The sequence below is a fragment of the Chrysoperla carnea genome, chromosome 2, assembly GCF_905475395.1.
Source record: "Chrysoperla carnea chromosome 2, inChrCarn1.1, whole genome shotgun sequence".
In the NCBI taxonomy this organism is placed as follows: domain Eukaryota; kingdom Metazoa; phylum Arthropoda; class Insecta; order Neuroptera; family Chrysopidae; genus Chrysoperla; species Chrysoperla carnea.
The window spans coordinates 19,478,180-19,589,659 of NC_058338.1; the positions used below are offsets into that span (position 1 = coordinate 19,478,180).

The 111,480-nt window shown below is 28.7% G+C and overlaps 14 protein-coding genes across 18 annotated transcripts; 5 read left to right on the top strand and 9 right to left on the bottom strand.

Annotated features, from left to right (window-relative positions):
- The first annotated feature begins 320 nt into the window (after nt 1-320).
- On the top strand, nt 321-2,222 carry LOC123293205 (probable alpha-ketoglutarate-dependent hypophosphite dioxygenase). Its single transcript, XM_044873940.1, has 4 exons — nt 321-576; nt 887-1,060; nt 1,565-1,870; nt 2,044-2,222. Exons 1-4 carry the CDS (start codon nt 376-378, stop codon nt 2,161-2,163), a joined length of 801 nt encoding a protein of 266 aa, XP_044729875.1. The 5' UTR covers nt 321-375; the 3' UTR covers nt 2,164-2,222.
- Nucleotides 2,223-2,976: 754 nt separating this feature from the next.
- On the bottom strand, nt 2,977-8,570 carry LOC123291802 (ribosome-releasing factor 2, mitochondrial). Its single transcript, XM_044872220.1, has 10 exons — nt 8,213-8,570; nt 7,880-8,146; nt 6,733-6,924; nt 6,404-6,660; nt 5,848-6,195; nt 5,418-5,703; nt 4,708-5,057; nt 4,278-4,373; nt 4,066-4,212; nt 2,977-3,747 (listed from the first exon to the last, which is right to left on the bottom strand). The coding sequence occupies exons 1-10, from the start codon at nt 8,349-8,351 to the stop codon at nt 3,586-3,588; spliced, it is 2,244 nt and encodes a 747-aa protein (XP_044728155.1). The 5' UTR covers nt 8,352-8,570; the 3' UTR covers nt 2,977-3,585.
- A 2,093-nt stretch (nt 8,571-10,663) lies between these two features.
- LOC123292291 (transmembrane protein 245) lies at nt 10,664-21,316 on the top strand. The gene is made up of 12 exons (XM_044872886.1): nt 10,664-11,313; nt 12,501-12,729; nt 13,057-13,224; nt 13,320-13,631; nt 14,811-14,987; nt 15,379-15,587; nt 15,924-16,284; nt 16,346-16,530; nt 17,171-17,402; nt 18,077-18,251; nt 18,507-18,686; nt 20,102-21,316. Exons 1-12 carry the CDS (start codon nt 10,780-10,782, stop codon nt 20,118-20,120), a joined length of 2,781 nt encoding a protein of 926 aa, XP_044728821.1. The 5' UTR covers nt 10,664-10,779; the 3' UTR covers nt 20,121-21,316.
- A 4,472-nt stretch (nt 21,317-25,788) lies between these two features.
- LOC123293568 lies at nt 25,789-34,383 on the top strand. The gene is made up of 5 exons (XM_044874432.1): nt 25,789-25,943; nt 29,760-29,904; nt 29,963-30,169; nt 30,575-30,808; nt 33,025-34,383. The coding sequence occupies exons 1-5, from the start codon at nt 25,934-25,936 to the stop codon at nt 33,482-33,484; spliced, it is 1,056 nt and encodes a 351-aa protein (XP_044730367.1). The 5' UTR covers nt 25,789-25,933; the 3' UTR covers nt 33,485-34,383.
- Nucleotides 34,384-34,725: 342 nt separating this feature from the next.
- LOC123292525 (cyclin-dependent kinase 20-like) lies at nt 34,726-40,842 on the bottom strand. Its single transcript, XM_044873239.1, has 8 exons — nt 40,569-40,842; nt 39,947-40,116; nt 38,181-38,368; nt 36,715-36,903; nt 36,308-36,640; nt 35,975-36,081; nt 35,308-35,431; nt 34,726-34,869 (listed from the first exon to the last, which is right to left on the bottom strand). Exons 3-8 carry the CDS (start codon nt 38,364-38,366, stop codon nt 34,726-34,728), a joined length of 1,083 nt encoding a protein of 360 aa, XP_044729174.1. The 5' UTR covers nt 38,367-38,368; nt 39,947-40,116; nt 40,569-40,842.
- Nucleotides 40,843-42,682: 1,840 nt separating this feature from the next.
- On the bottom strand, nt 42,683-46,720 carry LOC123291869 (presenilin-1). The gene is made up of 9 exons (XM_044872302.1): nt 46,413-46,720; nt 46,113-46,342; nt 45,848-45,989; nt 44,671-44,738; nt 44,333-44,553; nt 43,738-43,836; nt 43,386-43,664; nt 43,192-43,304; nt 42,683-42,857 (listed from the first exon to the last, which is right to left on the bottom strand). The coding sequence occupies exons 1-9, from the start codon at nt 46,566-46,568 to the stop codon at nt 42,702-42,704; spliced, it is 1,464 nt and encodes a 487-aa protein (XP_044728237.1). The 5' UTR covers nt 46,569-46,720; the 3' UTR covers nt 42,683-42,701.
- A 2,026-nt stretch (nt 46,721-48,746) lies between these two features.
- Nucleotides 48,747-62,994, top strand: LOC123291730 (serine/threonine-protein kinase D1). 4 transcript variants are annotated; one of them, XM_044872123.1, is made up of 17 exons: nt 48,747-48,894; nt 49,100-49,235; nt 50,980-51,118; nt 51,364-51,522; nt 52,253-52,458; nt 55,651-55,918; nt 56,506-56,764; nt 56,900-57,029; nt 57,100-57,232; nt 57,569-57,736; nt 57,801-57,955; nt 58,279-58,509; nt 59,024-59,207; nt 59,664-59,846; nt 60,372-60,457; nt 60,862-61,033; nt 62,764-62,994. In XM_044872123.1, exons 2-16 carry the CDS (start codon nt 49,107-49,109, stop codon nt 60,997-60,999), a joined length of 2,568 nt encoding a protein of 855 aa, XP_044728058.1. In that variant the 5' UTR covers nt 48,747-48,894; nt 49,100-49,106; the 3' UTR covers nt 61,000-61,033; nt 62,764-62,994. The 4 variants fall into 4 exon arrangements, with proteins under 4 accessions (XP_044728058.1, XP_044728059.1, XP_044728057.1 ...); XM_044872124.1 differs by lacking the exon at nt 62,764-62,994 and adding an exon at nt 61,302-62,021; XM_044872122.1 differs by lacking the exon at nt 62,764-62,994 and having other exon boundaries at nt 60,862-62,022.
- A 6,663-nt stretch (nt 62,995-69,657) lies between these two features.
- Nucleotides 69,658-72,709, bottom strand: LOC123292063 (transcription initiation factor TFIID subunit 7). Its single transcript, XM_044872574.1, has 2 exons — nt 72,491-72,709; nt 69,658-71,446 (listed from the first exon to the last, which is right to left on the bottom strand). Exons 1-2 carry the CDS (start codon nt 72,652-72,654, stop codon nt 70,333-70,335), a joined length of 1,278 nt encoding a protein of 425 aa, XP_044728509.1. The 5' UTR covers nt 72,655-72,709; the 3' UTR covers nt 69,658-70,332.
- Nucleotides 72,710-74,847: 2,138 nt separating this feature from the next.
- Nucleotides 74,848-76,482, bottom strand: LOC123293718 (ribonuclease P protein subunit rpr2-like). The gene is made up of 3 exons (XM_044874620.1): nt 76,285-76,482; nt 76,104-76,195; nt 74,848-75,383 (listed from the first exon to the last, which is right to left on the bottom strand). The coding sequence occupies exons 1-3, from the start codon at nt 76,348-76,350 to the stop codon at nt 75,164-75,166; spliced, it is 378 nt and encodes a 125-aa protein (XP_044730555.1). The 5' UTR covers nt 76,351-76,482; the 3' UTR covers nt 74,848-75,163.
- Nucleotides 76,483-79,665: 3,183 nt separating this feature from the next.
- Nucleotides 79,666-80,686, bottom strand: LOC123292526. The gene is made up of 2 exons (XM_044873240.1): nt 80,557-80,686; nt 79,666-80,147 (listed from the first exon to the last, which is right to left on the bottom strand). Exons 1-2 carry the CDS (start codon nt 80,684-80,686, stop codon nt 79,666-79,668), a joined length of 612 nt encoding a protein of 203 aa, XP_044729175.1.
- Nucleotides 80,687-82,133: 1,447 nt separating this feature from the next.
- On the top strand, nt 82,134-86,247 carry LOC123292527 (ionotropic receptor 40a; the record flags this gene model as incomplete). The annotated part of the gene is made up of 8 exons (XM_044873241.1): nt 82,134-82,258; nt 82,418-82,580; nt 82,782-82,982; nt 83,054-83,378; nt 83,615-83,743; nt 83,977-84,077; nt 84,277-84,533; nt 85,728-86,247. Coding segments are annotated over 8 exons (1,821 nt in total), but the record flags the coding sequence as incomplete, so codon positions are not given.
- Nucleotides 86,248-87,929: 1,682 nt separating this feature from the next.
- Nucleotides 87,930-92,610, bottom strand: LOC123291508 (3'-5' ssDNA/RNA exonuclease TatD). The gene is made up of 4 exons (XM_044871816.1): nt 92,310-92,610; nt 91,277-91,536; nt 90,694-91,046; nt 87,930-89,580 (listed from the first exon to the last, which is right to left on the bottom strand). Exons 1-4 carry the CDS (start codon nt 92,476-92,478, stop codon nt 89,418-89,420), a joined length of 945 nt encoding a protein of 314 aa, XP_044727751.1. The 5' UTR covers nt 92,479-92,610; the 3' UTR covers nt 87,930-89,417.
- A 4,806-nt stretch (nt 92,611-97,416) lies between these two features.
- LOC123291443 (protein max) lies at nt 97,417-100,484 on the bottom strand. 2 transcript variants are annotated; one of them, XM_044871734.1, is made up of 5 exons: nt 100,338-100,484; nt 98,793-98,855; nt 98,149-98,256; nt 97,961-98,084; nt 97,417-97,653 (listed from the first exon to the last, which is right to left on the bottom strand). In XM_044871734.1, exons 1-5 carry the CDS (start codon nt 100,380-100,382, stop codon nt 97,457-97,459), a joined length of 537 nt encoding a protein of 178 aa, XP_044727669.1. In that variant the 5' UTR covers nt 100,383-100,484; the 3' UTR covers nt 97,417-97,456. The 2 variants fall into 2 exon arrangements, with proteins under 2 accessions (XP_044727669.1, XP_044727668.1); XM_044871733.1 differs by having other exon boundaries at nt 97,418-97,653; nt 98,146-98,256.
- A 3,813-nt stretch (nt 100,485-104,297) lies between these two features.
- LOC123291442 (seipin) lies at nt 104,298-107,482 on the bottom strand. Its single transcript, XM_044871732.1, has 5 exons — nt 107,253-107,482; nt 105,742-105,914; nt 105,107-105,448; nt 104,713-104,856; nt 104,298-104,439 (listed from the first exon to the last, which is right to left on the bottom strand). The coding sequence occupies exons 1-5, from the start codon at nt 107,477-107,479 to the stop codon at nt 104,309-104,311; spliced, it is 1,017 nt and encodes a 338-aa protein (XP_044727667.1). The 5' UTR covers nt 107,480-107,482; the 3' UTR covers nt 104,298-104,308.
- Nucleotides 107,483-111,480: the final 3,998 nt, after the last annotated feature.

Below are 111,480 nucleotides of genomic sequence, written 5' to 3' on the forward strand. Positions count from 1 at the left end.
GAAAGTATTTCTTCACCAGAACTTTCAAAAATAAACCCTGACCTATTTAAGTCATATAGAAAATGCAATTCTTTCTAGAATTTTCAAATAACATAAACAAAAAGCTAATTTAAAATCCTCTAACACAAAAAATATAATCAAATGGAAAATTTGCGTAATTATATTTAAAGAATGAATTTTTGATGTGAAATGTCACCGATAAGAAACGACTAGTGTGGGGTATATTTACAATTAATAAATATTTTGTCCAAACAAAATTAATGATAACGGATAAAATTTTCATTAAGAGACTATAAAAGTCAGAAAATTTATATATTATTTTATAGTTTAATTATTCGAAAATATAACAATATAATTCAACAACATTGTTCGAAAATGGTTCGTTTAACAAAAGAACAAAAAGATTTTTATGCCAAAAATGGTTTTATTAAATTATCGAATATTTACTCAAACGAAGATATGGATCGATTAAGCAAAGAATATGATGATTTATTTACTAGAAAAAATATTGATGATATGGAAGCAGCATGGAAAGGAAACGATATGAAGAAACAAGCAAATTTTATTAATTATTCGGTATGTTGATTAATTGTTTATTATTTTAAGAAATATTTTTGTGTCTATCACTTTTCTAAGAGTGATAGAAAAAAGAGTGCAAGAAAATCGTCTTATCAGATTTCGCTATAGGTATTCGAAGAATCTTTCTGGTTAGTTTTTTTTCATTTTATTTTTCGGAAAGATCTGCCTTTATGCAAAAATTTAGCTGTTTAGGTGATGTAGTTTTGAGATATTTTCAATCGTACCGTTACAAGTATTTGTGTACAAAACAGTATTCCTGACGTTAAGTAAATCACTTACTATAATATCAATTAAATTTCTGTTATAGGTAAAATCGCTACATAATTTACAAATGCACTCTTCAATTTTCACTGAATTCATAACCAATCAAAATATGTTAGAAGCTTTGGAAGATATTATGGGAACACCCAATATATTATTACATCACACAAAAGCTCACTTAAAACCACCAGAAAATGGAGCTCCTTACTTAATGCACCAGGTACATATCAACAAAATTATTACGTAAAGCTATCATCTCTATATACATTATTGTGCGATTATCCATCCAGTTGCAATGTATAAAATTTGGTGGTAAACCATTTTTTTTGGTACTTAATTGTTTTACATTTCTTTTATCCAACCGCAAAGGGGGGGATTTGTTTATCGTTCGTATTTTCGTATGTGGTATAACTTTATTACTTCGTATTGAAATATCATTAGATTTGTCTTAACAGGCCAAATGCTCTTGGATATATGAAGTTTTTTTCATTTCACAAAACCTGGGTATAATAAAAAACAAGTAAATAAGTTTACAGAAGATTTATTTTCTAGTTCCAAACGCTTAGAAATCTTTTTCCAGTTTTTACTTAATCTTGACCATGATAATTTACCTTAGAACGGTTGGACAAAAACAATTAAGTATATAAAAAATTGTTCGATATTGTACATAAATGTGAGCGTAACATAAAGATAAATATCTAATTTCATTTTACTGTTAATTTAGGATTACCATTACTTCCCTTTCAAAAATGATTCTATGGTAGCGGTATTCATACATTTAGATGACACAACACCTGAAAATGGTGGATTAGCTGTATATCCTGGAAGTCATTTATTAGGACCACAAGAGGATGTTGGTGTTATTGAGAAAGGAGAATCATATCATTATTTGGATCAAAAAAAATTCCCATTGGAAAAAGCAACTCCAATTTCGGCTAAAAAAGGAGAGATTGTAGTCTTTTCTTATTTATTGATACATGGAAGTTACTTAAACTTAAGTGAACGCACTAGAAGAATGTTATTAGTTCAAGTATGTATTACATTAATCTATTTCTTAAACATAGTTCCCAAGGCGCGTGACTTGGGAAAGTTTAGGCAAGACTCACTGCCTATTATGCTTCAAGTAATAGCAAGAAAATTGTTTTTGTCATTTAATTTTCTTTTAACAAATTGCATTTATTAACATTAATTTTAATTTTGCAGTTAATGTCCGCTGACGACGAACCATTGAAAGATGTACATAAATCACCATGTCAAGGTTTAGTATTACGTGGAAAGAATGTAACTCGTGAGGGAGCAATGGCTAAAAGATTTGTGGCTTAAATTATCGAATAATATTTTCCTTATCAAATATCTATTTTTTTAATAAAATTTAAAAAACATTTATATTGAATTAGATGATAATATTACCTGTTCTTCATTTTCAGGTTTAATTGCTATCAAAGTATTTAACCTTATGAGTTCATAGCTCCAATTAAACGGAAAGTATATTATTATGAATAATAGGAATACTTAAGAATATTCCTTGCTAGAAAAAAAAACAGTAAACTGAAACTTTTTCCCAATTTAATGCGAAAGTTTTCTGACTTCATATAGACAAATAAAAGTTGACCTTTAGAATCATATAAAAGTCAGCTTAGGCGTAAATTGATAAAAAATAAAACACATAAAATTAGAAGCTTCCTTACATATAACATAATGATTCCTTAATTCATGTTCTTTAATAATAAATTTTAAGGCAGTGTTGAATTTACTGGTAGGTCCGGGAATATAGCGTCAGATTTAAGGAGCAGCAATATTTTTAATTTCAGTCGACAATAAGTCGGGAAAGCCGGCTACCCCAGTAGCATCAGTATTTAGTAATTTCAAAAAACGAATTTATATAAAAAAGAACGACTTTATTCTATTTTGAGTAATCCAATGTTCTTTTGCGCTTCTATGTCTATTATCTGATCAGGTTCAAAATGTTTCAAAATTGTGAAAAAAAAAAAAAAAATTATTTAAATTATTATTAAAATACGACTAAGAGTACATTTTTAATAAAAAGTATCACATTTTTTTATTACAGTAATTCGAAAAATTCATAAAATTATCAAACAAGTTAATATTTACTTTATTGTAATATAAATTACCAGGGTTAAGGCTTTTCCACAAATAAAAGGGGGTCGTGTGTTGTCTTATCGAATATCGGATGCAAACGTAATAAAGCGTTATCTACAATAAATGCTACTTAAATGCACAGATATGGTAAATAAATACATAAAAGTCAAATAATTAATTGAGACTAAAAATCTTAAAAAACTTACTAATAATTCGAATCATATTCGAATTTTTTATTAAGGTATATTGCGAACTATACCTCATTATGTTTTATGATTTTTTGTTTGTTTATACCATGTAGATAGACGTTACACCCTCTTAAACCATTATTACAGTACCATACCATCTATGGTAACTTACAGTCGCGAATACGATAGTTTAAATTTAGTAAAAAGTTTTAATTGAAAGAAAAACTTTGAAAAGTAAGCCAATTTGACAGCCACTGATTTTTTGCGCATTCAAAAGAAGTTACAAAATTATTTTTAGCTTAAAAAATATTTTACAATAATTAAGTAGCTGTTACTTAGTGGTAGTAATTTTTCATTGATTAATTCTTACGCTCTTTGGAAGGTTTTTTTTTCAAAATAAAACTATTTTAAAGTAAATGTACTTGTTTGATAGCAATAAACATAATATATAAATATTTTAAATGCCTGTAATGCTACGAATAGCTTGTGCTTCATCTGCTGAATTCATAGGTTGATTTTCATGGAATTGCATACTATATGTTGCACTTCCCGACGTAATTGTACGTAAATCTTTGGCATAACCTAATAGATCTGATAATGGAGTATATGAATGAATTACCTAAAACATTAATACGTTTTATTAAGATCAAATATTTATTATTTAGAAAATGAGGTAACAATGCTAAACTCTGCCGCGTAAAATACAGATATCCTAATAATACTGTACAATTGTCAGGCTAGTTCGCTGGAATCATTCAAAAATCGATCCTGTAAATGTGTTCAAATTTATGTGGAGAGATTCTCAATGGGGTGGGTTTTGACCTCCCAAATAGCCATCTACCGTGCACACGGGCCTGACAAGTTTACAGGCATCTTACGAAGCAGGATTTAATATTCTGACCTCTTAAACTAATTCTACTTAAAAAAAATTATTTACCCTATTATTTCCACGGGTAGTTACTTGTTGAATTGTGGCACGTCGACGAGATAAATCTGCTATAATTGTTGAAACATAATCTGAGGTACAAACCACTTCTAAAAACATGATCGGTTCTAATATTCTAATTTGTGATTTCATTAATAGCTAAAAAATAATTTTAAATTTTCAAATAATGATAATTTTATCCCTTTTATTTCTAAGCATCTTACTTTTTGCAGGCATTGTGTTACAGCTGCTGAAATAATTGTTTCGGAGGTCCCTCGACCAATTTCCAACCAATGTAAAATAATATTTGCACCAACAACCTACAATATTTTTTTTTCAAATTAATATATCTCATTTTAAAGAATAGTAGAATAGCCGAAAATATTAACGAATAAATCATCTTCCTTTGATACCTTTCTCATAAAAAATGAACTGAAAATAGTTACCTCAAATTCAAATGAATAAGATTCCCAAATAAATAAATAAAAATATATTATTTTTGTATAAACCTAATTTAGCAACATGGGAATCGACACGACCTATGGAACATTTTTTTTTCGTTATATGGATATTATGGTCTGTACTTCTGTAGGTTCAATCACGTACTCTATAATATTTTCGGCTCTTTAATTAGAAGAATAATTAATAACTTACTGGGCAGCCTAATTTTGGGCCATGTGCTAATGCTGAATCTACACCCATTTTAACTGCTAATAAATGTTTTGGAAAGATATTTGAAAGATTTGAAGCACTCTCTTGACTTTTATCTAATATTAAACGTTCTGTTTCAGTATTAAGATCTGTAGAGGTTTTTGGTACAACCGAAAATGTGACTACAACACGATGCTTTGTTTTACCAATTTTATGTTCAACAGTATATGTATCTTTGACTGTTTGTTGAGGTGTTTCTTTGTATGCTATTTGTAAAGGTCCTAAATCTACATCAATTTTATATTCAGTCTTAATTCTTTCTTTAATTATTTCGATATGCAATTCACCCATTCCTAGATTAAATAAAATAAAAAATAAACATTACTCGTTTATAATAGAATCTCGTCTCAAGTATATTCATATTTCTGTTAGGACAGTTACAAGGTACTGATTAGGATCGATCAATGCTGTATGTGACTAAAATCTACAGCAGTGGTATAAAATGTTACCAGCGTTTTTATTCTTTAGATGAAGTGCTAAAGTCAGGAACTGCACAAATCAGAGGTAAACGAAATGTGCGGTAGTTGGTGAAAAATTTGTGCAAAATGAATAGGTACGTATAAGGAAATCGGTGCATATATAGTACGAAACATTTTTACAATATTATGTATGATGACAAACACCTTAAAGTTCGATAATATGAGTATAGTTACCTGCAAGAATAGTTTGGCCAGTTTCAGTATTATTAATTACTCTTAAACTAGGATCTTCACGACTTAATTCTAGCAATGCCTGTTCTAATGCACTGGCATAAGCGAGACTAGGTGGTTCAATTGAACAAAAAAACACTGGTTCAGGTACTCTTCGTCCAACACCAAATAAATCTTCAATTAGATTATTTTCTTCTTTCTCAGATTTTTTAAGATATTTTTCTAATGATTTTTTTGCATTATTTGCAGCCGAGTTGGACGATGTTATTAAATCACCAGTTACAGTTTGCTGTGAAAAAAAAAGAAGAAAAGTACAAATTTGTAACCTAGGTCAGGATTATACAGGCATGGGCGCTGCCAGAACTACATTCAAGGAGAAGTCGAACTAAACGGACGAATAAAGCCATTATGTGAAGCTAAATATTAATAATACCTTTAGTCCAGTTACAACAGCAATATTCCCACTATCGATTTCATTAACTTCTTTAAATTCATCAGCGTATGCCATCAATAGTTTTCCAATTTGTTCACTACGTTCTTGTTGTATATTATAAATTTTTTGACCTTTTGTTAATTGTCCAGAATATAAACGAAAGAATACAAGTGGTCCACGTTGTTCATGGTGTATGATTTTAAATGCTTTTGCACATAAATTATTATTAAAACATTTAAACTGTTTATTACGTTCAATTGGTGATGGTAAATATAATATGACTGCATCCATTAATGGTTGAACTCCAATATTCTTATATGAGCTACCACATAATACAGGTACTATTTTCTAAAATTAAAAAAACAAATAAACATAAAAGTTTTTATGTTCTTAACAAATTCACTGTTAATAAAGTCATAAAAATATTCCATCGCAATTGTCGGATTTAATTTTGAAATATAATACTATAATATTATGTACAGAATTATAATGATTAGCTGTACATTTTAAAATTATGTTCGTAAAATATTAAAATTAATTGATGAATATTATGTACCTGATTTAAAGTAGCATTATGTATGGATTGTGTTAACAATGTTGTAGATACTTTTTCTAAACTACCAGATTGTATAACAGCATCAGCCAATGCATCATCATGTTCAGTTAACGCATCAACAAGTTCCATTCGTTTTAAATAAATATCTTCATACAGTTTCGAATCATCACTTTTATTTAAACGTGTCCGTGTATATGTTTTACCACGATTTGATTGATTCCATATTAACTTTTCCAATGATAATATGTCAATAATGCCTAATTATCACATTTTATACACAGAATACTAAACAAATATGATTTTTATAAATTAACTTTATTTTAAATTACCTGTTAATTTCCCATCATCCTCTTTAATTGGTAATTGTAAACATAATGGTGGTATATCTAATTTTTGTTTAATCGATTTACAGCACATTGTTAAATCAGCATCTTGTCGATCCATTTTATTTACTAGTATTATTCGAGGTATTTTGTAACGATCAGCTTGTCTCCATACAGTTAATGTTTGAGCTTCAACACCTTTAATCATTCAAGAAAATTATTGTTAAAATCTATATTAGTACAAATGAAAACAAACAATTGACTGAGTTAATTGTTGAAATACCATGCATAAATAGTGTTGATTACTCTATCACATTGCACATACAATTTATATAATACATACTATACAATTTACGCCTAATTTGCGCCCTCACGGGTAAACAGTGATGTTTACGAAAAAATGTTTCAAACAAAAGTTGTTAATTTTTTTATGAGGAACATTTTTTATATTTAAACTTTTGTTCTATCTCTAACGGTTTACAAGATGGGTCCTACTGACCCATAGGTCAAGACCTAATTGACCTATGTTACTCATTTACGAACTCGACCTCACTTTTTACATCTTGAGTACGCTGTAAAAATTTCAGTTTGATATCTTTTTTCGTTTTTGAGTTATCGTGCCCACAAACGGGCAGACGGACGGGCGGACAACCGGAAATGGACTAATTAGGTGATTTTATGAACACCTATACCAAAATTTTGTTGGTAGCATCAATATTTTTAAGCATTACGAACTTGGGACTAAAGTTAGTATACCTTGCATATTACATATATGCATGGTATAAAAATCGTACGTTACCAAAAATATTGATTCATATTGGAGATTTTTTATATATTTAAATAAATGTACGACATTTATTAAATAGAGTACATTAAACCAATTTTTATGTCTCAATTAGATTCTATAGTGCTAATTAAAGAGTAAAAAAACACAAAAATTTTTTTTCAATGGATAAGTGCCATAAAAATGCATTTAAATTTTACAACGCTCAAATAACGATAGTTAATTGGTCTGTGATCATGACGTCAGTTGGCTATGTAAACTAATGCGCTGCTATTACGAAGGATAGAGAAAATACAGAGGAAATAACTACCGAAACAACCTCTCCAGAAGTAAAATACTTTGTCATCTTCAATATATACAAATATATACCTGCGGATGCATCTAAAACAACAACTCCACCATCTAATACATTCAAAGTTTGCTCAACTTCCATTGTAAAATCAATATGACCGGGTGTATCAATAAGATTAAATTGATGTTCATTCCATTGAAAACTAACTGCTGCCGAGGTGATTGTAATACCACGACGACGTTCTTGATCCATCCAATCAGTTACCGTATTTCCATGATGAACTTCTCCCATTGTTCCTATCACACCCGAATAATATAACATTCGTTCTGTAGTAGTTGTTTTCCCTAAAATAACAATTTTCCCAATATGAAATGGTGTTTGATATTTATGAGTTCAAAACTTTTTTTAACCTGCATCGATGTGAGCTAATATTCCTATGTTACGTAGTTTCGAAATTTTTGCTACTTGTTTAGAATCAGTTGAATATTTTTTGGCAAAAGATATATAATTTTTGTAACAACGAAAACAAATTTGTGTTAATTGACGCATTTTTCACTTAATTAATCAGATTGACATTGGGTAAAAAATTATCTTAACAATTCTACGCGCTAAAAAGTTTTTTTCTTGTGTTTTTACAGTTATACGTAATTTTCATTTAAGGGAATAATTTAAACAGTCTCTTTTAATATTTTATAAATGTGTTTTTTTTAAATTTGTCTAGAAATGTTGAGGTTATGATTTTCCTATCCTAATTATGATTTTTGAACACTAGTTTTCTGAAAACTAGAATATTACATTCAAAAAAGAATTGAATATTGGTGTATTTAATTTATTATTTAGTCATGTTTTAATTAATCATAGATTAAGGACATGGAGTGGTGTGTCAGACACAGACACCCATGATATTATTTATATTTTTGTATTTCATTTTAAAATTTTGATTGTCGCCCGAGGTCATAAATTCATTAACCATGAAGTACATCTGCATCATTGACATTACTATGATCTACATTCAACATTGCACTAGTCTAATTGTTCCATGGCAAGAAAGACCTTGTACATTCTTAGCATTTTTACTACGAAGGTTAGTATACATGCAAATGAAATGTAAGAGGACTATTTAGTATTTTTGGTCAGAATTGGATGAACATGAACTTGACATCGGTGATATGTGGTCCCAACAAGATGGTGTCACACATGACACAGCTGATCAATCTATTGAATCGTGAAATGGCCCGGTCGATTGGCCACCTCGCTCATGTTAATGGATTTGGAGATGTCCGTATATAGGTTCATTAGGTTATATTATTCTATGATCTATCAAATAACCATACGAATATACGATCGATTTATTTCTCTCGCATATTTCTGACCAATGCCCGTACTTTCATATATTATTCTATGCTTACTTAACATCCAAATAGCTTAAGTTACCAATAACACAGGTCTGCGACTAAAAAACTACATTGGATTTTTTTACATTTTCTTATAGATTTTGACCTCCCAAAAACAGGAAAAATATTCAAAACATTCTATCACATAGGTTTTTATAGATATTAGTAACAACATAAACTAGTCTTTAAGTAGGATTATATAGTATTTTATAGTAATATTATATTAAACTAGTCTTAAAGTAGTATTATTGCACAATGAAAATAAATTAGCTTCGCTTCCAATGGGGTATTCTGTGCATATGGAAGAAAACTAACTATAAAAATTTGGCCATTATCCTGGAAAGAATCAAATATCAGGACCATTAATGGATGGTTTGTGGGGACTTCAAAATACTCACGATGCTTTTGGGTCAGCAGGCAGGCTATACTAAATACCCTTGCTTTTTATGCTTATGGGATAGTAGAGCCAGAGAACAGCATTGGACTAAAAGTGATTGGCCACCCCGAGAAACTTTAAAACCTGGAAATAAAAATGTTATCAATACTACTTTGGTACCTCCAGAAAAAGTTTTGTTGCCACCTCTCTGTATCAAATTGGGGTTGATGAAACAATTTGTAAAATCACTGCAAGAGGGTGGAGACTGTTTTAAATATCTATGTACAAAATTCCCGAAGCTGTCAGAAGCAAAGTTGAAAGAGGGAGTTTTCACTGGCCCCGACATAAGAAGACTTTTAACTGACACCCTCTTTGTGGAAAGTATGAATGAGAAGGAAAAAGAAGCTTGGGTATCGTTTAAGGATGTAGTGCGAAAGTTCTTGGGAAATACTAAGGATCCTGACTACTAAACCATTATTCAACTATCAGCATACGAAGCTCAAAGCTGCAAGATAAGCTTGAAGGTCCATTTTTTACACTCCCACATAGACTGTTTTCATGAAAACCCGGGAGCTTACAGTGAAAAACAGGGGGAGTGGTTTCACCAGGATGTGAGCGATATCGAGAGACGGTACCAAGGAAAATGGGATGTCACTCTGCTTGCAGGCTACTGTATAATTTTTAATAAACGAGTGCTTTTACCAATTTTTTGTGTTTGAATTTTCAAAAAAACCTTACGTGATAGAAAAAAATGGCCATCACTTCTGAAATCAGCGCATTCTAAAACATAAAATTTAGTAAAAATATCTCATGCAGCTGACAAAAAAATTTTTTTTGCAGACCTGTGTAATTTTTACAAAAATCGTTGATGAATAGAGTTCAAGTAGCCCCAAAATAGAAGGGGGTTATGAGCTGCGTGTATCTGTATTATTTGAAGATTTAAGATATCCATTAACTTTGATCAATTTACTTGAAAAAAACAATAAAGATACATTCTCTATGATTTTAAGGGTATCAAAGAACTGTCAATGTCAAGTACACAACCTATTTTAATATGTAAATAAAATTCTATTTTCAGTGGTTATGTCATCATGGATCATGATTATTTTACCAATAAAATTAATACTAGAATGTTTGAAAAAAGATAATCAGTATTAAATCTAGTCGTATAAAGTAATGTATAAGTAATAAAAAAAAAAAAAAAACAATGGATAGAAATATTAAAATAAATAGTTTACGTTCACCATTTGATGGAATATTTAATGTGATCAGTGGTTTACCACAAGGGCATGAAAAACCTTTGAAACATGCATTATACAATGCTGTAGCACTATTAATATTAATTTTTTGCTGTGCCACATGTTGGACATTGTACTTAATATTGGAACCATTTATAAAGCCACTAGTATGGGCACTATTAATTGGATCTGTGTTACATCCATTTAAATATAAACTTACAAAATTAATACGAAAATGGTTTAAACAATTGGATGAAAAGAATACGCCAGTTATTATTGGTTTTGTTGTGTTACCAATCAATATTGCAAATGATTTTTCTGAAAGTGTTGGAAATCATATATTGAAACGTTTAAAAATTATTATTGGCGTTGTTATTGCGATTTCGTTGAGTCATATTTTGTATAATTATACGCCACGTTTTGCTGTGAATGTTGTATGGATTATTATCAACTTCAATCATACAGTAGTGTCTTTTCTTATGAATATCAGCAGTTCTTCCACGGTATACATTTAACGTATTTGAATTGTTTTTTTTTTTTTTTTTTTTTTTAAATTCCTGATGTATAGTTTCATCAGTATTTATATTTTTATACCATGTATATATGAAATATACATAGTATATTAAGTTTAGTCTTTATGACGTCATCGGAATCCAAAAAATTTTATTTTGCTGTATCATATCCAAATTTTATCCAATTTTGATAAACCAAGTATGTAATCCTACTAAATTTGGGTCATACTTTTCAAATTTGTGATCAAAATTAACCCAGCTCTAATAGATTTCAAGAATGTGGAGTCCTGGTCCTGGAATTAAGCACATAAGTGATAGCTAGCGAAAAATTGACATAACAGCTGAAAAGAATGACCCAAAATTAGTGGGTTTCAAAAAAAGTTTCAATAAGATCGGATCAAAGTTGTCTGTTATATCAAAAAATCGAATTTTTTAACTTTGTGACTTCATCGTTTGCCTCCTTTTTCACGCCCTAGTTACGGACCACACCCTAGTTTGCCACGCCCTAGTTGATTTATAAAACTCCTATCATAGTTCTTCATAAATTTTGATATAGGTGTTCATAGAATCACCTAATTAGTCCATTTCCGATTGACTGTCTGTCTGCCTGTCGTCTGTCCGTCTGTCATCACGATTACTCAAAAACGAAAAGAGATATCAAGCTTAAATTTGTACTCAGGATGTAAAAAGTGAGGTCGAGTTCGTAAATGAGCAGCATAGGTCAATTGGGTCTTGACCTATGTTGCTCATTTACGAGAGTTAGAGATAGAACAAAAGTTTAAATGTAAAAAATGTTCCTTATAAAAAATTAAACAACTTTTGTTTGAAACATTTTTTCGTAAACATCACTGTTTACCCGTGAGAGCGCAAATTATGAGCAAATTGTATAGTATATATGTTATGCCTATATCAGTTATATATGTGTTACATGTATGTATGTGTAATGTGGCAGAGTAATCAACACTGTCTATACATGGAATTTCAACAATTAACTCAGTCAATTGTTTGTTTTCACTTGTTTACTTTGTTATAACGATGTAAACAATGAATTAAAAATATAAAAAAAATACATGAATATTTCCTATTTGATGATCATTTACTATAGCGCTTTTAAATGAAACAAAAAACACATTCATTCTTGTTGAATGTGTAATTAATATAAATATATTTTATTTTAGATATTTGTATTTGTGTTAATGTATATAACAGCGTTAATATTCTTTTGGAAACGTGAAACAGCACAAAATTTTCGATATGCTGCATATGGTTTATGGATTTTAATCTCATGTTGCCTTTGTCAAATTGTAGACGATTATAAATTACATATATTTGTTTTTTTACAATTTTTAAGTTTAGCAGGCTTTATAATTGAAATTTTAAACTATCAAGAAGAACTACGGAATTCAGGTTCTTGTTCTCATTTTTTTTGTTCTTTATAACAACACTTTTAAGTGGCGATGGAGTTAATTTCTGTCGACATATCAAAATTAAAGAAGGGTTAAATGAGCATCGCTTACGGTTCGTAAAACTATATGAGTATAAGTAAAACGGGTCTGTGGCAATTGCCTCAATGCATGTTAAAACGAATCGTTTCAGATTATTTATTTTTGGCTGTTCTTTAAATTTTTTTCATATTGCCAGAACTTAATTCCGTCGAATACTTTTTCACTGGAAGTACTGATATTAATTTTTTAGTTTTTAAAATGCACATATCTTAATCTTAAATAATTATAGGTCATGAAATATCGTTTGCAAAATGCTTGTTACTAGTTTTTACACAAGAAAAATTAGCTGACCAACCATTAGACCAGTCAGACACAACAGAACCAAATATTAATAAAAACTTAGATAAATCTTTAAATAGTTCTACGGAAATTGAAACTGTGTTCACAAAACATGAAGGTAAATTTTAATTTTATTTTCATTCAAATTCATTAATTTGGTTTAATTTACCAATTTTATAGGGTAAATTATAATAAAAATCGACAAAATTTCAGAAATCAATAAATCGTTACAATCAAACGGTGCCAAATCTTCAACGAAAAATGACAATTCTGAATTTGAATTAGAATTGTTTACTAAAAAAGCGACATCAGGAGATTCGGATAAAAGTTTAACATCAAAATCATCTACATCAGATTTAAAAGTACCTGATTCGTTAAAAATTACTCCTGTTGTACAAACAAAAATCACACCGGTAACAGCTAGTCGACGGCATACAATCAATACGGATATTCCAAAAAATAAAAAAACTTTTATTGAATCTCTAATATTGTCCAGATTACAATATCAACAAAGTCAAACTGCAGGTTAAAATTGTTTGTAAGCTACAATTGAATTAAATTTAAGAAAAAGAAAAAAAAACTTGTCTTCTGGACAAAATATGCATTCTAATGAGAAATTGCCATAGAGATAATACCATGGTGCTGTAGAGACATAGGAAACACAAAAAGTTAATTCTTGACCGCAGTAAGAGAGATAGAAAGGGGCAGAAATTGTAGGCGTATAAGAGAGACGAAGACAGCTATACACGCCTACTCTATCTGTCTCTATTTGGGTAGCTTTGGAGCTCTATCATGGTATTATCTCTATTGAAAATTGCACTAAGATTTCAATTCACCGGGAGTCGAACAACTTCAAAAACCTTCCTTAAAAATAAAAAGATAAATATTTCAAAATCAAAGCGTTAAATGAGAAAAATTTTCAAACAAAATTTGTTTAAAATGATCATTTACTTATAAAACAACTATAATAATAGGAATATTCGTCACAAACGTGAATCTATACATAAATTAGCAAAATCTTTTTAAACTTTTCTTTTTTGTTCAAAAATTGTAAAGAACTTGAGATTTATAATTTTTTGTTTGTTTGTAGCTCTTTATTTTTATACTATGCATATATGTAATATGCAAGGTATACTAAGTTTAGTCCCAAGTTTGTAACGCTTAAAAATATTGATGCTACCAACAAAATTTTGGTATGGGTGTTCATGAAATCACCTAATTAGTCCATTTCCGGTTGTCCGTCCGTCCGTCTGTGGGCCCGATAACTCAAAAAAGAAAAAAGATATCAAGCTGAAATTTTTACAGCGTACTCAGGATGTAAAAAGTGAGGTCGAATTCGTAAATGAGCATAAAATTCACCAAAATTGAACAATTTTTCAAGAAAATTAATTCAGTTCAGCTAAAATTATTTCTTTTTCTTACGTTGCATTTTCAATTGTATTTGTGATAGTGAATTATTCGCGACTCCAAAAAATTGAAGGTGGCACTTTAATGGTGGCATTGTATAAACAAACAAAAACCATAGAATATATAATTAACTTCATATCATTCACAGTTTTAGTTCTTGAATCAATGTTTTCACCCTCCTCCTTATTTTAGTTTCCATTAGTAAATTCAAGTTCACTATTTTGGAGTCACGAATAAATAATAATTTTAAATATAAATATTTATTTTCTTTTATTGCTAAATAATTAATGTTTTTAGATGATAAATTCACCAGTGATTTATACATATACTGTGTATTTTGGGCATGTTGTGTTTTGGTTGTATGGAAACAAATATTTTTTCTAGCACTTCTACCAATTCCTATTTTAATTTATATAATAAAACGCACTGGATATTATTTTAATGTATGGGCGTACTTAAATTCACAAATTTCTAGTAAGTAACAGATTCTACGTCGAAAATCGCTTATTAATTCCAGAATTTTTGAAATATAATTTACCATGTTTAGTAAACTTCAACTCTTTAGTTTAGATAAATTATTTATTTAATAATTTATTTTAGATAAATTTCCAAAACATTTAAAAAAATTATATTGGAAAGGGGGCTCTTGGTTTCAGGATACTTCCCCGGTTTCTCTATTGTAGTTTCGGCTCTGACTCGTGCACTTATCAATGATCACAAACACTTAATCATTACTTGTCCATGTTATTTTTTCAAAATAAAATAATTACTTGTTTAAATATTTTCGTAAAATCTTTCATAGTAATGCCTTCTCTCAGATTTCTAAAAAAATTATGTATATAATAAACATATTTTTTCATTCTAGATTTTTATACTAGCATATATGAATGGTGTGTACCACGGTTTGATGCGCTGGTACCATTGTATGTTCGTGGTATTTACAAAATATTTTGTAAGCTTAATGCGTTATTCGAAGCAACATTACGAGACAGTATTGACACCGTTGCAAGTACTGTTGTTATATTTGGACTGATTGTATTTTTAACATTATCATCAATATTCATTTTTATTCAGGTTTGTTTTTTTATAATTGTTTTAAAATCTGATTATGAACAGGCACACAAGTCTTTTGTGCTAAGAAAATCGTTATCTTTTAAATGAATCACTTTTTCGTGTTTGTAAAGCAGGGAAGGAGTGTAGCCACTAAATATCTATTTTTATATACACGGTGCTTCAACCAGGAGAGAAATATTAGGTATTATTGATTGAGTAATTATAGGAAATGCCTTAAGTAGTATTAGCCCAGGGCTCCGCCAATTCAAGATCCGTCCCTGGTTAAGAATGTTGATATTTTCATCCAATGAATGAAATTTCCAAAGTCAGTTTTCGAAATATTGAACATATTTTTAGGTGTATGCAGAGGCTATAATGCTTGTACAAATAGCTGGTAATGTAATTAACAATACTGTTGTACATAATCCAGAATTACGCCAACTATTACCTCCAGGCATTGATGATACTATTGATTCATTAATTGATAACGCATATACTTATGGACGTGAAGGTATTAGTAAAACTATACGAAGTATGATGAGTGATGTTCAAGATGAAAAGTCAGCAAAATTAGAACAGCAAGTACTTGAACTATGGGATCGTGTTTATCAATCATGGATATCAGCAGACAATTCCAATATAATTGGACCAACAGTTACTTCAATGGCTGTTGAAAATTCATGGAATACATTCCTTGAGGATCTACGAAAATCACCTGGTAAATTAAATTCATTTACAATAACGAATTTCTTGACTATATTTTTGATAAATTGTTTTAGAAATGTTTAATTTAAGTGCAATTATCGAATTTTTAAAACAAAATGTTGGTACTATGACTTCATTGTTGGAATCCGTATGGTCAATTTTAAAAGGAAATATCAGCCTTGTATTAGGATCATTTAGTGCCTTTGTATCGATTATTCTAGGTGGTGGAACTGCTGTTCTCAATTTTATATTAAATGTGGTAAATATATTAAATTATTTTTAATAATTCTAGAATAACAAATTATGGCATTAAATTTCGCAATTCGCAAGATCTTATGCGATTGTTTATGAAAAAAAAAAGATATTATGTGCGGATATGTAATGAAAAAACAACTAATAAGATGAAAAACTTTGAAAAAAATGATAAATTTTTAACATTATATTGATAAATTTTTATTTATTTAAGTACATACTTATTTATAGAAAATTTAGATGAGTTAAAGACGAGCAGAATCTTTTTTAACTTCTCTTGTTTAACTCCCGAGTTAAACTACAGTGACTACTCGTTCAGATGTTCAACTCTTCCATGATTCAATCATTCAAGGCTAGGATAAGTTCCAATCCTGAGTTCATGCGATCGATACAAATACGTTAGAATTCTTCTCCAATTTCTTGATAGAGCAATGTATGTACTCATCGTCATGGAAACTATATTTATAGATAGTCGAAATGCTCGCTCGGAGATTTAAAGTTAAGAAAAATTTAATCTTCAGATCCTTACCCTTAAATACTCTAGAATTTGCATTACTCAATTTTCGTACCAGAACAACCTTGAGCAAATAAAAACTTATGTTTTAACATAATTTTGGTAGAAACCTAATTTTGAAACAAATTTTCAGATTGTTTTTCTAACTACACTTTTCTACTTGCTAAGTTCAAGTGGTGTATTTTACAAACCTGTAGAACTATTATCTAGTGTTTCACCATCAAATGGTTCACGATTTGGATTGGCATTAGAACAAGCTGTTTATGGTGTATTTAAGGCAACTGGAAAAATGGCGTTATTTTATGGACTTTGGACATGGTTTATACATAGTTTATTTAATGTAAAAATAGTATATTTGCCAACAGGTATTTTATAAAATGAATGGAAGATAATTAAAGTGGTTCGGTTGTTTGAGCCGAAGTACGTTAAATGTTCACTTTTTTGCGGTAAATGATAGTTCAAAGTCCCTTAATCCCAATAAACACAGTTTTGGGGTCTCTTGTGGGGCAAAATTTTGAATTTTTCATTTTAAAATTGCGATTTTTAACATCGTACCTTATAGTAGAACTCACAATAATGTTAATTGTATAAGAATTAATCGGTGAATGAGCTTCAAAAAAGGTTTCATCAGGAAGAAACTTGATGAAAGATTCTGTTTATGCAAAAAAAAAAAAAAAAACATAAAAAAACTTTGGTTTTTGACGCTTTATCGATATTTTTAGAGCATTGTTTTACATTTACGTCATACAAATTGCCTAGTTTACGAAATTTTTAGAGCATTATCTAACATTTACGTCATACAAATTGCCTAGTTTACGTTATTTTTAGAGCATTTTCTAAACCACTTTGCCGAACCACTTTCAATAGCTTCTTAGGTACTTTCTTACATTGTAATCAAGATTTTAAAAATTACAAAACTTTGAAACTTTGAAATTTTTTAAAATAAATTTTTTTCTATTTTATATACGATATGGGGTACCTAGGAAGCAAAGATATATTTTATATATATTCTGATTTTTAATAATTTATCATTCTTCAGCCCTAGCAACAATTCTGGGTGCTGTTCCATTTTTAGGACCATATTGGGCATGTTTTCCAGCAGTTTTAGATTTATGGCTATCTCAAGATCAATTATTTTTAGCTTGTATGTTTGCAATATGTCAATTTGCGCCATGTGCTTTTATAGATGCTACAATTTATCAAGAAATTAAAGGGTAATTATTTAATAACTAACTTTTCTGAGATTTCTTTTCTTAGTTGAAAAAAAAAAAAAAAAACGAATTAGATTTTAAAGCCATTAGATATTATATTTTAAACTCTTGGGAATTTTCACCAAACTAGGACCATGACTAGGTAATCGGAATTTGACCTAATACTGAATACTATTTGTCCAAATACCGAATATTATAAAAAGTAGACGAATAGGTTGTATACGAAGTGTTAATTATTTTCTACATAATATTTTTCAGTGGTGGCCATCCCTACTTAACAGCGTTAGCTATTGCTGGTGGAATATTTTGGCTGGGCGTGGAAGGTGCTATAATTGGACCGATTATGTTATGTGGTTTATTTGTAGTTGTTGATTTATCATCAGCATTATTCAGGGAATCACCGTTAGATGATACTTCGTTACCAATTAGATTGCACAGGTACAAGTCACAACCTGCATCTTGTAACTCTATGTCAACTAACAAAATCTTGTAGATATTATTTAAATTGCATGTAATGCTTAATTTTCTTCCTATTTTTTTTAAAATCACTTTTATCTTAAAGAACATTGAAGTATTAATTTTTAGTGTTACATTTATTATAGACATATATGTAATGCTCCCATATGGCCAGTCGAGAGAGAGGCTCGGCAAATTTTGAATAGTGCAGACAATCGTTTCTCTCTTTTTACTATTTTTCGTGTACTACTACTCGTTTTATTATTTTTACCAACACATTCATATAAATATGCCGTATTTATATACAAACATTTCTTTTTATTTGCCGCGCACGCGCCACTTTTGGCATAACTTCTGTACAGATGATCACTAAATAAAGGAATACTTGCATTTTGTTAAAATATGTCCCCTTCAAGACCCACAATAAAAATATTTAGCTATATTTATAAAATTATTATTAATTAGCTAGACCGGTTTCAATTGCTTGGGAAATCCTCTTCAGTAGCATTGCTTAAAACCCTCAAAAAGTATAATTTTTCATATTTTAGTAATTTATTTTTATTTTTAAGGATTCTAAGCAATGCTACTGAAGAGGATTGCCAAAGCAATCGAAACACCGATCTAGCTAATTAATAATAATTTTATAAATCTAACTAAATGTTTTTATTGTGGGTCCTGAATCCTCATCTTAATTTGAATAAGGAAATACTTGTTTTATCCATGGATCACTAAATAGACTTCTATCATCATTTAATAGCCCTCTGTAATAAAACAGGATTTAGCTTGGTACCTTTAAAATATGCGTCATTTAATGCAACATACTTAGGCAAGCTTTTTACCCGGCTTTCGAAACATTTTTGTAGCTGTTGTACTTGACCGCTAAATAGCAAAAAAAATAAAAATTATTCCCATAACGCAAGGCTTTGCGTGACGTACCGTATAATATCTTGAATTAAAATTTCTTTGGGTAGATTGGAGATATCTACCTTAAGAGTCTTATTAATTATCAACTATTTTTAATTACGCTAGAGAAGTATAACTTCTCACGTGCATTAAATATGTTATGTTAGATTATATTGGATGCCCATTAGAGACACACTTACGCCATAGGGCCATTGTGATACCATATATGTGCTGTACTGAATTGGTTACGCTTTAACCAACTGAGCTATTACATTGTCACACACTTTTTTCATACTCATCAATTATTTCAGAAATCACACACTTTTAAATAAGATTTGCTGCATGGTTCTTCTAATAGCTTAATTTTCATAGCCTTGATTACTACTAATATTGAATTTTTTATATTTATTTTAAACAGTCTAGATAAAATTATGCATGCAAAAAGCTCAACGAAACATTTTTGACAATACAATTTTTAAATCTTCATTTTTTAGGATGGATTCGGTTTTATAAAAACAATGGTTGTGAATTTTTGTGATGAGTCTAACAATTGACAATTTTATACGCTAAGAAACGACGGGTATTCTTAAACAATGAATCTCATTGAGAGAAATTTTAAACTGAATATACTATAAATTTGCTTTTGCTTCAAGAAAAAGTAATTAATTATAAATGAGAGATTTTACGATTTAGATAGTTTTTAAAATATTTACATAATTTATTATAAAAGCTTGGACATCGTGTCGTTTTTCCATTAATATTCGTATAAATAGGAACATAAGCGTTCGCATTGCGATTTGATGTCTTAGGTGGACACACACCATAATGCATTTTATTATTTTTCTATGATTTTTTAATATATTTTGAATGAAGTATACTAAAGTTTTGAATGAAGTATACTAAACTTTTTCACTTAAAAGGATCTTGCAGCTAAGGTCGCATTCATTAAAAATGTATAAAAGAAAATCTTACGGTCATATCCTAATCAAAATAGAAAGTTACTATTAATGTTAAATGTTACCACTTTCGAACCCCTTCGCTTTATTTTGGGTATATCTCAAGAACAATATAGTTACGAAAAAATTTGCCAAGTAAAAGTTTTATTTGGTAATTCCGTACCTGTAACGTTTTGTTCATAAAACCAAATATTAAATATTTCCAATTCAAAATTACATATTTATTTTCTTAAATGCTAATTCAATTAGAAAATGATCAGATCTTATATATATCCTATAAAAAGCCCCCGTATTTTTGGATGAATTACAAATTTAAAGGTGTTTAATTGTCTTCTAGCAGCTAAACTAGCGGAACGAATTCATTACAACTGAACGCTTGTAAGATTTCAGTTTTAAACGTTGCATTTATTACATTTTACTTTGTTCCCAAATTTAGCTAACTTTATTTGATTTGTGAGATTTTAAATTCACAATTACGTAAGTCGTGAGTAGTAATGGAGATTTCAAATTCGTACAAGTTTATACAATTTTTAAATATAGTTTTCGTAAAAAAGCTGATGGCAGTTTATTTATAAAAATAAATTTCTATGTATTTATATAAACAAGAAACAAACCTGTCTCAAAATGAGTGTCACACTAATGTTTACATTTTTTTTAAATGATGGTTTAATAGGACGTATCAAAATATCTTTCTTGACAGATTTTCCAATAAAAATATTCTACCATAAGTGAACGTATCTCAAAGTTAATAAACGAATTAGAAAACTAATTTAAATTAATTTTATCGATTTTATAAAATTGTTACTTTTTTAAATATATATTTATTGTTTTCATTTTATATGTTTAACAAATATTTTTGCTTATTTGCTGTCAATTAAATTAATATAAATATATTATTTTCTGCAAAAATTTGTTATTATTTAAGTTCAAGCCTAAAGACTAAGTATTTTAAAGATGTCAGTCAGCTAGATCTGAGTATCATATCAATATAGTATTTATCATCGACATTTCTAGTCTGCCAAGACTTGTATAGTAAAGTTGAAAGCACTGATGTAAAATTTTCTGACTATTCGTTAATATAAGGAACAATTACATTTAAACTTTTGATTTATCTATAACGGTTTACAAGATGGGTCCTACGGATCCAAGACTTTGACCTATATTGCCCATTTACGAACTCTATGAAAATTTCAGCTCTCACTTTTTACTTCCTGAGTACGCTATGCAAATTTCAGCTTGATATCTCTTTTCGTTTTCGAGTTATCGTGTTCACAGACGGACGGACAACCGAAAATGGACTAATTAGGTTTATTATTTCATGAACACCTATACCAAAATTTTGTTCGTAGCATCAATATTTTTAAGCGTTACAAACTTGGGACTAAACTTAGTATACCTCGATATATATTACATATATACATGGTATAACAATATTATTTATGCAATTTCGTATGTTATTTTCACAATTTCTAATGCAACACATACCATTTACATGTAAATAATTGAAAATTAGTCATAATGACCCTTTTTAAAACCAAAGTTTTCCACTAAGAGCTTCTCTCAGAAACGATAGTCCCTAGACATTTTATAACGAGCGACTTATTTTTTTTATTTTTTACCTATATCATTTTTTATTAATAAGATGTCGTGCAGTTATTAATAAAATGAAATAAATAATTATTATATAAATTTAAGAAATTATATATAATTATAAATGGGATTTGTTTTATAATTATTATTACTATTACGATTAATAATTATTAAATACTAGCTTGATACCCGACTGCTTCGCTAGGCTTAAAAGTAAAGACCACTGCGTTATAGTCTCTACCTCTCTTGCGCTCATTTATCCCCCTTCCATAAAACTCGAAATAAGGGTAAGGATTGTTGTTACACAGATAAAATGTATGTACAGATTTAAATTTTTTTGAAATGTGATATATTCTTGAGTCATTGCGTGTATTAGAACATTAGAATAGTATCTCATTCACCATTTTTACAGAAACCTTTAATTTATGGTTCAAAATGATGCTCATAGATAGTGAATAGGAAATATCAGACTAAATTTAATTTGAAACAAGCGAAACTAAACAATTGACTGAGTTAATTGTTGAAATACCATGCATAGGCAGTGTTGATGATTCACATTACACACACATTACACACACATACATAACTGATATTCCCATAATTACATACCATACAATTTACGCCTAATATGCGCCCTCACGGGTAAACAGTGATATTTACGAAACCATGATTCAAAAAAAAGTTATTTTTTTATAAGGAATAGTTTTTATATTTAAACTTTTGTTCTATCTCTAACGGTTTACAAGATGGGTCCTACGGATCCAAGACCCAATTGATCTATGTTGCTCAGACGAGACAGACGAAAGACGACAGACGACAGACAGACAACCGGAAATGGACTAGTTAGGTGATTTTATGAACACCTATACCAAAAGCGTTACAAACTTGGGACTAAACTTAGTATACCTTGCTTATTACATATATGCATGGTATAAAAAATATATCTTTATAAATTTTAGCTCATGTGCTATTTTGATGTATGAGCTATATTATTGTACAGTTTCATTCAAATCTATTCAATAGTTTTTTGCGTGAAAGCGTAACAAACAACTTTACTACATTTATAATATATAGAGATTATTATTAATTATATTAAATGGAAGTAAAAGTCACAATATTTAACCCTGTCTTTTTACTCCAGTATTATTCGAGTTACATTAAATAAATTGGGTTTTTATTAAAAAATAATCATCAATTTTTATATTTTATTTCAATTCTTTATCTATATTTATAAAAATATTTACTTGTTCATTAGTCTGGCAAACAATAAACATTATCTTTTCATAAAGAAATTTAAAATTTATGAACATAAATTGATTCAAATATGAAATTCAAGATCACCATAAGGCGTCAATTTTGAACTTAAGAATTTTTGTCCCAAATAGTCGAAATTTATATTATTGACACCTATGTGAAATCAGCCGAACAACTTCTTCCCAATTTTTCCTTACCGAAAGGTTTGATGGTAGAAACGTATTGATTGATAAGCTAATTAAACAGTTAGATGGTTATTAATTTTTCCGTAATTTAGAAAATAAAATAAAACGTCAAGGTAGCTGTACAAAAGTAAGCCAAAATTTTCAACCAGCTTGAGAGGTCAATCGATGTGGAATTGTTATGTTAAATTAAATATACCAATGAATGATTGCAGTATATAAAACTCCCTCTAAAGTAAGAATCACAATGATGGATTACATTTAAAAAACGTAAGTAGTAAAAATAGAACATCATAAACGCCTTCAGTTAAATACTAGAAACATAATTCTATTATAAGTATTTCATGTCATGGCAGGATTTGCTATCATGGCCGTCATGACTTTTTGTACTATGGAATCCTAAAAGAAACATATTTACCTTGATTTAAAAAAACCGTATACTGTATTTAAATAGGATACTTATCATTAAAAAATTAAATATAAATATTAATGACTTCAAAGTACTTTTATACTTAAAAAAATTTATTTTAAATCATCTACTATATTCTATACCGACTTGCGAGTTTTAAGGAATACGTCATTAACATATCATAATTTTGTTAGTAAAACTCGTATACGTAAGTCACAAAACTGGTCCTCGGAGCATAATTGAAAGATCACAATTAAAAGAATTTGTTACAGGCATTATTTTAGTTACCCATGTTATAACTCACAGTTAGTCACAGTCATATACAGTTTGGCAACCATCTCGTTAGCCATTTATAATATATGAAGTAAGAGGAGTATAATATATGAAGTTAGACGTTCTTATGCATAAAACAAAGAAAAAAACACAGTAATGTAGTATATCAGATTGCTGTGCATAAGCAAACCTTCGGAACTACTGCATTCAACTGTAATGGACCCATAAGATCCAACATCAAACATGCCTATTTAGCAAGATACATGACCAAAAAATTTTGGTAAATCAATACTTATTGTAATACTGTTATTTGAATTGCTAATAATTTTTGAAGTACCTATACTCTATATAATTTGTTTTTGTGATAAGATTAAAGGAATGTAATAAAAAAAATAAGGTACTTGAAATTTTTCACTTCTTATAAATTTTTATTTTAAGTACAATTGCACTTTTTGACAGGGATCATACAGAATAATAGCTTAATGAACTTTCAGGATATTTTTATTTTTCGAAAGTATTAAAATCAAAGTTTAACCGGATTAAGGCCCGAGTTCGATTAGGTACTGGAATATAGCTGTTTTTTTTTTTTAATTCTTTCTAATTATTAAGATCAACTTTAAAATTTACAATGGAAAGTCCCATTTTCATTACATAATCGATGTACTATCGTCATAAGTTAAAAATCGCTATACCCAAAAAGAAATATAAGAAAACCTTTCATTATCAGCAAATATGGTACAGGACATTAAAATGTATAATGAAGTGGGTATCTGCCTTTTCATTCAATGAAAAAATCAGCTGCAAATCAGTAAATATGTGCAGTACAAATATTTAGGTTATAATGTTATTTGTAGTAATGGAGACTGGAGAGTAATGACAGAGACTATATCAGTAAAAGATATATTCTCTGGTAATGAGATGTACGTACGCATTCTCCATTTGACAAGTTCGTAACGTCACTAAAATCATCTGTCACTTCTTGTTAAAAAACAAACAAACAAAACACAGAAACAACGAAAATTAATTTTTAACTTTCAATTTTCTTCTAAATATTTGCACACAACAATACTTTTTTTTCACTCTCCTTTAAAAGGTAAGTAGTTGATATCCCAGAATTACCCTATACAGATTCGACATTGGATAATAAAATATTTACAAGTGAAAATGTTATAATTCTCCTTTTAATTAAATGATTCATATTTCAAATTAAAAAAAATTGTATTATAGCTAAATTATCTTCCTAAATATACCTTTGAAATGTAATATAATATCGTTATATAGGTATTTTTGCACGAATATTGTGTATTTTTAATGAATATTTAATCTTGATAAGACCTGTAATCCATCTAATAATTGGATAAACAGATATATTCAATCTACCTTTATATTAGATAAATTATAACAAGTTCATACATAGTCAAATCTTCAACTTGTATGAAGCTGAATTCAAAATATCATCAATAAATTCACAAATAATATGCGAATAGGAGGGATAATTTTATTTGAGTGAAGATTTTTACATTTTTATATTGAGTACAATGTTAAAAGCCTGTTTCATACAGTGAAAGTTTCAAAATTTATTTTTAAACAGCAACTAGTCTACGTAAAATAGTAATGAAATAATTATTTATCTGTGATAGTTTTTTAATTAATTTGACAATTATGATTGAAGGTACGTAAAATAATTTGTTATCAATTTGACTGGCTAATTTGTAAAAAATTCCCTATTTTTGCGCTTAAAATTTTAAGTTTTATTTTACTTCCTTATAAGAGTCAAAATACAAATCAAATATTATTCATTTCTTAAATTAAAATAAATGTTGTTTTGATAAATTTTTTTGAAAAGGTAATACTACCATCCCAAACTATAGAATATATAGTAAAGAAACTGATTCTTCATCTGCTTTCAATTGAAACATATGATGATGTATGTAATTTTCATCCAAATTTTATGGTAATAGAGCTATAAATATTACAAAGTCATTTCTTATAATTACAAATTACAACTTATATTTGAAACATTTTTTCTAAAAACATGAGTTTGTTCATATAATTAAACTTATCCTATTTTCATTTATGAAGTTCTATGGGAAAAATATGTAATTCGAAATGTTTAATTTATCTAAAAAAGTTATAAGTTTTAACTAAATTGTTATTAGTTATGAAATTAACAATCAATGTGTATTTTTAATGTGTATCGAATTCATTTAGTTATCGAGTAAATTTATCGAAACAAAACTTGATTTTTATAGTTTTGAACGAAACGGCTTCTTGTTGATTTTGAAAAATTGGTATTCAATTTTAAGTTCAAGGCCATTTGAAAAAATAAAAATTTTTAAAAACGGAAGTAAACAAATCAAGTCGAGAGGTGATTATTCGAAATTGTATTATTCTGAAATTGAGAGCAAAATAAAGGAACCGTATGTAGACACCCTTACGCGGACACTCTTTCCTCCGGTGAAAAATAGTGTATGTACCTAGCCTGAAGGAGACGAGTCAGGAATAAAAATTGCGTAGGTATACGTAAACCAGGGCCATCTAAGCGCCCCAGGTGAGTCATACATTTTGCGCGCTTTTAGGAATACTTATTTGATTCTAATTATAAAAGGAGTGATTTTTCGCGCGTATCGTGTAGTTGTTTTTCAAACGTGTTTGAATTTTGAAAAATAAAAACAAAATGGCGGATTTTCGGAGCAGAAATATTGTAATATGTTAACAAAAAAAATTAACAAAACCTATCGAATAGATATGAAAATAAAGGAAATTAAAAGGGGATTACAAAAATATATATAAGTTGTTATATGTTTTTTAATTAGGAATAATAAATTGGTTTAAAAGTTTTTTATTTTAGTTTTTTTATAGTCGCATAAATAACATGGTCATGATCGAGCGACTTACAAACAATATTAAAAGTTTTAACATAGTATAACATAAGAGGGTTTTTTTTAGTGCCAAGTCAAAAATAAAATAATTAAAAAATAAAAACCCGACTGCATTAAATAAAATCTAATAAGAACGAAACATTAGCAGTTTACAAAGCGACTTTAACAGTTGGAGCCCATTAAAATATAGACCGACTCAAATCTTCCCAATAATAGATCCGACACTGTTCAAGTCGCAATGTAAACTACTGGATTTGTTTCTTTCTTTTTATATTAAATTTAATGCAGTCGGGTTTTTTTAATTTTTAATTAATACATCTAAAGCAGAATTTTATATCTAACCGTGCAATTACGTCATTAATCTATATCTTCCTCTTTGTTTAATTAGGAGTTTTAAACGGTCATATTTTGCAAACTTCTGAAGATTTAGAAAAACCAACTTCACTTTACTGTCTCTGTAGGGGCGCTTCGTAATTTTATCATATTATTTCTTTACGGCACTTTTTTTACTGCAAGAAAGTTTATGCATGTATGGCCACCTTTTTTTTTTGCTAATAAGAATATTAATTATTTTTATATTTTATGTATAACTCTTTGCTTCTCCTAAATTATTTATTCATAAGTTTTTTTTTACCTATTTTTTCAAGGACAATTAATAGTAGAAGAGACGCTATAAGGTCGAACTTCACCGATCTGATAACCAGATAAGGCAAATTTTTGATGAATTTTTATTGATTTATAAATACTCTTATAATAGTTTTCTTTTATCGAAAAAAGCTCACATTACGAAAATAATCTCTACTATTATTTTCGTAATTAAATTATCCTTCTGATACCAATTTCGATTGATTATCAGATCGATTTTTAATATTTATTAAGACTTAATCTTTCTTCAAATATTTTTCCACCAGGATATACACGCGGAAGCAACATTTTTCTCAAAATTGAGTGAAGTGCAAATATTGATAAATATTTTAATGTAAAAATTAAATTATCGGATATTAAAAAGATAAACATTATGTAAAATTTATCAAATTAAAAATTTTTAACTTGTTAAAATATTTCGTCAACAGTTTTTTGTTAATTAAACTTAACAATAAAATCATTAACAAATTTTTGTCTAGTCTTTTTTGTATATTATCTAACTTATTACTTATTATTGTTGTTGTTTACATTTAATCATGCACACGATATTTCTCTTTAATTATCTAACTTTTTTATTTTTAATCTGCGTTTTAATATCTATTCACTTTAAATAATTTTTTTAGGGCTCAGTACTTCAAAAAGAAACAAAACATGTACCCATAATTTTAGGTCTTATACTATATAATTTTTATAATTTTTTGTCGGATAATATAATTGTTTCTTGAAATATTTTCTTATTTGAAACCCGCATGCTCAATGAATATTTATAAATTGCAACTGAAAAATCTTGAAACTGATTGTGACCTGTTTTAATTTAATTATTTCTAAATATAAAATTGAAAAAATATGTGACATCACACCAAGGTTAGGGGGTTTCATAAATGTGACTACCTGTGACAGAGACGGGGTGGTTAAAAAAATCATAAAATTTTGTGTGACGTAATTTAAGTATGGGTCACCAGAAATATAGGCAAAACTACGAGGATTATTTTAGGTACAGTCAGAGCATCCGTATTTTGGATGTCTCCTCGCATTGCCTAAGCTAACCAAAGGTCATTATTTATGTTTTCTTAAAAAAATTGGCAAACTAAAATTTTACAGAAATACTATTAGTAAGACCACCAATTAAGTTGTTGCATGGAAAATTGAGTACGGAACTCAAATGATGTCAGTTTGATTCGCTTTTAATCGACTATTTTTTTAAATAATAATTTACCTTGACAATTAATTATATTTAGAACAATAGTTAATATATGATAATAAATAATCCTTTCAATAGAATGGTTTTAAGTATTTCTTTATTAGATTTTGCTAGAATATAATTTATCCTATGGACTAACGCTTATGTGTTGGTTTTAAAATCTCGCGTTGCTCTCTAATTATCATTTCTCCTTAAGTCATCCTCAACTCTCAATTCACGTCTTTTGGTCATTTTCTTTTTAGTCTTCCTATTTAAAAATCTTGAAAGAACTTTAATTTTGTGAGATACTTTTTAAATTTAAATAGCTCTGGAATATCATCCTGCGACTTGCCCAATCGACCAAAGCATCCCATTTGACCTTATTGGTCAAAATTTTACAAATTTTTACTCGAAAACTGGAGGGCTTAGAGAAAAAAGTCTTAGAACATTTTTTGTTAATTTCGACCCCAATGATATGTATATGATTCGGTCAATATTTCTTATTAGTTTTAAAACAAATTAGTTTAAACGATATCCGACTGGGTTATCCACCGGCAACCTGCCTTTTTATGTTTAGGAACATGTTTTAAACGGGAAAAATTTATCATGCCCAATGACGAATTTTGTAGGATCTATTTATTAAACTTCCAGTCCAGTAATTAAAGTTTCTGAATGCGTATCATCATAAAAACTTTCACTTTTTCAGTAAACATGCTATCGTCAATTTGTTTATCAATTCAATACTTAATGTAATGATGTTATGTGATGTTTTTTCTTTCAGTTCAATCATCAGAATTACCACTTAATGAACATTTAGAATTGTTATTATCAGTCGACGGCGTACACTGTGATGAAACTACAGATAAACATTCACATCCCGATCACCATGAAGTTCCGCCATGGTTTGATGAGTTAAAATTCAAAAAGTAAAAATGAAATAATTACATTTTTTAATAGTATTTTTCTATAGTCTAAATTTTTTAGGGGCCAACAGTTTTATTTTAATAACCTATTTGCATTATTTATTGCAAAATTAAGTGGATTATTATGTGTACTTGCAGTACCATCAATACTTAGAATTTTAATATTTACAAAACAGTCGTCAACCGTTGAGACAGCTTATCGAAGATATGTAGCCACAATATTATACATGCACTCATGGTATAATAATGATTTTCAACCTGGATCAAAGTAAGTTTCATGATTGAATCTTCGATATTTTTTACTAGCTTGATACCCGCTTTCTTTGCTGGCTTTAAAAGTAAAGACTGGTAAAGAACAAGCGTGTTATAGCATTTCACATCCCTTGCGTTCATTTATCTCCCTAAATAGTGATTTCCTCTAAAATTCGAAGCTTCGGGTATTTCGAAATCAATGGTAAATACATATATATAAAAATTGAAAAATTGTATTTTTGATCTTCGCCCAGTTTGACCAAGTTCTAACAGAGTCCATTATTAAAATTTAAAACAGTCTCAAATATTATCATTAAGTAAATTTAAATAGGAAAATTAAGTAAAAAATGATCCATTTTCATATTAGATAGTGATAAATAACAGTTATTAGAATTCTTAAAATAATAGTCTTTGTTATTAGAATGTGGAACGCTTTAATAGAAGTACGGCATAAACATCATTCTGCTAGCAAACGTAGTATAAAATCCGACAATGGACCAATTACACAAATAGATATGGCCTTAACACAATTTGGATTTGTTGGTTTTGCTCTTAGTCGACCAGAAATGTTGGGTCTTCATTTTAATCAAGACGAATTAGAAGGTTTTGTACATTTTTGGCGTGTTATTGGTTGGATATTAGGAGTTGAAGATAAGTGAGTATATACAATTTTTAGTTAGAAAAGTTTCAGTTTAACCACTTTCTTAGGATTAAAGGACAAATATCTTGAAACCAGTAAATTATTTTGGGGTTAAAATAATTATTTAATTACTATAATAATTTATTTTCTAATTTAATCACAAGTGAGACCCGAAATCATTTTTGGCCCATAACAATATTTCTTGCCCCTCATTGATTTTGGTAGACCTTCGTATGCTTTAGCAATAGTATGTTGATCACCCAAAATCTTAATTGGTTCTTTTGGTTGAAAATTTTCATTTAGCTCGTATACCATGGGAACACCATTTAATAATTCTATTTGACTAGTTTCATCATCAGAGAGATTGTCCAAGATTCTTATAATTGCAGCTATACTACTAGTATGTGCAACCACTAGAAGATTATGTCGATCTTTTAACTACAAAGAAAAATAGGCCATAAAAAGTTGCATATGAAATAAGGCTAAGAAGAAATTGACACAATTTTATAAAGTAAACGACCCCCCCCCCCCCATTCCTTCAGATTTTCTTGAAACAGAGCTAAAAACACTATCAAATTATCTTTCAAATAAAAAAAACCGAATTCAAATCGGTTCACCCGTTTAAGAACTACGATGCTACAGACAGACACACAGAGCGGTCAAACTTATAATACCTCTGTTTTTGTGCCGGGGAAAAAACTGGGATATCTACGTTGACCCTCGCCACGTTAATGACTGTGTACTTTACTGAGTATGTATGTACTATGTGAAATTCGTTCACGTTTTTATCGTTAAACTAAAACTTACATCGTTAAGTATATTTGTGTTCCAATATGCTTTTACTCGTTCAGATGTTGCTTCTATACTTTCACGTAATGGAAATCCAATTTTAGGCGGATCAGATTCATAACGCGGATCGTACACAATGCCTTTAAAATATTTATGTTTACAATCCATTGCTGGTGGTGGGCATTTAAAACTCTTACGCCAAATTTTGACCTAAATCATTTCATAAAATTAAAAATTAAATGAATGAATTTCATAAGATTAAAAATGAAATTGAAAGCTATTTAACAGGATAAATCTTTTATGCGCTTGATTTCCCACAGTTATTTTTCGACGAAGAATCGACCTAATTATTACAAACCTGTTCTTCACCAAACTCACTGATAATATCGTTTTTATTTAAGCCAGTTAATGCACCAAAATGACGCTCATTTAATCGCCAATGTTTATAGATTGGAACACATTCTTGATCACTTTGCTTTAAAATAATTTCACATGTTTGTACGGCTCTTGTTAATACTGAACTATGAGCTCGACCAATTATAACGCCATAATTTCTTATTAGTTCACCGGCACTAAGTGCTTGTTTGTTTCCTAAATCGGTTAATGGTGAATCGTACCATCCTATTAATTTAAAATTGATACACGTTATTTATTTAATATTATAAAAAGTGTTTTTGAAAATAAAACCACCAAGATAAACATGCAAAAAATTACAGTTTAGAAGGGTGGTGGGTCTCTTAATAGGACACTTGTCCAAAAAAATACTGCACCGATGAGCTTGTCTATCACCTCGAACATGAGCAAAAACATGCATGTAAGAAAACGCCTTCTTGAATCGCGTGAATTCTAGGCTTTAATGATTTTTAAGGATTATTATTTACCAGGAAATAATTCTTGAACGTTCCACGTACACTCTCCATGTCTAACTAACACTAACGTACCAACCATAGTATGTTTAAAAAAATAATATTTCGAAGAAAAAGAAAATGTATGTGTTTAAAATAATTTTATATTATTACAATCCACATAAAAAATATCAATAAATTATGTATTGATTAAAAAAGTACATTAATGACATTATTTTTTCAAGGGTTATTATGGTAACTAATAGTACCGGAACTGTGTTATGGGAAATTTTGATGTATAGAATCCGATTGCCTCATTTCACCCAATTTGCTTCGAATCGTACAAAAACAATCTTTTTCGGTTATTGGGTATTATAGAGGAACTGGGATTTAATTCTTAATCTTAAGAACGAGCTTATAGGATGCTTTCCTACGTTGGGAATTCTCCAAGTTGTAGGATCTGTAGTGGGAAGTTCTCAAATTTGTGTTAATCTAAGAATATTCGTTAAAATACCAATTACGTGGGTATATTCTGCGTGGAAATTTTTTTATTTATTTTTATCTAAATTATAAAATTATTTAAATTATTTTTTTAAGGTACAATTTATGCCGTGAATCAGCCGAAGAAACAAGAGAATTATGTGATCAATTAATAATAAAATATTTTGCTAAAAATTTACGTAATACCGAGGACAGTTTTGTATATATGTGTGATAAACTATTACGTGGAATGTGGTACGTGAATCCATTAATATATGTGGATTCATTTAAAGCATTTACATTTAAATTGACCGATTTTGTACAATATAAATTAAAAACAAAAGTACCAGAAAGTGAACAGATCACATTAAATACACCAACAATTGTATTAAATACCTTTGAACAGTATTTATCGGATATTTTTTCGTATTTATTAACAAATTTATTTAGTTATACATTAGTTCGAATGTATTTTAATGGTCAAATACGGCTCACCGTATTTCTGTTAGCCTATTTCCCATTCTTAGCGTTCTTTTCATTTGGAATACGTAATTCATACGTTCATGTATATTATTAGGAGCACTTTATTAAATTAGTTTCAAGCGGATACACGGATACAGTAAAATATATCAGTTCAGTTAACACAGAAGTGGATGACATCAGTAAGGAGGAAATCTAACTGTATTTTTGCAAAACTCCACTAAAGTGTACTTAATACTATTTTGTCAAAAAAATTATGGAAATGTTTATTAAATAAAACAGGTTTCTATATACAATCCGTTCTGTAAATCATTTCGCATAGTATAGCAATGATTTTGAAAGGGTACATATACATTAAGCAATGTGTATAAGAAAGATACTATTATAAAGTTTTCTAAAGCATTTCACATATATTATTTCATACACACATACATACATACATACATATACATACGTTCGCTATTGGATTTCAACATGTATTTTCATTGAAGAGTGAGGATTATGCGTTGCATACAATAATTATTAATAACAAACATATAATAGTATCTTTCTTATACACATTGCTTAATGTATTTGCACCTATGTACTCTCTCACACTTATTGATGTACTATGCGAAATGATTTACAGATCGGATTGTATACCAGAAGCTTTTTTCTTCAACTTTATTTCATAAATCATAATCGTGACTTTTCCAAATTACATTTTCCAATATTATTTTGACAGAATATCTACATCATATTTAAATTTGCCTTAGTATAGTCTAAAAAATAACCTTTAATCTTCTAGTGATCGTCAGCACCATCATTTTGTTTACTATATCTGTGGTAGATTATTATTATCTAGTATTGAAAAAAATATTGAAATTATTTCAATATTGTAATCAATTTGACAATTACACTTCGTGTAAGTAATTTAAGTTTTTTTTAATTGGAATTACAGAGTTACAACTGTTAGAAATTATTTCAATGTTCAACTTTTAAAAAGTTAAGATAAATATCGTGAAATAAATAATTGTTTTTTACAAACAAATTTTTGTAAATAGTTCTATTTGTTTTGTTAAAACAAGAGTCCCTTCCCAATCTAAATTTAATTTTGTTTTTTGATTGATAACTTTTTTTTGCAAACACGGACTTTTAGCTGTATTATGTAAGACAATCATGCTTTTTCGCCAAATCTTAGTTTGGATTTTTCAGTAGAGGTGGCTATATTATTTTAGTCCACTAACTATGTTTTGGAACATATCACAAAATATACTAAAGAAAATTGTATACATATAAGTAAATTTATATTATTATTACATTTATATACAATAAATCATTTCAAAAAAATGTAAAAATTTAATCATTGTTTACTAAAGTCTTTGAGCTTGACATATTAAATGTATTTTTATTAACTTTTAATCGATGACCATCTTGTGGCTTCGGCATCATTATTAATGAAGCACGTTGTGGATCATTAGTAAAAAATTGATGTACCAAAGCCTAAAACATTTATTAGAAATGTGAATCTTTAGTAAAAAATAGATGTATCAAAGCTTAAAACATTTAACAGAAATGTTTCCATTATCAAAAAATATATGTAAGGCATGATTTTGTTAAAATATATCCCTAACAGGGTCCCGAAGGAGATATATTTCAACAACATGCATATGAAACAGTCCACAGAAATGCTTATCCTAATTTGAATAATGTAAATTAGGCTTTCTTATGAATTTTTTGAATTAAAAATTAAGGGATGTTTTTAATCAAAATTGTAGGATTTTGAGGGAGACCTATTAAAATTTTATGATTTTTTAATTTTTTTTTAGGATTTTCTTATTTGTTTTTCTGCAAATGGCCACCCATATTTTTTACTGCATTTTTTTTAAATAAAGGTATAAAACTCAAAGTTTTTATAAATTAAAATTACTTTAAACTTACGGAAGAAGCTGATATTCTTTCTGAAGCATTATACCGTAGAAAAGATTGAATTAAATTTAAAGCGTCATCGCTGCAATCGTCTGATATAATAGTTTCCCATGGTAAACCATCAGAATTTGGAAATCTAAGGAATATACAAGTTTTATTTTCAGCTAAAACTTAGGTTCAATCATTATGATAAGAGAAATAGCTTTCGATCAAACTTTCTGAAACTGTGAGCACTACTAGTCTTGATAGTAGATCAAAAGTTTTCAAGTTAAAAAAGGCCTATGTTAAAACGCTTTCGAGAATCTACGTTATATTCGCTTGGATAGAAAAAGTTAACTGGAAGTCTCCTATTTATAAAGCTCTACTCAACGACACTCAATGAGGGGTACTAAAATGCAATTCGTCAATTTTGGCAAAGAATTTTGAATAAAATTGCCGGATGGAATTCTTTTTTTCATTCGCCTTGTTTTCGTTGCTTATTTTTGGATTGGTTTTTAAAAACAGACTAAAAGTATTTTCGTGAATTTCGACTAATTTTTTCAGATATTTGCCCATTTCTTGTGCCCTTGGAGAGTTTTGAATCATTCATTAAAAACGATTAGAATTCATGATTTCAAAAAATTCGACTGAAAGCCATTTCCGATTGACTACGGGGTTGGAGAATATTCTTTGAAGATACCTTATTTTATCATAATCAGGCAAGGATGTTAAACCAGGCCATGAATCTTCTGTGGGAGTTCCTAGCGATTTTAATATTATTGCAAGTTGTTCAATATCTGTTTCGCCCTAAAAGAATAATTTTTCATATATTAGTTTATATCGCGGGGCATATACATATAATGTATCATTCCAAAGGTAATTAAATGCTAATAGTTGATCGTAACGTTTCTCTCCGTTTGTTCATCACTATGTTTACGAAGATTTGATTGCTGGGACTTTCGTTAAAACAATCATTCGTCTACTGATTGACTTAATTACACAAGGGGGTTCTATTAAAAAGGATTATACTTACAGGAAATACAGGAGACTTTTTAATCATTTCACCAATAATACATCCCACAGCCCATAAGTCAATAGTATGGGTATAAATTCTAGCTCCATATAATAGTTCGGGTGCTCGATACCATCTCGTTGCAACTTGATGTGAATATTGTCTACGATTTTCTTTATATTTGATTTCATTGTCACGATTACTATCTAGTTTTTTAATTTCATTATCATTGAAATTCTGTGCAGCGTTATCTTTTGTTTCGATAGTATCGTAAAAGAATAATCGAGCTAATCCAAAATCGGCTATTTTTAATACACCATTAAATGTTATTAATAAATTAGCTGGTTTTAAATCCTAAAAAAACGGTTTTTTTGTGTGTTATTAACCATCGTCGGCACGGAATCTGATACCAAAATTAAATTATTTACCCGATGCATAATTCGAACACTGTGTAAGTATTGTACGCCTTGTAACAACATCCAACTATAACTTTTGATCACAGGTATAGTTAAAGGTCGATCATTATCACGTAAGGCTTCCCATAATCCAGAAGGAGCATACTCAAATACCAGAACAACATTTGAACCGTGTGCAAATACATTTAATAGTTCAACAATCTGAAATATCCAAAACATGATTAGTTTAGCTCTCCAATTAAACAAATATCAATCGAGATTCATAACCATTAAGGCGATTTTGCCTTAACCTTAAGCCACTAAGGCACTTTTACATTCTGCACTCAATAATAATTAACTTTACAATAGCCAAAATATTTTCGGCATCGGTGAACCATAAACATATTTTGACTTCGAACACATGACGATGATTTGTACATACTAAGTTATCAGCCCGTTGCTATTCCTTTCTGCTAACTTTATATTGAATACCAAATTCAAAACTGTTCTTAAAAATTGTATATGTAAAATCGAATCTAATATTTATATAAAAATCGAACGTGAATCGATTTGAGATAATGGTTTTAATAATTCTGAGTTCGTCTTTAACACTCCATTGCATTCTGTATAAACCGTAAAGATGTTTAATTCGTATTATTAAATTCTGATGACCATCACCATTATTACCAAGATTGCATAACTTTGTATTTTTCTATCAGAAGTAGCCAACGTTCAATTACTTAGATATTAACTTTATCAAGGTATACTAACTTTAGTCCCAAGCTTGTAACGCCTAAAAATATTGATGCTACGAACAAAATTTTGGTATATATGTTTACAAAATCACCTAATTGGCCCATTTTCGGTTCGCGATCTGTGGATGCGATAACTCAAAAACGAAAAGATATATTAAGCTGAAATTTTTATAGCGTGCTCAGGTCGTAAAAAGTGAGGCTAAGTTCGTAAAAGAGCAACATAGGTCAATTGGAAAGTAGGTCGAGGTTGGAAACGATTTTTATTATTTGTATTCACATTTTTTGCAATGATATAGTGTTGCAAATCAATATAATTATGCTGTTATTAGAAAAATGATTTTTTGAGACTTAAACCTTTTTTGCATCTCAGTAAAAGAAAACTGAGCGACCAACTGATTCTTTAGTAAATAAACAGATCATGAAACTATACAACAAGTGACCTGGCTTATAGTACAACAATTGACCTGGCACAAACACCTTTTATTCTAAAGATTTAAATTTACGGTTACCAAATTTACACCCTTATTATTCTAGAGAGACACACCTACTATTCTCCCAATTTGAATTAAGATAAATAAAAAACAAACGAACATAAAAACAAAAGCTCAAAATTAAAACAAAAGTAATATTTTATTAAAAAAAAAAATGAAAAAAAAATTCTACAAAATTTAAAATAAATTTTTTAATAATTAATAAATGTTATTAAAAATCTGAAAAAAAGTAATAAGTAACAATTATATTTACATATTTACTATTAATGTGCTTCAAACATTGTATTTCTCTGAAAACATTTACTGGTATACCATCTTTTAAATTTTTTATAACAATTTTTTTCAATGCAACTATACGTCCGGTTGATTTAATCCGTCCTTTTATTACAACACCATGAGCACCTTCACCAATTTTTCCAATAATTGTATAGTTTTCCATAGCTGTAAATTAAATTTAATTAAGTTAATGATAATAAGAAATAAAAATACTGAAATTACAAAACGTTATAAAATATTTAAAAAAATATGGTAGGTAAAGTCACAAAATAGTGATGAAATATTATCTCCAGTTTCGATCTGGTCATTTTATTTCCTGCTTTCCGGTTAATTAAACTCGATTAAGAGAATTTAAAAAAAAAAAAGATTATATTTCGAAAACGATTAGAGCTGAAACATTATGTATGTTTCAAATTAATCTTTTACATTTTCTAGAAATCTACTAAATTTTCGGTGAATAAAAAAAAATGGATGTTTTAGTAATAATTGTCAAATATAAAAATTTTAAACAAATTAAATAAAATTAATTTACCTCTTAAATACAAATATAAACTAAAATTATTCACAACAGACCATGCTGAGGTTAAAATAAGATGTGTTTATTTTATTTGTCTCCATGGCAACGTTTATTTGATATGCTACACAGATTATAGTTTTTAATTTAAAACAGATCTGCAACTCTCCCTGTAAAATTTTTACTTTTCTGGGTCTCTGAAGGTGCCTTTCTACAGGTGGCTCTACACGTTATATTCGTGTAGGGCCATCTATTAGTTTTGATAATAATTTATCCATTTCAATGGTTGTTGGGGAAACATTTTATATATTTTTAAAATAATAAACAATACGTCTTTCAAAATTCGTTTGCATATCATTAAAATTCGTTAAATTTCTTTGTGTGTATTCTCAATTGATTGTATTTATTAACATTTTGTGGATTATTTGAATAGTGGCATTATTTAAGCATTTTGGCCGTTTTCATTGTGCCCCTGTCCATTAACTAATTAGTGTAATTTAGTCGTTTTAGATGTGTTTATATTATTTTCCGATTTTTTTACGGTATGTACTGAGTTTATTTTTTACGAAATAAAATGGTTTTACATTGCATTTAAATTAAATCAAACTAATAATTAATTGTTATTAATAATTTAATTAAAATAAATGTACCCTATTTTATTTCAAATATTGCAATAAATTATTATTTTATTAATATTTGTTATTTTATTTAAAAAAACTTCACTTTATTTAATTAGAAGACAAATAAATAGAAACAAATTAAAAGAAAAAAGATAAACTGAATAGAAATATTTCGAAAAGTACCTAATTCCGTCATTTTTTTTAAAAATAGTTTATTGTAAGTGCCTTTCTCCAAGGGGCTTTTTGGACAACATTTCATGTACAGTAGAGTTGCCTATCTATTTATGTAATAAATTATAATCTGTGTTTGATATGCTATACGAATGTTGCTCAAGAGATTATATACGAATTAATTAGCCTGTAATCAAGGGTATAGTAAAATACACCGAAAAAAGCATTTTAGAACAAGAATCTAGTATCCGAAAACGCTCCTTTTAAAGACAACCGTCAGATTTATTTGTTATTTAAATTGCTTTCTCTAAGACTGAGACAATATGTTATCTAATCTATGAGCCGAGAAGTACTAAAATTTCCCAAGTCCGCTACTAATTTTACCCGAAATTCCGAAATCCTGTATGTATTAATTTTAAAAAAATAATAGATAATTACCTTAAATAGAATCTACAAATCACGTATACTTTGTACATTTAAACTAGACCATGATTGAAAATTTATGCTAGTTACATCAGATAAATTGGATAGTAACGAAACTGTATAATCAGGTAAATAAGTATACGATGAATACACCACCAACATTGTTGTAAGAAGAATTGATATATCTGATAATATTGTTAAGAAAAAATTTATTAAAAAGGTGCCATAGAGAAAAACCATAAAAGTTTTTGCGTTTTTTGAAAAGAATTTGTAAATCCGCTTGATATACGCCCCTTTACTAATTTTTGGACTTTTAAACTTAAAATTTATCTCTTGCCTACCTTACCGCAAAGTCAAGGGATGCGTAAAGCTAAGTCCATACAGAAAGCAACACCGAGGAACATAATGTCGTTTGTTCTTGGTATTTATCGGTAAATATTTCTGAAAGTTTCTTAACGTTACTTATTGTTCGTATCAGTTTACAGAAATCAGCAATAAAATGTTCCTCAGTAGAGTTGGGATGTCAATCCATTTGGAAAATTCTAGTAAGTTTGTGATTATGTTAGGCTTGATGTTAGATACACCTAACCCATGATTTAACCTTAAACTAAAAATTAATTTTTTATTAAAAGGATACTTAAAACACATCGTTCCCATGGTTCAAACATATATAAGCACGTTATTAATTGATAATGGAAATATAGACGATAAATCCAACTCCATATAACTTTCGTAATTTCCATTATTTTAAATAATTTTTTCACAATATTAACTTTACACAATTTATAATTCTAATGAATAAAAACTAAATAGTCTAAAAAGTACTATTTTTATATGCTTCATTCGATCTTATATGATACCCTAATATTTTTATCAACTTTGAAGTCACGGTTTGTCTGCGATAGCCTTTATTAATGTTTACAAAAAATTACATATAAAATAATATGGCTGATATGATAAATTTTTTATAAACATGAAAAACTATAAATATTAGTTGTTTTTTTTAATTTTTAAGTCAGTTTGTGTGGGATTTTATTTTTAAACACTGATTTTATTTACTATCATAATATCATAACAAATAAGCTGATTGTATTCTTTGTTTTGATTTTTATCAGAGGATGTTATTATTTTAAATATACCGCGTGTGTACGTAATAGTTGGGTACAAGACATAGATGTTAACCATACATAGACTGAGCATCAATTACCGTCCATAGATATACATTATACACATTACACCATAGACAACTAAGGAATCCTAAGGAATCACACAGTGTATACTATGGTGCTGATATCTGGGTAGTGTTCATCCATTGGTTTATCCTGGCCCAAAATGCCCATATCTCGTGATATGGGCATTTTTAATTTGACATTGAAAAGTGTTCCTTGCATAAACACTTATCAACGATGAAAAAGAACACAACTCCGAAATAAATGCATATTAATTCTTAGAGAAACCTCTAAGAGGCCATGGCTACCATACCCATGTATGAAAAACGGCAACACTCATTAATAGGACATTCATTAGTCATTCATTACACACTCAGTACAAACTATATGTAATTAGTAACTTAAAAATTTAGATATTAAAATGAAACAATTGTTTATAAAAGATATACTTTCATAGAAATAAAACTAACCGCCTTAACATTTTATTACTATGTTTAAAAATAATGGTTGATTTCCTGCATTGTTAAACGCTATCTCTTATATCCTTGACACATTTGAACCCAAAGATACCTCCATACTTTTACTGGAAGTACTGGAACCGGGATTGCGAATCACTTTTGCATTTGAGCTATCTTCTTGAAGCTAGTTTCATTTGAAAACTGAAACTTGCTTCTTTTAAGTCATGGCATAAGTATTTTATCCCACTGATCTCTATATAACTGGATAGAGGATTTATATGACGTAAAAGAAAATTAATGGCGTAAAACAGCGCCTCAGAATGTTTGTAATAAAAAATTTGTTCAGCAAAGTAATTTAGTTAAACATAGAATTCATAGTGGAAAAAAACCATTTTCATGTGATCTTTGTAATAAAACATTTACTTTTAGATGCAATTTTGTAAACATAATCGTATTCATAGTATTTGAAATAAAACATTTTCTTACTAACAGGCTTTATTTATTAAATGTCGATTTTTTCCCCAATATCCAAGATTTAGTCATCATCAGTATGAAATCGTAATTACTCCTATTGTGTATGTTACAAGTTGATAATTTGGTGACTGTCTGCGCACTAGTGTTTTGGTGTGTGCACAATTTATACCTTAAAAGTAACTAACAAATTGTGACGTCGGCCAATTAGCTTCGATCAGGTGATTAGTGCCATAGATATATTACCATGGAGCTGTATAGACATAGGAAATGCAATAAAGGAATTCTTGACCGCAGTGAAGAAGTAGAAAGAGGAAGAAATTGTGGGTGTATAAGAGAGGTTAAGACAGCTATACGCGCCTACGTTATCTGCCTCTTTATTGCGATAAACTGTTTAGCGGCGACTTTGCAGCTTTCTGATATTATCTCTATGGATTGTGCTAATAGCTTGTATCAAAAATATATTTGAAAGAAACATTAAAATCGCCAATATATCATGGTGAATCCTTTATTGACTATAAGCTGTTTCCTTCTTTAACTAGTTTTTGCCAAGCTTCTCAAAAGGTAAATTTAATTAAAATATTTTAATAAAAATGTGTTATATTTTAATAAATATAGAGAATTTTACAATAATGAGTAAAAATACAATTTTGTTTATAAGAAATACGAATATTAAATGAATACTTGTTCACTAGCCAAATTATCTGCAAATGGTTTAACAATCTCTCTTGTTGTAAAATAAAATATTAAACCAAATGTTATTGAAATTGGCAATGCAGGTAATGCTTTCTTAAATATTGCCAAAAGGAGTAATGTTAAACACAAACCCTGTAAAACATAAATTTTAAATATTAAAAAATTCAATTCAATCTTATTTAATTATTTGCTTATTTAACTTAGCTATTAATTTTTTCAAGTAGAAATAACAGGATCTGAACTGAAAATATATAAAATTGCCAGGAAAGCCCGGACCTATGGTAATCGCAATGATCGATTTAATTTTCAACGAAATTTACTCAGGCTTAATCGTCAAACTTATTGTGTCACTTCGATATCGCAACAATTAATGGTGAAAAGGTATGCGTTTGCATCATTTGAACCAACTAATAATTATTTCCAAATAGAACTTGAATTAACAACAAAAACTAAAATTTACACTTACAATTAAAATAGCGACAAAACAGGCTAATGTGGTATTCCAATCTCCATATGAGGATGCTTTACCCACTAGTACACTGTAGAATATGAAATCACCTAATCCTAATTTAACTCCACCTAAAAACACAATTATTTTTAGCAAAATGCAAGATTGATTATATTTACAAAAATAAAATTTGAAAACTCAATAAAACATACGTTCTTCATCTTCCATCATTTCTTGTTGTTGTCGATTTCCCTGCGAATTATTAGTAGTTTGGGTACGATATTCCGGTGTAGATCTATTTCCAGCAACTTGTCGAACTTCAAGTTGGCGACGTGCTACTCTTTCTTGATTTGTATTCATCCATTCGGATGAAAATCCACTTTCTGGATCACCTGTTTCTTGTCTGGTATTTTCCTGTTGTTGACTAGGTCTATTTGAGCGTTCTGCATTATCACCACTGGCCATTCCAATTGAACTGTACATAAATGTTGCTAAAATGGGGATAAACATTTTTGTTCAATTTTGCGACAAAAGTTAAGTTAAGCTTATATAATATTTAATTACATGAATAGATTAATGCTGGAAATATTTGTTCATTTCGTTCTTGAGCAGTTTCTACTAGAATACGTAATGGTCCTTTAGGTGTCAATACAGCAACCAAATCTAAATAAAATCACGATTAAATTAATTGATTTAATATTCATAATAAAATATTGAATGTTGACCAGTTTTAAAATAAAATATTAAAAACTGACCAATTTGGTTATTATATTGGTGTTTAAAATTAAAATTATAAATAGTTTGCACTATTTATGAGGGATTATGGACCTATAATAAAGGAATCGATTCCTCTTATCAATATGCTATGGTTTTTCGCTCATAAATCTTCGCCATGCTGAAAGGTACCCACATCTGTAACACGAAAGGTTACAGTAGGGCACATATCAGCATTTTCTTAGATAGCCAGGTCGTTCTTCGAGACCATAAGATAAAATTCCAATCGAGGATAGTCTATGAATGCTTCGAGGAACTGAATCGCCTGGCACTGAATAACACAATCAGGCAGACATGAGTACGGGCCACTCTGGCATAAAAATGTAAATTATAAAACGAAAAGTTGAATCAAAGTCAAAACGAAATACTAGTTAATAACACTTACCCCAGATTGAAATGACTGCTAAAACGACCCAAGTGGTCCATTCAGGTAAATATTTAATAAATACTAAAGCCATTAATGCCGCTACAAATATTAAATATCCTTGTTGTAAACGTAGCGGTCCTTGCCAATGAATACAGACCATTCCAACGACACCAAAATTCCACATAAATATTGTTAAAGTTATATAATCCATTGGAATGTTATAAGCGCGTAATAATTCTCTAAAAGAAAATTTTGTGTTTAAATATAAAATTGCCGGGAATCGAACCTTGGAACATTTCTGTATCGCATTACGCATTAATGAAGTTTAATATTAATAGATTTTATTGATTACTTACTCTAAATATAAATAGGAAAATATAAACAAAAGCATTAACGAGGAAATAATTAACCATCCGTGAATTACCTAAAAAAAATATATTTTTTACATAATATTTACAGCGCGCTGAATATTTTTAACTTTCCATACAATTTTAGTAAGGTTTTCGAATATATCGTAACGTTACTACTCTACCTTAACACAATTCTCCCCACCCCTCAGCTAATGCTTTACAGCTTAAGCATTAAGCATTTTTGTAGAAGGCCAATGATTTAAAATTAATTTTTTTCTTCAAAATATTCATTATTTTAAAGCAATAACCACTCCGTAATATTCCTGATCACACTGTACGAAGAACTATTGCTAAAGAAATGCGCAGACTTGAATGGGATGAAGAGATCAGCTGCATATCGAAGGACTCGTCTTTTAGAAAATGTGACTTTATGGTTGTTAAGTCTGATAAATCTAAAGCTGTGATACTTGATCCAACAGTGTGGTTTGAACTGAACTCATCACAAGCAGAAAGTATTGATTTGGAGGAGAGGACAATCTATGAACTCTGTGTCGTGGACTTGGCTAGAAGATATCAGATTAACCCTCCAGAATTCAAAGTTATTGGGCTGTTCTTTAGCGCTCGTGGAGTGATTCCAACATTCACATAGAATGCTCACATTGAATTTGTTGGAATGTTATCAAAGCACGGCGTGTAGGATGGCTTGGGCACATTTGTCGGATGCCAGATAAAAGAATTTCGAAAAAAATTATTACCGAAGGAGAGGGCAGGAAACTAAAAAGAGGGAGGCCGAAAAGAAGGTGGATTGGAGCCACGATTGAGGATCTTCAAAAGATCGGAATTAAGAACTGGAAAGAAGAGGCAATGAATAGGAAAAAATGGAAGACAATTTATAAAAAAATTGAAGCCATGGGCCCTTGAGGCCTGCAGTGCTAATATATATAATAACTGGATAGTCAAGAGGCGGCTATATCTCATGGTCGAGTAGGACTCTTTTTCTCAAATTAATTACAACATTGAACTTCAAATGCAACGAAACAAAATTTTACATTGAATTCCATTATCGTAACACACGCTCCCTTTATTAAAAGCATTTCTATGATTGATTCTTTTAAATTATTCAAAAAAATCGATAAAATTGTATGAATTTTTAAAATATCTTCAGATTTTAAGAATGAATTACCGTATAACATCGATTTTTATATAAAATAATCAATAAAACAGTCATAATAACAATAACGACCATCAAAATTAAAGAATTGGCTACAGCATTCCAAACTTTGGTACTTGTATCTGCACTTTCTTCATGAAACGGTGTGTAAATACTAAAATTTAAAAAAAATTCAATTATATTTTTTGTGTTAAGATTTTTACCGATTATAACGTTACTCTTTTGGTATTGGATCTCCAATAAGAGTAATTTATTTTTTATATATCTGAATACTAACAGATAAACATCTTTCTTTGTGTAAAACGTAACCGAACTAATTGTGGCTACAACGACCAACATACATAGTGACACCGGCACAAACAATTTTATAACATGTTTTGCTCCATATTTTAATTCCTCTTCTTCATCAATTAAATCAACATCATAATTTTCTGAGGCATCTCTAGGTGTAGAAGGCTGTGTAGACGGTTGTCTAATATTTACCGCTGGGATTGGTGTAGTATCTGTCTAAATATAAAATTCATCGCATTATAATATTCATATGAATTTAATTAAAAAATATATATATTGAACATACTCCTCCGTAAGTAGGATTATTTGGAGACGAACTTTTCGGCCTACGTCTCCATGCATTTTTATCAGAGCTTGGCTCATCCGTTTCCCTTGCCACATGTCCGTCCATTAATCTAGTGGTCTCGTTTGTTGCTTCTGAATCACTTTCTGTATCAGACATTCACAATGTAATCGATAAAATCAAGTAAAAATAAAAAAATATTATCATTTAAAAAGCACTATTGATAACAGTTTTATCATTCAACATAATAACATGAAGGTATAAACAAATATGAAGGATGGATTTACCGCAAGTTATAGCAAGTTTCTTTACGTTACTCATTGACATTTCTGTTAAATCAGCACTACTCAAACATTTTTTTGAATAGTACACTTTATTTTATATTTTCAAAAGTTCTAATATCAGATTAATAATTCTAGATATATTTTCATTATTACGTGCAAATAACGTTAAAATCACGTTAAACAAGAAGAAAATACTTTAAAACTTTTGTTTATATCGTTGTTATGAATATTAATGATATATACCATGAAGAGACATTTGAAGATTAGTTTAGTATTTTTCCATCTTCAGTATCGTTTGAAAATGAAATATTGTAGTGGCGATTGTAGGCGAATAGTTTCTGAGATATCGACTAAAAGAGTATACGAGGGGTGGTATATCTCGTAGTTATAATTTATTCAGTTGTAAAAATTCAGAATATTTAGGCCAACATTTTTCGATATATCTTAGAATAATTTCAAAATAAAAGCTTTCGTTCAGGATTCTAGGTGATCTCAAAAAGCATATTCACCCAATTGTTAAATGAAATAGATTTTTATTTTTTTGGATTAAAATTATCTTATCTACCAGGTTTAATGATGTTCAAAGGAACTTCAACACGTAAGACACGTTTAAAACCTTATTTTTCTTACCTTTATGTATCATTTTTTTAAACATCTTAAAGAGCTCCGTATATTGGCAGGGAGCATAGTAGGTGGAGGAGACAGGTAAATCAACCGCAGCGCTGTCATCTTATAAAATGGTACAGAAATGTCAAGTTGATGTATATTATTTTTTAAATATAATTTAGCATAATTACTTATTTATTTTGTTACAAAATAGTGTTAAATTTTCAATGTAAAACATATACAATCCACAGACTTGTATTTCCACCCATACAATTATATTAATAAAGTAGTGTGTCGTTACTATGATAACTCCCTGAAATAAAACTATTTACGGAGCGAATACATCAAAATGTGAGCAATGTCACTCAAAAATTTGCAAATTAAGTTCTAAGGTACCTGCTTTTACATATAGGCATAACTTATGTGTAAAATTTGAATAAACACAATTTTTCTCTTTTTACAGTTAAGTTCATCATATATTCACAGACATCTACACAAACTGACACAAACACACATCCATCCACACTCCGCTCGGATCAATGGTTAAAAATGGCAGTATTCATGAATACCCTATTGACTTCATAAGATATCACAAGCTTTAAAGTGCAGATAAATACAATTGGATGTAAAAAAAACAAGTGAAAACAAACAATTGACTGAGTTAATTGTTGAAATACCATGTATAGTCAGTGTTGATTTTTCTTTATCACATAAAACATACAAACATGTGACATACATAACTGATAATCAAGTATAGTTCATATTATAAAATTTCAGCCTAACTGGCGCCCTCACGGGTAAACAGTGATGTTTACGAAAAAATGTTTCAAACAAAAGTTATTTAATTTTTGATAAGGAACATTTTTTACATTTAAACTTTTGTTTTATCTCTAACGGTTTACAAGATGGGTCCTACGGACCCAAGACCCAATTGACCTATGATGCTCATTTACGAACTTGACCTCACTTTTTACGTCCTGAGTACGCTGTAAAAATTTCAGCTCGATATCTCTTTTCGTTTTTGAGTTATCGTGTCCACAGACGGACGGACGGACGGACGGACGGACAACCGAAAATGAACTAACTAGGTGATTTTATGAACACCTATGACAAAATTTTTTTCCTAGCATCATTATTTTTAAGCGTTACAAACTTGGGACTAAACTTAATATACTATGTATATTTCATATATGCATGGTATAAAAACGCGCCGAATAATTCACTTTCTCATTGCTTATCTGAAATGTGTGTGTAATAGATAATTTATCGGGAAATATCACATATAAGTGTATCTTATCTATGTAGCTGAATAGGAAAAGAGGCCCAAGACTTTTCAAACATTTTTGCTACTTCTGTGTTATTTTTTATTCATTGTATGTAGAGACTAGTAAATGGTATTATACTAATATTTTCTATGTGTTTTAATAGTAACACCTTTATTAAACAAAGTTTATAAAATATTGTTGGTTTTACGAAAACATGAATAACATAAGGAAAATGTTTACCTGATAGTGAAATACATTAAAAAATTTAATTTTAATTTTATTTATTTAAATTAAATGATTATTAATAGCGGTTGTTGAATCTGTGCGCAGGTGGGTAACGGGATTTTATTCAGATAATATTTGTCAAATCATTTATTGTATATTATTATTAAATACGATTTTAGTTATTATTTAATTTGGCCAACTATAATTTTAACCCTATCTGATGCTAATGTACACATCAAATATAATCAACGTCAGTTTCAGGATGTATTAAAAATGAATTTATTATTTTAATTAATTATTATTTTAACAGCTTGAGAATGGATGCTGATAAGGAAGTTACATTTCTTTTCCAATTTGGAATGGTACGTGATGCTGCATCTGTGAATCAGAGTGAACTTACATTAAAAACATTGAAAGATCTAGCATGTGAATTTATAAATAGTAAGGTAAGCTGTTTTTCTGTTTTCGTTTTTTTTTTTTTTAATTTTCGTTTGTCACGGATTTATAATAATTGATAGTTTTCATGGCATGATAGATTGTTAAAATTCCTAAATCTACCTACAGTTTTGAAATTAGAAGAAACAATGATCCAATTTGCATTCCATGAGGCCCAAAATTTAGCAATGGAATTTAAATATAAACTAAGAAGATGCACAAAAAACAATCCATAACTATTTTCGATAATTCGTTTAATTTATTTTGCATATTAGTGAAACCTTACAATATTAAAGAAAGTCCAATAGCTAGATTCTGAAAGTCATTGGTTTTTAACGGTATAGTATGCATAGTATAGAAGAAAGCTTGAATTCATCTTAGTTTAACCTCCCTCCAACTATTTAAGGAAAAATTTTATTTTATTAGTTACTAGCATGATACGCTTCGCTGGAAAATTTGAGCAATTTCCATGTTAAAAGAAGGACCACCGCGTTACAGCGTTGTTTTATTCTGATGTATGAACTATTCGGTAGATTTTACGAGAAAGCGTAACAAACAAACTTACTTTCGCATTTATAATATGTAGGATAGGAATTCTTGATATATCACTCAACTGTAACCAAATATATTGATCAAATTCGTTTCAATCTATTCATTAAATTAGCAGGATTTAATTCGCATAGTTTGGAAATATTTACATTTACTTCATAGAGATAGATAGAATCTTCCAAATATGTCCAAAATTGTTCATTTTCAGACCTTAATCTTATTGCCATTCTTGTTCATCACGCTGAGAATGACTTTATACAATTCCTCCGTATATTCGATGCAAAAATGGAACAGGAATGGAATTATTTTCGTGTCTGTCTACCACCTGTTCGTCTATCAGAAACTAATAATTTTCAAGGGTAAATTAGAAAATTAAAAAAAAACTAAATTAAAAAACTCGTTATGAGTAATACAAATATAAATTGAGCATTTTTCCCCTCATCTTTTTCAGTAAAAATGATGAGTCTGAAATTTTGTTAAAAGTTTGGAAAATAGATTCTCACTCAGAGTTTAGGAAAGTTCAAACAAAAATCCTTACTTTAAAATTCTCACACGAACGAAAAATATCTTCACACGAATTCATCACGCACTTGATCAGTATTTTTACAGAAATTATGAAGCAAGAAATATGTCAGTATTAATAATATTAAGATTCTTTAAGGAAAATTTTAGAATTTTCAGTTTTAAACTTACTTTACATTTAAAAAGTATAGCTATAATAAGAACACTCTCCCTTAAATTGCCTTTTTCCTTATAGCCTTCTCTTAATTCAGCCGATTTTGAAGATCTTCGCCTGTTTTTTAGTTGATTCGGGTACGGAACCCTAAACTCGTACTTCGCGAAATCCCTCAATGTAGCATTTTTACGTGTTCATTGATGGCTTCTGATTTTGGTTAAGCTTACCCTCTCTAGTCTAAGCTTTACCAAAAGTGAGGTATAACTAATAAAACTTGTATTAAAATACATCGCTAGGCTTTATATTTAAATTTTAAACCATTTTCGAATTTTAATAAAAATTTTTAAATAAATTTTATTATTAAAAATTTTCTCTGCTCAAAAATATATGTATGGTAATCTTATTTTTTCGATAAGCCATGATTTTTATGAAGAATGTAATGCAATATCTATTATATGGCTCAAAATATTGTGTATTAAGTAAGCAATCATATAAATATCTAAAATTTTTCACCCAACATTTAATTTCAGTTTCCCGATAATGGCTTAAGTCGTTTACCAGAACGTTTGTTACTTTTTCGTCATGAATACAATTCTACAAATATATTGCAGCTAGTAAATTCAGCATCAGAAGTGGTTGATTCCACGTTAATTGAAATTGTTTTAACAGGTATTTATTTTTTAAAATAATAATTAACAGAGAAGACGCATGCATTTTCTATTACCATTTCTATATGAAAATTTTACAGAAAAATAATTTTGAATACATATTATTTGATTTTTTTTTAATATCTTTGATAAAACTCAAACTTCTGTTAAAACATAAATTATAAAACATTTAACTTCCTCTATTTAAAGAGGAATGAATCTTTTTAGAATTTAATGTTAATGTTTATAATGTGTTTTTATTTGTAGCGACACAAGTACCACAAGAAGGATTTTTAAGTCCTGATTCAAATGCTCCAGTAATGCGACCTCATGCTCTAAATGTTCACTCTTACAAGGCACCTACATTCTGTGATTTTTGTGGTGAAATGTTATTTGGTTTAGTACGTCAAGGACTTAAATGTGAAGGTTAGTAATTTTGAAGCTACTTATTTATTACCAACGTTCTGTTTATAGTTTCGGTTAGAAGCTTTAAAACACTCCATCGGATCATTTTTGGCAAAACGATGTTTATTCTTCCCCTTAAATTAAGAATAATAAATCAAAAATTCGAAAAAACCTACATTTACAACCTTCTGATACTTTTATAGTTACGTAAATGCTTACAAACAAAAACTATTTAATTTTTTTTTTTTTTTCGATATTCAAAAATTCAGAAAACTTTTATTTTTTTTTATTGAAATTCCTAGGAAAGTCGTGAAAACGTAATTTTGGAGGTGGGAAGTTTCCGATTTTCCTTGGGTTACAAATATTTCGGTTTGATTGGTGAAGATTATATCTTTCTTGCATGTATAAAACAGAAAACATACTTTTGAGAATATTTTTCCGATTTTCCAGAAGGTTTGCAATGGAAAAATTTTCCGCAATTCAGTTAGGTTTCAAGCAATTCCACGTCGAATTCCGAAAACCGTATTTTCTAGCACGTCTAGCAATAGAAACCGAAATAATCGCGAAAAACTGATTTTTTTAACTATGACCTTGAGTAACTTACGACGTAGACACGAGATTTTATGAAATTTTTCAGACAATTTTTATGACGCCCAAATAAAGCTATATACGATTTAGCTTATCTCTCATTCCTAGGTGATCTCATTTTTATAAAATTGAAATATAATAACTGTAAGTTTTTCATTTTTAGGATGTAATCAGAATTATCATAAGAGATGTGTGTATAAAGTTCCAAATAATTGTACTGGACAAAATTTAAATGTAAACGACAAAACCCGTCGCAGATCGGGTATTTTACAATTACCACCCCGATCACCATCGGGTGGCTCAACTACATCGATCAATTCAGCTAGTTCAACAAATGTTGGTCAAGAAAAAGATGATAATAATCCAATGGTAAGAATTTTAGAGTTTATGCAAAATCTACCCACAAAATTAGAGAATCGGGTCAATAATAATAATACATAATATTTTGTGTTATTTTTTCCAAGAGTTTTAATTGCAAATTAACATTCAAGTAAAATCAAAAATTATTTACACCTTAAAATTGATATGTCGATTCAGCGTTTTGATAATATTAAATTTTCTTCTCAGCATTATTTTTAGTCATGAAATAACATTTTGTATTTTAAAGTATTTTGATGTAATTTTGGTGGTGGGAGAAGGTGTTTTCTTATTTTTCTAAGTTTAGTGATGGGGGGAGGAGGATTATTATAAAACTACAAAATACTTAATGGAAATGTTTAAAAAAAAGTATATATAAGAAAATTTCCGTCACAATTTTAAAATTAATTCATAATCGTGTGTTTTTTTGTTATTCTAATAAAAAGATAAAAGAATGCCAAATAGAAAAGTGATTTCGTCCGATATTTTACAAAACAGGGTGTGTGTTATCTAACAAATCAAAAAAATACATTTCGCAAATCAAAGGTAGAATCTTAAGAATAAATCTTAATTAACTTTAAATCTCCGAGCAAGTTTTTCGGTTATCTATAAATATAGTTTATATGACGCTGAGAACATATATATTGCTCTTGCAAGGATTGAATCGGAGTAGAATTCTAACGCATTTCAATGGGTCACATGAACTCAGGATCGGAACCTATCCTAGTCTTGAACGATTGAATTTTCGTACGATTTAATTGAAAGATGTCACTACTTTGTCGCTCCTTGAGTTTAATCTTGGAACGAATATACACTGTAGATTAACTCGAGAATTGAACAAGATGAGTTAGAAAAGATCCTACTCGTTTTAGTTCATCTAGATTTTTATTAGATTTTCTATAAATGTAAAAAAAAAATAAAAACATCGCAAGCAGAATGATTGATATCAAGGGGATTCAATTCTCAAAAGATTGAATCGTTCAAGAGTTCAAACATTTTTACTCTCCTATATTCAGATCCTACGGATATTAATAGCTATTTTAATCATGGGTTATCCAAGAGTGAAACTAACTCAAAGATTCAATCCCTACCCCTGGACTTAAATTAATTTAACATTTGTTATTCACTTAACTCGATATTTATAAATTTTAAGATTTTGACGAAATTAAAAATTTTTTGTGAACCGCGAAAAAGAAATCCATGGCATTACTACAAAACTCAATTTAACGTGTAAATAATTTTGATATTATACGAAAGTTAACGTGCAAAAAGCAACGGCGGTATTATTTTTTTTACTAATGAATCTCATGACATATAAAAAGGTGATGGTATTATTATTTTTATAAATATTTTATTGTTATTTTATATTATTTTACACATATTTGTATATTTTAAATCAATTTTACAATTTTTTGTATTTGTTTACATTTTTAATAAATTTATTTTATAATTTTTTTAAATACTTTTTTATTTTTTTTAAAAATTGAAATTGAATCAAGAAGTTACAGTCTAAGTGTTGGTATATCGTTGTATAATTGTAAAATATTACATAGACCATCACTGTGATACTGTGTTCAACTGATTCAATTCTATTGCTTTTAATCTCACATTTTAAAAATAACAATGTTTTCATGGAATTTTGAAAATCCAAACCACCTGTTTAAATGTCATTTTGGTTTTTTGATTAGTACATACAAAAATTCGAAGGAGCTTTGTGAATTTAGTGGAGCATACAATTACTATATTACAGTATACAAATAATAAGATAGTATGACAATAAAATTAACAGAAAAAAATTAGCTTTTTTTACCGTACCGTTTAAGAGACATAATTATTTAAAGTTATGCAAAAATACACGAGCTCTTATGATTGCCTTCGTTCAATTTTACCGGGAATGGTTTATGTATGCAAAATTATCACAGTTCAACTATAGTAAAAGATATCTTGATGTATCTTTTGTCCCCTAAGATCGATTACAGTTAATAAATTAAAATTATGATACCATTCATAATGCGTTACATATAATCCTGGGAATTTTTTACAATTAGCCTTTTCCTCTAGAAAATTTGGGGTTAGGGGGTGTTAATTCATTTTATGGGGTTATGATCTAGATATAAATCTAGACATAGTATGTATGAGACATAGTTCTATCTACTGAAAAATTTGTTGCTGTTGTGATCAACTGCCAATTTCTCACAAACCATCAATTTCTGACAATATTGAACAAAGACATTTATAAGAGCCCAAGTAATTTTGCATAATTTTAATTAATTATATCTCTTAAACGGTACCGATAAAAAAATGTAATTTATTTGCTCTTAACTAAGGGAATTATGTTCCTTTGAATAAATTAAAAAAAAAAAAAAAGAAGTTAACTGTGACCCTCGATATTGCTATACTACCTTAAGATAAATTTTCCATAATTGATGAGTTATTTGTTAGTAAACAGTACACAAATGAAAATAAGAGCCAATTCTGAAATAGATACGAAAACCAAAAGCCAGATATGATTTCCAACCACATAATTTTCTTTATAAATAAATCCCACTGTTTTATTTTGGTCTAAGAGACGGTATAAGGTCGAACTTCATTTATCTGATAACCAGATGATACATATTTGTTATGAAATTTTTTTGATTTATAAACACGCCTATCATAGTTTTTTTTTCGAAAATTGTTCATGGCTATTTTTAATTAAATTAATTTTAATGAATTTTTTCCATGAATATTTTTTTGCAGGCAAGCCTATACTATTATTTTCGTAATTAAATTATCTTTCCTTTGATACCAATTTCGGTGGTTAACATATCGGTGTAGTTACCTATATTGACTAACCTGTTCATATGATATGAACAGACCTACACCGGTCTGTTAACCAATCGAAATTGGTATCAAAAGAAAACTATTCATGGAAAAAATTAATTAAAATTAAAATAATTAAAAATAGCCATGAATATTTTTCGATAGAAAATTATGACAGACGTGTTTATAAATCAATAAAATTTCATAAAAAATATGTCTCTTCGCGTTATCAGATGGGTGAAGATCGACCTTATACTGTCTCTTGTACTATTTTGATTTAATCAAATCCTTGATTCAGATTCCATATTGTTATTATTTTCTACCTTTTAGTATATCTTAAATAGTATATCTTATATTTAAATAAAACTTTTTAACATAGATTTTTTTCATTTTTCTTACTAGTTAAGTATTAATAATCGATCATTCGTCTCAACACCAACCACATTCTCAACGCAACTTAGCAGTACCTCACGAAGTAGTATTCGTATTCCACATACATTTGTATTACATTCTTATACACGTCCTACTGTATGTCAATTTTGTAAAAAACTTCTTCGTGGCTTATTCAAACAAGGACTTCAGTGTAAAGACTGCCAATATAATGCTCATAAAAAATGTATCGACAAAATACCGAAAGACTGTACCGGAGAAGTTGGAACAGGACATTCAGGTAAATATGCAATATATATAATTAAGATTAATTTTTAGGAGAGTTCGATCTTCGATCATGAAATTACCTCTCATCAGGTATGATTATTCACATCCAACCTTAATGTAAAAGAAGATAAAATTGTTCAGACTTGTTATTAAATATCAAAGTAAATAGACGCCAGTCACCTCTCATATTCAAGGTATAAGACAAGACGTGCCATTTTTGCTCAACAAATTCTTCATGAGTGCCATAGACGTGCCATCAAAATTTTGACTTATTGGGATTCGCAATTAATTATTCCTTAATGACTTTTCCTACACAATATCGAGCAAAAACAGCTATTATTATTTTATTGTGTTTCTAGATAGAAGAATATCTTTGAAGCGTTGAATTATCTTATTTTTATTATCGAAATCATCAAATAGTAAGGGCTCACATGCTAACTAGGAGTCCTACAAAAACACTTCCCGAGTTTATGGCCTCATAAGTAACCATTCGATAACAAAACATGTATGCAGCCTATCGATATTATCGTATAATCTGCTAAATATCGCGTATATTTTAGCAGTTTGACAAACATACTAAAATTCAATATTTTTTTGAAGGTACTGAATATGCAGACAGTTGTACAAGTAGTGAACCAGATCGACTTTATTCACGAAGCCTGAATGAACATTCACCACGTGATGATGAGGATAGTGACAACGAATTTAAAAATCAAGATGAATTAAAATCAGTGAACGACGAAACAATACCAGAAAACTATTATTATAAAAATCAATCAAATGGTGAAGGTCATCTTATTGATATTATACCAAGTCGTGATAATGATGATGATGTATCAGATAAATCACACCCATCAAGGTAAATTTAGAAATATGTTAGAGAAAATTTTCTTAAACACTACATTTTTTTGGATATTTGGGTTACTCAATCGATAAATAAATGGATATGACTAAAAGCAAGCTTAACCCTAAATAATATAATGATTGATTTCAGTTCATCGAGCTCACCAAGTGCCAATATACCACTTATGCGAATAGTTCAATCGGTAAAGCATACAAAAAGACGCGGATCAAAAGTGCTTAAGGAAGGTTGGCTTGTGCATTATACAAATAAAGATCGAACCGTAAGTAATATTTTTTTCAATATTTTTCTATTCAAATTTAATTTGTATGTAAATAATATTTTTATTTTAGGTACGAAGGCATTTTTGGAGATTAGATACAAAATCCATAACACTTTTTCAAAGTGATCAAGGATCCAAATATTATAAAGACATACCACTTTCTGATATTGTAGCTATTGATACGGCTCGTGCAAGACAAGGAGGTAATTTTATCTTATTTATTTAAATTATTGATTGTGTCGAGCTTTGCTTTGTGAAATTGCATTTTAAATTAATACAAGAAATATATTTATTTTTTATTTTACTCTGCTAAATCGACAGTGACATAGGTTTCGTCTCACATGTGAGGCGCAAGATATGACAAATTTAACACCAGATAAGCCAACCCACACACTTTGAATTCTAAGTTTTAGAAATAAGTTTAAATTCTAGATTTTTAAAATCGGAAAATCGACAAGTTTTAAGTTGATTCTGTTGGAAATCGTTTTTTCAAACGAATTTAAAAATAATGTTTATCTTATAAAGTATTTTATTTTCAGATATAATGCATTGTTTTGAACTAAGAACAACATTGATCGATTATTTTGTCGGGCAAGAGGGCAGTGAAGATTCTGTACCGTCACCAGATAGTGGCATTGGTGCTTATATTGCAACATCTTGGGAGACATCCATACGTCAAGCGTTGATGCCAGTCACTGCAAATTCGAGTATATATACTTAAAATTTATTAATATTTTATTGAAATTAGTAAAATGTATTTGTTATTTTTAGAAATTGAAAGGCGTGATGAAAATGAAAGTGAAGAATCAGTTACAGATATGACACAAATATATCAAATATTTCCCGATGAAGTTTTGGGTTCCGGGCAATTTGGTATTGTTTATGGTGGAATTCATCGGCGAACCAATCGACCTGTTGCTATTAAAGTAAATTTAAACTATTATTATTTGCGTAACTTTAAGGATTTCGCTCATTTCAAATCTGTTTTGTCAAATACCTTGCTTTTCTAGAAAACTGTTCAAGGAGTTTGAACTAGGGACTTGTTACCGTTTTTTAGGTATCACAATGAACTTTATGCTAAAATTTCGAATTTCTCAGAAACAGTACAGAGTGAACCCTAAAAATGTACAACTCCAAATACTTTAATCAGAAACTATTTTGTAATTTAATTTAGGAAACAAATTTTTTATAGACGTTTTCAATATTAACATTTGATTTTCTTATAATATTAATTGCTTCGACTTTTTAGGTAATTGATAAATTACGCTTCCCTACGAAACAAGAAGCACAATTAAAAAACGAAGTAGCTATTCTACAGAATTTATCACATGGTGGTGTTGTTAATTTAGAAAGAATGTTTGAAACCCCTGAACGAATATTTGTAGTTATGGAGAAATTAAAAGGTGATATGTTAGAAATGATTCTGTCACATGATAAAGGACGGTTAGGTGAAAGAGTAACTAAATTTTTAATTACACAAGTAAGTATAAAATTTTGTAAAATATAGTTGATTTCTTAAGAATCGATGGTGAATATAAGGCGCACTGTATGAAAAAAAAAAAAAAAAAATGAAGAGTAAAATTTAATGATGAACGCGCAACCTATCGTTCGAACCTTTCACTTTTTAGTAATCCGTATGTATAACTTGTATAACAAAGCATCAATTATATGAAACTGACGGACACAGCACAATAAAAAACACATACGATTCTCATAAAAAATAGATGAAAAGATACTTCGTAGCTACTTAACCAAGCTACGAACTATATCGTACGTCTTCGGGTTTTTTCGAGTTACTATATGTAAAATATACTACATAGTGCGTATAACACAGACAAAGCATGTTTGAAACTGACAATCGCCTGACGGACACAGCACGCTATACAACACTTAAAGAGTAAACTCCAGCCGTGCGTCGGAGCTGATACATACAATTTTTTTTATAGTATTCTTTAGTCAGTAAGTAAATTGATAAAATTATATTTTTTTTTTAGATTTTAGTTGCACTTAAACATTTACATAGTAAAAATATTGTACATTGTGATTTAAAACCCGAGAACGTACTATTAGCTAGTGATAGTGAATTTACTCAAGTAAAATTATGTGATTTTGGATTTGCAAGAATTATTGGTGAAAAATCATTTCGACGCTCAGTTGTTGGGACACCCGCTTATTTAGGTATGTACTAGCATGATAGCCGCCGACTCCGCTGGGTGTAAAAATAAAGACCACCGTAGCCTTCAACTCCCTTGCTTTCATTTTCCCTCCTTTCATAACACTCGAAATAGGGATTGTTTTATATAGCTGACAGTAATCAAATAATTATTTTTCAATTTAAAAAATGTAAAATAGTCATAATTCATTGAGTATATCAGAAAACCCTGTCTTTATAAATAATAGCTCATGCGTTATTTCGATGTATGAACTATATTATTGAAAAATTTCATTAAGATCCATTGAGTAGTTTGTTTACTATATGATCCATGAATTTTTTTTTGAAACCAGAATAAATGTTCTCACTTTTCCGTGATCAGAAGTAGTAATTCTTTAGTAAACCTTTTAAATATGTTGGATTTTGATCCTTAAATATTATCTAAATCTTATATCGTTTTTTGTTGTATTTGTTTGGTATAGCTCCCGAAGTATTACGTAATAAAGGCTATAATCGTTCGCTGGATATGTGGAGCGTTGGTGTCATAATTTATGTTTCTTTAAGTGGTACATTTCCATTTAATGAAGATGAAGATATTAATGATCAAATACAAAATGCTGCCTTTATGTACCCTCCAAACCCATGGAAAGAAATTTCGTCAGATGGTAAGTAAAATTTTAGTTTTGAATGGTTATAAAAATTATTCACCAATATCAGTATGATAAGAAACCTAAAAAGATAAGAAAAATATAAAGATTTTACATTCAGTGGTTGAGCAGACATGAATAACTTGATATTTAATAACTGTGGTCAAAACAACTCGATCATTAAAACTCCAGCTCGGTCGTTAATCCTTCGACTGCGTTCACTGACTGGTCCACGAACTGGTTTTTTGGCTTATAGGTTAACCCTGTGATTGCGTTTATTCACTAATAGTTATACTACAAAAACACGAGATAGTTATTCTCTTGAATTTGTTGCAAAAATAATTACTATATCCTTCAATTTCATAGCTATAGTTTCACCAATCTGTACACTGAAAATAGTCAAAATTCGCGTGTTTTTATTGAATTACCCTATAGTTACCCGCGGCTTAACAATATGATCGAGTGCTCTTTAGATTGGTAATGCGAGACCAACAATACATACTAGATGTTACAACTAATTTTTTTCCGTTATTTTATTTACAGCAATTGATCTAATAAATAATTTATTACAAGTAAAACAACGTAAACGATTTACAGTCGATAAAACATTACAGCATGTTTGGCTTCAGGTAAAATAAATACGTTAGCCCGTAAAGTTTGGAAACATTTAAAAATTGTTGGTAAAATAAAAACTACATAAAACTAACGCACACTTTGTTTTAATATAAGAAATTTCATGTCGAATAGCTAATAGAATGTTTCAGTTTTATTCGAAACTATCGGGTATAAAAAATTCAGACCTTAATGTCATGAAATAATATCTTCCTAAAAAAAGGTTACTCCTTTTTTATATTTCTATAGAAAGAAAACTACCTAACCTCTGTTTCTTAGTGTACATTCTTATAAGCTTCATGGTGTACATAATAAAAAAATAAATTAATGCGTATTCTTGTTGCATTTTTTAAATGTTTCCAAACTTTCATGCATCAACGTGTTTGATTGTTACATTAAATTGTACTTTTATGAATTACAGGATTATCAAACATGGTGCGATTTACGTGCATTAGAATCACAAGTTGGTATACGTTATTTAACACATGAAAGTGATGATGCAAGATGGGATAATTATCATCGTCAACATGCAATTACTGGACATGTACAACGTCTTTGACCGCCTTTAGTACAACAAACGCATACATCAAAAGGTTGGTTACGAGCAGCTAAATGTGCTTGGCATCGACTCATTGAATTATAGTATAATTTTTTCCTTTGTTACATATTTGTTATGATTATTTTTTAAATAACTTGCCAACTTTATATTAATAGTAATTAAAATAACACAAGAAAAGTCACTTAAAATCAAGTCAATTATCTTTTCTACATTATCTGAAACGTTCCGTATTTAAAGAATTATCCATTTTTGTCTTCCATTCTAAAAGTTTAAAAGAAAAGCATTAAATTAAAATTTTTTAGTAACGTATGGAGGATAAACTGGAAACTCCAAGACGTATTGTAGAAAATAAAGTTAATAGCATGAAATAACAAAAAATATGGCATAAAATAGCTACAATGCCCACCGTTGTCGTCCGAGCAAGAATTCTTGAATGTTAAAATACATTAAAGAAGGGTTTTTTAATATTTTAGAATATTCCATACCTTTTGAAACATTTTACATCTGTCTCGAAATCTGGTAACATTCTAAAACATTCTGTAACATTCCTGCAAATTCTATAATTTCTTGGAAAATTATATACATCACTGTTGACTCTCTCACACACTAAACGCCGCTCAATACATTTTTTACTCGATTTACTAGAAATGCCATCTGTTAAATAAAGATAGATATGACTATATATTTTTGTGACCCACGTCATCCTACCGCTTCCAAATTCGCTTATTATCAAGAGGAGGCTAAAAGATGTCTACCATCACAACTACAAGTGGGTTAACCTAATACGAAAAGCTAGGATTCACAGAAATTTATACCCTGTATATATAATATCAAAGTATATTCCCTCATTTCGACTCATCATGAATTATGATATGTTTGTGCTCCACAGTAGAACAAAGGGAGATATTGAACTCCTTGTAAAATTTTGACCTCCTAATTTTACTCCTTGTTAGAAGAAGCCGGTAAAGTAAATTTAAATTTCATAAAAATTGATGCGTTTTTTCTTACATTTTAATATTAAAGACAATAATGGATTAATCTTTGACTGTTTATTGATTTTTTTCTCTATTCTTTAAGGTGATCAATGAACTAACACCTTCCAAAGGTGATCAATGAAATTAACACCTTAGGCAACGCTGTGATAGTAAGATTTATCAAATATATGTTAAAAATACATTCACTTTGTCAAACATGGTTTTATGTTGCATTGTTGACAGATTACATATTATTATCATAAAAATACGTACCCCTTCTACACTTTTTTTAACATGATTTGTTAACTAATTCGTATTGTGCGTGAGTCTTAACAAAATTCTGCATACGAAAATGAGAGCTAATCCCGCATTCGTAAAAACAAATATTTTGTGTAAAATTAAAAAAATTAATTAACTTTTTTTATTCCCGAGAGGCAAAAGGATACGTATTTTTTTTCGCATGAGTAAAAATAATCGGGCACTCTTCTAGGTTCGATTGAATAACGATTTATATTAAAGTCATGTTCACGAATTTATAACAAGTTTATGTTATAAATTTTTTCCTCATTACTCCTATTAACTAAATGCATGAAGCAAATCCCTTCATTATATCAAGAAGTAACTTATAAGAACTTAAATTTCATGCACTATTTTTTTCCTAACACCTAGTATGTTTTTTTTATTTAAATTTAATAACTGATTTAAGTTATGCAGAATGTTTGTAAAATATTAAAAACAAAAATACCTTAAATATTAAGAGTATAGTGATATAATTTTTTTCAAATTTCAGTATATCTCAATTAAGGTCTCTGCAGGCAGAACTAAATCTATCGCGGCAGATAGAGATCGGACCATTGTCGATTTGTTTGACCAAAATATCTGCAACTTTAAATAAAGTGTTTTGTGAATATAATGACAGTAAAAGATATATTCTGCCAAGCTAAAAGATAAAAAAGTATTAGGTAATTTTGTAAAATTGTTCCAAGTTAAAAGATAATTGGCTTACTGTTCTCGAAATAAAACTACTCGAATATTTTAATACATATTTGTAATTTTTTATTTGGCTTTAAAACTGTGATTTTTATGAACAATTTATATACATTTAACTCTAGTAATATCAACAACAACAACAAAAATATATATAAATTTATATTGTACTTGAATAAAACAAAATTAGATTTTATTACACTAACTCAGTTTATGGTTGTATTTATTATATTCATGTTATAATATTCATAATTTAATAAAATAAATACACTAGTATTGTAAAATCTGGAAACGGTGAATCCAATCATGGATGCATTTAATTTTTAATACATTATCTTAAAGTTCCTTCACTATGGCCACGTTCAAATCTTTCAAGGAATGTTGATTACTATTTATGTTGATTTACTATTTATCATCTCCCAATTTTCACAGAAAAAAATTGTGTGTGTCAACTTATGTAGTGAGAAGCTATATAGTCATTCTGTATCGATAGGTAACAACTACATTGTGTGCTGCAGTTTCAAACAATAGATGCTTTGTCGATAACACACAAGTATACAAGTTATACACACGCATTACTAAAAAGTAAAAGATGCGCTCGATAAGTTGCACACCAGAAACGTAACGAGGCCATTCGATCACTAGATTTTACTCTTCATTATATTTTTCATACCGGGCTCCTTATATAAAAATCGATTCTTAAGGAGTAAACTCCAAAAAAATTCTCAGTAAGAATCGAAGATAAATAGACTGCGGGGTCTACTCTCAGAACCCAAACATAAGGTTATCTTTCCGAGACAGCTAGATAAAGAGAAGGTAACAAGCCTCTATTCATTTCTAAGGGAGTAGTTGAATCTATTAAAAGACTTAAAAATTATAAAGTCACCAGGGATGATAACATCTAAAATCTGAAACTATGAGATTCGGAAATAATACCAACTCAATGTCCAATTCATACAATTGGAGACAAAGCAGTGTGTAAGAACTATCGAGGTATCACACGGTATTCTTTTCTCCCTCAGAATGTATTAGATTCTGCTTCTAATCGCCTTACCTAAGCAACTAAAGTAGTCTAGCCGCTTTATTCGCTTCTTTCTAGGCCACTAAACTTGTTATGCAGGGTCAAGCAATCTTGGGTAATTATCAATACGCTTTAGAACCAGTACATCCTCGCCGAATCTCTATTTGAGCAGCTATACTAAAATTAAAACGGATTCGGTAGTTTTTTTAAATTGATTTTATCGACTTTAAACCAAACACTCAAAGGTTCTCATCAAATTCAATTTTTACGATTCAACGTTTCTAAATTTTGCGATTCTAGTGTTAATTATTAATAATAATTAATGTAAGCAAAAAGAAATTCATATTAATTTATTTAAATAAATAATTAAAAATGTCTGTAAAATACATATAATATATTAATTTTAAATAATATAAATACGTTTACGTTTCAATTATAACAAGAGTGCAGCGAATAAACAAATTTTTACAAATCTAAGCAATTAATAAGAATAATTTTGCAGACAAAGCATTTTTGCAAATCCAAAATCATGGTTTTAAATTTGTCGTCGAATGTAATTGCATATGACATTGATATGAATAGACATGAAATGATACTGCATCTAAAATAGATTTCAACAGCTCAATCGCAATCAATTATGTAATTATAATATTTGATTTGTATTATATGAGATAATTGGCTGCCAATTCAATCTTTTAAGATGTCGTTTTCATTCTTGTTTATATCTGGCAACGTCTTGTGCTTATACATCAGAAATTAAATTCCAATTTTTTTTTCAATTGGCTATGGACATTTAGCGCAAATAAAAAGTATTTGGTTTAATTCAATTGGTCATGGACATTTAGCGAAAATTGCAAGTTTTTTCAAAATGGCTTTGGTTTCCTGAAATTTGTGACTCATCTATCGATGATCGACAGTGAGCCTATTAGGAAAATTTGGTAAAATTTCACATAGAGTGATCTTATTGACCTCTGTACTACATTATGTATATTCTCAATGATTTGTTTACTAAAGCCTTCGAAGCTGTGTGAAGCATGCGTATTATTTTACGTTTTTAATACTCGTTACTACTACTACGATTTTTAGAATTTCTGGCCTAAACAATAAAAACACTAACTATGTAGAAAATTTGTATTCGAAAATTGTGACAGTTATTAATTATGAACATCGAATTTAGCGTGGCTATTATGCTAAATTTTTTTATATTTCGATAATTATGACAGTTATTAATCAGAAAACATTGTTAATCATGAACATCGAATTTTTTTAAAAATCGAAAAATAATCTTTAAATACAAATTAAGTGTAACAAATTTCCAATAAATTTACCATTACCGTTTAGAAAACAAGGAGTGTTTTCAGAACATTTATTTGTAAAAAAATGATATTAGAATTATTGGCAGTTTCTTGGAATATTATCCTTTCTAATACTTAATTTTCAAATAGTTTTCGGTTTATACAGAGTAAATAGATTTGCGCTTCATGTCTTGTTTCCAAATTGAAACTAAATTCGAATATATTAATTTTATTATATATTGAGCAACGATATTTTTTTAAATTATATGTTAAGGATTTTACAAATAAAATATGTATCCGTCAGACAGTATTTTTTTTCTTCGTTTATAATGATTGTAATTGAAATTTTGTACGTATCCTATTATTTTAAAAGTATATAATAAGCTTTAAGAAAAATTTCAAACAAACTGGTGCTCACAAACCCAATATTGTAAGTATATCATTTATCTGTTTTTGTAATGGATTGTAAAAATATTATGTTGTAATCGTTTTGAGAATTTAAATTGACAATATTGGTGTATTTTTAAGCCAAGAATCATCTAGCAATTTAAAAAACAACCTTGTAATTAATATAGGGCTATAAAGCTTCAAGGAAAAGCACGCATATGTGAAACAGAAAATGCGACACCACCACAGGAATATCCTTTTTAACTAAATAAAAAATATTATCGCTTAAACAAACAAAAATTACAAAGGATTAAGATCCATACGTTCATGATTGTTTATTTGTTTATGGGTGGAAAGGAAGAAATAACTCAAACGAAATTTATTATTCAAAGCCTATGTTAATAAGCTACAATGAACAAAAGTTAGTCTTAAAATTAAATCTCAAAATGATTATAATTTAAATTATATTTAAAAAAAATTTTTAGATCGTAGAAAAAAATACGAATTCGTATCTATAAATTGATTTCAAGATGAAATGGAAACAAGAAAACTGATTCAAAAGTATAAATTATATTTATTTTGAATTGCCGGTTATTCCAAATTCAATTTTTAATTAAATTTTTTGGAATGTTCAGGATATAATAAATAATTCAGGGGATACAATTTTACATTTTTGAACAATTTTCAATTTCAAATTTGTTTTTAAAGGTATTGGATTAAAACCTAAACAGAAATTCATTTATAGAATAAAAATTCGTATCTTTATCTACTTTTCCATTTTAATAAAATATTTGATAAAATTTTGATTATAAATTTTTGATAATTTACAATTAATAAAAAAGTAATTTGGAAAATATATTATTTATTCTGATTACAACGAAATGCAATGTAAATTTTTTGATAAATGTGTAATTAATACGTTATTAAATATTAATTACCAAAAAAAACTCAAATTATAAAATACTCATTTTGATAAAATATTTAAATAATACTAGTAATACACAATTTGAAATGATGATACAAGGCCTAATTATTATAATTATTAAATGACTTAATAATCTCAATAATAAAATTAATAATGGTTATAAAAATATATAAAAAAAAGAAAAAAAAACTTTAAAAAAAAAATTAATAAAAACAAATGGTAATTTATAGAAAAAGCACAAAAATTATTTTTACACCTTAAAATACTTATCTACTAAAATTATTTAATTGTTAATATTATTCAAAATAAAATTGATTACAACTCCTATTAACCACACAGCTATTCAAGTTTTCGGCTGAGAAATAGATGACATCGAAAGTTTTGTACACGGATCATTATCGTGGTTTTAGTTTTTACAAAAAAACCTTCGAAAATATTCAATTTGTTGACGGTTAAAGTATCCAAGTTTGAGTATCGAAAACATGAACCTCACTATATACGAACTAGGTGAATCAATAAAGATCCTTAATAATTAATTTTTTATTAACAAATTTAAAAAATATATACAATCGAATCTTAGTAACTTGAATTCTTCGACAGCTCAATTTTATTCAAATCCCCATTCACTTCCCTTTATATAAGTGGAATACATATTAAAAATACTCGATTAAACGATTTTGAAAAATCTTATAAAGTCTATAAACTTTTGATTCCTTTGTATAATTAGAAGTTGGGTATTTTAGACTTTAGTGTCAAAAAACTTTATAATTCAAATTTTTTTATTTTCGCATGAAATTTCGAGTTATTGAGGCTTGTTATATCCAATTTTTATTTATATATTGAGTGTATTGTTATTTGATCTTTCTTGAAATTGCCATTAACGATTACCAATATCTGTGTTGCGTTAACGAAGTATTTCACCACTCATTTTGGAATGACGAATTCTTTTCACAAATTAAATTTCCTACTCACAAAAGAGATACAATTAATTTTATTTTAATTTGTGACTTTTTCATAATAGTGGTTTTCGAGCTACTATTTGCCTACGATTTTTGATATTAGTATACTTGTTAATAAATTCTCCAGATGCACAAAAAGTTACGTGGAATTTTTTTTCGGAAATTTTGGGCAGTATGTCAAAGAACTATTCCATTGAGGAGATCTCATATATCTTCTATCTTTGTTAAACAGTGCTGTTTGAAAAAAATTGAAAATATTTGATGTCTTTACTTGTATAGTTTTTTGGCAGCTACTCGAAACTAAAGTGAATCGGTCTATAAATGTTGTTGTGAACAACAGGCTGTTTACCAAAAATTTGGATTCTTATTAAAAACGTTAAAATATCTCTTAGCTGGAAAACCGAATAACGCGGTAGTCTTTGTTTTAAAAATTGAATTTGCCTGGCGAAATTGGCGGGTAATAACTAATCCAAAATAAATGTAAATTTAAGCGAAAAGACCAAATGATCAAAAGAAGTAGATGATTTGAATGAAAATTCAAAAGCGTAACTAGTGTTTGCTTATAAATCGAATATTAACTGGTGTAATTCTAAGTTCATTTTGGAAACAAACACTTGAACAAATTTTTTTTTTTAAATATTATGATTATTGATTATATAATAAAGATAAGTCTAATGTTAATAATTGTTAATTTATATCTTAAATGTATCGTAGTTTATTATATAGAATATATTATAAATTATCTATACAAATTGCTAAAAAAAGAGAACAAATGATTAATTACTATACTCTTCTTTATTTAAATGTACAAATATTATCGCAACTATTAAAATTTATATAAAAACCCTCAAATTTTTTTAATAAAAAAATTTTATTGTTTAAATTAATAATAATCTTGTTTATTAAAGATATTAATCTGCCTTAAAATCAAAGAATATTACAACTGTGGCAAAACGGCCAAAGAGTGAAAATTTAAGTGTACAACGAACTAATTTCAGAGTATTAAAAAATTTCTTAGTTTACTGAATTAAATGACCTTGTATAGTACTATTACCTACGACCTACAGGGAGTCACTCTTAAAGACAAAGATTCATATCATAGATATTTATACGCTCAGTTCTCAGAATATAGTTTTCTGTGCCCAAATAATTGAATAAGTGGCTCAAAAGATACTCACCGATTTAAAATTGATATGTCTTTCTACACGAAACTAATCCGGCTTTAAGTTGTAGTATTCTATGCTTAAAATAAACTTGAAAGGAGGAAAAAGGAGAGTTTCCTATTTTTGTGATAGAAAATTTAATTGATGTAGATCACGTAACAAATTTACAATTACAGATATATATATGTATTATATTATGGTTTCAACGACGAATTATTTCAGCGTAGAATTTTCCTGCTTTTAGTGTATTAATTTCATACAAACAGTGGCTTTTTCCATTTTTTACGTTATCTATTGTTTACTTATCTACTCGGATTTTCTCACTTATAGGAATCTAGCTTTGTAGTTTTCATACTTTCAGATCTTTTGCCTACTCTGTTTATCTTGATGAGAGAAGTTTATTGCACATTCTTTCATATAATCTGTAACATCTTCACAATAAATATATTTTTTCTCCATTTCCAATTTTTAAGATGATTAAAAATATTCATTTTCGGCAAATTATAAGCATACAATGTTTAATATTAGAGAAGAAATCTCAATGAAAAACTGTATCTTCGTTTAAACATAGAGATAAAAAGAAATTAATTTGTATTTTTGATTGGCTTTTCTATTTTATATGCTAACTCTATGATCCCTTAATTTATTTTAAAATTAATTAAATTTGTGTACCCTACTATGATAGAGACATTAAAAAAATTGCCTAAGGAAATTTTTGTAAACATATTCTACGCTTGGATAATACGCCACTGAAAAAATTTGTATGTTATTTTTAAATATTTCTTTTAATTTTTTAGTCTTGAAAATACACGCTCAAATCTTGTAAAATAGTTTTTGCTTTAAAGGAAAAATGGTTTGAGGGGAAATAAAAAAAGAAATAAATAAAATTAAAATTTTTATACAATAATAAGTTTTGTTTATTTTAATTATTTTTAACCTTATTATAATATAAAATTTCCGGAAATTTCTTTAGTATTCGTTCCGAAACAAAAGTGAATCCTGATTTTAAAATTCTAATCTATTTATGTAATATACCTTAGTAGACTTTTTTTTAAATTTTGTATATTTAAAATTAATTTCCCAATGCTTACTTTATTCATATAACCTTTATTTTGCTTCCACCATAATTCTATTTCGTAGCATATTTTCGAATTTCATTATGCGATTAATTTGACGGCGTCTTAATTTTCGAAGCTAATTTCTAAACTCTCAGCTTGTAATATTTTTAGCATAGAGCTAGACAACAATAGAGCAAAAGTTTTTTAAAATGTCCGCTTTTTAAAACAAGCAATTATTGTTTAATACATAATGTAGATTTATATATACTGTGCGTTTTTTCAATCATTTCCCTTAGTACATCAATAAGTATGAGAGAGTACTTATACATTAAGAAATATGTATAAGAAAGATACTATTATATGTCTCCTTGCATGTTTATGAACAGTAGCAACAATAAAAGCATCTAATTGTGTATTGCTTATACACATTGCTTAATGTATATGTACTCTCTCACACTCAGTGATTAGTACTCTTTCACATTCAGTATTATAGGAAATGATTTAAAAAACAGTATGTATTTAATGGAATATTTTAAACAAGTAATTTGTTCATTTTTTTGCTCTTTATAATAACGATTGTAATGTTCGTAAATTATTCTCCTTTTCATACATTTCTTGTAAAAGACGATTGTTAATATCTTGAAATCGTTGTCGAAGTGCTTGATTCTCAATTGTAGACAATTCCATCTCTTGCTGTTGTTGTTGTTGACGTAAATCAGTTAATTGTGTTTCTAAATCCGATATTTTTGATAAAATTTGTTCTTTTGTTAAACCACTAAACACATTCGATGATTCACTTTCCATTTTCATTGAATCTGAATCTTGATTTTTATACATGTTATATTCGAAGGAAGATGACATTGAACCGATCGGCTCATTTTTAATATCAATTTGTTCGGATTTTAAATTTCTACTTGTATTACTGGTTGATGGTGAAAACATATCTTTAGAAAATTCGGTAACCAAATCATTTTGTGGCACTGTACTTATACGACCCTGTGAATCAGAATCATACATTCGACTATCATCGCCACTGATACGTGAACTTTCATCAATATCCATGACATTTATATTTTCATCTTCACTATCACTAACAGCCGAACCAAATATTTCTTGTTCAACGTCCACATTTGTTCCTTCGCCAATAATTTCCGATTCACTTTTCATGTTTTCTATTTCAGATGTTTCATATTTAATGTCTTCATTTTTAATTGGATTAATATATTCGTAATTTGCATCTACTGAAGATGATGGATTTTGCATACCACCAGATTTTTGTTCATCTTCATCGATTATTATCTCCCATTTTACACTAACAGCATCGTTATCAATACGCAATAGACGTTTCACTTCCTTTTCAATCTCCGGTTGTTCAACGAATTTCTTTTTTAACGTTTTTCGAAATCTTCTACGACGAACATTTTTCATTGGTGGTGTTATACCATGCATAAATAAAAATTTCTTGTCCACTTTGTTGGGATCTTTTTTCTTATTCTTACTTGGAGCTTCGTCATCGGTTGTAGTTTGATCTTCCTCCTCTTTGCATACCATCATTTGACAAATATCAGCGGTTTTGTAAAAACTTTTCGAATCGATTGTTTTCAATGATTCGATTATTGTCGGCAAATCCACAATTTTAGCATGTAACAGGTAATGATCAACCCTAACTTCACCATATCTGAAGAAATTTTTATCGATATATGTAAAAATTTTCGAATACATACTTCAAAGAGAGGCAAAAGAACTCTATCAAACGCTAGAAAAGTATTTTGTACACAGTAACAGATCTAAGTTTTTCGGGCTCAGGATTAAAAACACACGGAAGCAATCTATTTATCAATAGCAATTTCTTTCATTATTTTATATATCTTTTCTCTTGGAACTTTTCAAAAAGTAGTTTCCTTAGTTTTTATTATTTAGAATAGATTAAAGTTTCAAAAGGTTTATTTACAATCAAAGATTCGAGTTTATTCGTATAATTTATCGTCCTTTTAGAGAAAGCAAAACTAATCGGCAATGAAACTACCTACAGGGTGGACCATTTTAATCTATTGTGACTAATAGCTCGTTTTGTAGTTAACCAATCAAAAAAGCTAATTAGAATTTGTTTCTATACTATTGTTATACTCTTCATGTTTGCATACTTAGTTACGGCAACTTTGTACCTTGTATTAGACTGGCACTGGGTGTTTTTAAATTTTGGTATTCAAACTTTGCAAAACTAACTAACGTTGGAAAACTCGTTTTTTTTTTTTACTAAGTTATTTTACAATACTTATTTTATAAATATTAAAATTTGTAAAACTAGAAATTTCCATGTGAAAAATTTACAATCGATATCGAAGTAATTACAATCAATTGTGTAATGAAATTGATTTTGGAAAAGTGTGCTTTGAAATAAAATCAATTCTTTCACTTGTTTATCTATATTGAAATAAAACAAATGAAATTGTGGTCAAATGTTTTTTAAACAAAAAATACATTTAAAACCATAGCCACAATAAAAATGACCATTATCTGTTACATTTCAATATTTACAATAAATCTTCGTCAAATATCGATCAATTAAAAACAAAAAATGCTTATTTCTTAGTGTTAAAAATTTGTGAGTATCATTGAACTAAAAAGTTATGTGGTTTTGGATTGGGAAGTTTTAGGTGTACAATATATACTATTAGCATTTGATACATTCTTTTGGGCTAGCACTACATGGTTAACTTACCGAACATCATTTTCTAATCGAATTGAAACACGGTCTTTAAAATTTGTAACACCACTCCGAATCATCTCTCGTAATAATCGAGAAGGTTCTGGAGGCATACGTAAAATAAATTGGGATTCTAATTCTACAGAGTTTTCTTCACGTTTTTCAGTTGGATGTCGCATGGTTATTATTACTTATATAGACTTAAGTTTTAGTTTATAAGCTTTGTTTATAAAATTATTCAATAAAATAATATACTAAAATGTTAGGTTATAATATTTTGAGTTTTGAACATGAAGGTTATAAAGAAGGAGAACGATCGCAATAGAAAATATTGTCCCCAATAATATGGACAAAATAAGTGAGGCGCTGGGATCGCTAAGTTGTATCATTAAATGCGGTCTGTTGTGCGCTAATATACTACTTACCGACGACAGCGCGGCTGGTGGCTGAAAATGAACTATAAATTCTACAAATTTTTAGGGACAGGTACGCTAATGCTTTAGTACATAGCGATCTTTCTCCTGTTCTATAATCCTTCATGGTTTTGAAGATGTTTTGAAGTGTAGACATAATTCACAGACTTATATATGTTTAACAATTAAAACTTCTAATTGTTGTCAAAGCAACGTTTGACAGTCAAAACTACTTTCAAACTTTGTTATTTGTGAAAAAGTTTTAGCAATTCGTAGGGCAATACAACGGCTAACAATTATCCTATCCCAGCATAATTCAAAAGTTTGAACATATAAACCATGAAGCAGTTCTATAACCTTCATGATATAAACATTAAACATGTTCATGTAATATATATTATATAAGTCTATAGTAGAATTACTTGTTATGGAGTACCTTTATCTTGCATAGTTCCGATAGACCTTTTCATTTTAAAAAGTGATTACCTTTGGTTTCGGACATCAGCTAATGTAATTTAGCACCCATTAAAAAATTTGGTATAAATAAATAAAAATCTTTGTATATTTTAAATTTTGTTTTATTTTTTTAATTTTCTTTCAGAAGAACAAAATTATAAATTAATTAATTATTGAGTAAAGGTATTAAGTTAGTTATATAGTTATTAATAGGCGGGGTGGCTGTGTGGGTAGAGTACTTGCTTTTGAAATCAAGGTATACTGGTTCGAATCCCGGTGTGGCTAAAAAATTTTACTTTTAAATTAAATGAATTTTTTATGATGTTAAAAATTTTCCACTCCTTTTATAGTATATATATATAATAATCTATATAACCCGCCCTCTTGCTATAAATAACGTCAGTTATACATATGTCATAAATCACTATTCTGTCAGGGGGTGGGAATTAAAATAATCATAAATATATCTCACTCTTTAAAATCATGATCTCCTAATACAAAATGGCTTGATTATGCCAAAATTTGAAACTTTTTAATAGGAGAATATGTCATATAGTTTATCTCACTCATATTCTCCTATTACAAAATGTTAGAATTAGTATTTAATTAAAAAATCGCTCGTTAAGACTAAAATTTGAAATTTTGTAACAGAAGAACATGCTATATATTTTATCCCATTTTTTTTATAACATATTCGCCTATTACAAAATATTAAAAAAATACTTATTTTGCTTGCTTTTTTGTTGTACATGTTAAAAAATTTATTCTTGATAAATGAAATAAGATTTTGTAATAGGAGAACATGTTATTTAACAAACAAAAATTATGTTAGTCCCCCTTTCCTACTTATGTCATAAATCACTCTTCTGTCAGAGGGTGGGAATTAAAATAACATAGAATATACTTACTTAATTGTCGCTTTTTGGTTCTCATAACAATTTATATCTAAAAAAATTACTTAATCTCGATATAAGAATTTATTTAATTAAAAATTAATCGGGGCAACGCTAGATACGACCCGAGGTATTGTATAACCGGAGGCGACTGGGCTAACCACTACTCCACCTTTGACATGTTATATTTATCAATAATGTAATAAACATACCCTTTACTCGCCTTTTTTTCAATAAACTTGATATCTTAAACTAAGTATTTATTTTTCTTTTACTGACCTTTTTTCAGATTAATATTCATTTTTCATGAATATACGGTCATAATAAACTCATAAAATTGTATAAAATTTAAGATCAAGTTCATTTAAGAGATAGAGTTTAATAAAAATCGTTTTGGCCAACTCTGGATTGGTTGAACTTTCTGTTATTCCAATATTCTCACCGACCTAATCTGGTTTTCTCGTTAGAACTATCTGAGGAATTTTAGGAAAAGGATTAAACAAACAAAAAAATATTTTCAAATTTGTTAGTAACAGCTTTTAATCGAAATTTTACAATTTTTAAATGAAAAACTTATTTATAAAAATTTCATTAAATTTAATTGGTACCTAGTATAGACATTAGCGGTAAAAGCAAGGTCCTTAATTTTCCAGAAATAAGCTTTTGCAAACACACTAGGGTTACTTTTAAAAAGTATAGTGCAACGAAATTCTTCCCGCTAATGTCTATACTAAACGTAAAATATTTTAAATAGTTTTATATTTTCGACAATAATTGTACGCAAGCACAAATCGGAATCCACTTAGCAAATATTTCGGTTCACTGGCAGCTTAATTTCAGGGAACATCAATATTTCTTCTTTTAAAAATTTAATTTCATAAATAATTATGTTATTTCAACATAGTATTAACTGAAGTTTGTTTTCGCTAAGTGTTATTTTTTAAATCGATAATAGTTAAAATAGATTCTGGTCTATCATTCCATATTTTATAATTTTTGTTACAAAGAATTCTTTTAATTGTTCCGCAATTCAAACATTTAATTCTCATAAATTTATTTTTCTTTTTAAATCGTAATCGTGTTGTGTTACCTGGTTCAAGTAATGAGTGGCATCCTTTGCATAAAGTATTTTTAATAGTTGTATCACTAAAATTGTAATAAATAATTTTTAAAGTTATATACGGCCACTATTATCATAATAGTATCTTTCACATTTTAAGATGAAGTAAATAAAAGTAAAGTAAAATGAATCTTTTTCAATAGACCTTTTTCATGAAAAACAGAAATGCTTTTTGATAATTTTTTATGAAAATATAGGTCGAGTATAGCCTGTAACTCAAAAATTACGCATTTTTAACAATAAAAACACTATGAAAAAAATTGTTAAAAAGTCACAATATTTGAAAAATTTAAAACGATTTTTTTTTTTGCTCCACCGCACACGTGATCTGTAATGTCAATCCGACAAGCAATGACAATAAAACAGTGTCAACAGTTGTATTAATATATCATTATTATCAACTTTAAATGACGTCAAACAAACCTTCGTGTAACATCGTGTGTTTCCGGATCGTTTTCGCCAATTTGAATTTTAAAGATTTTCATTGTCTGTTTTCTCGGTCATATGACTTCAAAAAAATCGGGAGAAAAAATTAGCTTATCAAGATATTTACTTTCATTTAAAAAAAAGAAAAAAAACGTGAAAAAGGTCTATTGTTTATAAGAATCGATGAGGATTAATTTCGCTTATTCATTGCCGTTGCCACATGTTGTTGGTGAGTGGTTTTGAAGAAAGGATCACGCATTTGATTGGAGAAACATTTTCTATTAATCATACTGAATAACATACTTACAGAGTGTACTTACATTCGTAAAACTGACTTTTTTGCAATACTTAATAATATATCGTTGTAATGTGTAGAAATATTTGCATTCAATTTATGCATTAACTCACTTGCCTAAAACAAATTTGTATGTTAAAGCGAAATTAAGGAAATACCATTGTTAATACAAGTAATTAAGTAATTAGTAAAATTTTCACAATTACCTGATACAAATAATTCATTCTTTGAAACGATTCTTTTCCTGCTATATTTATTAGTTTTTTGTTCATGATTGGTAAATTATTGATGTAATTTCAATTTATTAGCTAATAAAAGCACAAATAAAAAAACAATAACAAAAAATAGTATTTCATAACCTCAAAATTCACACATTGACACTAAGCATGTGGTAAAAGCAAAGAGTATTCCTCATACTCATAGATATATAACCTAACGGAGTATTCCTTCTAAGGATAAAAGTCTGTTAGCCTGTAAATGGATGCGATATTCGATGCGAGAGGGAAGTCAGTGAGTTCCCTTGTGTCCTTGTCATAATCATATGTACATTTATACTTATTATATGTATTAGTAAGTATAGTAAGTATAAATATATGTATTAGACAAGGACAAAGGGGGACTGGGAGTCTTCTCTCTCGCATATCGCATCCATTTACAGGCTAGCGTTCTTTATCTTCATATCTTTATGGGTAAAAGGTGGTATTCTTAAAGCTAAGTTAAAACCTTTGAAAATATACTAACTAGAATTGGCAAAAGAAATGAATAGATTGAGAGCCACTTCTCAAAGAAGATTGAGAAGGATAATAAATGCGAGAGCGTGATTATTAATGCGCATGTCTGTCATTAATGTAATATCCTGGCGCGTATTTATAACATAATAATTGCCATTTAATAAATATTATTTAATAATTAAACTTTATTAACCTGTCATACATGTCTACCTTAAAATATTCCTTGCAAATAAAACAATATCTAATCTATTTTTAGATATTTAAAACATAATTAATTAAAAAAAAACGGTAACTATTGAAACGTATAAACGAAAACTCGCTCTTGAAACGAATCTAAAAACACTCTCCACTAAATTAACTATTTTGTTAGAGCCTAGCTCCAAACTGAACCAACTTTAAAGATCATCGCCTATTATTCTTAAGTTGTTTCGGGCACGAAACCCTAGACTCGCACTTGAGGCATAGCTAAGAATACTCTTCGTTATATTACCTTTCAAACGAAACAAAAAAATTTAAAGTGGTTCATCCTTTTAAGCGCTACGACGCCACAGGCAGGCAGACACACACACACACACATACACATAGCGGTCAAACTTATAACACCCTTTTTTGGTTCAGAGATTAAAAATGGATTAGCGCATGTATTGGGGGTGATTCTACTGTTACTTTTTAGACTAGACTGTTGAGTTGAAATATAGGATAAGGATTATAATCATAAAATATTACTCGTATATGTACTATATTCTTAAAATAAATGTATTACCATTTACGTGGTAACATCTTATTGAACAAACCTGTAAAATTATTTACTAGAGTCATATTTCTGTTTCTTAAATGTCTAATTTAAAACAATAACTAGGTACTGTCAAAAAATGTGAACTTTTCACAATAAACTATCATTAATAATTGATTTACTTATTCTGTTATATGACGGCTATGAAATGATTGTTATGATCGATTGTTACAATTTGTATAATTGTCTTGAGCGTCCGATATCAAGCGACCAAATTCATCTAAAAGATCTATTAAAATTATTATTAAGACAGTGGATGGAAATGGGACATGTTGTTACAACTACCCTATTGATAAATGTTAAGTAACCTGGTAGTCTAAATTGGAACTACTCAAAACGAGCCAGTTTCCTGGCGGGATTGCAGCTCGCAGTTATCAATCTCCCAATTATTAGAAACTTAGTGCCTATTAACTTAAGATTTTTGTCTTTTTCCGACTTTAGTATGCATTAGGGTTTAAAAACAGTTGGTTTCCTGATTTTTTGAAGAGGCAATTGTCCCCAATGCCATTCTTCAGAATCACGTTTAGATATTTTTTATTTTTTTAAAGTTATTGTCTAAAATTACCAAAAATAATGGGCAATTATTTTCTTTAAAAACAACCCCTGTTAAAAAATTGAAATAAAATACCTACATTTTTCATTAAGAATTCAATAATTTTTTTTTTTTTTGTAATTTTTTCTCTCGTTAATACAGAATTCACCAAACATAAAAATTTAAAGTTCTGATGAAGTCAAAAAAAAAATAGTGAATTAAAAAAATCAACTAAAAGAAAAAAAAGAATTAGATTTTAGAAATAAAAAGCCTAAATTAATTTTTAACAGGCTTTTAATATAGTAATTTATATAAAATTAATTAAATTTAATGATAATATAAATTATATTTCCATAATTTCATTATTAGTCTTTAATTTCAAAAAGATTTGCGAATAAAATATTTCTAAAATGATAGTCAACAATATTATTTCATATTTAATTTTTTGGAGAATTTGGATTATAAATAGTAAGATAATTTGAACAATTTTTTTACTTGAAATTTAATTTCAATGGATTTTAAAAATTAATAAATTTCTTAACAAATTTAAGTGTCTTGATAATTTGGATAATTACAAATAAGTATAATTTTTCGATTTAAAATTTAATTTAATTAATTTTGAAAAAACTTCGGTAATCATTAGTTCGATAAATTTTCGATTTTAAGTATATTAAATCGTCGTCCAAATCCATAGATTTTACGTCTTGAGTCTCTGCAATTGGTGAATGATAAAATTTTCATAAATATTGAAAAAAAAAAATAATAATAATAATAATAATAATAATTTCTTGAAATTGGGATGTTTCTGGTTTTAAATAATATTAAAAAACACACATTAAAAAAAACCATCAAAATTGGGATTATCCCTGAGAATTGGTAGAGATTAGTATTATTTAATATTTTTCTTAGATCCAATTAGCCGACTTAATTAATCGACTTAAAAAATAATCAAAAACTAAAATAAATAGTATAAAAATTGTTTCCGATACACTATAACTTATAGGTACTTTTAGTTTTTTTATGCTCCTGGATTTATTTAAATATATTAACAAAATTTTTAGGTTTTGCAGTAACGTCTCAAGAAAATACGTCTACCATCTTAGGAATACAAGAAATTGTAAAGGCTATTCCAATAAATTGTGCAACTATTGTGTATGATAAAGAAGCAGGTTGTATAAAAAATTAATCAATTAAAATTTTTCATAATTGAAATCCTTAAAAGGAAATTTTCAAGAAATTTGTTTTTGCATTTTTATAACAAACTAGCTTAAAAACCCGGCTTCGCCCGGGAGTTGATATGAGATGACGTGGTAGAGTCGAAATAAAAAAATAAACTATGACGTAAAAAGTAAAAAAAAAGTTTATTGAAAACGTTTTCTCATTATTTACAATACTTGTTTATAAACAACATTTTTCATTTTATTGTCCGGAGTATATATACATAAATTTTTTGGATTTCCTACTCTTGAGCAAGCTACATATAGCTGACCGTGAGAGAAGCAGGATTCTTTGAGGTTAATGCCACAATATTTTAAAGTTTGTCCTTGCGCTTTGTTTGGTATCCGTCCTCTCCGTGCAGAAATATTAACGGATATTGAAGAGCATCATATGAACGGTGTGTCTCTGCAATGCGTTGTAGTCCTTTTCTTCTTCGATGTACAATTATGTCACGGCTTGTATTTTCATTATCCACAACTACAATGGCGACTTCATCTACCTGAGGTGCATTAAATCTGCGTTCGTGTTCTCCACGTGGTCTTTTATCGGCTCGAATTACAATTTTATAGTCATCAGAAATCATGCGGTCTAATGTTGTTTTGAATATATAAATCAGTTGATTATACTTGTGTAAGATCCTCTGTACATCTTGGATTATTTCGCGTCTCAGTCCATTAAAATTTGTGCATCGTTGATCAATTTCTTGTTCTTCATTTCCGATGAAATATACTTGTAGAAATTTATGGTCTTCGTTAGACATTGGCAGTAACGATCCTATTTTGTGATAAATTTGCCCTTGAATTGAAAATACATATTCAAATTCATTTCTATTAGTGTTAGTCGAAGTAGCACCGAAAGAAGTCATTTGAAAGCAGGAGTTATATGATCTTATATTTTGGAGAAAGTGTTTTGATTCTAGTGTTTCCCCGAGCATGTAATGCAGAAATTCCTGCGGAGGTGCTTCAATTGGTGGTAATCGAATTTTTCCATTCATGCAACAGAGACCTGGTGTTACTGAATTTTTTTGCATGGCAAAACTGGCAAACGTTATTCATTTTTCCAATAACAACGTATTTATGATTGTAATATTTTTTCGTCGGTTCGTAGTGGAATGCTTCCTTTGTTAGATTATCTTTTAAAATTCTCGACTCTTCAGTACTTTTATTTGCTGTTCTTTCTTCGCTTCTTGTGCTTCTCAGGTTACTCATTCTGGTCCGTTGATTCTGTAAACGTGCTTCGTGCTCTTCTTCCGTTTCATTTCTTCGAGATTCTTTTTTTTTTCGCCGTTTCGCTGCAGAACTGGCCAAATCTCCTCCTCTCTTACGTCTGGGCATTGTATTCTATAAAATATAAATTAAATAAACATTTTGTAACGGAAACGTGGGGTACGTTGAGACAAAAAAAAATATATTTAACCTTCAAGCGGTCGAGCGATATTTTGTTTACGGCCAAAAGTATATAGAAGGCATCAATTCGACGCCGCGCGACTTTTTGAAGGTTAAGAAAATTACAATTTAAAGAAAAAAAACCATTAGAATTAATTAAACACTATTAAAAATACTCACATTTGAAATTTCACGATAAAAACCCACAAATAACTTTTTTCTATTTCGTTTCAAAATCGAGAGTTAATTAAACACACTATTAAAAATACTCACACGTGATACTTCTAAATAAAGGCTCACAGATAACTTCTCTTCTTTTCGTTTTGAAATCGCTCGTTTCGCTGTTCAAATTAAACTAACTCTGGTGAGCGACACCGGGCTCTTATATATTCAGAGAGCTAGGCTCTAGAATATTCGAGAAATTTCTCTCTCACACCTTCTAGAGTATTCTAATGAAGTTCAAATATTCGATAACAGATGGCGCCACTATGGAGACTATACACTATGACTATTGGATGTCTTGAACGAAGTTCAAATATTCGATAACAGATGGCGCCAATGCACTTAATTTCCAAGTTGAAGGGTCGGAAAGTCCCTTATATCTTTAAAAACATGCCCTTTAGATTAAAACGGGAACTTTCTTGTTCGAGGAGGGATAAAGGGCTATCACACCACATAAGTCCCTTTATCGTGTCGGGACTCCTTTTTAAGTTTTATCGGCCCGCACATTTTATCGACTTAGTTTTATTATATATATAGATTATGAAAATACTGTAACAAAGAGACGGCAAAAATTAAAATTAATCGACCAAGAAATTCGGATAGAGAGATCGGATCTGGTATTTGACATCATATACTATATGTTTGCCATAATGGTCCACTCAAAATAATGCTGTAAAAGCTTGAAGCGCTTAATATCAAGAATGAATCGAAAAATAATTAGGCATGTGGAGTAGATGAGGTGTTCTGATTCATTTTTGATATTTTAAATTGAGCGCCTCAAGCTTTTACAAATAGTCGGGTATGAGTGACTCATAGATAAAATTATTTTCTACTTTTAGTACAATAAAAGCCTGTCCCGTAAAAGGATTTTTTATTAAAATTTTTGAAATGAATGTAATTATGAATTTTTTAGATTACTTTTTTATCAATGAGCTAACGAAAAGTTTTCAACAAAATGATATTAGCACACAAATATTTAGTATTCATAACAACAATAATTTAAATAAACTTTTCGATTATATTTTGGAATCTTTGGAAAAACATCAGCCATTAACATGCATTTATTTTTGCAAGAACTATACCGCCCAAAGTATACTTTCCGAGGTAACCAAATTAAAATTCAGTAATACAAGTTTTTCTTATTCAACTTAATTATTTTTAGTTAGAACGAAAAAATTTGATACAGCGTTATTTATTGTATATATTTTATTGGGAAGAGGAACTAACAAAGAAAGATTTAAAAAAAAAAATGCCCGAAGCGATGAAGATAATTGTTATAACCAACCCTCGTAAAAATGTGTAAGAAAATTTTATATGAAAAAAAATTAAAATTATTGTTTTACGTTTTAATTAATTTTATCCTAGTGTAATTAATGTGAAAATTCTGCTTATCTTATACTCAATATACTTTTGATCAAGTAAATTTTGGGACATTTAGAATTTATACACCGTTTAAAGTTTTAGAGTTTATTATAATCAAGCTGTGTCAAATAAACATCGCTTAAAACTAATAAATTGGTGGATTAAAGATATTGGATTATACCAGAGGCCAGCGTTGCCTTCACCCCAAAAAGTGTACCATAATTTTCATGGAAAAATATTTTACGTACCTGTGGTACATGTAAGTATATTATTTATCCCTTTTTAGAAAAATTAAATGGAACTCCATACTTGTACATATGTTCATTTATTTTTGAACTAAATATGGATTATTATTAAATTCCTTTTTTTTCTTCTTTCTGTAATTTATTAAAAATTATTTAATACGCAGTCATTTACCAGCACCATCAGTAGGTTAAGAATAAAATTTTACATGTTTTAGAAACCGCCATGGCATTTTGTTAAATACGACAATACCTCAAAAATCCGTGTTGAAGGCGGTCGAGACGATAAACTTCTTGCGGTCATAGCAGAAAAATTAAATTTTCGATATTCTTATTTTGATCCACCAGATAGAAGCCAAGGGTCATCAATCCTAACAAATGGTACATTCGAAGGTGTTTTAGGATTAATATGGACCAGAGTAAGAGAAAAGATCTCGAATTAAATATTACAGAATCGAATCTTCTTCAACAATCTTTTGTATTTTTGTAGAAAGCAGATTTTTTTCTAGGAGATGTAGCTATAACGTTAGAGCGAAGTTTAGCAGTAGAGTTTTCATTTTTAACATTAGCTGATAGTGGAGCGTTTGTGACACATGCACCAGGTCGATTAAATGAAGCCCTGGCATTAGTACGACCATTTCAATTGAATGTTTGGCCATTAGTTGTTTTAACTGTACTTATTTCTGGTCCAATTTTATATGGACTAATAGCTTCACCAGCAATGTGGCGTAGACGGAAACGTTTTACAATGGGATGTCAAAAGAAATTATTCAACGATTGTGTGTGGTTTACGACAACCATATTTTTACGGCAAAGTATATTTCATCCAAATAGTCCTTTTTTTTTTACTTTTAATAATTTATATAACTTGATACCTTCCCGCTTCACTGGGATTAAAAGTAAAAGCCACCGCTTTATAGCTTCTGCATCTCTTGATCTCACTTATTCCCATCCCATAACACTCGAAGAGTTTGTTTTACAAAGCTAAAATATCTCCTCTTAAAATAAAAATCCTAAATTTTAAAAATAAACTTCTGTACACAATTTGCAGCGGGAAAAACTCCAGATAAAAGTTTTCGTGCAAGATTTTTTACAATCACATTATCAATTGTTGCAACATACGTTATTGGAGACATGTATTCAGCAAATTTAACTTCGTTATTAGCTCGCCCTGGAAGAGGTAACAATATAAAATTTCTATAAAAAATTATACGTTTTAGATGAGGGAATCGATCATTTTTACAGATTAGCTAGTAATTCTTGTACTGTATTTTTTAATTCTGTTAATGTATTTTAAATTTAAAGCGAGAACTTATAAGAGCCTTTAGAGCTACATTTTATTTAAAACGAACGGTTCTCATCTCTCATTCGGAATAAAAATAGCCGTAATTGAACATAAATGATTATTTTTAGAAAAACCAATTAGCACGTTATCTGAATTAGAAGATGCAATGCGAAACGATGAATATGAATTGTATGTTGAAAGGCATAGTTCATCGTACACCATATTAGAGGTAATATAGTTTGGAAGATATCCCAGCCAGCGTGAAAGTTGAAGATAAACAATTCTTTTGTAATGTCTGAATACGAAATCAAAGACTTCTTTAAATCAAAGAATTAACGAAATTTTGTACGAAAAAAAAATAATTAAACCGAAGTCTTGCCACTAGCCGTTCTTTTCAGACATAAACCAAATTTTTGAAATTTTTGTAGAATGGTACTGGAATATATGGTCGATTATGGAATTTAATTCAACATCAAAGACAATATTTAATTGATTCGGTTGAAACTGGTGTTAAAATGGTGAGAAATTCAAAACACATTGCGGTAATTGCTGGTCGTGAAACTATATTCTTTGATTCACGTCGTTTTGGTGCACATCATTTTCATTTAAGTGAAAAATTATATACAGGTTATTCGGCTATTGCATTTCAAAATGGTTGTCCCTATATTGGAAATTTCAATGAAATGTATGTTTAAAATTATATTTCTATAATATTTTAATGACAAAATGCGATTTAGAAAATATTTTTCTGAAATGTATAAGGCAAATTTTTAATATTTATAGCCCTTTCAAAAATATTGCCAAGTTTATGCGAGGAAATGGTTTAAACATTAAGAATTGCTTATACATAAGAACCTTTTTTGTGCTTAAACAAAAAATGTGAAAATGCACATTTGCAACACATTTATCGAACCATTCTTTTTCATAAAGATTACATTACCTCAGCAAATTTTAATATTTCGCGTTTTCACTAGTTTAGATCAAAAATTTCAAGTGTGGTCGATAGGACGATCTATTTGATTATATTTTTTTAAATAACAAATAAGAAAAGAAGTAAAGCACTTGCCTCATTTGAACTACTTTCACACAAATTTGATAATTTTAATATTCGATCGATATAAATGATATTCAAATTAATTTGTTTCTCTCTTTCTTGGTATTATAAACAATTATTTTTAGGAAGATCAAAATTAATATTATATTTTATCTAAATAAAATACCTAAAAAAGGAAAGCAGATTAAATATAAATACATTGTTGATTTAGGTTTAGTATAACTATAGGCTTAAATTTTATAAATAAAAATATCAAAAATGATAAATCAAAAATTTATTGGCAGAGCAGTACAAGATAAGCTTTAATATAACATTATAATAGTTAAATGTTGATTCTTAAATGCACTTTTTTTTCATTGTTAAATGCAACTAAGGATCAACAAAATATGACTCCATTGATTCTAAAAAAAATTTGGTTGTTTTAAATTTTATACTTAATTAGTTCGATCAGGACACACATTAAACCACGTATATTTAAACAATTTTTCTACTAAAACAGTATTTCAAATAACTATAATTAAAAAATAAGAAAAAGCAGAAAATTGTTTTTATTTACATGAAATATTTGGCACAGAAATAAAGCAAATCAAGATCGATTTTGATAAAATGTTGAGTTTAATATGTGAAAAGAAATTATTTTCAGATATTCATCTTCTTCATGCAACACTTAAATCAATAAAAATTTGGTTTAAGTTATTCCTAAACTCTCTTTAATAATAACTCCATCTTCACGCTTCATACAGTTTAGTAAAATCATTTTACTCATATCCTAACAATATTATTGCTATAACATAAATTAATAAATAATAATAATAATAATTTCAGTTTAATAAAGTTATTTGAGGCTGGTATATTAACCAAAATGACTGAAGAAGAATATGAAAAATTGGGTAAAAAACAATTATCAGATGAAACATTAAATCACGACGAAACAATAAATAGTAACAGCAATTCAAATCCAAATGATAATAATCCATCACAAACAAGTGGTTCAATTGGTTCGCAAACGAATACTGTTAAAAAAGCTGCCGTTATTGAGGAAGAACGACGATCAGAGCCGATAAATTTGTCAATGTTACAAGGTGCTTTCTATATATTACTACTAGGGCATATGCTATCAACTTGTACATTTTTAATGGAACTTGGTATGTTTACTAAAAAACATAAAAAAATAGTCAAGAAAAAGCGTCAAAATTGGTTCCAATTAACAATCAATAAATACTTTAAATGCTATTTTTGTAAATTATGTCAAAAGCCATGTTTTAGTTTTGTTCGCTGGATGAAAGAAAAATTTGAACAAGCTATACATGAGGTAGCATTAGATTCACTAGAATACGTAGAATAAAAATTTATTACAAACAAAACTTTCCAAAATTTAAGGCACATTTAGAATCAATTTTGATTTTTAATTAAATAAAAATTAATTTTAGATAAAAAATAGATTACTGTATTCAAAAACTGTAATGATTTATGATCAAAAAATTTAATATTTAGTAATAAAAAACAATTTATAAGCAATAATTTTAAATGTTTAATTGGCATCAATTTAACAAATTGAATTTACATCTCGTTTACGCGATTTTATAAATTTTTTAAGATTCAATATTGGGTAGTTGACATTAAATAACAAGGTTCGTATAAAAACTCATTGTCAGAATCTTTCGGAACTGTTTTAATAAAAATTTAATTGTTTTTCTACTAATTGCGAATCATGAGCTAAATTAAAAATAACATTAGTCAACATCTAAAATTATCATTTCTACCGAATTATAGATTATAAAATAAGAAGTCTAAAAAGTCCGGGCACGAATATTTCACGAAATTGTCTTCGCTTCAAAATTGAAAAAAACTAGGCTAAAAAGAGTTAATTTGTAAAAACATAACGAATAATTAAAATTTCTAGCATTTCAGTCAATCAAGTTCAACGTTATTAGGACGATTTTCAATCGTTTTTTTTTTTTATAAATATCTCTATTTAATTTGTAAACATTTAAGGAAAATATACTTTCACTGTTATTTGATAAGTAAAAACATTCATTATAGGCTCATTGTGTACCTTACAAAATAGAATTTAGCGCCGCTCTTAAGTGAAAATTTTATTAATTGAATACCGCGTTGAAAATGTCATTGAACAAAAAGGCATTCAACCAATAAAAAATTCATTACTAGCGAAGCAACATTTGAGCTTTGCAAGTATTTCATACTTGGATATTCTGATATCTACTAGATATATAGGGGAGTATTCTCTAAATATATCATTATTTTAACTTACACTTTATTTTTGTGTAAAAAATAAATATATATCTATATTAATTTTCAAAATGTCACAAACAAAAAAATATTTTGAAAAAAAAAATTAAACTATATACAATTTATTAAGTCTACAAACAAATTCACATTTTCATAAAACAAATATTATATTCTCTACGTTATTCAGAGGCAAGATTAGCAAGGAACTACTTTTTTTTCAAAACTCTTCAAAAACAAGTGAAAACAAACAATTGACTGAGTTAATTGTTGAAATACCATGTATATATAGTGTAGATTACTCACATTACACATACATACCTGCCACACATACATAACTGGTATTCTCATATAATACATACTATACAATTTGCACATAATTTACGCTCTCACAGGTAAACGATATTTATGAAAAAATGTTTCAAACAAAAGTTGTTTATTTTTTCATAAGAAACATTTTTTACATTTAAATTTTTGTACTATCTCTAACGGTTTACAAGATGGGTCCTTCGGACCCAAGATCCAATTGGCCTATGTTGCTCATTTCCGAACTCGACCTCACTTTTTACGTCCTGAGTACGCTGTAAAAATTTCATCTCGAAATCTCTTTTCGTTTTTGAGTTATCGTGTTGACAGACAGATGGACAGACAATCGGAAATGGACTAATTAGGTGATTCTATGAACACCTATACCAAAATTTTGTTCAACGTATCAATATTTTTAAGCGTTACAAACTTGGGACTAAACTTAGTATACCTTGCATATTACATATGTCCAATGGGAATTTATTATTTTCTTGTGAAACCTTTAATTTTAAGTAATATTTCTACTTAAAAATCATGTTTTCGATAAAGCGTCTCTCGTACAGTTCTATTCAAAAAATAACACTAATTAATAACAAAAGAAAACTTTATTAGAGGTGGAAATGAAGTTACTCTGACCGATTCTTCATAACATTCTTGATAAGTAATCATGGATACTTCACTTCTAACCTGAAACAATTTTGCGCTTGTGCAAATCTATGCAGCAGATAAACGTACAATGAAATATTAATACTATTGCCGTCCTTTATCGGATATTTGAGCTGCTCCCGATACAAATGACTTATTATATAAATTATCAAAAATATTAATTGATAGTACATAAAGAGTAAAAATATTTGCTTTTTGAAAATGCTACAATTGGGACTTTACTATTAAAAGGCTCATTTACATTTAACCTACTTAAATATTATTGTTTGACTCATTTTATAAAATGAAAAAAACCTTGCTTCTTGGGACAGTTATTTCTTCTTCTGTATTAAATCTAATTTGATTACTAATTATGAATCTTTGGGGTAATTAGGAAAATTCGTATCATTATGCGGCCTACAATTTTAACCCAAAGTTTGCTCAGGCATTCTCAAAATAAACTAAACAGACAATTTCCACATATCAAAACGTGTTTCTCACTGGCAAAAATAGACGTAAAATTGTATCCGAACCAAAATAGGTTGATTTTTTAAATTAAAAAACACTAGGTTTCGCGAACTTTTAATGAAATAAATGGGGATCAATCCAGTGGTGTCTTTGTTATTTCTATTTATATTTTTTATTCCGAGCATTTAAACGAAAATCTGTTTTTTTTCTATTAAACCAATCTATAAGTAATATAAGTTTGAGAAATTAACATACTTTTTAATTGAAATCTGAAAAACTGTCCCAAAACGCGCTTTCCATTACTGTATAAAAATAAATCCAATTAAAAATCAGTCAACTAATTACTAAATATTGTTAAAATTAAAAATAAATTAAATTGCATAAAAATAAAAAGCCATAAATCGCATTTTATTAAACATGTATTCTAAAATGATACAACTTTTTAACTGCCAAAATTAAAACAAGGCTATGTAATTATGTATCTCACAAATTCGGATAAAATATTCCCTTTTCTGGACATTTCTGTACAAACAAGTTTGCAACCAAATTATAACTGCGATAATAATATTTGATTACAGCATATTCATTAGTGTTTGATGAAAAACATATTTTACAATTTTAATTTACGATTTATGACAATTTTATATCCTAAATACTAACAAAAATTGTCTAAATGTAAATGAGCCATTATTGAAAATACATAAAAATAAATGAAAACGTTCCCGCAAATTATATAATAATATTCATTATGTAAAATGAATAAGAAAAGGAAAATATTGCAAGCGACTTATATAAATTGAGTCTTATAAAATTATTAAAAAAATAATAATAATAATATGACTATTTTTATCATTGTGACAATCCAAATATTTTGAGAGCATTAAAAGCTGTCGATAGGGCTACATCTTCGGGATTTTTATTCATAAATGCTGCCACCATTTCAACAATAGCTGGCAATGAACATGGTTCATTTCTTTGGAAAGTGCAATAACGTTGTAAAAATGTCATGGATCTAAAAAAAAAGTATAATTATTAATTAAAAAGTTGTATTTAAGAATGAGAGAGCTGCGCAGTAATTTATTCGCGCGATCTAATTCAACAAAATTATGTTTTTATAATAAGCAAAGTTGAATACGATAGAGCTTGAAGCCCAATAGTGTATGTATGCATCATGGATATTCGTTGTGTGCGTAGTCATGGTAGGGATAATAAAATCGATGCCAGCGCTTTAAGTGAAAAATTTTGGAGATAAAGTGGGCTGTTATGACTAATTTGCAATTATTTACATGTTAATGATATAGAAACTGTCAAATTAAAATGATTGAAAAACACTAATTAATTAAACTTAATGCATTAAAAATTGTGAAAATAAGAAATCAAATTGTACAAATATTATTTTTCAAATGTTAATTATCGTAATTATTTATTTAAATTTGTGAAACAAGAATATTAAATTTTAAATGTAAGTTTTCAATGCAATCCACACAATTATATATGCATCCATTAATTCTATAATTAAAGTAGTGTATCGTTGTCATGGAAACGAAATTCACGCTCGGAGCGAATAGGAATATTTTAAAAGGGATGGAGTATAACCGAGTGGGTGAGTCTCACTGAGGGAGAAGAGGCAGGGTATCATTGTGTCTTACTTTCTATTGGCTGTTAACTAGGAGCATGTTGAAAGTATGCTCAAAGCCTTCTTTAAGTGTTTTTGATTCGTTTGTAAGCATGGAAACATGTTTGACATATAGTTGACGTGTGTGGACAACATAAATAAATAATCTTATATTCAAAAGAAAAGTAAAATTTGTAAAGAAAAATAAATACGTGACAAAAGTAGGCACATTACTTCCCCCCTGAGTGACACACCCCCCTCGTCTAAAGTAGGACTTTATACTACATCCCTGCTATAATTACTACGTGGTATGTATGTAGGTGTGTATGAAATAATGTGTGTGAAATGTTTTACAAAACTATCTGTATACCTGAATAATTATAATGTATATCTAAGAATAACTTTTAGTACGAAATATTGATTTGAATATTGACCAATTTTATCAAGTTGAATCGTACAACAAGCGAGTGATGTTTCATAAAATAAGCATATATAAAAATGTATACAAACCGCTCAGTTAATGCATCCTTAACGTGTGGTGGTAATTTGGAAGCCCGTGTATTCGGATACATAAATGGTGAATCAGTCTCAACAAGTAATCGATCTAATGGTAGAGACCCGTCAATTAATAATTTCCTAATTCCTGTATCAGATTTATCTTTACACAAGTATCCAGTTAAACCTATATAAAATCCATGATTTAAGTACGTTTTCGCTTGTTCTTCTGTACCTGTAAAGCAATGTATTAAAACTGGTGGTAATGTGCCTCGTTCCTCATAGGGTCGTAATAATTCTAAAAGTTCTTCGTGTGCATCTCGTTCGTGTATATACAACGGTTTTTGTAATTCGCATGCCAATTCAATCTGTAAATAAAATTATTGATCATTATTTATGATAATTTTAGGTAAGTTTGGGTTAAATCGAAGTTCGGGGGAATTTTATTGGTAGCACTACACAAGTTTCTCTCCTCATAGGATTGAAATATAGATTATTGATACTATTGATTTAGAGGTAATTACGTATTAATACAAATAAGTCAACAAATAGTTCCAGTTGCTATGAATAAGTGAATTAAGCTTAATACTGAACTTACTTGTTTAACAAATACTTCTTTCTGTTCGGCTGGTTCACTAAAATTCCTGTTGTAATCTAATCCACATTCTCCAATTGCAACACATTCAGGTGCTAAAGCGATTTCACGTAACTCTTCCCATGACTCTGGACTATAACTTCGTGCATCATGTGGATGCATACCAGCTGCGCAATAACATACTCCTGGATGTAAACGTGTTAATCTTAATGCTTCCTTACTCGTTCGTACAGATGTACCTGGGACTAGTAACTTTTTGACGCCTATAACAAATATTTTACTTGCGCTAAGCATTTTTTAATATATTTTTCAATTATAAACTAGGAGCCGGTTCGAAAATAGATAAATTAATGATAACCTGTCATATACTCTTTGAGGGTAATAATTTTGATAAGGATTTTTTATAAGGGCATGTCCTGGAATGGGTTTGAAAGGTGGTATTTTTTATCTTGATTTCCTTAATGAAGAAAAATTTAGGATTTATGAAAAATATTCTTAAAAACAAATCCCCAAATCGATTCCCAGAATTTTTTTTAAATATATCTAAATTATATATTCTTTGGTATTGCTACATCCAGGTAAGAAACTGAGGACAAAACTTTATTTATTGATTGATTAATTGATTTTTTTTTTTTAAAGTTATAAAAATGAGGATCTTCCTAAATGTTCTGAAAAAACACACACAACCTTTTGATTTTAATGTTTAAGAATAAACAAAATGTTATTTCAAGTAATTGTAATTTTATTCTTTGGTTTATTTATTTATGTTATTTATAAATAATAATAAGCCTTGTTTCTTGTTTTATAAATAAAAATTGTTTATATTATGAAACTAAAATAACGTTAATGAATATAAATATATTAAATTTAGAACATAGAAGTTTTATTACCAGAAAATTTATTCAATTACAACATTATAAATTCTTTAATTAATGTAAATACCTTTTAATTAAACATACATTCTAAGAATTTTATCAATCGTAAAATCCATATGTTTTTAGAAGTAAAATTTTTATAAAAACAAAAGGATTCTTACCTGCGTCTTGTGCACGTTGAATAACCGAATCTAGATCCCGATTATATTTCTTATTTGTTAAATTAGCACCAACATCAATAACAATTAAATTTTCATAGCAATGCTCCATGCCAGAATTCACTGGTTCTTCGTTAATATTATTTATTTCAACACTTTCTTTATTCTCCATTTTTTGTTATATGCAAAAAAAACTTGTATTATGTGGAAAAATATATATCACAGCCTTTATTTATGAGATAAATTTGTTAACAAAAATAAATTATTGAATCAAAATATCACATTACTCATGCTCATGACCTATCTATCTTATCGATAAAATTACACAAGAAGACTGGCGCTTATGTTAAAAACTGTATTGACTCACTCATATGAAGTTAGTAATTTAATGGCGAAATGTCATATATATATGACATTTCGTCTGACATTTTAGTTTAATTTGCTTCTGATTTCATGTATAATTTAAAGAACTAGATACCATAGATAATAGAGTTATGGAAAATCATAGATATCATAAATGTGATAAAAACTTCGCTGCGTGTTTCAATGGAAATGGATTTTTGAATTTTGTCTTCACTCTCCTAATTATGGAGTGTAGAGTAAAAGGAGAATCATCTCTGTATATAAAAGGTGTCCATAAAGTCATGTGAAATTGTGGTGGCGCTGCCGTAAGCTGATGACGGCATTTGAATGAATATATATATATATATATATATATATATATATATATATATGAATATGAACCATCAGTCATCAGTGGTCATCAGCGCCTTTTTAGTTGGTTTTGGAACTATAATCTAACAGCTTTTTGTGGACACTTTTTTGGTCAAACAGTCATAAGAGATGATTCTCCTTTTACTCTACACTCCATACTCCTAATATCTGGAGGAATCATGGATATAGGAATATTTTAAAAGGGATGGAGTATAACCGAGGTTGGTGAGTCTCACTTAGGGGGAAGAGGCAGGGTATCAATGTGCCTACTTTCCATTGGCTGTTAACTAGGCGCATCCTGAAAGTATGCTCAAAGCCTTCTTTAAGTTTTTTTGATTCGTTTGTAAGCATGGAAACATGTTTGACATATGGTTGACGTGTGTGGACAACATAAATAAAGAATCTTATATTCAAAAGAAAAGTAAAATTTGTAAAGAAAAATAAATACGTGAAATATTTATGCTTGTTTTAAAACAATTTTTTCAACGATATAAGTAACCTAAACGCAACAATATTCTATTCAATTTAGTGAATATTCAATCTTCAATCCTAGTGTTACAACTATTATAAGTTAACTAATGAAATTCAAAAGAAGGCTTAAGAATGTCTCAAAAATACGTCGATTATTTTAATTTAAAAATCTAAAACACACGAAATATCATCGTTCTATTTGAATTTGACGCAAATGAGAGCCACAGCCAATCAAAAGTAGGCACATTGCTTCCCCCCTGAGTGATACACCCCCCTCGTCGAAAGTAGGACTTGATACTACATCCCTACTATAATTACTAGATCCCATAGAATATTGCTAGATCCGTAGGAGGAATACTAGTGCCCTCACTGTCTATATCTGCACCTTGTAAGAGTTTGCAGACCACACTACAATCTTATAATTAAATGTAAGTCTGTGGGACACATTAATGCTTGACAAATGTGTAGTACCATTGTTGCCGACCCGATATCGTTTTAGTCACGTTATCGCTTATCGTATCTCCCCTTCTTATTTTGTCTCTATGAGTTGATTCATAAAAGATAATATAAAGGAGACACTGTTACATTCAACGATTCGACCGTATTTCCACGGCACATTGGTACTACACAGTTGCCAATTATCAAGCAGTAGATACCGACCGTTTTAGTAGATATCGAAACGGTCGGTAGAAACTGCTTGACAATTGTGTAGTACCAATGCGGCAGACCCGATACTGTTTTAATGAACCTTATTACATCTTCTCTTCTAATAACGTTTTGTATATCAATGTAATGGTCTAACTCAAATAAATATTTATTATTATTATTAATACCTCACTATTTTATCACTATTATGTAAATACTGTAAATGTTCTATTTTAAAAACGCAAATCATTAGAAAAGATTAAAATGATTCATAAATAAAATAAAATTATTTAATAAATAATAAAAATTATTTATTTTATCTAAATGTCTAAATACATTAATCATCTATATAATAATATAATATATTTATAATATTTCACATAAAATTTACATTCACATCTTAATAACTAAAAATAAATACAAAAATTTTTTGTACCTAAAATGGTTTACTTAATAATTTGCCTTATCAGTTAAGTTAAAAAAATAACTTTCACATAAACGTTGTTTTATTTTTTAAAATTAAAAAAAAAAAATTAATTATAACAATATATAATATACGAAGTTTTACAGTAGGATTGTTAATGCCCGAGAACAAATTTAGAATTATATATTCGAAAGAGTATTTAACGCAATATAGGTAATTAATTAGTTTAGACACAATTGGTTGGAATTTTCTTCTTGAAGTATTTGCTTTTTTTCTTTTTTTTTTTAATATAATTTAGATTCTAAAGATATGACTTCGCTCGATTTTTAAAAATAATTTGCTAATTTAAAAAGTACCTCAAATTTTTGACTAAATAATGACGTAACATTTTTTGCTACTTTGTAATTGCGGATATTTGTGCAAAATTACATATATGCAACCAAAATATTGTTTACAGACTTTGAAATACTGACACAATATTTAAAATCATTTTTTACAAGTATAGCGGCTATGAAAGGCAAAATAATGGTTACATAGGTGATATTCATTAATCGAATTTGTCGGCGCTATTTTATTTGATACAGGATAATTTTGTTACAAACTAATCATTTTCGAACAGTTTTTCAAGAAAAACATCATGCTATACTTTTTCGACGGTTTCAACTAGCTGTGAAGATATAATTTTGCAGAATATATAACAACAAATAGCTAAATAATCTATTATCTAAATTAACACAAACTGCTTTTGTAAGCTTCAGAAAATGAAGCCGTGGGTACTACTAGTTTTAAATATAAATGATAGTTTATTTAGTGAAATTTTGTCGAAGATACACTTCAACTGTGAAAGATATTTTTTAAAAATCGTCCAAATCACATCTAAAATTATACGGAGTTAATTATTTTAATCCTGTAAAAGCACGGGTGCAAAAAATAGGTCTGGACCTGGACCACAACCAGCTATACCATTAATAATGATTTGACATTTCCTAATTGATAATGAAAGCAATGTTTAAAATTCTTTCCAATTTCGTTTTTAAATAATAGTAGATTAGGTGTAAAAGTATTATTTGAACATGCGAATTCGTGACGCATAAATCGTAGTGGCAGTGCTTATGTTATTCGTATTATATGTAATTATTTTTCATTCGTGCGAATGAGCACTTTCCGTTTAATGCAAATGATATGATCTAATAAAATATATATCACAATGATAAAAAATGGTCAATTTACATAATTTCTTGAACAAAAAGTCTGCGTTTCTGGGATAACAAAACCTACTAGCGTTATAAAAAGTGAAAGTATTAAAAAGCGTAAAATCAACAAAATTATTAACACTCTTAAGTTTAATATCCAATTCATTCATAAAGTTCTCTAGTATTGCTTTAAAAAGCATTATATTTTAACTTCAAGAGAAAAATCTTGCGTACTGGAAGTTGCATTTATGAAAAAATGTTGGATTTTTCTCTTAGTTTCTATCGATTAAAGTATCACTGTTATTAGGGAAAATGGATGCCGTTTTTCAGGAAATAAAATGCCGTTTCATTACATGTAGTAACAGGTAGCTTTTTTTAAGTAAATAGTATATTTATACTGAATAGGTCGAAAATATGTAGCATCAACTATACTAGCATCAACAGTAGCTTGCGGAAAGAAATAACTAAAAAACAGTAGCTTTCCATGCTTTTTATTCTTTACGGAAATAAGTATTTTTCATTGAATTTCGCCATAAAATTAGTTGGGTTTTTACCCCCCAATTGTTATATTTGTAATGCGTAGTGGTTTATACCACTAGGCACATGTTTAAGTAAACACCTTTTGAATGAAATCGAATGGCAGCTAGTTTTATTTAATTCATATTCAAATAGTCCGAGCTGATTCTCTAAATGAACCAAAAGTTCTAAACTTTCATAATAGTCTAGACACTCAGGAACACATAAAATATGAAATTCCGAAAAGAACGTTACAATGATTATAATTACCAGTTTCGTTTACAGCTGTATCGAATTAATCATTACGTCAGTACCGTAGCCTTCACAAAGGTGTTTCTAAATATTTAAGGTGCAATTTCCTGTACCATATTACGACACATTTTTAATCCTACATATTTATATATAAAATAAACAAACAAAAAAAAACATGAGCGAAATCTACGTGTAAAAAAAATTATTTCTGTCACTTCCCAGGTTTAATAAGTTCAGCAAAACCATCAATGTTAAAAAATTACCACCTGCTTTCGAAAGCTTTAATAACTCGAATAAAGAAAATTTGCTTTGTGACTTAGCTAGCTAAAATTGTCATGAATAACATCGTGCCTACATGTTTTTTCAAATTATTCAAATATAGAATTAATAGCGAAATCAAAATTACACAACTGCCAGGAGTCGAAACATGGACCTGTAGTGGTATCGTATAATACTTATTCGATATTATTTCTAAAAATGTAATGACTTTATTGCCAAATTAAGAGTACAGTTGTTTCAATTGCTTGTCTAAAGTTTATTTGTTAAAAATCCTAAGCACTTCATAATCATTTATGGTCTTCTTCAAATGTTTCCAACAAAATTTGCCTTAAACATTTCCAATGAGAATTAGAAAATAATTTTTTTGATATAGAAAATTACGCATTATAATTGTATAATCCATTAGGGTGTACATATTTTCATTCAAACGGAAAACATAAACTCGAACATAATTATTGAGGTCTAAATATTCTCTTTTCATAAATAAAAATTCAACTTCATTAAATCCAAAAACAAATGTCATACAATTACAGGACAAGTTCATTGAAAATTTATCGAATGCTTTCAAATCGCATATTTCAAATTTTCTTAGTTTGAAAATTATTTTTGGATTTGTTTTTAATAATTTTACATATTTGTGCAATATATATATACTATTAATGATATACACTGGCGACTTTTAATTTTTTTGGACCTCGTCGGGGCATTGGTGGCATAACTGTTCCTTCTGTATCCGACGTGTCACTTTCTGTTTCACCAGGATGATAAACACCATCATCTAAGCCAACTTTACCACTTTCACTTGCTTCTACAGCAAAATTACCGGTTGCACGTGCTTTTTCTAACGTCCGTACTAAAATAAAAACATAATACATAAAGTTATAAAGCCAACATTTTTGGAATTAGAAGTTTTTATTTACGCCACTTTAAAATTCATGAATATCTGTTTTTTTTTATTCTAATAGGTTAAGTTTGGTTGTCGAGGCTGTTCGAGTTGGACATATTTACGCCATAAAGCCCATTGTGCGAATACACTACACCGTAACTATTTAAATTAATTTTGGCTTTTACGAAGGCAAACGAATCAAAAACTCAAGATACTTAGGTACGGATGTTAATTTATTCTAATAAGGATCGACTTTATTCTAATATATACATACTTTGAGATTCTAATAGATTATTCTGCCGTTTGAGATCATCAATATCCTGTTGATGTGAATTATTTTTTCGTCGCATGAATTGAATATATTCAGCAGCTTTCTTCAATATTTGTGCACGACTAGCCTAAATACAACAATATTTTTTGCATTATTATTCCAGATTTAATTAATATATAAATAATTACCACTTTTTCTCCTTGTAAAGACGGTACCGCATCACGTAAACTGCTAAAACTGTCTTTTATATGATCACGTCGCTTTCGTTCCAATGCGTTGTGATGTGCCCTTTTTTCCGCCTATTTAAAAGTTAATAAAACCAAAAAGTTAAGTAAGTGTATGCTTTTAAAAATTAAGCTTTCAAAGGTCAGAAATTTGAATCTCCTCTATATTATCATTATGAATTCGATATAACATGTGCGCAACTTAGCATTGTTCTTCTCGCGGGGGGAGGTTATATACGTAAAAATATTTTTTTTTTATTCTTTCATGAAGGTTCCCGCCTCCATTACTTGAATATGGGTAGTCCACCCTTTGCTTCTTTCTGTACATGCTAGAAGAACGCGTTTTTTTGCATTCGACACGAATTAAAATAACTTACGAGGAAAAAGCAAGGGAAAATTCTTTTTTTTTTTCAATGGATACCCCCACCTATCAATGGAATTCCTCCACTAATGATACCTTTTTGACTTCTATACCTAGAGCGATTAGAAGTTATTTGTATTTGGTGCCTTGGCTGAAATTCATATTTATTTCCTTGCATGGTTGCCTTGTATTACCTAGTTTTATTATTAACTTTTAAAATAAGTTTTAATAATGAATTTGTAAGAATTACCTGTGAAAAATATTGACTTCCAGAATTCTGCCTAGGCTGGGATCTTGAATCCGAATCTTCTTCCTGTAAAATTTATTTAGAACAAGAAATGAATAGATTTAATTGTTTAAATATCTAGATTTAATTGTATCTACGGAGTGAATACTAGTATTTAAATTTTTAGTCGAATTTCGGTAAATCTTTTGAGTTCATAAGAAAAAATTTAAGAAATATTTTTTTATATTTGGTCCATCCTGATCTCTTACGGTTTAATAATCGTTCGTATTTTAAAATTACCATTGCAAAAAACAGGAAATCTTAGGGGAATATTAATATACAAATTACTCATTTGTTAAACAGGGATCGATTGATCCATATCGATATATTCTTGTCTGTATGTTGTAGACAAAAACTTAAACTTTGACATGCTTTCAAAGTATATTCATTAGAATGACTACGATTTTCTATGCGATAAATTTTTATGATGAAAATTGTGGTGTTCTAGATACAAAGATTAGTTTTTGAGATGAAAATGAGAATTTGAAAGTGAAAAATGTTTATTGTACAATTCTGTGTATCTATTTATTCATTCTTTGTAGGGGGAGGTGGGGTACAATGAAACAACCGTAATATTTGTACCTTATAGATAATAAATACATGCTTGAAGTTTTCTATTAATTCAATTAAAAAATGGTTGAAATTTGAAATAAGTTTTTTTTAATTATAATCAAATAAGTATATTTAAAAGGACGACAAATGCATGACCCACCCGTGGCGACTAAATGACTAAGGCCTGTCTTGGATAAAATGCAGGGAGGTCGGGACACAATGGAACAACCGTAATATTTGTACCTTATTCCAAGAAAATTTCAAAACAAATTACAGAGAATTATTAAGTTAACCAAACTTAATAAATTTAATGCCAGCCAAAATAGGATTTAAGATATTACCAAAAAATGTTCTTGCAAAGAGATTTCTCTGTTTACTTATATATGCATCGGTTTTTAATGACCTTTCATTCGATTACTTTGGGTATTTGTGTTATTAGAGGAGATGGGTAAAGTGAAAATGTTACAGACCTCAAGTTATTTGTTTATTATTATTATTTATAAAGGTTTCGTTTTAAAGTGAAGAAAGGAAAGATTTGATTTTTAAAGGTGTTTACGTTAATGAAGTTTGAATTATCAAGGTTTTATTGTATTTTATACAATGTGTACAATTAAATTTTGACATGCCTGCGACATACACAGGTATAAAAACAACATGAATTAATATAGTAAACAATTTTCGAAAAACTGAAAAATTCTTGCCAAAAATTCAAAATAAATATTGATTTTATATCAATTACTTAATTACGTGTAAATAAAAAAAAAAAACATTTCGATTTTAGTGTTATATTATAAGCTAAGATAGCAGTAAATACTTTATCTTGAATATTTATTATGTACACAATATCCTAATATTATTGTGTATTGCCATTTGGGGGGATAAGCTAAATGGGTAATATTAGTAAAAATTATATTTTGAGTAGCTTATTTTTAAAAAGGATTTATCCGAATTACTTACATCACTTTCAATATCGATATCACGATCATCGTCACTCATTATCATTTATTTTAATTAAAACTTTATTTACTAAACGAATAGATTCATTAACAAAAGGAAGTGTTTCTTCACATTTACTTCACGCATGAGTCGTGTGTGTATATGGTAGACATCGTTTGAGTTGAGCATTTCACTTTGACGTTTCAAGCTGGGTTCACATCATATTTACAGAGTGTTTCAAAAAGTATGCCTGACAACCAAAACCGATCAGTGGCCCATTCAGATATAAAAAGCAATACTATGAGAATGAAAAATATTATTTTATGGTAAATTTGCACTTTAACGACCTTTCTTAAAAATGCTCCTAAAGTAAACTAATGTTTATCCTTTGTAGCACTTTTTACAAAGTGTCTTCGATCGTTGCGTTTGTAACATTGTAGCTCCCATAGCCAGTACAGTTTTTATTCACAAAGTTCTTAAATTTTCCGAGATAATTGATAGAATTTTTCTTTTTTCCTTTTTGCATTACTGAAAGAAAATTTTGCAACTCTTTGTATATATCAATACGTCATATGTGCTGAACTGTTGATTATAAAATTGACTAACCTTGATTTTATAGTCAATAATATTACACCAGGTGTCGGAAAATATATTATCATTTTAAATCGGGCAAAATTTTAAAATTGAATTAGGCTACAGGTGTGTTCTGAAAAAAATACAGCTTAGCTAACCAACATGAAATACAGTCATCTGATTGGTTAATTTTTTTATTAGCGCTTTTATTTTTACCAAAGTAGCCTCAGCTGGTCAGCTAAGCTCATAGAATAATATTGGCTAAGCTTGGCTAAGCTGTAACACATGGTAATTATGTTGTGAAGGAATTTTTCTTAAATACGCCTCTCTCCAGAATTAAACAAAAATTTTTTGTGGAACCCGTAGATTTTGACCAAAAATGATGTTAAAATTATTCTCAGGGTGGGAAAAAGGCTTAAGTTAACACGATTTTTTGTTGTTGCTCTGATTATAAGAGTAATATACAAGTTTTCCGTGACTCGATAGCCATAATTTAAAAGCGTATTCTTTTATTAATAATTTTAAAGTCATCTGATCGAACTCATCTTGAGTAATATCTTTGGGAACACGTTAAAAGTCTAGTGTATTCAATTAAACCACAAACCAGAGATGAGCTAATTCAAAATATTATGGCTACAGCTGCACCCAAACATGACGACCCAAATACTATGGAATGTAGAGATAAGGAACACAATCTTATATGGTTGTTGGAATCAAAAAGTGTCCAAAAAATAGCATTAAATAAAGGGGTTATGATATGTATATTATAACTCCCGTTGAAGAGAAAGGACGGAGTGTAATTGTACCAGAGAATGAGAGACTATTATACAACTTTATACTCCGTCCCTACTTTTTCCATGCCTATGATGTATTGCATGGTACCAATGCTACACCAGTGCCATCTTAATTTAATGCAATTTTAGGGTCACTTTTTTAACACAGAGATTGTGTTCCTTATCTCTACATTCCATACCAAATACTCTTCGTCGGAGGTGTATTTTTTGGCCAAAGCCGAAGCTTCGGACATTATTACAACTATGTTGGTGATGTATTACCATTGCAAAGTTGCAATTGCTTGGAATACGTAAATGTTTCTTTTACTTGAGATATTTTGACATTACAGTTACATAGACTGAGTGTCAAACGATTTTAAGCGTGCCAACAAATGAGGTAATTGCTTAGGTCAAATCCATTGTAAAATCGTAATAAAAAATGTAAAGTGATACATGATAAGTATTTTTTTAAAGTTAAAAAGCGAAAAAGTTCAGTGAAATCACATTGTTTTATGTAAAACATTTTGTGATATGAAAATTTGGCATTTAATGTTCTATACTGTAAAGTCAAAGTCACTTATGTATTGATTAGGATTGTACAGAAATAAAGGTAAAAATTGACTATTTTAAAAATAAATTACAAAACTTTGTATTTATCATAAAATATGACACTGTAAAAACAGAAAAATAAAATATATTTACATGGAATAAAACAACAATGGTATGTCAATAAAGTTATATACATTGAAATTATTTAAAATCAATAATTTTCATGTTCTTTAGCTTATTTTCTCTTTGGTAGTGTAAAAAATGAACTTTTTTCGACGCTTATACATTCTATGAGTACATTTTCATGTTGTATTAAAATTTCGATGATTATACTTAATTTCTAAACAAAATTTGTAATTAGATTGCTTTATTAGTAAATTTATTAATAAACGCTTGTCGTATAAGTAAGTTGTTGGAATAAATTTGCATTTGTTAAATAGTAAGCTTTTCATTTGTAAGTTACCTAACTATACCGAAATAATTTTCGTTTTTCATTCAATTTTCCAAAAAAGAGAGTTGATTAGGTGCGAAAGCAAATAGTTGGTAAAAATTCTTTTGATAATATCGGTGAGCTATTCATATGACAATATTAGTCGAACATAATTCTGCTGTCGCTTTTATATTTTAAAGTGTTCGTAATCGCTTTCGTCATCGTAATGCATCCAATAAGACCCAATTTGTGTAATATACAAAAATATGGTGTTTAGATTTAGGTTAAGAAGGTTAGGTTCACTGATTTTTTGCTGTTGTATAAGACAGATATTCATTGGAAGCCGAATACAGCCAGCATTATAGGTAGGAAGTTAACCAAATGAATATATTTATTTGAAATAGTATATGAAATATAATAAATAACCTTTGCCGCTCTGTAGAAAGCAGGAAAAAATTATATCACTTATGTAATATGTATTGCATATAATTCTGACGCCACCCAACGGATAGAAATAAATGTTTAATAAGAACCATGAAAATGCACCCACGACTTGCACCCTCATGGAATAGAATAGAAACTGTGGGTCGGTTAAATTGTATAAGTGTCTAAAAACTTTCATCTATAATATCAGTACATTTTTTATTAAAATTAACATAATATTTCTTGTCGTATTCTTTGTAAGGAACATTAATTATATAATCAAAAAAATATCGTAATTACGTCAATGCAATTACGTATTAAAAACACTTATATCTAATTTTTTGTAAATAAAGAAAATAAATTTTTCTGTTTTCTTTTAAAAACGTATTTGGAAATTTTCATTAATTTTATTAATCGTTTAAGGTTTTTACCATTCAAAGTAAAAATTAAAGATTAATTAGTTCGAAGATTTATCCCTTGGTGAATAAATCGTATAATATTATAATTACTAGCGGGGTTAAGCTATTTAATAATTATTAGCTATGATTTCTTTTCAACAGTCTTTTAAAAAACAAAAATAATTTTTCAAAATCTACTAAAAATGAATAAAACAATTTGATTGTTTGATAATGATCCTACTTCTAAAAAAGTAGAACCATTAATGGGAGGCTATATTTACTATAAATGCCGAAAACTGTTGTAATGTTTTTTCTTAGTTTGAAGTTTGGTTTTGTAAGTTTTTCGATGCTCAAGAAAACACTCGTTATCACGAAATGGTTGACTAGAGAAATTGAATTAAGCTAATATTTAAAAGAAGCATTAAACCTCACTGCACAGAATACATGCCCGTAAACATAAAATCAAAAAAACCAAGCAAATCCTGTTTGGAAAATTAATTAAGCTAAGTTCGTTATTTTAAAACTCTCCATCTTAAATTGCTTTTATTATGTTTCTTTCGAAATAGAATACATTTATCGTATTTTCATAGTCTGAACATCTTGTAATTTCAAACAACTTAAATTACAAAAGTATAATAAATTTTCTCAAATTAAAATCGATTTCATGTTTACAGGTATGTATTCTATTTTTTGAGGCACGATTTAATAATAATTGTATGGCGTCTTTCACAAATAATATTTTTAAGTTTAAATTAAAAATGCATTTTTATAAAGTTATATAAAAAATAAAATTTGAATTAAAATTGTACTGGAATGTAAACTTAAAAAAATTAATTTAAAATGTTTTTAAAATGAACTTATTTTCTCTGATGATAAAATATCAACAAATTCTCGAATATCTTCACTGGATGATTCTTGTGTTTCAAATTTAATATCCGATTCAATTTCTTGTGTCGATTCTATGGATGGTGAATCATCTGAAAGATAAATTATAAAATCATGTCATTTGAATTTTAATGATTTTCATTGTCAAAAAAATCGGGGAAAAAAATTAGCCTATTATTCAAGATATTTACTTTCATTTAAAAAAAAAAAAAAAGGTCTATTATACAGTATGTCGCATTTAAGGTGAAGAAATGAATTTTTCATCATCATACGTGAAAAAAAGAATTTTTATAATCGAACGAGAATTCTTTAGAATTAAATATCACTGACCAAATACAAATAAATAAGTATAAAAAGATACAAACCACTAAATTTCTTTTGTTTAATCGCCATAAATTTTTGTGTATGTTCAACAACATGTTTATAATTCAAATATTCCTCAGAATTAATTAATTGATACCAACTGAGTATTGAAATAAAAGCGATGAAGAATAAGTTGCTCGTTATGCCTGAAAAACAATAAAATTGTTTAATTAAAATTATACAAAATACGTTTTATACAAAATACGTTCATAGAAAAATATTAATTGACCATTTCAACATGATTCAACAAGCGCAAGTTCCTTTTTTTCGGACTGATAGTAATAATTGAAACTATTATAGAAGATGTTTGTTATTCATTTTATCACATTGGTTATCAATCATTTAGTCCGAAATAAAAGTGAATCATAATTTTATAATAAAAAGCTTTATATTTACCAATCGACGCCGATAGTATCGGCCAATGAAACATCATATATCGTAAACCAGAGAAGTGTGCACTTATTAAAAGTGTTGCTGAATACAATTCAATATTTTGTGATTGAATTTCAATGTATACGTCGGTTACAGGTCGTTCTTGATCATCTTCATAATCCGAAAACAATTCTATTTGAATATTTTGTTTTTGTTTTGTGGCGCCAAGAATTAAACCTGGACTAAGCACAATCGTACGTAATGTATCCAATAAAGGACTATTGTATTGGAGCATAGCAGATCGACAAGATGTATGTACTAGTTCGCCAGCTTTTGTTCGGAAATCTGCACATACCATAAACATTCCTACGCAAACAAGAAATTATTTTAATAAGTAATAAGTTCATTCAGGACTGGATTTAACTTCAGCGCCGCCCCTGGGAAAAGTTTGCAAAAATTTATTAATTAAATATTATAATTTTTAATTTAAATATGTTTTAAATACGATTACACTTTTCAAAACACTTTCGATCACGTGGAGAAAATGTTTTTTTCATCCTCCGAATTTTTATCGCCCTGGGCGCTAACGCTACGTGCCCCTAGTATAAATCCAGTGCTGAGTTCAGTCTTAAAATTAAACCATAACAAAATTTTTTTACCTAATTCTTTATTAGCCTCAGATTCTGGCATTTCTAAAGTAATTTCCACTTTATAAGGTTGACCCATCATAAGTAATTGATTACGTTTGGTCAATTGAACATGAGCTGATGGAAAACTGCATACACCACTTTTTCGAGAATATTCGGATTTCGTACATACTACCGAACATGGCCTAAAGAAATTTAAAATTTAACAGTAATTCAGAGCCAAAGCGTTCTACAAAACAATTTGATAATATTGTACTACTTAATTCTAAGCAATAGTTATAATTGGCACAGCTGAAAAAAAATGAATAATTTCCGATTTATTGATACTTTCAACCTTTATATGAACGCTTTAATGAAATAGATCAAACAAACTTCTAAGCTAATGAATTTACGTTGATATAAAGATTGTTATTTCAAATCGATGTTCAATGTTTAAATCGAGAATACAAAATAAAGTACCATGACTTTTCATGGATAAATAATTTAAATATTCAAAGCAATATTGTGATTTTCTTTCTACTCAAAGAGAAATTTCACTTTTTAATGGTACAGAAAATCCACGCTTTTATTTACTCACATTCATTAATATACAAAATTGAAGCTTGAATAACTCGAAAACTTAAAATTTTTGTTGATAATGCCTATGATAACTGATATATTCAGAATCTAATAAAGTACACTCTAGTTAAAATTGAGATCCATTGACATTTTTTTTTTTTATATTTTGTCCCAAATCTCATAGGTTAAAATGAAACTTAATAGGAGAATATTACATTCAGGCTATTTTTTCTCTTAACCCCTAACTAAACTTTACAAGGGTAACGCTGAACAATTTTCAACTTCAACTTGTGTTCTTTAAAATTTATTTGATTTTCAAGAACTTTAGAATACACCTTACAGTTTGAGAATACATTTCAGAAATTTTCAGTTTGCTTTAAATTTGGGAATGAGGTCTATTCCCAGGGTCCCTGGATGTATTGGATATAGTAACGTCGTGTTAAAAGATTTTCATGTTTCAAACAAATATAACGTTGATTACAAATGATAGCTGCCACACATGGCCAACATTCGTAAGAACATAAAAATTTTGGCAAGAAATACACCGACTTTTTATTAATTTAGAAATTCTCTTCAAATATGGCGACCATGTAATGACCGTACCAAACCCAACATATCTGTGGACTTTGGACTACCTTTATCCAAAATTCGAAAATACTAAATTTGCTTTTCTAGGTTTTTCATCAAATTTTTCACGATTTTGCTTCTCTAAAGTTTAGTTCACCTGAACTAAAGACGTATTTCAATTACAAAACAGTCATTTATATCATTAATTCATAAATTCTCTTCGGAAAATTCATTTTTCTTAATACTAAATCCCTATTTCAAATATACGGGGAACTATTTTACAATTGAAATACGTAATTATAATATAAAACTAATACTTTATCTATTAATTGGGCTGTATCAAACTTTGGAATTTCCAAATAATTAAGTGAAAATATATGAGTAAAAAATATCCTTACTTAAATGTTACATGAACAGGTTTCGAATGGGAAACATATGGTACATAAGCATAGTAAAAAGCGATATACATAAGTATTGATAACCATACTAGTAATGCTATTATCAATGCAATTACACAACCACGAAATATTAATTCCCGAACATTATTTGCTTGTTGCAATGTTCTTTGCTTGTATAAATCAGCCGTATCACTAATAAATTTTATTATTGGATATTTTACTCGCATTGAGTAAATATCATAAAAATAAATAAATAATTGATAGAATTTTTTAAATATGAACTTCATGACTTTTTTTTATCACAAATCTACATTTGACATTCAACTTCAACTTGACGTTCAAATTACAAAGTCTATTTTTTCGTCTGTTTGTTTTTGTTTATCTAACTTGTCAAATGAAAGTAGTGTGCTAGTTTACCGACATAATATTTTTTATAAATTGTACCACGTGCTGAGATGAGGGGCCACATGTATTATATTTGGCTGTGTTTAATTGTGAGCGCTCGGTTATTTTATTGAGCGCTCGTTTAAAAATTGCTAGTATCAGCTCCCCATTTATGATAGCCCTTTTTTCTATAATCTGGCCTAGGGCTATCTAGGGCTTTTATATTAACCTATAGTATCCCTTGAATCTGGCCAAATGTTCATATGAGGCTAAATTTTACAAGAAGATTTTTTATTCTGTCTGTTTTTTAAAGATCTATGTAAACGATACCATACAAGGATATGCGAATAATTGGATTAGAATTTGTACTGATTACCTCGAAATTTCGATTCATCATATTTTCCAAATATCTAGTAATTAAACTCAATTTTTCAACGGATTTAAATTAATTAAATAATATATTTCTATTAAATAATATTTATTAAGTGACTTATAATCGCTAATAATATTAATATCATACACTTTTTCAGAAATAATTTATTGTTTATTAGAATTAGGTAAATAATGAATTTATTGTTTATGTTAAGTCGTATAGAGAAATACCATCGATTGAAATTATTAATTATTGTTTTATAGTAAGTTTTAAAGTGTAGATATCTACTTGGGAGTGTCAAGTGGGGGATAATGGGGCAGCTATTTTCCCTTAGACGTGGACTTATCTGCTAAATTCTGGTAAAAAACTATTGAATTTTTGAAATTTTGTGATGAAAAATGATCCATTTTGAAAACCATTAGAGATAGATCAAAAATTTAAATGTAAAAGTTATTCCTTATAAATAAATTAACAACTTTTGCTTGAATAATTTTTTCGTAAACATCACTGTTTACCGGTGGGAGCGCAACTTAAGAAAAAACCTTTGGTATCCATTTTCTCCAAAACTATAAAATTTGATCTTGAAAATTTTATGTATTTTTTTTTATTTGATGCATAGTTTTTTTTTGTAATTTGTAATAAACTGATTAAAACTCCCAACTACCCCCCAAAAAAGGGGTTAGGCCCGCCCCTGAATAAACAACTGTGGAAAATTATAAAGATGCATGAATTTTTTCTATATTAGCAAGAATTTTTATTTAATTTTGTTGTGATGTTTATAAATAAACTCGATATATGACAATATGATAGAAATGATATGATTCGAAATGATATGGTCGTATGACCTGGAATATTCCGATTTCGTTACATAAACACTCAATAATACGTACTTACGAAACAATCAAAAAGTATTTATAAATAATTAAACTCAGATGTATGAAAAAAAAAACTTGTTTGAATTCATTTACATATTACATGTATGGGAGTTACTATATTTTAAAACAGTCCAACGACAAGAAAGTCATTTTTTAATAGGTACATACGTTTAGAGATGTTAATTATAAAGGAGCAAGTCGAGTTTTTTTATACAAATTAAAAGTTTGTATAGTGAATTTCGTTTATAACGATATCAATGGAACGAAACATACATTTGTTTCTTTTTAAGTCCCGGCAACTGAGCATACGTACTTTTCGAAATGGAAAATTTTTACAGGATCGCGCTTAAAATATGTTCTTGAACGTAAAAGTGCAGGTTGGCGGTGGGTAGCTCGGTAGATATTGTTTTCACCGGTGTAACGGAAATTGTGGCGCAAAACAAAACGTATGTTTTATACGTAAAACAAAAAGAATCATGTAAAAGGCGCTCATTAATTTACAATATTAAATACCATAATTTGTTGTACAATACAGCAAAATTAAATTTTTTGGACTTTGATGACTTCATAAAGTTAAAAAATTCGATTTTCTTGATAACTAAGGCAAATTTGATCAGATCTTAAAGAAATTTTTTTTGAAACCCACTAATATTGGATCATTCTTTTCAGTTGTGATGTCAGTTTTTCACTAGCTATCACTTATGTGCCTAATTCTGGGAACAGGACTAAATATTCTTGAAACTTATTAGAGCTAGGTTAATTTTAACCACAGATTAAAAAAGTATGGCCCAAATTTAGTAGGATTACACATTTGGTTTATCAAAATTGGATAAAATTTGGATGAGATAGAGCAAAATTAAATTTTTTGGAATCTGATGACGTCATAAAGTTCAAAAATTCGATTTTTTGATAACACAGGCAAATTTGATCCGATCTTATTGGAATTTTTCTTGAAACCCACTAATTTTGGGTCATTCTTTTCAGCTGCGTTGGCAGTTTTTTGCTAGCTATCACTTATGTGCCTAATTCCGGTACCAGGGCTCCATATTCTTGAAACCTATTAGAGCTAAGTTAGTTTTGACCACAAAGTTGAAAAGTATGGCTCAAATTTAGTAGGATTACATACTTGGTTTATCAAAATTGGATAAAATTTGGATGAGATAGAGCAAAATTAAATTTTTTGGAATCTAATGACGTCATAAAGTTCAAAAATTAGATATTTTGATAACACAGGCAATTTTGATCCGATATTATTGAAATTTTTTTTGAAACCCACTAATTTTGGGTCATTCTTTTCAGCTGCGATGGCAGTTTTTTGCTAGCTATCACTTATGTGCCTAATTCCGGTACCAGGACTCAATATTTTTGAAACCTATTAGAGCTAAGTTAGTTTTGACCACAAAGTTGAAAAGTATGGCCCAAATTTAGTAGGATTACATACTTGGTTTATCAAAATTGGATAAAATTTGGATGAGATAGAGCAAAATTAAATTTTTTAGAATCTAATGACGTCATAAAGTTCAAAAATTCGATTTTTTTATAACACAGGCAAATTTGATCCGATCTTATTGGAATATTTTTTGAAACCCACTAATTTTGGGTCATTCTTTTCAGCTGTGATGTCCATTTTTCGCTAGCTATCACTTATGTCTTAATACCAGGACCAAGACTCCACATTCTTGAAACCTATTAAAGCTAGGTTAATTTTGATCACAAATTTGAAAAGTGTGACCCAAATTTAGTAGGATAACATACTTGGTTTATCAACAATGGTTATTTTTTCTACATTTTATTGCCCTGCCCAAGAGTCCTACCACCCTTCTCAACTGTGCTGTAGTAAGTTTCAGATGGGCACAGTCGAATAGCCTAGCTGTGGTCATAGACAGTTTGACTTGTCGCATGCCCTGTGTAAAGTCTCAGTAATCAAGGTGGGCTTGTTGGTTCAGGTGAAAGGAGCGTTTGAGACGACCTCTCTTATGCCACCGAGTCCGCTGCTTCATTCTTTTAAAATAACTAACTTTTTTACCTTTTGAAGGAAACCTATTATCACAATTGCTCCTCTCTGGATCCGCACTTGATGGGTCTAATCACTAAAGGCCTTATCCACCACGACTTATTAAATATACCATCAAATACCTTTTTTTTCATTCACATTTGAATTTTTCAAGAGTTTATGTTGTAAAGTACTTATAAGAAATAAATACACACATACCATTTTGTTATGTATTCATAAAAGTTTATAATATATATCTTAACTCACACCCCCCTCCCAAAATAAACCTCTCTGTGTTGTTACCTGCAGAAATAATAAACATTCTCTCTCTCCCCTATCATCACAAACACAAACACACACTCACATACACATAAATGCTAAACTAACACAAAAATCTAGCAAGTGTCAGTGTAGTCTAAAACCCAAACGTGTAACAGGTGGATTTATTATTTAAAATAAAAAGATTATGTGTTTGTTTTTTTAAATAAAAATTAATAATTCATTTAACCTCCCAAAAATCCACATTTACCCTATTTTTTTTTTAAAGCTTTAGATACCCAAATGTAACAAATCTAAGTTCCAAAACAAAAAGTTTGAGTGTTG

Coding starts and splice junctions, on each gene's coding strand:
- LOC123293205 (XM_044873940.1), top strand. CDS start 376: ATGGTTCGTTTAACAAAAGAACAAAAAGATTTTTATGCCAAAAATGGT. Junction 577..886: donor CAAATTTTATTAATTATTCG/GTATGTTGATTA, acceptor TTTCTGTTATAG/GTAAAATCGCTACATAATTT. Junction 1,061..1,564: donor CTCCTTACTTAATGCACCAG/GTACATATCAAC, acceptor CTGTTAATTTAG/GATTACCATTACTTCCCTTT.
- LOC123291802 (XM_044872220.1), bottom strand. CDS start 8,351: ATGCGTCAATTAACACAAATTTGTTTTCGTTGTTACAAAAATTATATA. Junction 8,147..8,212: donor ATTAGCTCACATCGATGCAG/GTTAAAAAAAGT, acceptor TTGTTATTTTAG/GGAAAACAACTACTACAGAA. Junction 4,213..4,277: donor TAACACAATGCCTGCAAAAA/GTAAGATGCTTA, acceptor ATTATTTTTTAG/CTATTAATGAAATCACAAAT.
- LOC123292291 (XM_044872886.1), top strand. CDS start 10,780: ATGGATAGAAATATTAAAATAAATAGTTTACGTTCACCATTTGATGGA. Junction 17,403..18,076: donor AATAGTATATTTGCCAACAG/GTATTTTATAAA, acceptor ATCATTCTTCAG/CCCTAGCAACAATTCTGGGT. Junction 18,252..18,506: donor ATTTATCAAGAAATTAAAGG/GTAATTATTTAA, acceptor AATATTTTTCAG/TGGTGGCCATCCCTACTTAA.
- LOC123293568 (XM_044874432.1), top strand. Junction 29,905..29,962: donor GATGAGTTAAAATTCAAAAA/GTAAAAATGAAA, acceptor TAAATTTTTTAG/GGGCCAACAGTTTTATTTTA. Junction 30,170..30,574: donor GATTTTCAACCTGGATCAAA/GTAAGTTTCATG, acceptor CTTTGTTATTAG/AATGTGGAACGCTTTAATAG.
- LOC123292525 (XM_044873239.1), bottom strand. CDS start 38,366: ATGGAAAACTATACAATTATTGGAAAAATTGGTGAAGGTGCTCATGGT. Junction 36,641..36,714: donor GTGTTCGAATTATGCATCGG/GTAAATAATTTA, acceptor CCGTTTTTTTAG/GATTTAAAACCAGCTAATTT. Junction 36,082..36,307: donor AAAAGTCTCCTGTATTTCCT/GTAAGTATAATC, acceptor TTATTCTTTTAG/GGCGAAACAGATATTGAACA.
- LOC123291869 (XM_044872302.1), bottom strand. CDS start 46,568: ATGTCTGATACAGAAAGTGATTCAGAAGCAACAAACGAGACCACTAGA. Junction 44,554..44,670: donor TTTTCCTATTTATATTTAGA/GTAAGTAATCAA, acceptor ATTTTCTTTTAG/AGAATTATTACGCGCTTATA. Junction 43,665..43,737: donor TCCAGCATTAATCTATTCAT/GTAATTAAATAT, acceptor TCCCCATTTTAG/CAACATTTATGTACAGTTCA.
- LOC123291730 (XM_044872123.1), top strand. CDS start 49,107: ATGGATGCTGATAAGGAAGTTACATTTCTTTTCCAATTTGGAATGGTA. Junction 56,765..56,899: donor GATAAATCACACCCATCAAG/GTAAATTTAGAA, acceptor GATTGATTTCAG/TTCATCGAGCTCACCAAGTG. Junction 60,458..60,861: donor TACAGCATGTTTGGCTTCAG/GTAAAATAAATA, acceptor TATGAATTACAG/GATTATCAAACATGGTGCGA.
- LOC123292063 (XM_044872574.1), bottom strand. CDS start 72,654: ATGCGACATCCAACTGAAAAACGTGAAGAAAACTCTGTAGAATTAGAA. Junction 71,447..72,490: donor CGATTAGAAAATGATGTTCG/GTAAGTTAACCA, acceptor AAATTTCTTCAG/ATATGGTGAAGTTAGGGTTG.
- LOC123293718 (XM_044874620.1), bottom strand. CDS start 76,350: ATGAACAAAAAACTAATAAATATAGCAGGAAAAGAATCGTTTCAAAGA. Junction 76,196..76,284: donor GAATGAATTATTTGTATCAG/GTAATTGTGAAA, acceptor AATTTGTTTTAG/GCAAGTGAGTTAATGCATAA. Junction 75,384..76,103: donor AAAAAGTCAGTTTTACGAAT/GTAAGTACACTC, acceptor TTACAATTTTAG/TGATACAACTATTAAAAATA.
- LOC123292526 (XM_044873240.1), bottom strand. CDS start 80,686: ATGCCCAGACGTAAGAGAGGAGGAGATTTGGCCAGTTCTGCAGCGAAA. Junction 80,148..80,556: donor GAATCAACGGACCAGAATGA/GTAACCTGAGAA, acceptor TTTCAATTCAAG/GGCAAATTTATCACAAAATA.
- LOC123291508 (XM_044871816.1), bottom strand. CDS start 92,478: ATGGAGAATAAAGAAAGTGTTGAAATAAATAATATTAACGAAGAACCA. Junction 91,047..91,276: donor AAGAAGTATTTGTTAAACAA/GTAAGTTCAGTA, acceptor TTTTATTTACAG/ATTGAATTGGCATGCGAATT. Junction 89,581..90,693: donor AAGGATGCATTAACTGAGCG/GTTTGTATACAT, acceptor CTTTTTTTTTAG/ATCCATGACATTTTTACAAC.
- LOC123291443 (XM_044871733.1), bottom strand. CDS start 100,382: ATGATAATGAGTGACGATGATCGTGATATCGATATTGAAAGTGAT. Junction 98,257..98,792: donor GAAGTCAATATTTTTCACAG/GTAATTCTTACA, acceptor ACTTTTAAATAG/GCGGAAAAAAGGGCACATCA. Junction 98,085..98,145: donor CTTTACAAGGAGAAAAAGTG/GTAATTATTTAT, acceptor TGTTGTATTTAG/GCTAGTCGTGCACAAATATT.
- LOC123291442 (XM_044871732.1), bottom strand. CDS start 107,479: ATGCGAGTAAAATATCCAATAATAAAATTTATTAGTGATACGGCTGAT. Junction 105,915..107,252: donor CCTGTTCATGTAACATTTAA/GTAAGGATATTT, acceptor AAATTTCTTTAG/GCCATGTTCGGTAGTATGTA. Junction 105,449..105,741: donor TGAGGCTAATAAAGAATTAG/GTAAAAAAATTT, acceptor TTGTTTGCGTAG/GAATGTTTATGGTATGTGCA.